At 36.1% G+C, this 134,839-nt stretch overlaps 4 protein-coding genes, 1 long non-coding RNA gene and 2 pseudogenes across 5 annotated transcripts; 6 read left to right on the forward strand and 1 right to left on the reverse strand.

The window, feature by feature from the left end:
- The first annotated feature begins 477 nt into the window (after nt 1-477).
- LOC113081033 (gamma-aminobutyric acid receptor subunit beta-2-like) lies at nt 478-6,824 on the forward strand (annotated as a pseudogene).
- Nucleotides 6,825-15,073: 8,249 nt separating this feature from the next.
- On the forward strand, nt 15,074-49,666 carry LOC113081036 (probable phospholipid-transporting ATPase VB). The gene is given in 22 exon segments (XM_026253094.1): nt 15,074-15,619; nt 23,996-24,200; nt 26,066-26,151; nt 27,954-28,060; nt 30,228-30,329; nt 30,332-30,358; nt 30,704-30,831; nt 31,747-31,999; nt 32,665-32,879; nt 34,385-34,534; nt 35,995-36,526; nt 37,482-37,588; nt 37,669-37,795; nt 39,275-39,459; nt 41,842-42,148; nt 42,263-42,339; nt 43,501-43,626; nt 44,717-44,917; nt 45,495-45,575; nt 45,663-45,767; nt 46,899-47,086; nt 48,077-49,666. Coding segments are annotated over 22 exon segments (3,873 nt in total). The 5' UTR covers nt 15,074-15,209; the 3' UTR covers nt 48,231-49,666.
- A 5,854-nt stretch (nt 49,667-55,520) lies between these two features.
- Nucleotides 55,521-75,076, forward strand: LOC113081041 (copper-transporting ATPase 1-like; annotated as a pseudogene).
- A 12-nt stretch (nt 75,077-75,088) lies between these two features.
- Nucleotides 75,089-79,093, reverse strand: LOC113081042 (uncharacterized). The gene is made up of 4 exons (XR_003282076.1): nt 78,718-79,093; nt 77,698-77,784; nt 77,314-77,474; nt 75,089-77,203 (listed from the first exon to the last, which is right to left on the reverse strand). It is a non-coding gene; the product is annotated as an uncharacterized LOC113081042 (long non-coding RNA).
- A 1,139-nt stretch (nt 79,094-80,232) lies between these two features.
- LOC113081034 (ankyrin repeat domain-containing protein SOWAHA) lies at nt 80,233-81,898 on the forward strand. Its single transcript, XM_074559893.1, is given in 2 exon segments — nt 80,233-81,408; nt 81,410-81,898. Coding segments are annotated over 2 exon segments (1,257 nt in total). The 5' UTR covers nt 80,233-80,469; the 3' UTR covers nt 81,728-81,898.
- Nucleotides 81,899-92,891: 10,993 nt separating this feature from the next.
- LOC113081038 (growth/differentiation factor 9-like) lies at nt 92,892-96,930 on the forward strand. Its single transcript, XM_026253096.1, has 2 exons — nt 92,892-93,378; nt 95,322-96,930. The coding sequence occupies exons 1-2, from the start codon at nt 93,024-93,026 to the stop codon at nt 96,248-96,250; spliced, it is 1,284 nt and encodes a 427-aa protein (XP_026108881.1). The 5' UTR covers nt 92,892-93,023; the 3' UTR covers nt 96,251-96,930.
- Nucleotides 96,931-102,040: 5,110 nt separating this feature from the next.
- On the forward strand, nt 102,041-109,129 carry LOC113081035 (SET and MYND domain-containing protein 5-like). The gene is made up of 13 exons (XM_026253093.1): nt 102,041-102,186; nt 102,427-102,535; nt 103,985-104,124; nt 104,246-104,367; nt 104,899-104,968; nt 105,129-105,233; nt 105,413-105,475; nt 106,696-106,766; nt 106,837-106,943; nt 107,074-107,130; nt 107,274-107,368; nt 108,221-108,291; nt 108,631-109,129. Exons 1-13 carry the CDS (start codon nt 102,094-102,096, stop codon nt 108,773-108,775), a joined length of 1,248 nt encoding a protein of 415 aa, XP_026108878.1. The 5' UTR covers nt 102,041-102,093; the 3' UTR covers nt 108,776-109,129.
- Nucleotides 109,130-134,839: the final 25,710 nt, after the last annotated feature.

Consider the following 134,839-nt stretch of genomic DNA (forward strand, 5'->3'; position numbering starts at 1 on the left):
CAAAAATCATTAGGATATTAAGTAAAGGTCAATGTTCCATGAAGATAATTTTGATATAGATATTTTACAATGTAAATATATCAGAACTTTATTTTTTATTAGTAATATCCACTGCGAAGACTTCATTTGGGCAACATTTAGATTTTGTTGCACCCTCAGATTTTCCAGATTTTCAAATAGTTGTATATTGGCCAAATATTGTCCTATCATAACAAACCATACATCAATGTAAAGCTAAATATAAAAAAATAACTTATGACTTGGTTTGTGGTCCAGGGTCACATTTATTACTTTACAAATGATTTCTATTCCAAAAAAAAATTTTTTTTTTCTACTTTTCAACCTGAAAGAAATTATGTAACACAAAAATATGAAGCAGCACGACTGTTTTCAATACTGCAGCAGCAAATCAGCATATTTTCATGATTTCTGAAGGATCACGTGACACTGAAGACTGGAGTAAAGATGCTGAAAATGCAGCTGCGCATCACAGGAATAAATTACAGATATTTATGCAGATATTCACACAGAAAACAGCTATTTTGAATTGCATAATATTTGAGCAGAAAATGCTTCTGTTTAACGACCCAAAACGTTCTATGGTACGACTACTGTTTCCAACATGGTGACCCCTAGATGTTACCAGAAAGCATTGATTAAACTGTCCTTCTTTTTCTTTTTTGGACCAGGTTCTTATCCACGTTTGTCTCTGAGCTTCAAACTCAAGAGGAACATCGGTTACTTCATCCTGCAGACCTACATGCCCTCGATCCTAATCACCATCCTGTCCTGGGTATCCTTCTGGATCAACTACGATGCTTCTGCTGCCCGTGTGGCTTTAGGTGGGACATCTGATGGTGTGATGTGTGTTATCGTTGGTTTGCTGAGCTTATGATGAACACTTTATACTGTAGCTCTGTTTTGTGTGCTCAGGGATCAGCTGAGTGATTTCTGGTACTCGTTTTATAGGCTCTTTTCTGTTTGCCTCATTGCAGTTAATACATACATCAGTGACTGTGATTTTACCAAGATGTGTTCCTGTATCAACATCCTTGTTGGTCCTGGAACAACACTCCTATATTATGATGGCATAATTTTGTTGGCTGACCTGGAAGTAAAATACCCAATGGGAATACTAATTCCTGCAGCACTCAATTTATAGTCCGATTTTGAGATATTCCTACTCAATATCTCAGATTTTCCACTGTACATGTGTTTCTTTGCTCCAAATTTGGAAGATGACGTATAGAGAAACAAGAAGTCAGCACTACGATTAGCTTTGGAGGTGTTCAGAGTCTCCTGCCAACCAAATTGCAGAGAATAAGTGGTGATACGCATTCATTTTGCAGGTGTAAGAGTTTCAACAGGTTTTTCCTCAACAAATGCTTGATAAATGGGTTATATTTTACAATGCTGGTGCTTCAACTCATTGATTCATTGCATTTGCTCAAAGGTGATTACATCCCCCAGGTGTCATCATGTTTATAAGACATCACATGTTTCCAAGTTGGAAGTCCAATAGTCTCGCCTAGCCAGACTTTTGATTCAGGTCATGGGGTTTGGGGTCTGAAGCCAGTTGGCCAAGGACAGCCTGTTTTAGTAGGAAGGTGTATTTGTAATGTGTTGAATTAAAGTTGCTGAATAAAAGATGCTTTCAGAGCATGACGTCATATCACCAGTGTTGACCTTTTCTAAATGTGCCAAATGCATCAGGTGCTTCCCTGTTGAAAAATCCAGCATATGCTGATTAGGTATGTTTTGAAGCATGGCAGCTGGTTTGAGCTGGTTTAAGCTGGCACTGAGCTGGTTATAAGCTGGCTTGATCTGGTCCTGAACTGGTTATAAGCTGGTTTGAGATGTTTTGAGCTGGGTTAAGCTGGTCCTGAGCTGGTTTAAGCTGGTCCTAAACTGGTTATATACTGGTTTGAGCTGGTTAATGAGCTAGTCCTGAGCTGGTTGTAAACTGGTTATGAGCTGGTTTAAGCTGGTCTTAACTGGTTATATACTGTTTTGAGCTGGTTATAAGCTAGTCCTGAGCTGGTTATAAACTGGTTTTGAGTTGGTTTAAGATGGTCTTAAACTGGTTATATACTGGTTTGAGCTGGTTATAAGATAGTCCTGAGCTGGTTTAAGCTGGTCTTAACTGGTTATATACTGTTTTGAGCTGGTTATAAGCTAGTCCTGAGCTGGTTATAAACTGGTTTTGAGTTGGTTTAAGATGGTCTTAAACTGGTTATATACTGGTTTGAGCTGGTTATAAGCTAGTCCTGAGCTGGTTTAAGCTGGTCCTAAACTGGTTATATACTGGTTTGAGCTGGTTATAAGCTAGTCCTGAGCTGGCTGTAAACTGGTTATGAGCTGGTTTAAGCTGGTCCTAAACTGGTTATATACTAGTTTGAGCTGGTTTAAGCTGGTCCTGAGCTGGTTTAAGCTGGTCCTAAACTGGTTATATACTGGTTTGAGCTGGTTATAAGCTAGTCCTGAGCTGGTTATAAACTGGAAATGAGCTGGTTTAAGCTGGCACTGAGCTGTTTATAAGATGGTCCTGAGCTGGTTATAAGCTGGTTTGAGCTGGTTTAAGCTTCGTCTTGAGCTGGTCCTGAACCGGTTATAATCTGGTTATGAGCTGGTTTAAGATGGGAATGTGCTGGTCCTAAGAAACTAACTCCGGCTCAGGACCAGCTCAGGACCAGTTTAAACCAGCTGCCATGCTTCAAAACATACCTAACCATCATATGCTGAATTTTTCAACAGGGTCTACCACACTTTTCTGTGTAAGATCAACAGAAGATGTTGATTCAGGAACATGTCTTGGCATCGTCTCAGAGGTTGCTCTTTCATTGCTCATGAGACGTGGTCCATTGCTCAGATGAAATGTCTGAATGCACCTGAGATCTCTCATAGACTTTGGTATTTTGGAAAGTCATAGCACAGTTTCTTTTGGAACTGTAGATGAGACAATCATGAGATGACTCTTTGTTTTTTCTGATTGGTGTGTAGGAGGAACTAGATATTGTTCTTGTGCTTTCCTTTGGGCAGTAAATGCCTGTGCTCAAAAAGAGGAGGCTCAAATTGCTAATGAAATTGTATGATGCTTTGACTCAAGTGAGTCTTAAATCTGCCTCACTCCAGTGAAGATGCGGCGCTGCAGTGCTCCGCTCCAAACTCTATTAGGAGTGCTCTGTCGCCTCTGCTGATCTGCATTGATGTATTACTGCTGATTAACCTGACAAACTTTCCTCTGGTCACTCTTTACTGACGTGTTTTATGTCCAGGGCCATGTTCCTGCCATTATGACAAAATTACTTCTTGTGACGCTAATACTTCGGGGGGAGACGGCGGAGAATAGATCACTGATGATAGGGAGCCGGGCCTTTTGTGTTTGGGTGAACTTGTCAGAATGAATCTGTCTGCAGTGAGGGGCATGTGACATGGAAACACATGTCTCAATCTTGCTGTATTGTTTAAATAGAAATGCAACAGCTCTTGTTACAGAACTGATGTTTCATTTTCTCTACATGGCTTTAAAATGATTGCTTGAGCTTTGTACACCCTGAACGTGTTTGAAATGCATGTAAGAATTTGACCGAACAGAGATGTTGAACAAATTAAACATTTGGGAATATGGGAGAAATCCTGATGAGTTGTTCTTTGACAAATTTTGCAGATGGTGAGAGGTGAGCTTACAGGCAAAATCCATCAAGAAAACTGGTTATATTACAATTTTCATGCACCGTTCAAACGATTTTTACGATACATTTGATAATAAATAAATACTTTTATTTAGTAAGGATGTATAAACGTCGCAGTAAACAGTGGTTGTCTTGTGAACATCTTCAGTCAGATTGCTTAATAATAGCCTCGACATGTTGCACCTTTTGAGCTACGACTGATGTGAAGACAACTTTTGCATGAGAGCGAACATACCCCTAAACTCAATTATTAATCAAAGTCAAGTTTTCATCCTGGTTTCATGTTAGCAGACGACACATGAGGAACATCTGTAATTGCTCAGTTAGCAGCTCCTACTCAGCGCTTGCTGGATAATTACTTCTCTTGTTAAATAAAGCTGCATTTGACTTGAGCTGTACTTAATCATGCCTGAACGCTTTCTCTGAACTCCAGGTATCACCACCGTGCTGACCATGACACCATTAATACTCACTTGCGAGAGACCCTTCCCAAGATCCCCTATGTGAAAGCCATAGACATGTACCTGATGGGCTGCTTTGTCTTTGTGTTCCTGGCTCTGTTGGAGTACGCCTTCGTCAACTACATCTTCTTCGGGAGAGGTCCTCAGCGGCAGAAGAGAGCGGCGGAAAAAGCCGCCACGGCCAACAATGAGAAACTCAGGCCTGACCCCAACAAGGTACTGCTCAGCTTTCCACACACACACACACCTCAGGCGTCTTTAGGGTTCGTTGACAAAGGCCTCTGTTCAGTAGGTGGTCGGTTCTCTTTCAGGGTCAGATTGTTAAAACACCGGATGTATTGCTGTATTTTTTCCACTGGCATAAGCTTGTTCACCAGCCACTACCTAATGGGCTTTTACCCTCAGAAACATGTGATGAAATATCCGGGAGATCGGCGCAGACTTTTGTTAGCTGTACACAACAGACTCACTCTCTGGCGGAGCCTCTAGGGCTTTCCTTCTAATCTCACTGAAAGAGTTGTGTCTCTCTCCGAGTGCGGCCGACCTCTGTAACAGTGCTGATTTTGTATGCTTGCAGTGGTTGGTGGGAAGTGTAGTTCAGAGAGACGATGCTCTCTATGCCAGAATGAAACAGAGGGAAATTGACGGGTATGACTCGATGTGGGATCCGATCTTTGCGGAGGATGCAGGATTAGGACTAGGCGATCAAAGACTTAAGGTACTGAATATTTGACCTGAAGTCAAAAAATTCAATGGCTCTGCATCGATAACCAACCAGAAGTTGATCCTTATGATTTCTGTTTTCCTCCCTTTAGAGTAATGATGCTAGCCATCATCATTTCCTCCATTAAGTTGTCCTGCCCTTTTTTCAGTTATTGTTTGCACCCAAGCTTTTTTCCCAGACGTTCATTCTCGTTTGATCACCGAACGTAGCGTTTTGTGCAGTGGACACTTATTAGTTTAAAGACCCGTTCACACCACGTTTTACCAATCATTCTTCTTCTATGAGAATAAATAGGGTAGTCCATGCTGCAACTATAATGATAAAAACACAAAGAAAAGTGTTGGGGGTATTGGATTACAAGTTACATAATCAGATTACTTTTTCAAGTAACTAGTAAGTAACACACTACTTTTAAATTTAAACCCTTACAGTCACCAAAAATATTACTGATGATAAATGATTTTTTTGTTATTAAAAAACGAATAATCAAGCCAAGCCCAGCTGACAAAAAGTATGATTTAATGCATTACTTTACGTAAAAGTAACTAAGTAACGCAATTCGTTACTTGTTTAATGGAGTAACTCAATATTGTAATGCATTGCTTTTAAAAGTAACTTATCAGCGTGATATGGTTGAAACCGATAAAAAGATTGGCACCAAGTCAGAGATGCAGGATTAATTATATAATTTGAAGCATATAATATAAAATTGGTAAATGAAGCAATTAAACGTCTTCTAAAATAAACCAAATATTTAGCCTACTGCATGTTCAAAACAGATCTATTAAAAAGATGAACACGACGGGGAACTGATTAGGTATTAGTCTTGATAAAATCTCAAATTATATGAAATATATACTGATAAATTGCATCACTAGTTAAAGTAGATTTGTTACAGTAACATTAGCAGTTAGCAAACCACATTAGCAATGATTACATCGCAAAGGCAGCTTTTGCAGGATATTTTGATGATTAGTGAGCACCTTAAGATATAACTATTCAACTTTAAAATTAACACTTGTAAAATGTAAAAGTAAAAAAGTAGGATTATCTTGGAAAGTGAAAGCGGCCTTTCCTTACCTCCATCTCTGCAACCCGACTCCTCACTGTTGATCTAGATTTTTGGCTTCTCATTTTTTATTTGCATTTATTTGCCTGATTTATATGGAGACAGAATTTTAACCATGCCATGGTTGAAATTCGGATGTAATCCTGGATATTATTGCCTGCTAAAAAGCTTTACTCCACAGCTTACCACGAGTGCAGTTATAACTATCGCTGACGATTCGTTTTCCAATGGTTGCTACTGCATTCAAACATGGTTTTAAAGGGACAGTCCACTTCCTTTCAACATCATGAAATCCATCAACATTCAACATATGCAAAAACAGCATTACCCTGCGATCTGTGATTCAAAGAGAAGATGTTCAGTAAGCAGTGACATCAAAAAAGTTTTGGAAATATCCTACCCACAGATTTCAGAAAAATGCTGGTTTTGCGAATGCACCATTTGATGACACTGATTATTAATCGCACCTGATCCCACAATGTTTCTCCTCTCTCCAGATGACCGCTGATGATATCCGGCTGACCACGGTTGAGATGAAGAACGAAATGGGTCCGTCCGATCTGTCCAGGGGTCTGGGAGACCCACGTAGCACCATGCTAGCCTACGACAGCTCCACCCTTCAATACCGTCGAGCGGCCATGGCTCGGCAAAACTACGGCCACAGTGCCCTGGAGCGCCACGCCACCCAGAAGAAAAGCCGGCTCAGGAGACGGGCTTCCCAGCTCAAGGTCAACATCCCGGACCTGTCCGATGTCAACTCCATCGACAAGTGGTCGAGGATGATCTTCCCCACCGTGTTTTCCTTCTTCAACATAGTTTACTGGCTTTACTACGTGCATTAAAAGCATCCGGAGAGCGGAACGGACCAAAAGAGAAAACAAAGAAGAGTAAAAAAGAGAATAAAACAATACACCTTTTGCTGATTTGTTTCAAATATATAGTGAAAAAAAACTGAGGAAAGACAGTCAAAGTAAAAAAATAAATAAAATCAGGATGGACTCTTTTGTTTTTCGTTCTAAAGACATTGAGGAAACACGTCGGCGGCGGAACCGGAGAAAAAACACGCAGTACAGGGCTTGCTCCAGGGTTTCAGTATACCACTTATATTTGTCATATGTAGATTACTCTGTGGATCAAATATTTATGCTTGTCTTTGCATATATTTTAAGGATTTGTTTTTCGGGTTACGTCGTAGCCAACTGCATCCAAGAAAGCTTTACAAAAGGAGTCGCTCTTGAAAGTCTATTTTTTTTCCTAGAGTTAAGCTGTATATCAGATATCTTTTAAAAGCATGCTTTGGTTTGTTTTCTTTATCTCTTGCAGAGAGCCGGAGCACAATGCATTTTCTTTTGACACTTTAAAGGTTCTTCTGTTCTTTCAAATGAGTTTGCGGGTTGCAATGCAAAGACGCTGTCAGGAAGCCATACAGGGTATTTTCACAACAGGTCCTTTTACTATTGCTTTTGTTTTTTGGTTTTTTGATGTTGGGCCAACAAAGAAACTCAGCCCTATTAAAACAACAGTTTTATCTGATGCAGGGGATATATGAACAGGCTGGGCCACGATGAAGGACACATGTGATCCCATTGAAAAGGACGGACTGACATGGACCATTACCCTGGTGGTCGGACTGTGTCAACAGAACCGAGGCTGTGTAAATGCTAGACAGTCCTCTTGAACTTTGTGTGAGGGAGAAATGGCTGTTTAACTTCTCTCAAGTGTCTCTCAACACCCAGGGTTATTGGATGAGGCCAGTTAGCCTCAAAAGAGAAAGACGCAATATATCTGTAAACCATTAACACTATCAATAGATATAAGTTGAAAACTAGTAGCTGATATTACATCATGAAAAAAAAAAAAAGAAACATTCTGATTCAATAGTTATGATATCAGATCTTAATGTTATTGTTTCATTATTTAAATGTATTTTTGGTGTATTAGATTTCTTAATGTCGAAGACTTTGGTTGATGAAAAAAATCTTGCTTCTTGAAAACTGGGCGAGGGATCTGAATCTTTTTCGAAGGCCTCGAAGCGCACCAGTTGAACTTAAGCAAGAAACCAAATCATTGCTTCTCTAAAAATGTATGGTAACTATCACTTCAGTTTACTAACAATGTGTGAAGGATCTGGATCATGCATTCAAGGCATCTGTCAGGCAATTTTGTATAAAATTCTGTAAATTATAATGATATTTCATAATGACCTGTAAATATATATATTGTGTAATGATTGTCACCAATAATGAAAATGTATCTAAATTAAATTATTAAAGCTTAATTAAGCTTATATCTCTTTAACCATCACCTTACAGATTCTTCAGTCGGAAAGGTTTGAGTTTAAATAGTTTACTCAGGACCATAGACCTTGAGGGGGGCAATCGATACCAATAATTAGAAATGGCCAAATTGATCCCCAATGTTGTAACGCTTGCATTGATCTGCTGCCACACCATTACGCTGCACTTTGTTATTATTATGACTAACAGGTCAAATGCCCAATGGGATTTCGACTGATGAGGATTATGGTGCCATTTAAATTGGCAATTTCCTCTGCGCGATTGGGAGCATTTTGGCCAAGATTGGGAAAGTTTTGTTTTCTAATCGGGCTGGTTTTATTGCGCAGACCTGGCAACCCTGCGTCAGTGTTTACATTGAAAGAGAGCGAGTTAAGGTGGAAGTAACGAAACATGCAATATTCAACAACTGTTTTACAGTAAGAATAGTTGAACGACGCAAACTACGTTTTTTCTCAAATACGGTCGTATTGAATTGAAAGTACGGTATCATGTACGCGAACCATTTAATTCTTGAATGTGATGATACGTTCTGCATTTTCGTCATTTTATTTGGAAATAGTTCCAAATTATTACTTCCCAACTAGGATTAGAATTTCCTTCAATGTTCTATTTTTATTTTATTTGTTCATATTGTAAGAAAAAAAAAACGTTTTTTCAAAACAAGTAAAAAAATGCAACGAAAAAACTTCAAAGCAGTGCTGCTATGCTTAATTTTTATCACATGACCTCTTCACACTGAGTGGTGTCATCTTTTAACATTTTTTATGTAAATATAATAAAATAAAAATTATAAAAATTATTTTTATTTTTTTGTTAATTTCGTATTTTTTTTATTTATATAGATTTTTTAATATACCATTTTTTTGGCTGTATTCCAAGTCTTCTGAGTCACACAGAATAGCCTTGCTTTCCTTGGCGAGATGCTTAAATCACAATTGTAATTATTTTTGCTTCATTTATCGCACTAGTAATGGAAAGTCAAGTTGATTATGGGATACATTATTCTGTGCATCATTCTCTGTTGTACACATTTTGGCTGATAAAGGAGATCATGTAATATTATGGTAGCGTCCTCTTCTGAACATACCGACTCATTCGATTAACCAGAAGAACAATATTGAATTTGTTCTCTGTCATGTTGTGCGTTTAATCCCATTGTAGGCCAGTTGGGACGTGTACATGATTATGATGCTCACAGTTCATTATCTTTTGTTTATTTGAAATATGGATTCCACTAACACAACACAGGACTAATATCTTTACGGTTCCCTGGAATATTATGAGCACTTTAATAAGTTTGGGAGATTTTCAATAGCCCTTCAACGTGCGTTGACGCATTACGCTTAAATTACCATAAGACCCACGTGAGCTCCATGCAGAAGAGAGAAGATTAAGACGTGTTATTGTCGCCAGGTGATTGAGAGACGGGGGTGAGATGCTCGAGGAGCGATTGGAGCGGGGTGTTGTGCCCGCTTTATGACTGACTGGGTGCCAGAATGCATAATGGAGGAAAAGGCAACACTTGCGCTCCTCTGATAGACAGAGAGGGGAAAAGGCAGTTCTCATGGGCAATGGAGGCAGCCACAGGGGACATTAAGGCAGAAAGGCATGAACGTCGTTCCAGTACACTATGGACTCTGTGTGAAAGAATGGCCCTGTAGGCCAAAGCAGCTGCATAATGAAAGCTAGACCCGAATAGAGATCAGAAATAAAGATTTTTCACCATAACAGAAGCCTTATTGACTCACAAACACATTCATTTTTTAAAAGGAAAAGTCATGGGAATGCCTGCAGCGAATACAAATTTTTAAGCTATAAAACTTTCAATGGCAGAAAAAAATATATTCGAAAAATATCTAGATTTTTTTTTTACAGTGTGCACATTTCTTAAAATGTGTAGATACCTTTGTACAATGTTAATAACCCTTGTAAATTAATAATAATAATAATAATTTGTGCGCTTTAATAAAATGTGAATAACTCTCGCAAATTATTATTATTAATAATAATAATAACAACTGTATTTTGCAAGCTTTAATTAAATGTGAATAACTCTTGAAAATGAATAATAATAATAATAATAATAATTTGTGTGCTTTAATAAAATGTGAATAACTCTTTCAAATTATTATTATTATTATTAACAATAATAATAACTGCATTTTGAAAGCTTTAATAAAATTTTAAAAACTCTTGAAAATAAATAATAATAATAATAATAATAATAATAATAATTTGTGCTTTAATAAAATGTGAATAATTATTAACAATAATAATAACTATTTTGCGAGCTTTAATAAAATGTAAAATGTGAATAACTCTTGAAAATGAATAATAATAATAATCATAATAATAATTTGCGTGCTTTAATAAAATGTGAATAACTCTTGCAAATTATTATTATTATTATTAACAATAATAATAACTGCATTTTGAAAGCTTTAATAAAATTTTAAAAACTCTTGAAAATGAATAATAATAATAATAATATAATTTGTGCTTTAATAAAATGTGAATAATTATTAACAATAATAATAACTGTATTTTGCAAGCTTTAATAAAATGTGAATAATCCTTGAAAATTAATAATAATAATAATAATAATAATAATAATAATAATAATAATAATAATAATAATAATAATAATACATTTTTTGTTAGTGTCAACTTTTAAAGATAAAACTAAAGGTGAGAATGTACACTAAAAACAATCTGAAACTATTTCTTTTTTTTTTTTCAGAAATTGTATTGTAAATTAAAAATTATTCAAGTACAATAATAAATTAAGTTAATTTCATAAATAATTACAAGCAGCACATTAGATTTGAATGCAAATGATTTCCTCTCAAACGTAACCCGGTAATCCTTGTTTACCTTTATTTCTACATTGTGTTTCTGTATTCAGCAGCAATGGTTTTACCCCCGAGGACTAAATTCCTTTCTTTCTTAATGGCCCTGACGCTAACGATGTTAAAGCCACACAGCTATACTCAATGTCAAGTGTAGTTGCCATGGAGATCTCTCTGCCAGGAAGTGAGAGAACAAGTCGGCTGTCTTAAACACCGCTGGAGTTGGCAGTCAGTGTGACGGGAGCTGTGCTAATTAAATAGTAAAAGTCTGCACAGCGGCCAGCGAGAGGCAAGACTGTCACGTCTGGGGCTGCTCTGAAGCACTGCCATAGAGGGAACATTACAGTCTGCCCAAAACTGCGTCGCTCCACTGACTCCTGTGACTTCCTCTTTAATGCCTCAATCGTGTCACTCACAAAGTATAACGAGTCTCCTGCTTCTCAGGTTTTTCGCCTGAGAAAAGATCCCATTAATCTCTCACTAGTCTAGTTATGTATATTTCATCAAGTGTGCAAAGAGACCCAGGTTCAAACTTTGAACTAATACATATTATTTTTAATAACTTGCTTCCAGCATTACTATCAAAGATTTTGTCCTGTTTGTTTTTATCACCGGATGCACTACTATGAAAAAAATCTGTTTTTGTAAATGTATTATTTACTTTGGAGAAATGAATACTGGGATGCGGTTATTTGTAACATTTGGACATTTGTGATGTTACAAAGGATTTCTGTTTTTTAAGTTACATATTTTAGATGTTTCTTAAGCAGTAAATCAGGATATTTTCAGGATTTCTGAAGATCATGTGACACTGAAGACTGGAGGAATGATGCTGAAAATACAGCTGTGCATCACAGAAATATATTACACTTTAATAGAGATTCACAGAGGAAGTGTATTTTAACCCTTTCTCAACCCACTTTCGGTGTTTGTAAACTGGTGGCAGAAAATTACAGCTTTAAAGTAGCAGTAAACCATTTAATAAAATAATAAAAATATCATTTTTGAGTTTATATTTATTAAAAATCGTTCTTTTTCTTGCTATTCTGAGATTATATCTCACAATTGTGATGAGAAAACTCAACAGGTCAATTCTCTCTTTTCCCCTCGGCTCCCAAACTTATGGCTTTTTCCCTAAACTCGCAATTGTTGTAGAAGATAAAATAGGAGATATGAAATTGCATTTGCTAGAAAAAATTCAGAGTTGTGAGATCAAATAGGTTTAAATATCATAATGTAACTGTAGGGCTAATACAAAAGAAATGCATATATGATTATATAATAGGAAGACCTATTGTTTCAATCAAATTAATGCTGTAAATGTAAGGTAATCGTAGCAGGTTTCATCCATCGTCTGCGTTTAGCGTCAAATGCCGTATTTGATGACAGTATTCTGTAAAAATGATTTGAGGTCTGATTCTGACATCCAAAAGTACGACAATTAATTTGTTTTAGTCTGTTCACAACTGGTTCCCCTTCTAAAGATGTTCTTGTAGATACAGAAGTAGTAAAGTATGCTGTAAAGAGGCATCACAGCTCAAAATAATGATGTATTCCCCATGTCAAATAGATAGCCACGCCCCCAAGCTCACGCTATTGGCTGTGCATTACTGCGTCAGGATGCTCAAACAAACAGCAATGTATTCACAGAGTCACAGTATTCACACTCACTGCTTCTCCTCATATCAAACTGGAAAGTATAAAAAAAGATTGCACACCTTTAAATAGCACATAACCAAGCTGTCAAGCCGAGCAACAACATTTTCCTCAGGGAAGATGGAAATGCACGTGAGAACTAAAAAAAATACAAATAAAAGTAACGCAAGAGAACCATGGGCATATATGTAGCATTTAAAGCAAGATCTCTTTCCCGAGTGTTGTTGAGATGTGAGAGTAGCAGAAGAACCAGATGCTTTCCGCTCCTCAAAGCTTCTGTGCCACTGGAGGAATTAAGGATTCACAGATCTTTGTCCTATTTGTCAGGAAGTGGAGGGATGGAAGGGAGGGAGGGGGAAGGAAACAGAGAAAGAGATGGAGGAGAGGAGCGATGCTGTACTCTAACAGCTGTGCCACCGCCGTGCCGCATGAAACAAGAGGGCCAGCCGTCCTGGGACGAGGCAGCCGTGTGCTCCACTACTGAACCTCTGCTTTCATCAGACTTACACAACACATGGTGCGCTGCAGGGCCGTGTCAGCTAGTGACAGCTGCAGATCGGCCTCTGTGTGTGTGTGTGTGTGTGTGTGAGAGAGACAGATACATGAGCGCACTGCTTTTAATCACAGTATGGTATTTATATATTAGTTATTTCACATAAATAGCTGGATTATTTAGCAGAAGCTCCTACATTGTAAACACTTGGCTTCATACAGGCATGCATTTTTTTGCATGTGTTTTAAAATAACTGCAAAGACTGTAAAATAGTCATGCATTAGGTGACATATTTTGAGTTTTGATATTTGGGATATGGTTATTGCGCTACGTTATGACTGGCTTTAGAATTGGATTAGAATTGTAGACTGCTTAGTGTTGATGTAACTCCATCTTTTTTGTATCGTGTCAAATCCACACTATATTTCTTTTGACTGCTCCCTCTAAAAGCGCCTGTGAGCTCAGCACACAGAATTACCCAAAATATGGACTTCACTTCATCACTCTGTGATGGTTAAATGTAGCAGTTAATCTTGCTCGGTGCACATAATGTTGTAAATAATATTCAGTTTCATGCACAGACCAATCGTTTCGCTTTGTAATATATCATCAGGAGCCATGGTTGTTGATCAATTTTGTGTTTCTTGATATGCTTTTTATTCTCAAAAATCAAAGAAAACAAGTCACCTAAGTGTTGGATGGCCTGACGTTGAGTGAATTAACAGCGCATTTTTATTTTTAGGTGAACTATCCCTTTAAGTGGTTTTCACTATAAGGCAACTCTAAACATACATCACCATTTCCCATTCATTTGTGCAATAGATTGCTTTAAATTAGTGTGCTATTACTTTTACAATAAAGACCCATTATTTTATAGTTGCATGCATTATATAGTTATAGTTATAGTATGCATTAACTAACAATTATGAATACATTTGTTACTTTTTGTTTTATTTTTTATTAGATTGTTTTAGTATTATTTACTAGCTATCAATCTCTGGTAATTTTAGTTAATAAAACTACAGTTATTCATTGTTAGTTCATGTTAGCTCAAGTGCTTTAAATAATATCCACATACAAGTTTTGATCGATTTTAATAATGTGCTAGCAAACCATTTAAAATGCTAATTTGAATTGATACTTCATGTTAACTAATGCAGTTAAATGGAAACCCATTGTAAAGTGTGACTACTTTTCCTTTCCACGTGATTTGACTTTCAGTTTTAATTACAAAAATCCAAAAAATCAAGTAGACTAACATTGAATTGACCTGAATAATATCTGGAGACCAGAATATCTTGTTTGATTTGGGTCACCAACCAATACTTATCCAGTCAGATATATTTAGTATGGGCTGAATGGAGGTGTTAGACAGGATTTTAATTGTTGTGCTTGTGTTAGATATAATAGTATCTCCAGGAAATGGTAACGTCAGCCTACAAACAAGTTTGTCTGCATTACATGGACACATGCACATTCCTGCCACCTCATGAAAGCATCTCCTGATTATTATGTTGGGAACTCTTTAGAATAAGGCTCATTAGTCTAAACTTACCGTAAAGTGTTACCAATATTTCTTGTATTTCTGTGGACGGCTGCATTGAGCTTGATTATATATCCTGCTCCGAGCTTAGGGTTAGGGTTAGAGTGTGATTGGGTGGCTGTGGTGTGGTTGTGTCTTTGATTCTTGTATTCAGACGCTGTATCTGTGGCATGCAGTGCTCTGACAGCATACCTTCAGATCAGACAGGTGTAAGTTCCCACAGAGAGCGGTCAGGGGAGTCTGACAGGTGTAGACTCAACCCACTTCTTCTATCTCTCTCTCTCTCGACTTCTGTTTCAGTCTCACTCGTACAGGTGATGTGAGAGGCACAGCTTCTTATACATTTAGGTTTAGAGGGTTACCTTCTGGATTTCTGTTAAATCTCTAAGTGTCATGCAGAGGAGGTTTGTTTTAGCTTAGACGTCATGACTTGGACAAACCCCCTGACCCTGCTTCGGCAGGGCTGGACGAGGCACTGGAACCCGGAGAGACCGGTCAGGACGGTGGTCTCCAACCTGCCCTTTGAAGATCTGAAGAAACGTGAGCAGCCCAACCGTCGGTATGAGGGCAACGCCATCAAAACCAACAAATACAGACTGTGGTCCTTCATCCCCATGAACTTATTCGAGCAGTTCCACCGTATGGCCAACATTTACTTCGTGGGTCTGGCCATCTTGAATTTTGTCCCAGTGGTGAACGCGTTCCAGCCGGAGGTGGCTCTCATTCCCATCTGTATAATCCTGGCACTGACCGCTGTCAAGGATGGTTGGGAGGACTTCCGGAGATATCAGACTGACCAACAGCTCAACAATACACCCTGCTTCATATTCAGCAGGTAAACTGAAATCTAAAACAATTGATTCATGCTATTAAAATAAATGTTTTACATTATAATATAGAATATAATGTCAGTTTAAAATGTTAGGGATTATCATCCTTTTTGATCTGAAAGGTCCCCAGATGTCCCCCAGACACATTATTTAAAGCCCCTATAATTATGATAAATCTGCTTGCTATTAAACTTTTTTTTCTATTAGTGTGGTAAACTGATTTAATATATTCACTGAGTCAATTCAGAAATCATGTTCTTACGTTAAAAATAATGTGGATAAAAATTTACATTATTAGTAATAATAATTCCATAAGGCTCTTTGTCACCATTAAATCAATTCTGAAAAACTGAAAGCAAACAATGACAGCAGTTTTATGTTTTTTAATAACATAACATTAGCACTCATGGCATGCTAAAAAGTAATGCTAAGTGCTAATAAACAGGGTTCGTTTGCACAACACATAGAAATCACATCCAGAGATAACAGAATAAAACACTGGAATCGCAAGACACATTTAAAAAGGTTTATAATTATTGTAAAAAATGCTTGTGATTTTAACAGTAAAAGACTGTAAAAATGCTGAAGTGAAAACTTGTTAATTGGTTAACAGGAAATGGCCATACTATACACAGTGAATAAATGTAAAAATGTAATTGCATTTAATTTTACAGTAAAAACTGTTTTTGAAAGTGAAAAAGAAAAAGTATTTGTGTAATTTATGGTGAAAAAACGTATCCCAGAATTCCTTGCATGACACTTCATATTTGATGAATTTTTTATATTACATCTAAAGTTGTTAAATTAATGTTTATTGCATTAATTCAGTATCATGTGTGTCACCATGATGGGGATTAGTGTTTGAATTAGTGAATGAATGAAAATGAAAGTGAAAGTCAAGACATTTGCCAAGTATGGTGACCCATACTCAGAATTCATGCTCTGCATTTAACCCATCCAATGAGCACACACACAGCAGTGAACACACACACACACACACACACACACACTGGGAGCAGTGGGCAGCCATTTATGCTGTGGTGCCCAGGGAGCAGTTTGGGGGTTCAGTGCCTTGTTCAAGGGCATCTCAATCGTGGGATTGAGGGAGGAGAGAGTGCTGTACATTTACCCCCCCATCCCCCCCCCCCCAAACCTGCCAGCCCAAGACTCAGACTCGCCTGTGAATGTAAGTTAAGTCTGTAAAACCTAAAATGTTTCTACAATGTATTTTACAGTGAAGTTCTGGCAAGCTGCCGTTATTTTACCGTAAATGTCACAGATTTCTTTTTTCTAGTGCAGATTAATAAAGTAGCCTGGTAAAGCATTTAGCTGTCTGTACTGAGCGCTATGTGCATCCTCTTTTAAGTGTATTACACTGGAACATTTGCGTAGATTTTAATAAAATATGTAAATTAAATGGAGTTACTGGTGACTTTACAGTCAATCGTTTCTTGCTCTCTGTGCTCTTGCCTCTCTACATCCCTCCCTCTCTCTCTCTCTCTCTCTCTCTCTCTCTCTCTCTCTCTCTCTCTCTCTCTCTCTCTCTCTCTCTCTCCTCCATCTTTCAGTGAGCTCTGTCGTGGCGCAGGCTCACTTGAATTTGTGTTTCACTTCATCTGTGTTTCGAAACCCCATGGGAATTTTTGACCTAGAAATAAAATTTGTGGGGGAGATTTTTTCCTTTTGAAGAGCTGCACAATATCTTGCATCCAACGCATTGAGTGCATTTTGACGAGATCCTCATCATGGTGTTGCATCAGAGATGGCATCGTTTAGATCTATTTTAACATGACTGGGTAGCTGGTGGGGGGAAAAAATGAGTAATTCACTACACTTGAGAGGTGGAAGGACTGAGAGAGTAAGGGTTAGATAGAGAGAGATTTTGCAGCAGTCACAGGTACACCCTGAGATATATTTTTACTTCCAAAAGAGATTCCAAATCCATCACTTATTGCCATGGTTACTTAGTCTCTTTCATTTTATTTTGAGCTAAGCCGCTGTTCCATTTTGTGATTCCCGGAGTGTTTCCAGACGGGGAGCCCAGGTGGCACAGGGGCAGTCCGAAACTCAAACCTACTGCTGTCCTGACATGCCTGTCGTGCCCAGAGGGGGTGTTGGAAAAGCTACCTCTTTTGCACATTTCTATTATTCACAGTGTGCTGTTGTTTTAAGCATATCTCAGTTTTGGACAGCTGGGTTATATTTATCCAGACGTAACAGGCATAATGTCAACATTAAATGTGAATGTATTTGTTTATTGACCTTATTTACTTTCGTAATACTTGTTTCTGGTCTTATTTAGTGCATGCTATTCCAAAGAAGAAAATATAAGTCTTCTTCATAATATTTTATTAAAATTATATAGTAGATATACGGGAGCACTTTGTGGCTTAAATATATTTTGTGATCATACAGATTCAGGTGCACTCTTAAAAATAAAGGGTCCACGGAGAACCTTAAACATCCATGAGATCTTTCCATTGCAGAACCAGTTTTTTATAAAAGCTTCTTCAGATTATTAAAATGTCCTTCACACTTAATAAAAATGGTTATTTTAAGAACTGACCGATGAAAGTTGTTTGTTTGTTGATTTGGTAAAATTTTGCATTACATATGAATCCGTTGTAGTGAATGGGTGCCATCAGAATGAGACTCCAGACAGCTGATTTATGATTTAAATTAAGTATGAGTAGCTCTTAAAAGTAACAACTGCAGTATACCACTTTTTACGAGTAGAAGAATTATGATTTTTGATATTCTTACAGTAAGTGCCTTTTTACTGTATGTTGAATCTTAAAATTTCAGGGCTTCACTGCTTGCTTTGAGATTGTAGTCAATGCTTTTTGAGGCAGGGAGCACAATACTGTCCTCTAACTTTCTCTGCTGATCTGTGGATTTGCCATTGCACAGAATGATTGAAAAAGTTAATACGCCTTCTATCACTGCTCTATAGAACTGAAGCCTTTCGTTCTTTGATACCGCAAAACTTTTTGAGCTGTCATAGAAAGAAGAGCCTTTGGTGAGCTTTTTTGATGATGTAAGATCTTTTGCTTCAGCACAAGGTTGTTAGCGCTGCACTATTGAGTTAGAGAGGAGACCTCATTCCTGAAGCCTTATCTGTGATCAGATCAACCATTGTTGTGTTTAATTGGCATGATTGTGTTAAATACCATACGAGGTACAGATAACTTCTGCATGGGTAGTAATTTCTTCCAGCTACTGAATATTCGGTTTAATTTGGAATTATTTCCCTTATTTTCCAATGTTGAAGTAAGCCATACATTTAATAGATGAAACTTTTGAGAAAACATTTGTAGATGGTTTGTAAAGGATGTGCGCTACATTTACATTTTCATTGCATTTACACCAGTTTGACCAGCAGTTTTTTGTTTGTTTGACCACTTCAAATAATTTTGCGTAGCAATTAATTAATATATCTATGTTTCTCCCATTATTAGCTATAGGCAGATTAGACTAGAAACTAAACTAGAAGAAAAACAAAGTACAGTAAACTGTAAAACTTTTTGTAATACAAACCATTTATGTTTATGATTATGATAATGCATCTAAATAATATTATATATTAAATACTAGTTTGCAATATCAATTTTCATTAATGCTTTCTGCATGTTGGTGGCAACAAGTATTTATGGCAAAGGCACTCAATCTTTCATTTAACTGATTTGTTCAAAAACTCTGATTCATACGAGTGAGTCATTGAATAATCAACTTAATCAGTTTGCTGATGTCATTTTACCGATTTGTTCAAAAACTCTGATTCATATGAGTGAGTCATTGAATAATCGACTTAATCAGTTTGCTGATGTCATTTTACCGATTTGTTCAAAAACTCTGATTCATATGAGTGAGTCATTGAATAATCGACTTAATCAGTTTGCTGATGTCATTTTACCGATTTGTTCAAAAACTCTGATTCATACGAGTGAGTCATTGAATAATCAACTTAAATAGTTTGCTGATCTCATTTAACCGATTTGTTCAAAAACTTTGATTCATAGGAGTGAGTCATTGAATAATCGACTTAATCAGTTTGCTGATGTCATTTTACCGATTTGTTCAAAAACTCTGATTCATACGAGTGAGTCATTGAATAATCAACTTAAATAGTTTGCTGATCTCATTTAACCGATTTGTTCAAAAACTCTGATTCATATGAGTGAGTCATTGAAAAATCGACTTAATCAGTTTGCTGATGTCATTTTACCGATTTGTTCAAAAACTCTGATTCATACGAGTGAGTCATTGAATAATCAACTTAAATAGTTTGCTGATCTCATTTAACCGATTTGTTCAAAAACTTTGATTCATAGGAGTGAGTCATTGAATAATCGACTTAATCAGTTTGCTGATTCATTCAGGACCAAAACACCACTACTGTGTGTTGACTGGCTTTGCTTCAAACTATTTTAATTTCCAGGCAAAAACAGATAAATTGGTAATGTTAAAACATAATCAATTCAATATTAAGCTGTTTATTGAACTGCTGTGCTATAAGCAATGTCATGTGTGCAGTCATGTAATAACCATTAAATACACAGCATTATTTGAGTAAAATGTGCTTTTAGTCTAGCAAGAGACTATTCAAGAGAATAAATGTACAGGAACAACTGTTGTGCTTATGCACCATGATGCATGACAACTAGTAGCGATGCTTTCATTCAGTTGTTTTGCAAGGGCTGTTTTATCTTCATGATATTAGTTTATCATGCTGGATTTTCATCCCCGTAAATAAACAATTCAATTTCAAACGGTTCCCAGCCGTCAGACAATCCCTCGTTCCACTGGCTCCACAAGGGGACCTTCTGTCTGAAAGCAACAAAATCATTACGCTAATCTAATACTTCACACAGTTTTACGCTGTATAGTGTTGCTAATGCTTGTATCCCTCCCATTTTGGACATGAATGAACTGCGGTACTTTCCTCCAGCGGTCATGATTGATTAGCTCTTATTCTACCCCGAAGGGAGAGAGTTTTATAATGTTGTGCACACACATAGTCAAACCCCCTTTCATTTAAAACAGCCCAGGGCAGACAAAGTGATGCTTATTCCGTCTTGGCTGTTTAATTCACTCTTGCTGAGAATTTTTAATGCCGTGAAATATTCAAGAAAATAAATAGCTAGTCCTCATGATAATTAAGTAAACAGGACTTCTACACTTTCTGAAGAGTTGTGCTCACCAATGCAAAACTCATAATCAAGTGTAATGCTAAGAGTTTGTATAAATATATAATCTAATATTACTGCCCCCAATCTTTCATTACGAAGTACATCTGCCACAAACAATGGCAAACTTTAACATATAGTTGTCAGGTTGGCTGGCTCAGATTTGCATGCATGAGCTTTAATGTTTGACATGGCATGCATCTGAATCACAAAAATGTGAGTAGGATGCAGTGTAACTAATGCCTCCTTTCCTGTTGAGTCACACCGATCTTTTGCAAATGGTTAAGCTTCAGAACATGCATGCACCTTTCCCCCATACTGTATGATTTGTCATGCATACGTGTCCTAATGTGTTGTATGCAGTGACGCCTGTCACGTGAACTTGAAGGAATATAGTTTTATCCCCTGCCATTTAACTAAAATGAATGCAGATGTATTGGTGGATTAGATTGAAAAGGCATGCTTTGAAATGCTCACAAAAGCATTTGGATGCACCTACTCGTTCATAGTATAATACACTGTGAAAATAAACCTAGAAACACTTTAAAACATATATCCCAGACAGTGCAAGTAAAAGGATGAGGATTTCCAGTTAGACAGCAGAACCGGTGACTATGATTGATTATGATTAATTGTTATTGTAAACTGCATGCTGTGAATGATCATATTTTAACTCTCGCCACTGTATTTTCTCACTTTAAAGATGCCATGTGCATGCAATCAATTAAAATAGCAGTGAAATGCTGTGAAACGGTATGAGGCATCATCTCTCGTTCAAAGAGCAGGTGTTTGTCTCACGAATCATTTTTTGGCACGCACACATTTTGACTGACAGTTAAACACCAGAAATAGACGTCTCGCTAATCACAGACGGCAAACAGTGAGTCCTTCTGGAGGAGCGTGAGGTTTATCTCACACCTCTATCAGAAACAGTCATCAGCCACTTCATTCAGAGAAATGCTTGCTAGGCACAAAACGGCTTGCTCTCCTGAGCTCTCCTAATCTTCTTTTGTCAGCCATTTTATTAGTAAAAACATCACAATTAATTAACTCTCTTTATAAATTCAATGGATTTAAGTTTGCGTAAAGGAAAAGGGGGTATTTAGTGTAATTTGACCATAATTTGACTACAGCAGATTGTGTCATATTGTATCTCAACATCAAAAGAAAAAAAACTGACATCTTCATTAAGGAAATGCATTGTAACATTTGCAAGACAAATAAGTACATTTTCCATGCTACTGCTTATTATTGGGGATCTAATGTTGCTAATTGTGCATAATTGTTATAAAAAAAAATTCCCAATAAATACAAATAAATAAATAAAATCTAATTAATGTAATATGGAAAATTTCATAACATTTTACAGTAAGGTTCCATTAGTTAACATTGGTTGATAATGCATTAACTAATTTGTCCTTAATATTGTGCAATACATTTGTTACAGTATTTATTGATCTTTGTTGAGTTAATAAAAATACTATTCATTTATAGATCATGTCAGTTCAGATCCATTAAAAAAAAAAACACAAACAGATACTTTTCATTTTAAAAAATGTATTAGTAAATATTGGAATTACCGTTAATTAAGATTAATATATACATAAAAATGTCATAATTAATTTTCTTTATGCAAAGTATTTTGGGGTGAAATACAGTATGACCTGTGCATATTTTTTTGCGATATCCACCCTTGACTTCCTTGCTTTCCAGAACACTGAATGCAACTTCATGTAACTATTTTAAGAGAGCATGGGAGCTCCACCCTGAAGTTCTGTTTATAATCGCTCCTGTGTTGTGCGCCAGGCTTTGTGTGTGAGGTGTGACCGTGCATCTGAAGAGCTGTCAGTCAGGAAAGATCCCACCCGACCCAGTTGTGCGTGTAGAGCAGCATACCTGACGCTCACATTATGTTGCAGGATCCTTCAGGTGTTTGCTCTTCATTGACAGCTGACATCCAGACATGCCACAAGATGCAAACTCACCTAGTTTTATTATATAAGCATTACACAAAACATGACATTTTCAGCAGGGCGTGCATGGTTAAAACCTGGAGGTCAAGATGCCTGACAGAGTTTGTATATACTGCATATTGTGTGTGTGTGTGTGTGTGTGTGTGTGTGTCTCTCTCTCTCTCTATCTCTCTCTCTCTATCTCTCTCTCTCTCTCTCTCTCTCTCTCTCTCTCTCTCTATATATATATATATATATATCACTATGGGAAAAATTTAGAGACCACTTGAAAAAATTTAAGTTTTTTGGATTTACGATTTATAGTTATGTGTTTGAGTTAAATGTAATTTTTGTCTTATTCTGTAAACTACTGAGGACATTTCTTCTGAATTTAAAATAAAAATGTTGTCCATTTAGAGCATTAAATCACAATCGGTCAATATGCCATGTTTTCAGACACGTGTACATTCATTTATAGACAACACAATGGCAATGTTTTAACTTTAGAAGAGTTAAGAAGTCAATATTTGGTGGAGTAACCCTGATTTTCAATCACAACCAACGAAAACATTTGTTATTTTGACCAACTGACCTTTTCTGGCAAAAAAATAAATACAAAATTAATCTAAAGGACAATATCTTTGTTTGAAATTTTGTAGAAATCAGGAAGTTATAAGGCAAAAAATATTTAACATTTTACTCAAACCCATACCCAGTAAATCTAGTACTTAAAAAAGCACTTCGACAATATTACATTATAAAATAGTCAAAATCAGACTGCATTTATTTTTTTATTGATTACATACTATTTACACAATAAAAATAAACTATTCATAATTTACTAATTCTTCCTAATTATTAAAAATTTAAATTTCTGATTCACGCAATAAGTTTTCTTATTTTAATTATTGTTATTTTTAAATGATTAGCATTTCATTAAATTCATGCAGTTCCTTTACAAACCACAGTTCGTGAAACCTTGATGTAATGTACTGTTTAAAGCACTTCATGTTGTTACTTTGTATTTTTATATCAAACTATCTTATTTAAATCAATGTGATAAATGAGTTAGGTCAAAAGTAATCTGAAAGTTTAAATGTAATGGATTATGTTACAATGCTTGCACAAAGTCATGCAAGTAATTATTCAAAAGTGTGTCGATGCATACACAGACACAGACACTGAATCCCCACGGTGCATCAAAAGAGGACCGAATGAGGCATTGATTGTGGTCTCCTCGCAGGAAGCAGATGTTTTTCGTGGAGAGGCGATGGAAGGATGTCCGCGTGGGGGATTTTGTGAGAGTGCTCTCTAACGAGATCATCCCAGCTGACATCCTGCTCCTGCACACATCTGACCCCAACGGAGTGTGTCACATGGAGACATCTAATCTGGACGGAGAGACCAGCCTCAAACAGAGGAAGGTGGTGCCAGGCTTTTCTACTCTGGTGAGTCTATCTTACACTGGACACACACCGAAACATTCATGAACGTCACTGATAAAGGTCCAAGTGAAATGTGCTCACCATTAAAATGTGCACTGGGAAGAGAATTATTACAGAAGCTTCAAGGATCAGGAAATATATTAAAAAAACAGTAGCAACTGAGAAAAAAAAATTTCTTAGGATTTTGAATGGGTTAAACTATTTAGAAATAATAGAAAAATTAGTTGTTTACAGTATATTTAAAATGAAGAGCAAAAGTATTGTGGAGAATAAATCCTGGAGCACAAAACCAGTCATAAGGGTAAATTTAAAATATATATATATTTAGATATATTTAGATATATAAATAAATATTTGGATTGTACAATATTTGGCCGAGATACAACTATTTGAAAATGTGGAATCTGAGGGTACCAAAAAAAAAAAAAAAAAAAGTCAATAATTTTGACCCATACAATGTATATATACATATATATATATATATATATATATATATATATATATATATATATGTATATATACATTGTATGGGTCAAAATTATTGACTTTTTTTTTTTTTTTTTTGTTACCCTCAGATTCCACATTTTCAAATAGTTGTATCTCGGCCAAATATTGTACAAAATATTTTTTTTTATTTTTTTTTATTTATTTTTTTTTCCAGGGTCACAAATAGGTCTCTTGTGCTTCTAATTTTTTTCTTTTCAAAATGATCCCAATATTTAAAAAAATATATTTTGTTGAGCTCAGGATATCAAAACATCTACAAAGACCATTTTCTCAGCTGTATATAACCATGTTTAATAAAAAAATTTAGTCTCCTGAGCTATGAATGAGTATCTTCTGAGCATTAAAACAATATCTTTCTCTCTCTATGCTGGACTATTAAATTATGAAAAATAATGGATGTATAGTTTAAGTTTAATGTATGTGACATATCAGCCTCTGTCAAAAAATATTATATTGAATGATTTTTTTAAATAATTTTATATGCACTACCAAATGTTTGGGGTCAGTGCCATTATTATATTATTTTTAATATTTTTGAAAGCCTCTCATGTTGATGCATTTATTTGATCACAAATACAGAAAAACACTACTATTGTGCAATACTTTTACCATTTGAAATAAATGTTCTGTTTTAATATATTTTAACTGTATTCTAATATATTTTAAATGCACTTTACTGCTGTGTATTTCTTTTTTTCTTTTTTCTTTTTTTTTGCATAATTTCTCCAGTCTTCAGCGTCACATGATCTTCAGAAATGCTCAAGAAACATTTCTGATTATAATCAGTGTTGAAAACTTTTTTTTTTTTTTTTTTTTTTTGTGGAAACTTTTTTTTTTTTAAGTTTCTTTGATGAACAGAAAGTTCAAAAGAACAACATTTACTTGAAATACATTTTACATTATACATGTTTTTACTGACACTTTGGATCAGTTTAATGAACCCCGAATAAAATTATGCTAAATAAAAGTATGAATTTTCCACAAAAAAAAATATATATATTTTTTATTATTTATTTTTAAATCTCCACCTTTTAATGTTTTCATACCTTTTTTTTTGACAGATGTTTCATTATATTGAATCAGAGTCCGTATGCATAACTCTTTGATTGTGTAATAGATAACTAACAGCTCCCACACTCTTGCATACCTGTCATACAATTCGGCGTGACACACAGACCTCGTACAGGAAAAACGTGTTGATGTTTACGCACTGCTCGGTTTGCCACGTGTAGTTTCACTGTAAGCTGCAGGACTTATCCAATGCTCGATAGTCAGCTCAAATTACCATAGAATTAGAAAAATGAGGAAACGGGAAGAAGAAAAAACATCCTCTCATTTTTTTATTCTCTCGTGTGTTTCAGGGTGAACCATTTCAACCTCAAACATTTGACAGCACTGTAGTGTGTGAAAACCCCAACAACAACCTCAACCTGTTCAAAGGTTATGTGTGAGTATCTAAAATCAATTTCACTCAAATCATTCAATTTCATGCACAATTAACTGCATCACGACTCCGTCACGACTGCCTCTTTTGTCAGATCCACACCAATGAACAGCATTTGTTTGGCCTTCACATTTTGTCATTTGCTAACCAGGGAAACTGCTTAAATCCTCTGATGTAAAATGTGTTCATGTTTCTCCTTTACTTAAACACTAGTACTGTATATTACTATGAGCAGTTTTCTCGTGAGAGGAACAGTCTGTCCGCTGTGATGGAAAGTAATGGTAAATATTTCAGAGGCTGATCGTGATGCACTTTCATCAGCCGTGTTGAGTTTAAATTCTTATAAATAATAAAAGACACATATAAAGAGGACATTCATCTGAATGGGTAAGGGTCAAAGGTCATGGATGTAACGTCTGCCTTAATGGAACAAATAGGTTTTAGTAGAAGACACCAGCATCAGGGTTAAAGGAACTAGTTCAACAAAAAAATAAAAATCTGCTGATAATGTATCAGATCATCTGGAGTGAATGGGTGCCGTCAGAATGAGAGTTTAAACAGCTGATAAAAACATCAGAAGTATTCCACACCACTCCAGTGCATCAGTTAATGTCTTGAGAAGTGAAAAGTTGTGTTTGTAATAAATTATGTTTTTAAAGTGACGGTTTGCCACACAAAAAAAATCTAAATTATGTCATTGTTTACTCATCCTCATGTCATTCCAAAGCTGTATTTTTCCTCTGTTGAACATGCACACACAAAAATATATCTATAAGAATTTTGGTAACTTAACAGTTGACGGTAGCGGTTAAAAAAAAAAAAATGTATATATATATATATATATATATATATATATATATATATATATATATATATATATATATATATATATATATGGGTACCGTCAACTCTTTGGTTACAAACATTCTTCAGATTATCTTCTTTTTTGTTCAACAGGAGAAAAGAAACCCAGAAAGGTTTGGAAGAACTTTATGGTGATTAAATGATAACAGCATTGTCATTTTTGGATGTACCGTCCCTTTAACTTCAAACTGTTTCTAAAATATGAGTCCATGTGAGATGTGAGAGACAGAAGGAGTTGAACTTTTTCACTGGAGGAAGCATTATTAAGTATTATGAACTCATATTTGGGCCATAAGCAACATTTTTAAGTAAAAACACCTTAATAATCTATATGTTTCTTACAAACACCCAGCTTTCCACTTCTCAAGACATTAACTGATGCACTGGAGTGTTGTGGATTACTTGTGATGTTTTTATCAGCTGTTTAAACTCTCATTCTGACGGCACCCATTCACTGCAGATGATCTGATACATTATCAGCAGATTTTATTTTTTTGTTGAACTAGTTCCTTTAACCCTGTTTTTATCAGCTCTCATTCTGACGGCACCCATTCACGTCCATTGCTGAAACACTGATGCAATGCTACATTTCTCCAAATATGATAAAAAAGCAAACTCAACCTACATCTCAGATGCGCTGAGGGTGAGTTAATATTCAGCACATTTTCATTTGTGGGTGAACTATCCCTTTAAATCTAGGTTGCATAGTTTCCTCACACATCCAGGGAATGACAAGGCTGGAAAACAGATTTGGCCCCCTTTTTTTGTCCCGTCGCAGCCATATTAAATGTGTTATCACGCTGAGAGATGATTCTGATGTTCCCAAGCATTATAAAGCTCTTATCCTGCTCCTCCATTCAAAGACTGGCCCGTTCCTCACGTGGCACACAGAGGTAATTAGTCTGGGTGACTAAAGGAAGACGCTGTGTTTGATGTCACAGGGAGAGGCCTGATAAGAGGAGAACGGGTTTCGGCATCGATAGTCTTCTTCTGCGCGGCTGCATGGTGAGAAATACTGATGATGCAGCTGGAATAGTGGTGTACACAGGTACATTTCATCTCCACATTTAACATTACACTTCACAAGACTGTGTGCTCACATGGGATACACTGAAATATACTACATTCACGTGTAGCTTTAATCATTTAGCAGATGCTTTTATCTAAAGCAACTTACAAATGAGGACAATCAAAACCAACAAAGGAGCAATAATGTGTAAGTGTTATGACAAGTCTTGGTTAGCCCAATGCAGTACTTGTAGCAAGTACACTTTTAAAAAAAACAAATATTAGAATAAAAAGGGGATAAAATAGAAATAGTGTTAAGGGGTGAAGTTATTATTATTATTTATACTAATTTAAAAGAAAACAAGTAGATAGAATAGAAATAGAAATAAAATAGAGTGTTAGCGTAAGAGGGTTACGTTTTTTTATCAAATAACGAGAAAACAAAAGTAGATAGAAATAGAAATAGAATAGAATAGAGTGCTAGTGTAAGAGGGTCACGTTTTTTAACAAATAACAAGAAAACAAAAGTATATAGAATAGAAATAGAATAGAGTGCTAGTGTAAGAGGGTCACGTTTTTAACAAATAACAAGAAAACGAAAGTAGATAGAATAGAAATAGAATAGAATAGAGTGCTAGTGTAAGAGGGTCACGTTTTTTAACAAATAACAAGAAAACAAAAGTAGATAGAATAGATATAGAATAGAATAGAGAGCTAGTGTAAGAGGGTCAAGTTTTTTAACAAATAACAAGAAAACAAAAGTAGATAGAATAGATATAGAATAGAATAGAGAGCTAGTGTAAGAGGGTCAAGTTTTTTAACAAATAACAAGAAAACAAAAGTATATAGAATAGATATAGAATAGAGAGTGTTAGTGTTAGAGGGTCAATTTTTTTTAAATAACAAGAAAACAAAAGTAGATAGAATAGAAATAGAAATAGAATAGAGTGGATAGAAAGTGGGTCACATTTTTTTACAAATAACAAGAAATCAAAAGTATATAGAATAGAAATAGAAATAGAGAGAGCTGGTGTTAGAGGGTCGAGATTTTTAAACAAAAACAAACAAACAAAACTAAAAAGTAGACAGAATAGAATTTGAATAGAGAGTGTTAGTGTTAGAGGGTCAATTTTTTTTAAATAACAAGAAAACAAAAGTAGATAGAATAGAAATAGAAATAGAATAGAGAGTGTTAGTGTTAGAGGGTCAATTTTTTTTAAATAACAAGAAAACAAAAGTAGATAGAATAGAAATAGAAATAGAATAGAGAGTGTTAGTGTTAGAGGGTCAATTTTTTTATAATAAATAAAAGAACACTATATCTACTTACTACTATACTACTTTACATCTCATTATTTTGTGAAGATGCACATCATTTAAACAGTTTTCTTTTTCAAAGTAATTTATCATTTGTAACATTTTACTCTCTCTTAAAAAAGTACTTTTCAAAACATACACCTCTGTATCTTTTATTTTTACGCGAAGGGTGCATATTAATGCCTTAAATGGGAAAGTTCCCTCAAAATGAAAATACTGTTATCAACAAAATCTAAGAAGACAGCAAAGTGTTACAATGTTACAAGATATTTATATTTCAAATAATTCTGTTTTGTTGGACTGGAGTAATGATGCAGGAAATTCAGCTTTACATCACAGGAATCAATTAGATTTTTAAATTGTATTAATATTTCACAATATTACTGCTTTTACTAAATTTTAGATGAGAAAGTTAACATGTTTAATCATTGAATCCATCAATGCAGCCTTGGTTTTCTATTTCTTTTTCTAATTTACTTTCTCATTTTTTCTTATAGTTTCCCCATAGCTTATCTACAAACTCTTTTTTTTTTTTATAAATCATAATGTGCATTTCCATTCATCATCCCTGATCCTCATTTGTAAAGATAAGGCCTAATAGACTGTTACATCTAACAGTGCAATAAAACCATGCTATACTGCTAAACTCTGTTTCTTAAGTCTTTAACATCCCATTTACACCAGCAGTGGCGCAACAAACTAGAACGCTTTCCCATTATAATCAATGAAGCTGTCTATAACGTAAACACACAATAGGTGCATCACATCACAGACCTTTTCTGCAGTCATCTGTTCCTCTTCTGATAAATTATACACATGGCATGGCTAATAAACGGCCGTTGCTATTTTACAAATGTTCTTGTTTTTACGCCATGATTTATGCATTGCAGGACACGAGACCAAATCCATGTTAAACAACAGCGGGCCCAGATACAAACGCAGCAAGATCGAGAGGAAGATGAATACAGATGTTCTCTTCTGCGTGGTTCTTCTATTTTCATGTGTCTCATCGGAGCCCTGGGTACAGTACGGGGAACAAGCCCCTCGATAATTCAAGACAAAGTACATTACTTTAACATACAAGCTGCAAAATGATGCTCTGATTCTGAACTCTGAAAATGAGGCTCGGGTCTGAGTGTGTTCTTCAGCATGAGATAAAGAATAAAGCATTGTTACCACTTCTCTTTTCCTTCAGTACGGCGTGAGACAAACACTACAGACACGCAGAATAGTTCACACTTATGAAAGCAATGATTAATCTCACTCTCTCGTTCTCTCTGGTGACGCTTTATTGGAATATCTGCATTGAATTACAGTGCTGTCAAAAGCAATATCATTAATGACTGTAAACGTCTGTTTCTCACAGGCCATGCGATCTGGTTGGAAAGTTTTCCCAGCATACCCTCATACATCGTCCCTGACAGTAATGGCAATTACACTTCTTCAGTCCTCTCGGGATTTTACATGTTCTTCACCATGATCATCTTACTACAGGTACACACTCAGTCTCTCGCACATATGTGAAGTACCTTTAAGTGAAAGTAATGACCTTGTTTCACCAAAACTAACTTTAGCATAAAGGGATAGTTCAGGCAAAAATGAAAATGATGTCATCATTTCTCACCTTCAGAAATTTGAAGAATGTAGGTAACCAAACATTTACTCGTCGCCTGTATTTATAATACATTATAAGACTATTCATAAGGCATTATGATGAATGCATATTAGATTATATAAAAAAAAACTATAATATGTTGTATTATCTCATGAGCAACCGTTTTAATGCATTTAAAGGCATTTGACTGCATCAAATGACAAAAATCATATAACAATATCAGATTTTAAATATTCATGTTATTTTAGTAAACCTTCAGTTTTTATCAAATGTCAAGCATCTATTTATTTATATAAAACGTCCCATATTTTTGCACGAGACTATATAAGCACATGGTTTTTGCTCATTACAAAACGTAACAAAATAAGATAAAAAAATGAAACTTATTTAATTTCTTTAATTTATGGAAATGTTGGATGATCGGTAACTACAAGCCAATATTTTGATTCTAAAAAAGTTTGCAAATCTGACATTTATTTATGCATTTATATTTATGATTTTAAACTGTATTTAGATGTCCAAAAAAAAAAAAAAAAAATCTTGATTTTGACATCTAAGTTTGCAACACTGACAAATTTATTTATGCAAAAATTGCTAAAAAAAAAAAAAAAGCTTGTTGTTAAAAATGCCTTCCGAGGTGAAATAAAATTCTAATATTTAATTTCACCTTTCCTGAAGGTTAAGCACCCTTTTTCACGGCCTGTTCATTTCTGATCAAGGGAAAAATGTTCATATTGTACCGTGTTCATGAGGCTGAGATCCGAACACTAATTGTTCCACGGCGTTCTCTCCAGGTGATGATCCCTGTCTCACTGTACGTGTCCATTGAGCTGGTGAAGATGGGGCAGATCTTCTTCATCACTCAGGATGTGGAACTGTACGATGAAGAGCTGGACCGTCGGGTCCAGTGTCGGGCTTTGAACATCACTGAGGACTTGGGACAGATCCAGTACGTCTTCTCAGATAAGACCGGGACGCTCACAGAAAACAAGATGGTGTTCAGACGCTGCTCCATCATGGGGACGGAGTACTGTCACGAGGAGAACGGTGTGTCTCTCTGATGATTACTGTAGGATGAGCTTTTAAATATTTTTAAATGTAGCAATAGACAAAAATAAATTGTATTGGTTAAAATTCAAATATATATATTTTATGCCAAAAATCATTAGGATGTTAAGTAAAGATCATGTTCCATAAATATATTTTGTAAATTTCCTACTATTAATATATCAAAACTTAATTTTTGATTAGTAATATGCATTGATAAGAACTTAATTTGGACAACTTTAGAGATGATTTTCTCAATATTTAGATTTTTTGCACCCTCAGATTACAGATTTTTTTTTTTTATTGTATCTCAGCCAAATATTGTCCTCCTAACAAACAATTGGTAAAATAATAATAATAATAAAAAATAAATAAATAATAATAATAGTAGATATTGACCTTAATGAATTTTGTGGTCCATGATCACACATTATTTTTATTCAAAAGAAATTTATTTTTACAAAGTTTATTATTATTATTATTATTATTAACATTTTTAACATTTATTATATTTTATTTATTTATTTTTATTAATATTTGTATTTTATTTTATTATTTTTTATTTTTATTTATTCATTTATTTATTTTGTACTTTTTTAGTTGGTGAATTGGTATAATTAGCTTAAGCATTAATAAGGGTTGTTGTTATTTTTGGCGCTCATCAGCTGCTCGTTTGGCGGTCATCAATGGAGCTAATGAAGAGGAGGAGGTCACCATCTACCAACAGACAAAGCTTCCTTCACTCTTCCCTCTGGAAGAATTACAGGACATCCACACAGGAGACGAAAATCAAGCCAACGCTCAAGTCACAGCTGCCAATCAGCGCAGATCAAGAGAGGCAGCGGGAGCCCAAAGTGACATGGCCTTCAGCAGTCCTCTGGTGAGATCATAGATCAGACGACGCTGATATCTGTGTGTTCAGGGGGAAGGCTGGGAATCCAGCATGATTTGTTTTGAAATAAACATCTCTTTCAGGCTTATTGTGAGCATGTGACTCTACCTACACTTTTGGAAACTCAAAAAAGCATACCATACAATTCAGTATCCATCTAAAATGAACATTATGATTACAGGGCCGATTATTGATTAATAAAGACTTATTTCTACACAGTTCCTTGATTTGTAGGGATGATTTGTAAACAAATTGATTTTGATGTTTGCAGTACATACTGTAACCAGTGCGTAAATGGGTTTTCTAATTTAGTAAACTTGCTCAGTAGCACACCTGATACAGTGGAGATTTAATCTCTGAACTGCTTGAATACTTAAATTAAATTAAATTAAATGTATGCATTTAGCAGACACTTTTATCCAAAGCGACTTACAGGCTATCAATCTTTACCTAATCGAACCCCCAACCCCTTGATAGTGCAATGCTCTACCAATTGAGCTACAGGAACACTTGGATTAATCAATATAATAAAATATTGCCACTGTCATGTTTAAAGGGATAGTTCACCCAAAAATGAAAGTTTTTAAAGGTTTTCCTTTTTCTGTTGAACACAAAAGAAGATATTTTTAAAAATGTGGGTAAACAAACAGTTGACGGTAGCCATTGACTTAATAATATTTTTTTCTTCAATACTATGGAAGTCAATGGCTACCGTCAACCTTTTGGTGACCAGCATTCTTCCGAATATCTTCTCTTGTGTTAGGGTTTTGGGTTAACTTGCCCTAGTTGCCCTAGTTTTTTTATTTTTATTATTAAAACAAGAAAATATATCTCCCAAAGGGGTAAGAAAAATAATCTTGTTTTCTCTTTGAATTAACTTTATCTTTCTTAACCCATTGGCAGATTTTTGGTCATGATTTAGGCAAAAACTAACACAATTTATATTTATATATATATATATATATATATATATATATAAAAAAATTTATAATTTTTTTTTTTTTTGAAAACAAGACTTAATATATTGTTTAAAGAAGGTTTAGATATATGCAAAGACAAAAAACTGCAGTTTAACAGCAATTCAGTAGATAAGAGAGAAGCTCTCAGATGCCCAACCATTAAAATAGTCAACTATTGGAAATGACAGTATATTAAATAATTTGAATAATGCTGAAATGTGTGATTTCTGCCGTGTCGTCTCGTCTCTGACCGGTCTTCCTGCACGCTCACGGTCCGTCCGCAGATGGCCGAGCAGTTTGGTGTCAGTTATGAGCGCAGCGATGCTGGCTCTGATCCGCTGTGTTTGGATCTGATGACATATGGAGCCGCCGGGGTGCATTAAACATGGGCTACTGATACTGTACAGATACTGCCTCTTCCTATAACATCACGCCTTTTGTTGTCATACGATGTTGTGTCATTTTCCATCTATGGAAACAGACCGCATGGTCTTGTTGTGCATGATGTAATCGCAGCCGTATTCCCTCAAACAGGAAACAGTGGTGGTTCCAGACAGGAAGCTGATGCTGGAGGTGGACCGTGAGATGGCGAGCATCCAGACCGGACCCTACCTGGACTTTTTTCTGGCTTTGGCCGTCTGCAACACCGTGCTGTTGTCCTCAGTGACGGCCCAAAGACAGCGGGTGAGAGTGAACGCCGCTGACCTCGCTGCTTGTTCACAGCACAAAAACTGTCGAAACATTCACAATAACAGCCGTGTAAACTACGCTTAGAGTACCTCTCATTGCCCCGAGATATTTCAGTGCTGTCCCAGCATGACTAATTCTTCTTGGTTTTATAATTACTACATTTTAATTCTCAAGCAAGCACTTGCATGGTGCAGGCAATTAGATTTTTCATCAGTCGGTGCCCCACACATCCGTAATGACTCGAGTCTGAGAGAGAAGTTTAGTGAAGCTGAGTATCCTTCAGATGCTGGTCAGCGCTAATTTCCCAAATTGCACTCAAGGACCCCGAGCGAAGCACTTTGTCCAGGGTAGAAATTATATTTGGCCTCAGACCTGTAGCACTGAGACGTTCAAAGACATCGGGTCAACATTAATTAAGATGATTACCAGAGGAGCATGATTGTATCACCCTGGGTCCGTCACGACTGAATGTATGTGGATCCACAGCACCTGAAGAACTCCTTTATTAGTGTGTCTCAGAGCAGTATGAAGGAACATGGGCTCCGTTTCAATATTTGCATCATAATTAACCGAACACACAGTTATAAAAGAAAATTTGATTCATTTCAGAATTGAGTTTCTACCAATAATTATACGTGTATTTATATATACAGTAAATATACACCATCTACCTACCAGACAGCAGACTATTTGTAATATTCCAAGTTTATTTACAGTAATAATGTGAAATATTATAATTTAAAGTATGCATATGCATTTAATAAATTTAATGCAATTTTCAGCATCATTACTCCAGTCTTCAGTGTCACATGATTCTTCAGAAATGCTGATATGCTGCTCAAGAAATGTTCATTCTTCTTCATATTTAGCAGTTATTATCATGATACATTTCTAAGGATAACTGATGAATATAAAGTTCAAAAGAACAGCTTTTAATTTTGTAAAATTAAAATGACAGTCTTTACTGCCAGTTTCATCGATTTGATGCATCCTTGTTAAATAAAAGTAATCATTTATTATTATTATTATTATTATTATTTGAAATTGCATGTGAATTTCACGTGCAACTTGCACATGCATGCTCAGAAATTCTCAGGCTGTGTTCTAAAAGCATGCATACTATGCTTACAATTTCTGTAGCATGCATACTGAGCATAAAATGGAAAATTTCAGTTTGCACAGAATACCTACTTTACTGTATTTGTGAAAAGAAAAGAAAAAGTGTAGTACACAACAGATCCCATTGCGCTGTATACTGTATTAATGCAATGCACTCATAAAGTATAATGTTAGTTTTTTTTACTTTGTTCTTGATTCATCATTTGAAGACTTTATTAAACAGACTTGAAAATAAATTTTGGACCTAAGGGAACTCTACAAGCTAAATTGGCATGCAATGCAATAATGCAGTTAAAGTGGTGTAATAATGCAAATAATTACTCGTACTTTTCCAGGTCAAAGGGCGCCGTAGCTCCTCATACTCAGGAGGTTCATTTCATAACATGCGGCAGTGGTTCAGAAAGTGTAGTCTGGGGAAGGTGTTCACCTCCATGAGGTTCTTCAAGAGAAGAGGAGAGACACTCAGAGATCCTTTCTCCATCGATGAAGACGAGTCCGACGGGTTTCACAGCTCCGACGTCTCAGACGCCACGGAGCAGAAGGACATTTCAAGTGAACGCAAGGTTAACAGCGGTCTGTCTGGGTCGGAGGAGATGTGTTACGAGGCCCACAGCCCAGATGAGGCCGCTCTGATACACGCAGCAAAGGCTTATGGGTTCACCATGGTGGAGCGCACTCCTCATTATGTGACCGTCAAGCTGCCCGATGGAGCGCTGCTGAAGTTTGAGGTGCTGGACATCCTGACCTTCGACTCCACGAGGAGGAGGATGTCCATCATAGTGCGACATCCACACACTAAAGAAATCATCATGTACACGAAAGGAGCTGATTCTGCCATCATGGAGAGACTGGGCAATGTTTTTACAGGTGAGCAATGAAAGATCAAAAACATGAAGCAGCGTACACCATTGAAAAATAAAGTACTATTGGGAAATATTTTTAAAATGTAAAATAGCAGTTTTCTAAGTGAATATCTGTTAAAGTGTAATTTATTTCTGTGATGCACATCTGTATTTTCAGCATCATTCCTCCAGTCTTCAGTGTCACATGATCTTCAGAAATCATGAAAATATGATGATTTACTGCTCGAGAAACATTTCTGATTATTATCAATGTTGAAAACAGTTGTGCTGCACAATATTTTTGAGGAAATCTTGATACATTTAATTTTTCAGGATTTTTTTAGTGAATAGAAAGTTCAAAAGAACAACATTTATTTGATTAGAAGTATTTGTAACATTATAAATGTCTTTATAACTTTTTTTTATCAATTGAATGTGTTCTTGTTGAATAAAAGTATACATTTCTCTTTAAAAAAAATCATAATTACATAGATATTTTGTCATGTTCTCATTTTGGAAGTAAAAAAAATCTATTTTAATATAGACACAATTAATTCGACATAAATGAGTTTACAATTTTAGTAGTTTATATGTATCACATTTTCTCTTAAATACAGCTTAATTAAATTTAATTGTTAATAATTAAATGTTTTTTTACAGTTTTCACAAATGTTTCATCATTTATTTATTTTATTTAAACTTTTTTTTTTTTTTATGGAACCAAAATAAAGATGGTTCCAATAAATTGCTTGTTTAAATTAAACAATACTTTGTTTATTTTTTTAATGGAACAAAAACGGAGCTAAAAAGATATAATATCAAATATAGTGATCCAAATGATTCGTGCACTGTAAGTTTTCTGAAATCATACGACAGCTCTCAATAGCAAAGAAACAGACTAAAACTGAAGTTTCCAGCATTCAGATAAAATATAATTTCGTGGCAGATTCGAATGTGAGTGTGTCGCTTGTTTTTCACAGATATGTCACAAGTGTACAGTGAGGCGAAGCAAACGGCTGTAAAAACTCAAAGAGACCTTGACATGTACGCCAGGAATGGATTACGGACGCTGTGCTTTGCCAAAAAGGTAGAAGTTTTGCAGAGATAGCTGTAGTGAGACTACTTGATGAGCGGTGCTGATGTGAAGCTGTGTGTTGTTCTCTGAAGGTCATCAGTGAGCAGGAGTTCAGGGCCTGGTCTGCGCTCAGACAGGAGGCTCTGTCGGCCATAGATGAGAAAGAGGAGCGTCTGATGGAAACCGCAAACTTCATCGAGAGCAGCTTCACTCTGCTGGGTACAGTCTGCGCTCCCTTCATGTGCCACTCTTAAAAATAAAGCCTTCAGAAGAACTATTTGTGGTTTCCCAGAAACCCTTTCAGTGAACACTTCATACAAGAACCATTTTCTTCTAAGTGTGAAGAGGATGTTAGTTAAAAAATAATAATAATTAAAGAGGCAGGGTTCTTTCCTTTTTCCTCTGTTAAGAAACCCTATAACATGCAATTGTGAGTTAATGCCATGCAATTCTGACTTTTTTCTCTGAAATCGGAGTTTACATTAAATCTGGGGAATAAAAGATTGCAACTTTTTATCTATTTTTTAGATTAACAATGGAAGTTCATTGTGACTCTACATCTCACAAGTTTCTAAATGATGAGTTTACATGTCGAAGTTCAGTTTTATTGTTTCTGCCATGGTTTAAAAAAATCTAAGTAATTGCAGCATTTTATCTCATAATTCAGATTTTTCCTTTTTCTTTTTTTTCGGACAATATTTTCCAACTGAAAAATTCTGAGTTTACATCTCGCATTTTTGTTTTTGGTTGTTTGATAATACCATGGAAAAAAAATTGAGACATTTTATTGGACAAATCTGTTTTTTTTTTTTTTTTTTTTTTTTTTTTACAATTGCGAGTTTATATCTGTAATTTCAGTCCTTTTCCCCCTAAATTCAGTTTCCATCTTGCAGTTCTGACTTTTTTACCCAAATCTTTCCCCGAGTTTGTATTTCACAATCCCCCCACCCCCAAGTAAATTTTTCAAAATTGATTAACTTTACTCTCAGATTAGTATTAAAAGTCAGAACTGTGGATAAAAACACAGAATTATCATCTTTTTTTCTATCCCATGACAGAATCAAGATTACCTTTTGTACAATGTTCATTAAATGTTAAATGTTCTTCACAGAATCATAAGCGCTAGTAAAGAATCGTAATTTTTAAAGGGGACATCGAATGCCCGCTTTACACAAATTGTTATGATTCTTTAAGGTCTTCAAGAAATGTCTGAAAAAAACTTTGGTTAGAAAATAACACTCTTTTTACCTTGTGAAAAACAGCTCTGTACACAGCAACCCGATTCGGTGCATGTCTCTTTAAATGCTAATGAGCTCTGCTGACCCCGCCCCCCATTCCATAGAATGAGGCATTGTTGTCAATACAGCTGCTTGAGCGCCAAGAAAACTGCAGACATCATACAACTGGCTGAAGGCGGAGATATGCAAATAAGGGACAGTCCATCAGCGGGTGTGGGCGTGGCCTGTGCAGTATGATGTCATAGTGCTCAGAAAATCTAAACGGCTTGATTACTGATACTGTTTAGGTTTTCTCTAGATTAAAAACAAGTAGTGAATGGATTTTTATCATTGTTGTTTTTATTATTCAAAAGTGAATTTCGCATCTGATGTCCCCTTTAATTGTGTAATCATAAGAAAACATTAAAAGTCACAGTTTCGGGACATGAAATGTAAACTGACCTTCTGGAGTCTCCCACAGGAGCCACTGGCATTGAGGACCGTCTCCAAGAAAGTGTCCCAGAAACCATCCAGGCTCTGAGACGGGCTGGCATGCAGGTATGGGTGCTGACAGGGGACAAACCCGAGACGGCCATCAACATCGCTTACTCCTGCAAGCTGCTGGAGCATGAGGACCTGGTGTTCACCTTCAGCACCAACAGGAAGGTACTTCAGTGTGCTAGTCTGTGCCGAGCTAATGCTAACTAGTGGTGTTTTAGTGTCACGTATTTTAAAATAAAGTCTAATTTACGAGAAAAAAGTTGTATAGCATTATGAGATTAAAGTTATAATGTTTTTAAAATAAATTCATAACATTAAATGCATGTGAAGATTGAAAAGCTGGACACTTGTAGAACAGGTAGAATTTTCACATAAATTAACTTTATTCAAGCAATATACTACTTTACTCTCAAAACATTAAGATAATTAATCTTGTGTTGCTATGACTTTATTCTCAAAATTTTGGCTTTATTCTCAAAATATTACGAATTTAATCTCATATTGCTCATTATTTTCTCATATAATTTTGACTTTATTTTCAAAATATTACGTTTTATTATATTTTAATCTCATACTGATCATAGTTGTATCAGAATTTAGATTTTATTATCAAAATATTAGAAATTTAATCTCATATTGCTATGACATTATTCTCAAAATCTAATATTGCTCGTAATTTTCTTGTAATTTTGACTTTATAATCAAAATATTACAAATTTAATCTGTTATTGCTATGACTTTATTCATAAATCTTGGCTTTGTTATCAAAATATTATGACAATTAATCTTGTATTGCTTTGACTATATTGTCATGATTTTGACTTTATTCTCAAAATATTACAAATTTAATCTTATATTGATTGTAATTTTCTCGTCATTTTGACTTTATTTTCTCGTCATTTTGACATCATTTTGAATTTAATTTCATATTTCTACGACTTTATTCTTGTAATTGTGATTTTGACCTTTTTTTTTATTTTACATGGCACCAAAGCATGGGAGTACATTAGCATTCTTAAACTGATATCTCAATAAGAGCACGTGGAGTATTTCTCATGTGTTGTGCATCTTGTTTGAGGGTTAATTTGTTTATCTGGGACGACAGAGGCTTCAATGTTAGACCGTTTCATGCCCTCAAGAGTGAAGTTTTCCATAGCTTGTTCAAACACATAAACGATCTTGCAATAATTCGTCAGATATGCTGTTTTTCATTTCGTGTCTGCTTGAGTCTGTGTTGAAGAGCGCTGAGAAAAAGTGCATTCACCGGTCTGAATGGCTCATGTTGCTGGTCTGTAATCCCATTTTCACACTTCTGAGGAGGGCAGGAAACCGTTCTAGTTTCATTTCAACATTAAATCTCTTCCCGAAGTCTTCCACATATTATTTTACGCACATTTTATGAAATGCCTCATTTTGTGCATCTAAAACCTTCACTTTCCGTTGTCCTAGTTTTTCATGAGGTACAAGATCATTTATCACCATCTTATATCTTAGTGTATTTCCTAAATAAAAATCTGTGTGGAAATGAGAATCATAAGCCATTTATGTAACAGTGAAATGGGCAACAACTGAAATTTCAATAATCCATAACCCAGATATACTGTGTCTTTTTTTTTTTTGATAGTGTAGTCATGTTAAAACATATAGCAGTGCCAGACTGAAGTATGTGGATGTGACTTCACGACACGATGATGTCACAGCTCATGAATATTAATTAGATCATGACGTCATTGCAAGATGGCATATCCATTCAAGTAATCTCACTTAGGATCAGATATGAAATGCTTAATGTGCTGTCATGCTCTTGTGATAAAAATGCAGCAGATGATCTTTAAAGCATGATGGGAGATGCTGACATCACAGCTTAGATGGAAGCTCATTGGCTTAGAACAACTGTGATGTTGTTGTCTTGACTGCTATGTTAGTCTGTTATCTATCTCTAATATAATTTTGACTAAAAATGTATAGAGAAAGAATACATTTAATTATAGGTATCCTACCATTCAAAAGTTTGGAGTCAATAAGATTTTTAATGAAAGAAATGATTTCGATTTCAAGTAAATGCTGTTCTTTTGAACCTTCTATTCATCGGTGATTCCTGACAAATAAAATGTATCACCGTTTCCTTAAAGATACGAAGTAGCACAACTGTTTTCAACATTGATAACACTCATAAATCATCATATTAGAATGATTTCTGAAGATCATGTGACTAAAGACTGGAGTAATGATGCTGAAAATACAGCTGCACATCACAGAAATAAAATGCACATTAACATATATTCACATAGAAAACATACAGAACATTTCACCATTTTTACAATATTTTTGAACATATATAAATGCAGCCTTGGTGAACATAAAACATATATAAAAAAATCTCACCATGGAAAAACTTTTAAATGGTGCTGTAAACTTAATTACCAGTTTATTGCATTCATTATCATGTAAAAGCAGATGCATTTTAAAAACATGCAACAAAAATGCAAACGTGATACTTGACAGACTGTTTTTCAAAATACTGACAGAGTCTCTTTTATATTGCAGTCTGTGTTTAAAATGAGGCTTGAAGACACACTGGGAGAGCTGCGACGGAGTACACTGTCTCCTGGAGCAGACCCTCAGTTCAGGGGTTATAGTTCAGCGTTCACTGGCCCTCTGATGGAGCCCAGTATCGGGCTGGTGATAGACGGGTCGACTCTGAGCATGGCCATGTCAGACGAGCTGGTGGAGCAGTTCGTGGAGCTCTGCAAACACTGTCGAGCGGTGCTCTGCTGTCGAGTGACGCCGCTGCAGAAGAGCGCCGTGGTTAAACTCATTCGGCAGAAACTGAGGGTCATGACCCTCGCCGTAGGTAATGAAACCTTCCATTTGAGCTTTGTGAAATCATTTATAAGATGACTGTTCCGCAGGTTCGTGAAGTACATTGGTTTTCTGTTGCGGTACATTATGATTTGTGTTCATGCAGGTGATGGCGCCAATGATGTGAACATGATTCAAGCTGCAGACGTCGGTATTGGTGTTTCTGGACAGGAGGGGATGCAGGTTTGTGTTTTTGTGCTTTATAACTCACTCCCAGGTGAAGATAGTGTATCAATCAATAAAACCGTAATTTATTTTTCTGATTGACTAGTTCAGGAATGTTTTAAGTGAGCATGAAAAGGATATTGTGATGTGTTTTTCTTACCTATTGAGACATATCTGAAAGAAGTGACTTGTCGCATAAGAACAAATGTGGGGCAGGGCGGGGCTTGATTTTTTCTAATCAAGAATTGGGGAGGGGCATGTTATCCTCTTTAAATGAAATATTCCAAGTCACTTATATAATGATGTGCACAAATAAATAATTTATAAGAAATATTTTGTTTTGTGAATCCACTTTAGACATTCTGCTGACTATAAGTACGTTAAGTGCAAGTACATGTCAACTTATTCTATTAACTTACAGTGCTGAGTAGATTACTTACAAATTGTAGTCCATTACTGATTGCAGATTACATGAGGAAAATTGTTGTTAGTAACGTAATGTATTCTGACTACTTTTTAGATTATTTTTTATCTAATTTATTACTGTATAACCGTCACGATCTAAGGATGTTCCATCCCAGACTCTTTCTATCTCACGAACTTCATGTCCCATAATCCTTTGCTCATTCACATCAGCACTAATTGTTTGCACCTGTGTCTCGTTGGCCTTGTTAGCTCACCCTATAAAAGCCTGGTTCTCTGTTATTCTTTGCTGAGTCTTGCACATGTCTCAGCTGTGGTTTTAAGCCTTTTCTCCTGGTTCCTGTTGTTCTGCTTGTTTATACGGATTACTCTGTTTTCCTCAACTCTGAACTCATTGTTTGGACTGCTTATTGTGTTTGACCTCATGCCTGTTTTGATTACGATTATGGATTATTCTTCTAATAAACTATTGTGCTTGGATCCTCAGCCTACATGTCTGTGTGCAGTTTTGTGACAAAAACATACATTATTGATAAAAAAAAAAAGCTAAAAGTATCTTTTATTTTATTTTTATTTTATTTTTTATTAATTTTTTTTATTTTTTTTTATAAAAGTTACTACCCAGTGTCTGCTACCCATAACCTAATGAGGGTCAGTCAACATGTACTGTATTTGCACAGTTACTTGTAGTTAGTAGATCATCTGAAGTGGACTATTGTAATAAAGATGATTTCATGCAGTGTTTGTGTTCTGCAGGCTGTCATGGCCAGTGATTTTGCCATCACACGCTTCAAACACCTGCAAAGACTGCTGCTGGTTCACGGACACTGGTGCTACTCCAGACTGGCAAACATGGTCATCTACTTCTTCTACAAGAATGTGGTAATTATCACCATAGCAGCCGATTTTGTTACATTTGATTTAAGTAATTAGTGGCGTCAAAGTAGTTTTACAGTGTTAAACAGGAAAATAACGTTTCAATGATGCAAATTCTTGATACATTTGTGACTTTGATACATTTGAATTTTTCATTTCAAATGTATCAAAGTGTTGCCAATGTGTCAAAAATTGTTTATAATAATAAGTGTGACCTACACAGCTGTTCAAAACTTTCGAGTTTTATTTTTAATTTAAGGTATTAATACTTTCATAGAGATAGGACACATAAAATTTTTATGGAAGTTGTTTCCGCAGTTGACTTAAAAATAAAAAGGTAACTTCAACTTTTCTGACTTGTTTTCTCAGAATTGAGAGATATAAACACAATTATGACAAAAAAGTCAGAATTGTGAACTATATATGTGTGTGTGTGTGTGTGTGTGTGAACTATATACTGTATAGTTTATATCTTACAATTATGAATATAAAGCATGCAATTGTTAGTAATAAAGTCAGTCCTCTTTTTCCTCTAAATTGGTCGTTATAACTTGCAGTTGTGATTTATGTCTCACAATTCTGAGAGAGAAGTCTGAGTTGCGAAATAAAAAGTTGCAATTACTTTTTACATTTCTTATTCAATGACGGAAACAGCCTTCGGCTTCCATGAATTGTCATTAAAGCCTTCTATTTCAAATAAATATATTTTTTAATATTTTCATTTCTATTAATTATTAAATCCTGGGAGAAAAAAAAGTATCACGGTTTCTACAAAAACAGCACAGATGTTTTCAGACTACTTTGCCATCACAGGAATTCATTACTTATGAAATATATGAAACTAGAGCGTTATTTTAAATTGTAATAATATTTCATAATATTACTTTGTGATCAAATAAATGCAGCTTTGATGCACATTAGAGACTTCTGAATGGTACAGTGACTGTAAAAAGTAATTTGTTTATTTCATGACGGAAACCTGAATTGTGATGAATCGTTTTCTGTTCCATCAGTGATAACTCCCTTAAAAACCCTTCTGATGAATCTGATTAGTTAGCACTAGCACTCACTAATGAACCTGTGTCGTCTCACTCAGGCCTACGTGAATCTGCTGTTCTGGTATCAGTTCTTCTGCGGCTTCTCCGCCACAGCCATGATCGACTACTGGCTCATGATATTCTTCAACCTGTTCTTCACCTCTGCTCCTCCCATTATGTTTGGGATCATGGAGAAAGAGGTGTCAGACTCCACATTACTGAGCCTGCCTGAGCTCTATAAGAGAGGACAGCACTCGGAGGTGAGAGATCCCGTCTGAGAGAGGTCAATCTATTACTACGTTACTATATTAACTCAATCTGGGATAACTACGACTTTTTGTTGTCTGAATCATTAAGAATCATTCAACTATGGCAGTAGCAATAAATTTCTAAATGCATCAATGTATTATTTTCAAAACAAACCCCATAGTTTGTTTTATAGAAACAATGGTTTCAAGCATAGGACCTGTTCATATAAATGATCTAAAGATCTAAACATTGAGTCGATCTCTTTGTCAACACCCCCAAAACATCCTAAACAAATTCCAGGTTCGAGATTTTATTTGATAACGTTAAACAGTTTTTATTTGTATGCTGTTTAACATTTGTTGATCATTTTACATATGCTGTTTCTGCTTCTTCTTCGCGTGTTTTTACCCAGAGATTCTGTCCTCATTTGGAATATGTGTAATAGCGCCCCCTGCAGTATAACAGTGAAAATTCAGAAATTAAAAATGAGTTAAAAATGGGTGAACAAGCCACTCACTGTTCACAAATGGCTATGAATATGACATTATTGAAATGTTCTGCTTTTAACTGAATATTGTTTGAATACAGGGCTACAGACGTTCGACATTTTGGATTGCGATTCTCGATGCTTTCTATCAGAGTCTCGTGTGCTTCTTTATTCCATACTGGGTGAGAACATCTGTGCAGTCTCTCGTCTGTTTCTGTCATGTATTTTGGGGTAACTTGTCATCTGATCATTGCTTTTACTTTCTCAAGACATACAATGGTTCAGACATCGGCATATTCGCATTCGGCACTCCCATGAACACAGTGTCTCTGTTCACCATCATCCTGCATCTGGCCATTGAGATCAAGAGTTGGGTGAGTTTATACACTCCACTTCATCACTGCACAAGACGATCACAACCCAAATCCTATTCTTAACAATGCTGATATGAATGAGTATATATATATATATATATATATATATATATATATATATATATATATATATATATATATATATATATATATACAAGGATGCAATAAATTGATCAAAAGTGACAGTGAAGACAAATAAATGCTGTTTTTAAACTTTATTTTCATTATAGTGTCCTGAAAAAATCTGAATTGTATCTTGAGCATCGAATCAGCCTATTAGAATGATTTCTGAAGATCATGTGGCACTGAAGACTGGAGTCATGATTCTGAAAATTCAGCTTTGATCACAGAAATAAATTCCTTTTAAACAGATATTCAGACAGAAAAGACTTATTTTAAATTGTCATAATATTCTCACAATTTTTTACTGTACATTTGATCAAATAAATGCATGATTAAAATTTTACTGCCCCAAACCTTTTGAATGGTAGCAGGGTTATTATATATAGTTAAACTATTACTAAACTTAAACTGTTAAAAACATTCTGGCTACTCTCAAATAAATTAATAATAAAAACTTAAATATTGGATGGAAAAACTAAACCATAGTTACTAACTGAAATAAGTTAACATTGAAGCATTAAAATTACTATTTTGAAATTTATTTGGGAAAATATTATAATTGTTTTATTGTTATTTATTTCCAAACCAAAACTTAAAAAAAATGACAAAAGCACATAACAAAATTGCTAAAAATTAAACAAACATTCAAATAATATACAAATTGCAAATTGTATAATTCAAAATATACAAAATATGATAGTACATAAATACAACTAAAACTACACTGAAGTATTGTACAATGGCAGTAAATTTATCTTCTTCTAGTGTTTAACAACAACCAAATCTAACTTGTTTCTTTCTCTCGACATTACTTTGGCCAGGTGGCAAATCGTTAGGCATTTTATGACATAAAAGTGGGTGTGTTAATATTCAAGATTTGAATAAGTAATTTATTTATTTTTTTGTCTCTTTAGAGGTTTTTAAGGTTACAGCATATCTAAATGATTCCCCTTTATGTCAAAGTAGCATTATTTTTCCTGAAATGTCCTCTTTTTGTTTGCCGTGCAGACTGTGGTGCACTGGGTGATTATGATCGGCAGCGTGCTGGTGTACTTCATCGTGACTCTGGCTTACAGCGCCATCTGCATCAGCTGCAACCCTCCGTCTGACCCCTACTGGATCATGCACAAACAAATGGCCGACCCCATGTTCTACCTCGTCTGCATTTTAACAACGGTTGTTGCATTACTACCAAGGTAACCGAAGCTAAGCGCTACCATTATGTGTAGCATTAGGGTTGGGACAAAAATATCGGTTTACTCAGTGCATGAACCGATATTAGTTCATAAAGGGACAGTTCACTTGAAAATTAAAATTAAGCAATCATTTACTCTGCTGTTTAGAGTTGATGCATGAACAAAATATGATGAAAAATTATTTGTAGCATGCATCCCATCCGATAATCACACCACGCTGATCTTAGCTGTTTTTTACTGAATCAACTGGTTTTAGCTCGTTTTAGCTAGATTAGTTAATGAACTTGCTAATCATGCTAGCAACATGTTAGTAACTTGCTAATCATGCTAGCAACATGGTAGTTACTTGCTAATCATGCTAATCACATGCTAGTCACTTGGTAGTCATGCTAGCAAGCTGCTAGTAACTTGCTAATCATGCTAGGAACATGCTAGTCACTTGCTAATCATGCTAGGAACATGCTAGTCACTTGCTAATCATACTAAAGATATGCTAGTCACTTGCTAGTTATGCTTGCAACATGTTAGTCACTTGCTAATCATGCTAAAAACATGCTAGAGACATGTAAGTCATTTGTAATCATGTTAATGACATGCAAGTTACTAGATGTACGGGTTAAAATTAAAGATTTTAATTTCATGCCAAAAATCATGAAAAAAATGTCCTACCGTAAATATATCAAAACTTAATTTTTGATTCGTAATATGCATTGCTAAGAATTAATTTGGACAACTTTAAAGATGATTTTCTCAATATTTTGATTTTTCTGCACCCCCAGATTCCAGATCTTCAAATATTTTTATCTCGGCCAAATATATCCTAATAAACCATCAATGGAAAGCTTATTTATTCATTTTTCAGATGATATATCAGATGTATCCATTTGGTCTCAATACCCATCCCTAAATAGCATCATATCAGTGAAGATGTTTAGATGTCATACGTTAACACAGAATTTCAAAAGCACTACTTTTTATTTTTTTTCTCAGGTACACCTTGCATGTCCTAAGGGGAACACTGGCGCCCTCCCCTCACCTCCGTGCACGACAGCTCGAGCGTCTCTCCCCGTCCCATCGGGAGCAGCGGATCAGAGAGTGGCGTGGTCTCAGAGACACGTGTATCTCTCCTTCTCCCAGCGCATAAAGTACACACACTGCACAGTCCGGCGCGCCACATTTCCTCGTGCACCGAGAACAACCATGCCACAAAACTTGAATATTGCAACAAACTGAAGCCCATATTTTTGTTTTGCACACATGGACGCTGCTTTGTGCAGTGCTCATGCACCGGTGTTTTGACTTGAAGCCTGTGCGTTTCAATTTCTAAACCCTTTTTGCTCTCATAAACCGAGTTCATAGGTTTACTGCTGCATCTGTGTCTGGGCAGCTGTTGTGAACTCGGGTTTACGGTCCACACTTGATCAGTGCATGCGTGTTATTTCTCATGCATGAATGTAATGTGTTCGATGGATGCAGCTGAGCCTTTTCCCTTCTGTGCAACCTAATTCCTGTTGTCATGCAGACCACATTTGTATGCACTTGTGCTTTGAGCTGCTCAAGTAATAATTGAGGTTTGCAGATGTTACATAATATCTAGACTCATTTATTCAGAGCTTGTTGTGCATGCTGAGAGAAATACAAGCACCACAGTGAGATTAAGGAGGCTGGATCTTCCTTTTCTTATTATGAATTCCTTATAAATTTATTGGCTCATAATGCTTGTTGATAGCTGTGTGTTTAATGCTCTAAGGCAGATCATACAGTCATGCGCTGGTTTTTGAATATTTAATTGCCCTGCTGACGTCTGGCTGACGTTCTTCACTCATGATGCGGTCAGTGATGACCTCACACTCAGACGGATCACGGCTCGTTTCCGCATCCTTCCAGCATGTTGCAACACACACCACAGTCAAGGCTCAGTATGAAAATGAGTGTCTTGTGTTGATTCTGTTTGCAGAACCCAAGGCGGTTTTATGTAACCATGTCAGGCGGGTTTCTGACGGGACGCTTCTGCGATCTAGTGGTGCTCTGATAAACTGCAAACACAACCATCCATTTAGAGAGAGAGAGAGAGAGAAGACACAAGATGGTTGAAGTCTGAATGTCAGAACAACTGATGCTTTATTAAACCCACATGACACTGTTTTTAGGCAGACACTCGCTGTAAGATTTCTTCAAGGGCAGATACTTCAGGTTGTAAACCGAATTAAACTGTTAAATGAAATGATACATTAAAAATATTTCTAATATATGCATATGAATGCATTTTTTTAATTGCACAGATTCATATATTAAGTGATATAGATCCCAAATAAATGCCACTTTGTGTCAGAAGCTTATTTAATAAAATAATACTTGATAACACATCTGTATGTAATATTTAAATGTAAAATTGTATGCATGTAAATTATTGGTATTTTATTTTTTTGAAAAAGAAAAAAAAAAGATGGCTAATAACAGGTCAAAGAAAAACAAATAAGCCTACCATTAGATGCAATATTTAAAAACTTGTTTTTTTTTTTTTTTTATTATGAGAATTTTATTTTTAAATGTGCAATATGATTGATGTTTTCATGATGAGCAAACTTGATTTGGAAATTCAGTAATAGGTGAATCTGATTAAAAAAAATATTAAAATATTTTTAAATAAAATTTTATTTCCAGTTTTTGTTGGCTGTAACTGTTTTATTCAACACAGACTAGCGCAAATAAATTCAAGAGAAATACAAATTACGACTTAAAAATAACAGACTTGTATAAAAAAGGAAAACAACAACAATACCACAGTTTGTTACAGTTTTAGTAATGAATGACTCCTAATATTGACCTCCCTTTGAAATGTAAATGTTTTATAGAGTATTAAACATTGTAACAAACATACTGTACAGTAAACACTTTCCAGTGAGCTCATTTGATGGTTGTTTTGTGAAATACAGTGAAAGACACATTAATTGTATTTAGGGTTGGATGATATGTCTAAAAATATTATTACAAAATGTTTCCACACCAAACGATATTGACATTATTAATGCCACAAAGCAACATTTTAATCTAGGGTCCCATGAAATCTGTTTTATTTTCCCATAAATTCTGTTTTTTTCATAATTTTGTTTCTGGATTCTTTGTTTATGATTCATTACAAATTTCTCATTAAAAATGGTGTCCAGTGAAATTAATTAATAACAGATCATGCTTTTAAAACTTAATCAAATGAAATTCATTTACAACAAAACATTGAATTTTTTATATTTCAAGTGAGATGCGTCACAACACAACTGTATAAATTAATAATAATAATAATAATAATAATAATAAAAATATTCAAAAAATCATACTTTTTTATATAAAATATATATTTTCTATATTAAATTTAGTATAGTTTTTTATTATTATAAATTTAAGAATTACATTTAAGTATACAATAGTTATATATTTATGTTACAATTTCTTCAAGTTAAACCAGACTTTTATTTTGATGGTTTGTAGTGAAGGTCTTTTAGTTTCAGTGTGTATTTGCGTATTTGAGTAAAGCTGCTGGAGTGATTCTCGCAGGAACTCTGGAGATAAAGTTCATGCATTCATGTCCTGATTTAGTGAGACACAGATTCTGAAAACAAAGCAAGCATCACACGAGTTTTAGTTTGTATCAGACTTAATACATATACACAGACTTACAGCGGCATGCACTGGCTGCTGTCGCCTTTATTTCTGCTGTGTGTTAGTCTGCTAGATTAATCCATAATGAATAAAAATGTCCATTGATATTGTTTATTGCCCATCCCCTGATCTACAAAAGAAAGGTTAGGCCCTAAAATACAAGTCCCAGAGGGTCATTCTGTGCATTTTACATAAAGAACCGATTTCACGTGTGCGCACTTGTGTGCAAATATAAACACTTTGCATTCAAATCCAATCACAAATCCTGTTTCTACAGCAGCTCCTCCACACTAACGATCCAGATGTGTCATCAGATGTTCCCAGGCTAAATTTTAATTACCCCATTCTGTCTAACATCTGCCGTGCCTGCCGACTGCTTGTCTAGACTGGATATCTAAATCTTTTCATGTATCAGCTGTTTCTTACACATGGGCATCATATTAGGAAGCCAAATCCGGCCCAGGAGAACAAAGGGAGGTGATTACAATACATTTTCATTGTGGACACACTTGACAATAAGGGTGTGTGATATTGACAAAAAATGTATAACCGATATTATTTATTTCCGAATTTTGTCCAATACCGATAATTAGCCGATATTGTACAAGTGTGTTACTGTGCTGACAGCTGTCTCCCAAAACTTTTGATATTCTTCATATTCTGTGAGGTGGCCATTTTTTACCTTTATAAGCCATTTTTTTCGTAACCTAATTAAACATGCATCATCTTCTTTTGTCAAATTCTTAATTTAATCAGACTTGAATAGAAAGAAATTATAGTGCTTTTAATTATAAAATTAAATCAGTATTAACAATCAATGGTGTAGAGGTTTGATTTTGGCTTTGGTGGGGAATAACAGCAGAAAACAGACATTTAATTGTTTGATCAAAATTACTGCTACGGGACAATTTAGTAGTCACTGGATATCGGTAGGAACTCTACTAAACTCTACACCCTTGTCAACAACATTTTTCTTTTTTTGAAGTCCAATCCTGGGGGGAAAATCTTGCAGTTCTGACTTTACAACACAATTGCAACTTTATACAATTCTGACATTATAACATGTAACTGCAAATTTATATCTTGAATCTTATTATTTCATTATTCATATACATTATTTCAAAGATGTTTTCAAAGAGAGTTGTTTTAAAAAAAAAAAAAATTGCACATTGTCATAACTTGCAAAGTTACTTATTTTCATTTAAACAATAATCTTCAGTCCAACAATGATGTTATATACAGTGTGTCTGAAGACTTGTTAAGGTTAAAACAAATATGATTATTTTGCAGGCTGTGTGTAGTAATTTATAAAACGTCTGGATTATAAAAAAAAGTACAAGTTTAAAATGATGTACATTTTCAGTGGCATGCCTTTTATCTTATATTAAATGAATAAAATCATGCACAAAAAGACCAGGAGTATATATGAAAACATAAAGGGGTCAATTTTTTGACTTGAAACCAAGTTGATATGTTCATATTAGATCTGGCGTGACTCAGACGGTGATGCACTGACCTGCAGGAGACACATGAGGACAGCTGCTCATCTTCAGCAGCTTGAGCGTGTCACTGTTGTTGGCCACCAGTACCTTCAGGGAAGGGTCATCAACCGGTGTGTCATCAGTTTTTATAGAGGATAGAGAAATTTACAAACACCACGGTCAAAGCTGAGATAAAATGTGAGTGAGAACAGAGCTGACGAGACCGAATCAGAGCCGCGAGCTCCTCATACCCTTTACATCGAGAGTTACTTCATAATTTCACAGAGACTATGCTACTGTTTGTATTGTGGACCTGCTACTTCATTTTCAAACATGTCCAGATCAACATAAAACCACAACTGTCTCTATAAATATAATACTCATACTTTTTATTAAAATTAAATCACAATTGAGTTCAAGCATTTTTACACTGCTTAAAAAAAAAAAAAAAAAAACTACAATTATAACAATATTCACCCTCAGACCGTACAAGATCTAGGTGACTTTTTTCCTTAGCAGAAGATTTTTAGCTGAAACTATGGTTCTTGGTAATTCACTATGGTTCTTGGTGATTCAAAAATGAATTAATTTTCACTGAAGTGCAGCCTAATGTGTTTGCAGCAGCAACACATTGTAGGATTGGTGGATGCCAACCACTTCTTTTACTGTCTATGATGCCAACCACCGTTCGGGAGTACGGAGCGGGTTCGCGAGTTATTTGAGTCAGTTTGGGGATAGCGAATAATTTGAGTCAGTTTGGGAGTTTGGAGCATGAATCATTTGAGTCAGTTCAGGAGTTCGGAGAGGGATCGCAATTCATTTGAGTCAGTCTGGGGATGGCAAATCATTTGAATCAGTTCGGGAGTTCGTAGCGGGATCGCGAATCATTTGAGTCAGTTCGGGAGTTCGGAGAGGGATCGCAATTCATTTGAGTCAGTCTGGGGATCGCGAATCATTTGAATCAGTTCGGGAGTTCGTAGCGGGATCGCGAATCATTTGAATCAGTTCGGGAGTTCGGAGAGGGATCGCAATTCATTTGAGTCAGTCTGGGGATCGCGAATCCTTTGAATCAGTTCGGGAGTTCGGAGAGGGATCGCAATTCATTTGAGTCAGTCTGGGGATCGCAAATCATTTGAATCAGTTCGGGAGTTCGTAGCGGGATCGCGAATCATTTGAGTCAGTTCGGGAGTTGGGAGAGGGATCGCAATTCATTTGAGTCAGTCTGGGGATTGCGAATCATTTGAATCAGTTCGGGAGTTCGTAGCGGGATCGCGAATCATTTGAATCAGTTCGGGAGTTCGGAGAGGGATCGCAATTCATTTGAGTCAGTCTGGGGATCGCGAATCATTTGAATCAGTTCGGGAGTTAGTAGCGGGATCGCGAATCATTTGAGTCAGTTCGGGAGTTCGGAGAGGGATCGCAATTCATTTGAGTCAGTCTGGGGATCGCGAATCATTTGAATCAGTTCGGGAGTTCGTAGCGGGATCGCGAATCATTTGAGTCAGTTCGGGAGTTCGGAGAGGGATCGCAATTCATTTGAGTCAGTCTGGGGATTGCGAATCATTTGAATCAGTTCGGGAGTTCGTAGCGGGATCGCGAATCATTTGAATCAGTTCGGGAGTTCGGAGAGGGATCGCAATTCATTTGAGTCAGTCTGGGGATCGCGAATCATTTGAATCAGTTCGGGAGTTAGTAGCGGGATCGCGAATCATTTGAGTCAGTTCGGGAGTTCGGAGAGGGATCGCAATTCATTTGAGTCAGTCTGGGGATCGCGAATCATTTGAATCAGTTCGGGAGTTCGTAGCGGGATCGCGAATCATTTGAGTCAGTTCGGGAGTTCGGAGAGGGATCGCAATTCATTTGAGTCAGTCTGGGGATCGCGAATCATTTGAATCAGTTCGGGAGTTCGGAGCGGCTTCGCGGATCATTTGAATCACTTCGAGAGTTCGTAGCGGGTTCGGGAATCATGTGAGTCAGTTTTTCTAGTGTTGGGCAGTAAAAGGTTATTAGTAACGTTATTAGGTTATTAGCCTAACATGTTTGCAGCAACGCATTGTAGGATTGGTGGATGCCAACCACTGTAAACACGAAGACTCACTGTGGGCGTGTTTCCGTTTATTCAAGTATGAGCTGCAGTCATCGCGAGGCAAGGCGAGAGCAACATGAGTTTCTCAAAGTGGAAATACACTCATTATTTCACTTTAGTTGAGCATAAAGACAAAAACATTTGAGTCAAATGTAAGCTGTCTTTCTGGTTCGAATGTCCTATACTAGCCCACGAATTTCCAATCCCTGCGCTCAGATTTTGTAAACCGTACCCTCGGTTTTTGAATCTGTACCCACGAATTCATAATCTGCGCGCACACTTTCGCAATCCGTTCCCATGGATTTGTAAACTGTAGCCTACTCACGGATTCATGCAGCAAGCTCCTACATGTTAACATACAGTTTTAATGAATATTATTATGTGGAATGGGTCTACAGCAAAGTGTCTTATTCGCTGTATGTTTTTCTCATACAGGTGAAACATTGTTGAAAACATGCAGCCTGTCTCTACTGTGGAGTCACCGGCTTTCAGTCAGCTCCTTACATGATAACATAGAATTCATTTTTAAACAGCATATATATATATATCCGAAAAACAGGATTAAAAAATCTGGCATTTTGGGGAAACACAATAATAAATTATTAAAATATTGCCAAGTTATTACTCCCGTTATATTACACTTCTTTTTCATTGTGATAAGAACACATTAAATGCAAATTAGATAGATACATTTGCACTATCAGTTTATGGACATTTTACGCACATATTCCATAAAGTGTAATAGTATATCAAATCATTCTATCTTGCATAACTTAGTTGAGAATCATCTTTTTACAAAGTTTGATTAAAAAATAGACTGAAACCGGATAGGTGAATGCAAAAATACTATACAAGGAATTTTATTTATTTATTTATTTTATTTTTTTGGCGTCCTCTATTTTATAGCATAAAATATGAATAAAATATAGTTTTTCAAAAATACCTTTTCTCAACTTGTTTTTTATGCTCCAACCAAAAATAAAAAAACTTGCTTCTCAGGAGCAAGTTTAAGTAAAATAAATAAATAAATAAACCTATAGAATAGTGGTGTGGATGTTGAGCTCAAATAAAAACAAAGTACAGTAGTTTGTCCCATCATACGTGGCTACCTAATAAAATCTGCCCCAGGGCGACGCATTACTGAAGCGCTTGAATCTACCACGACGTCCTCCACGCCTGCGCAGATACAGCGGATGTTGATGTTCTCGAACGCGCTCGGAATGACGTGTTTTGTTGTAGATGGTTGTGTGAAAAGGAGAAATCCCTACATTCCGCATGGATTTATCAATCTCCATCCTGTCTTCTGTAGTGACAGCGCTCTCCTGCTGTCTGCGGACTCCACACGCATCGGTAACAAGTGACTGAAGAGTCTAGTGAGGCTCAAACTCGATGTTCCCGTGACTTTGGATCCTCATTTCGCATGAAAGGTAAAGAAATCGTGCTGTTTTGTGCGCTTCGCGTCCGTTGTTTATGTTCGCTTGAGGTCAGAGAGCCACAAATCTCCCGAAATCTACCTCAAAGAATCCCATTCCCTCATTTAATTATTTTTCATTTTTGTAAATAACGTTTGATAACACGTTTGATTATCTCGGATGAAACTTGTAGCCCTTTATTTAATTATTTAGGAAACACTTATAACAAGGATAATCCATTGACTAGCATTAAAAATGAGAAAAACAATAGTTACAGTTATTTAAAATATTTTTAAATGTTAATAAAGTTAATATATTATATATTGTAAAACATAACATATATATATTATATAGGTATTAAATCTATTATATATTATGCAATTAAATTTATTATATATCATAAAATGTAATCAATTTATTACATATTGGTATTAAAAATTCTTATATATTATTAAATGTATATTGATATTAAACTATATATATTATAAAATATAATACATTTAAATATTATTATATATTAAAGTATCTATTATAAAATTTGTTTTATTATAAATTATTTTATTTGTATTTTTATTTGGTAGTTTCACTGTTTGTTGTCTAAAGAACATGTAGCTAAACTGAAGGAAGCGTCTGATGATGTTTGTGGGTCTGTATCAGTTTTACATGTGTCTTGTTTTCTCTCTCCTTCCAGCGGAGGAATGGCGTGGAGGGCTGATCTGTGTCATGTGACCCTCGGGGTCGAGGGCATGACCTGCGGCTCCTGCGTTCAGTCCATCGAGGGCCGGATTGGGGCTCTGCCGGGGGTCATTCATATACAGGTGAGAGTGACATCAATGCTGAACTCAACAAATGAACACAAGGTCGATGTGAGGTTTACCTATTTGCATTCAGCTTTTTATGAATATAATAATTGTAACTATCACCGTGCATGCTTGACCAATTAACAAGAGTGTGACTTCTTCCTTGTGTGGGTTTCAAAATATTAATTCAGTCTATATGCATTTTATTTTAGTGTTTTTCCAGTAAACATTGTGCAAATATGTGTTGGATTTAACATACAGTGCTGTTAAAGAAGGGTCTTCTGCTTATTAAGGCTGCATTTATTTGATCAGAAAAATTGGAGAGAAAAAAAATCTGTAATATTATAACAATTTAAAATAACGTTTTCTATTTTAATATACTTTAAAATAAATATTTATTGATTTATATAAAAATTAATATTTATACTTTTGATATTTATACTAATAATATTTAACGTATTATACTAATAATAATTCATACTAATGGTATTCATATTTATACTTTATCACTTTGTAAACAAATCCTTGCTGAATAAAAGCATTAATTTCTTTCAAGAAAAAAAAATGGTGGTGTATATTGTTACTAAAGATTTCTATTCTAAATAAATGCTTTTCTTTGTAACTTTCTAGAATCCTAAAAATAAAAAATAAAAAAGAAACATATCACACGTTCTGAAAAAATATTGTGACGCAAAATTGTTTCAAACATTGATGATAAATCATCTTATTAAAATGATTTCTGAAGATCATGTGTCACTGAAGACTGGAGGAATGATGCTGAAAATACAGCGGAGCATCACAGGAATAAATTACATTTTAAATTATATTAAAATAGAAATCAATTATTCTAAATGGTAATAATATTTCAGATTATAAAAAAAAAATATCTGTATTTCTGATCAAATAAATGCAACCTTAATTAATTAAAACATTCTAAACATTTTTAGAAAAACTTACTGATCCCAAACTAACGGCAGTATAAAAATAAACAAATAATAATATATATAAAATTTGTAATTTATTTAATTTTTAATTTATATAAAATTCCAATTTCTATCTTTTATCCCTAAACCAACTCAAAAACCTAGCTGAGCCACAGATTAAATTTCCTGGTGTCCTTTTTTCCCTGAATCATTGTGTGATCAGACTCTGTGCTTTCTGGGCGGCTGACAAAACAATCAGAAAGATACGCTGCTGATAATATTTACCAAATAGCCTTCCCTCCAGCAACAGTTACGTGATTGACGAAAGCCACTCGTATGTTGAACTTAGATCCACAATCTGAACTGTGCTAAATCATCCTGGCCTTTCCCTTAAAACACAGTCACCCTGCAGACATGGGTCAAACGGGCAGATAATGAAAGAGTTATTTATCTAAGATGTTGTTTTAACCTTTAAAAAGTCGTCTGGTGGTAAAACTATTGACCAGTACGGTCAAATACAAAAGCTTTGTTACACACAGAAACAAACAGAATTTCAGATTCCTAAAAATATTAAGGAGTAAAAACTGTTTCCAGCACTGATAATAAATCAGCATATTATAATGATTTCTGGAGGACCACGTGACACAAGACTGGCGTTATGAAGCTAAAAATTCAGCAGCGCATCACTGAAATAAATGTTATTTTAAAGTATATTAAAATAGAAAATAGTTATTTTAAATTGTAAAAATATTTCACATTATTACAGTTTTTCCTGTATTTCTGATCAAATAAATGCAGCCCTGATGAGCAGAAGAGACTTCTTTAAAAAAAAAAAAAATAATAATAATCTTTTCAATGGTTGGAAATTGTGACTAAATGTGGGTTAAAACTAGAAATGTAACATAAAAACGTGTTTGACAGAAGTCCTGTGGATTTTCAGCATCATTACAAGCAAAACTAAAAGCCTATAACCAGGCATCTCTGGTTACTGGAACAATGCTGCTCTACGAATCACTGTAAGGCTTTTATTGTGGCTTAATCTGCACATTATGAGCTTTTTCTTCTCTGTTCCACAGGTGTCTCTGGAGCAGAGGAACGTAACGGTGACGTATGAACACACTCGGCACAGTCCAGAATCCTTAGCAGAAGCCATTGAAGACATGGGCTTTGAGTGCAGTCTTATTAATGCTTCAGTCCGAACAGAAAGCCCAGTCTTCAGCACAGACTCGGTCCAGCGGCTCGGGGACGTGATGAGCTGCTTGGCTCCTGAAGCACAGGAAGGGCCGAGTCCTCGCTCCTCCGGAGGAGTCCAAGCGGTGAAAATACGTGTCGAAGGAATGGTTTGTCTGTCCTGCACTACAACCATTGAGGGCAAGATCGGGAAGTTAAAAGGCATTGAGAAGATCAAAGGTATCATGTGACTTTTGCCTTTGCTTCATTAAAACAATCTCCAGTGAACTTTAACATTTAATCCCGTCATGCGTTGGGAAGTTTATGAGGTAAAATCAACTTTAAGACCCGAGAGAACAGGTTTAGGAAAAAGTTAGGTTTTGTGCTTGTCCTAACATTGTTTAGAGCATTAAAAATTATGTAAAATAAATAAATATAATTAATTCATAAGTTATACTGTGTCCTCGGTAGAGGACATTGATACTCAATTTCTTTAAAAGTAATAATAATAATAATAAAAAGACATGAATGAACATGCATAGGCAAAACAATAGATTTGATTAATAAAAAAAAAACAGAAACACACATACATATATTTTATTATCCAAAAGATTTGTTAAAATTTTTTTGCTTTAAAAAAAAAGTTCTATATATATATATTTTTTTTTTTACTCAAAGATTTATTTATTTTTTGCTTTTTTTGAGCTAAAAAATATAATTTTTAAAATAATTTTTTGCTTAAAATTATAATTAAAAAATATTTTTTTTGTTTGCTTTTTAAGCAAAAAAAAAAGTGTGTGTGTGTGTGTATGTATCTATCTTTTTCCCCCTTAAAATTATAATTAAAAAAATTTTTTTTTTTTGGAGAAATTTACTTTTGCATTTCATGTATTGCTCTTTCACCAATTTGCACACTGTGAACTCATACAGATGGTTTAATTTACCTCATCTAGTGTACTGATTTATTACAGGCTATTAAATATTTTAATTAATATCAAAGACTTAGAAATGCACGTTCTCTGTCTACATTATGACAAATGGCAAAGACAAACAAAAAATATTTCAACAGTTAAATTTCTTATAGTAATACCAAATTATTACGATATTGCATGTTGATGTAGTCACAGTTATTATTTATTGACCTTAATGCGGCCTCGTCTTAGTCAAGGGAAAAATTAACTCTAGAACTTATTTTTAGTTTTGTCTGTGCTTCTTCAGTCTCTCTCGAGTCCCAGGAGGCCGCTGTCCTCTACCAGCCTCGCATCATCACGCTGGATGAGATCGTGAACCAAATCGAGGTGTCTGGTTTCAAAGCCATTGTTAAATCCAAGCCTCGTCAGTTAAAGCTTTCAGCAAGTGAAGTCGAGCGCCTGCTCAGCGCTCACAAACAGACACAGGAGAAGCTGTCAGAGCCGTCCACAGACTCCAGCATCACTACAGTGATTCAGGTCACACAAGAACACACACAGAACACACAAGCTACGATTGAACACAACCCAAAACAAACCTCAGCGCTGGAGCTACAGAAGGCCATCGAAGCCCTTCCTCCAGGGGACTTTAAAGCTGTCCTCCCAGCTTCCCCGGAGCCAGGCTTCCTCCAGCCGCTGGGATCAGTCGCAGAGATCCACATCGAGGGCATGACCTGTGGCTCCTGTGTCCAGTCCATCGAGGGCCTGATCTCCCAGAAGAGAGGAGTGAGATCCGCCCGAGTGTCACTGGCCAATCATCAGGGAACCTTTGAGTTTGACCCTTTAGTGACCACTTCTGAGGAGCTGAGGGCCGCTATAGAGGACATGGGCTTCGACGCTTTCCTCCCTGGTAAGTGCTTCTTCTGTTAGTCTTCAAATCGCGCAAATTGGAATAGCAAACATTTTACAAACCAGTCGAAAGTCGTTGAGCTATATTTGTAGCAATAGGCAAAAAAAAAAAAAAAAAAAACACTGTATAGGTCAAAAAAAAAAATGATCATAAGGGTATTAAATAAAGATCATGTTCCATGAATATATTTAGTACATTTCCTACCTTAAATATATCAAAACTTAGTTTTTAATTAGTAATATGCATGGCTAAGAACTTAATTTGGACAACTTTGTTAAGTTGGGAACGCGAACCATTTGAATCAGTTCAGGAGTTCGGAGCGGGATCGTGAATCATTTGAGTCAGTTCGGGAGTTCAAAGCGGGTTCGGGAATCATTTGAATCAGTTCGGGAGTTCGGAGCGGGATCGCGAATCATTTGAGTCAGTTCGGGAGTTCAAAGCGGGATCGCGAATCATTTGAGTCAGTTTGGGGATCGCGAATCATTTGAGTCAGTTTGGGGATCGCGAATCATTTGAGTCAGTACAGGAGTTCAAAAAATGTATGTATTTATGTTTCTCGAAATTGATTCTGAATAATTCAGTTTGCTTTCATTTATTTATTTCAAAATGTTTTGTTATGTTGTCCATTGTTGATAGTTTTCATACTTAAGCTGTGAAAGGAACATTTTTAAGGGCTCAACACAACAGCTTTAATTTTTGATTCTGAATATATTATTCAGGTTTTTTGTTCAGAAATCCTTGTGATATACAATATTCAGTTTGTGCTGGTCTGACTTAATCTAAATAGTGTTAAAAATTACTTTCTGTTTTACTTTGTGTTTGTATAGACCATAACGCATAAAAGCGCATTAATGGGTAAAAGAAGTAACTAAAAAGTTACTTTTAACAGTAATGCATTACTTTTTGGTGTAAGTAATCAACAAAGTAATTGATTTACTTTTTGAATTAAGTAACCGGTAACTGTAACTAGTTACTATTTCTTAGTATTTCCTAGTTTCTTAGTCGCCCCAAAATAACAATTTTAACAAATGTTTAACAAATGTTTAACACCATATCTGACTGGTTCCAAAAACAAGGTTCTTGTGTCCTGGTCATATTTCACCACTCCATAAAAAGAACGAAAACAATAAATGATGTTTTGCATTAAGACAATGAAGTCTAGTTTTGGGCGATTGGGATTTTCTGGCTCTGTGACAGTATTGTCATGACAAAAGCACATTTCCGTCGTATTTCTCAACTGCATTGTCATGTGTCCGGATGATTTATTTATTTATAGAATACAGAAATGCAAGTCATCATGACTCAATGTAATATAAAAAGCAACCATGATGTTTAAATGAAGAGTTTGGTTCCAAAACGCAATAAACCCATTCTGAATAATCTGAGTAAAAATGTGTTTTCTGTACAAAGAACAAGGCTAGATGAAAACCACTATTTTCTGTTTCAAACTTTCACATTGTATCTTTATGTTCTAATAACATAAATTCATATTCAGATTTAGTTTTTCAAAGAGTTATTTGAAAAAAATATTTTTCCCACAAAATGCAATAAATCCAATATATTTTTTTTTTCAAAATATAAGAAATCCATTGAATCAATATGAAAGTTATTTTTCATATTAGAAACTGTTGTTAAAATACACATATAGAACATAGTAAGTTGATCCACAACTTCAAAACATGACCTAATAATAATAAAAAAAATAAAAAAAAAAATTGTCTTTTCAATACTGACAAAATACAATTCTGATTTTGGCGTAACTCAAAAAAAAAAAGAAAAAAAAAAGGCCTTTATCCTGTTTTGGAACCAAACTCTTCTTTCTCAGTATTCTATTATAATTTTTTTTGCTTCGCAGTAATGAGAATTTGTAACAATGTCACAGTCTTAATAATAGGCCTTTTGTAGATTAGTGTGTGTGTTTGTGTGTGTGTAATTTTTTCTTTCTTTTTTGTGTGTGTGTGTGTGTGGGTAAAATATGAACCAGATATGTTCTTGCTAGATTTTGTGAGATTCACCTAACAACCACATCTGTCTCGTTCTGAAAACATTTGATATAATCTTACTTTAGAGTAGCACAGTTTATTTGAATTAAACTAAAAGGATTGAACAAATTAAAAAGTTCAAAAACTTGTTGTTTTTTTTCAGGTCGTTGCTTTGGAGTGCATATTGGTCAAATCCAAAAAGCTCAGCAGCAGTGCCCTACATTGTCTTTTCCACTGAAACCATTCTGTTTTAACCTTGTCCCGTCATGTTTTCAGAGACAAATTCATTGGTGCCTTCAGTGGTGAGAAGCCCATCGCCGCCAGCGCCGTCTGTCTGGAGCTCGTCGTTATCTCCGGTCCGGTCAGCCGTGAAAGAGACTGAAGCAGAGAGTGACGCTGAAACAAACGCCGTCTCCAAATGTTTTATCCAGATTGGTGGAATGACCTGTGCCTCCTGCGTGGCCAACATCGAGAGGAACCTGAAGAACCAGCACGGTATCCCCAATCAACCTCGTTTTAAACTGACTCTTAAATGTACCGTATCGATATAAAAAAGCAAAAAGGAAGAATATATGATATCAAGATCATAAAATGCATGAAATATGACATTGCACCAGGGTTTCCTAAACTGGGCTTAATGTAAGAACTGCAGAGGGTTTGTGAGTTAATAAAAAGCAAGTACTTAATTAAATCATACAGTGTCAAATAAAATTAATCGAAACACTTGGACACTAAAAATAAATATTTTATTTCTTTAGCTGAATGTCATTGACCCTCATTGTGAATATTAGAAAGGAATATTAAAAGAAAAAAAAGAATTAGAGAGAGAGTTAATGAATTATTAATAATTTATTACTGTTGTGTGAATAATATCATGTAATCCATTAAAATGTATATCTAATTTGATTATGAGCATTATAAGATGTAATTACTCTATTTACAAGTACTTCATTTTTGTAATCTGATTATTTAATCCAGATTATATGTTCAAGACTCATATTTATTGAAAGGAGAAAAGAAACCAGTCTGAGACTTGTGTAAGAATTTTTTGAGTGTAAATGTATTTTAATAGAATGTTTTTCGATATAATTCAGAATAAAAAGTCTCTCCTGGAAGTATTTTTTTATTTTTATCACTGATTAAACTGAAAGATTGTATATGATTTTTATCAGTACTATTGTTGTTTCTCTTATATAATGATTTTCTTAAGAAAAATATATTATTCTTAATGATGTATTGAAATATTTTTTTTCTTAATTTTATGAAACAAATTAATAAATAAAATACAATAATAAATAAACAAGCATAAAATAAACAAATAAATAAAATAAGAAGCAAACAAATAAATAAAATAATGAATGAATGAACAAATTGTATTTTACTAATATTTTAATTTTATAATATTTTATTATAATATTATATTTGATAAATAATCATATAAAATAATACATTAATTAATATAACACCATTATATACATATTATAATATTTAAAATAATTAAAAAATATATATATATTTAGTCAGCACTAGTAATCCCAGATCTTTATAAAAAAAAAAAATCATGCTAGAATATAATTGCATTGCATTAAATCATAGTGATGGTGTCTAAAATTGATTAATCAGTATATCTGTTACGAATCTCATATTAATAGGTTTGTATACTTAAAACAAAAGCCAGAAACGTGTGTATTTAGTGTGGCATGGTGTATTCTTCCCCCAGGTGTTCACTCAGTCTTGGTTGCGCTGATGGCTGGTAAAGCCGAGGTTCGCTACAGCCCCTCGATCATCGATCCTCAGAGAATAGCAGAGTTTATCCGAGAGCTCGGCTTCACGGCGTCAGTGATGGAGGACTACGACGGCTCTGACGGGACCCTGGAGCTTGTGGTTAGCTGTTGTTGATTTGTGACCCATTTTCTTATCAGCACAAGATTGAGGATGACGTGTCTGTGTTTAACAGGTCAGAGGGATGACATGTGCCTCCTGCGTTCACAAAATCGAGTCTAACCTGACGAAGCAGAAGGGCATCCTCTATGCTTCAGTTGCATTGGCAACTAATAAAGCCCACATCAGATACGACCCAGAAGTGACCGGCCCGAGAGACGTGATCCGATGGATAGAGGTGAAATCACTTTCACAGATAAATGTGACCCTGGAGCACAAAACCAGTCTGAAGTCTCTGGGGTGTATTTGTAGCAATAGCCAAAAAAACATGGTATGGGTCAGAATTATACATTTGTCTTTTATGCCAAAAATCATTAGGATATTAAGTTAAGATCATGTTCCATGAACATTTTTTGTAAGTTTCCTACTCTTATCTATCAAAACTTAATTTTTTTATTAGTAATATGCATTGCTAAGAACTTCATTTGGACAACTTTAAAGATGATTTTCTCATTATATCGATGTTTTGGCACCCTCAAGATTTGCTTGCATAGAATTTGAAATATTTCAGCAATCCGTTATCAGTCCGAATTCTAAATCATTCTGAATCAGCCACTTATTAAGTTGTTTCAGTTCATTATGTTCCCTTTTCTGACGGACAGAGCTTGGGATTTACAGCCTCTCTGGTGAAGAAAGATGGTCCTGGGAGTCACTTGGATCACAGCCGTGAGATCCGACAGTAAGTACATCAGCGAACAAGAGCAATGGGTTTCTGGAAGGAGTTTTTAAAACAAAATGCAAATGATGTTTCCAGAGGAATTCACTCAAAAATAGAAAAATGCATCCTCATGTCATTCCTTTTTTTAATCTTCGGATAAGATGTTTCTGATGAAATCCGAGAGCTTTCTGACCCTTCATAGACAGCAAAGGAACTGCCACAGTCAAGGCACAGAAAGATAGTAAAGACATCATATAAATAGTCCATGAAACATCAGTGGTTCAGTGCTACAAGAATACTTTTTCTGCACAAAGAAAAATGAAAAAACATCCAATTGAGGTTGAACCACTCATGGACTATTTTAACAATGTCCTTACTATCTTTCTGTGTACGTACATTAAGTAGTAATGTAATAAAACGGTGATATTTATAGGTTAAATTCTGTACACCTTATCGATGATGCATATTGCACAGGCAAGCAGATGAACCCAGAACATAAACGCAGTGTGCAAAGTTTAATATTAAATGTTTTCCCATAGAAAACCATTATAAAGAAGACGTTAAGCAGGTTTCATTCATTTCAGGCTCATTTTCTTGCCTGTATAAAGCATGCATAATCAATAAGGTGTGTACTGAATTTGATCTTTTAATATCACTGTTTTAAACGCACTTTTAATGCAGTAGAATGAGGAAATAGGCGAGATCTCAAGATGCGATTTTTAAAAGCTTTGCTTCTTTTTGCTTGAGCGATGCATGTGTTTTGCGAGGTGCTGCAGAAGACACAACTCCTCATAGAAAAACAATGGAAAAGTAGTCTCGCAGCAGTCTAGTTGATCACAGGGTTGTAGGTCAGAGCTAATGCTGGCCTCCTGTTTCCTCCCAGGTGGAAAAGATCGTTCCTCATCAGCATGTTCTTCTGCGTGCCTGTCATGGGCATGATGATCTACATGATAATCGTGGATCACCAGATCGAGATGTCCCACCACCACAACGCCTCGGCCGAAGACAGAGAGAAGTACCACTCCGCCATGTTCCTGGAGAAACAGCTGCTGCCGGGCCTCTCCATCATGAACCTGATCTCGTTTCTCTTCTGTGTCCCCGTTCAGGTTGCCAGCTTGTGGCTCATTAATGCACTTTCTAAGTTTAAATTCCTTTTATAAAGCCCAGAGTTCCGCTCCTTGATTCTGATTGGCTGAGCCGAGTTCAAAGCTGTTCTAAATAAGGCTACAAAGTAACAAACTCCTTTGTTTACGTTTGTGTGTTGCTCGGCAACCACTTTGTTGCAACCACAACTGATTCCAAGGAGCTTCGTTGTTTACACTGTTTTTATTAATATCATTACACTTTATTTGCTCTCTTTTATGTTGTGAAGCCTTACTATGTGTATAGAATAAGTGTTTTATAACTGTAAAATAGTTGTGTTTTAAATATAAATATAAAATAGCTGTTATAAATGCACTGTAAACCAAGGCATCTTGAGGCTTTAGTTGACTGAAAACATGGCAAAACTTTGGTAAATGCTTTGTATTTAGTAACCACACCGGTTTTGTCTGTCTTATTTAGTTTATCGGTGGCCGGTATTTCTACTGTCAAGCCTATAAAGCCGTCAAGCACAGGACGGCAAATATGGATGTGCTGATTGTTCTGGCCACAACGATTGCATTCACATACTCCGTGGTGATAATCCTGGTTGCCATGATCGAAGCAGCGAAAGTGAACCCCATCACGTTTTTTCGATACTCCACCCATGCTGTTTGTCTTCATCTCGCTGGGCAGGTGGCTGGAGCAGATAGCAAAGGTGAGAAAGCTATTCGCTTGCTAGCTTGTTGTTATATCTCTTCATGTGTTGCATTGTGTTTAATCGCAGAGTAAGACGTCGGAGGCTCTGTCCAAGCTGATGTCTTTACAGGCCACAGAGGCCACTGTTGTTACACTGAAGGAAGACATGTCTGTGTTAAGGTCTGTGCATCTCTGTGCTGTTTAATTTGGATTTCCTATCAAACAGAAAGCCCAGCTGACTGCGTTGCACATGTATGATCTCGTGTGTCTCTCAGCGAGGAGCAGGTGGATGTGGAGCTGGTTCAGAGAGGAGACGTTGTGAAGGTTGTGCCCGGAGGGAAGTTTCCAGTCGATGGCCGAGTGATCGAAGGACACTCGATGGCAGACGAGTCTCTCATTACAGGTTCGAGAGGGCACTTTCTCTTCACTGACATGAGTTTAATCAAACAGGATAGTTGTGGTGTACACTAGGGATTCACAATGAATGATATGTTAACCATGATCGCGATTTCTGCTTCTCTCATGCATAATCATCTGCTTATTGTTCCTGAAAAACAATTGGTAACAAACCTCTACAAGCATTCTGTCACGGTTGCCAGATGTCAAGAGTTTAAATCCCCCAATACGTTTTTTTTTTCTTGAATCAATATATTTTTTGCCCATTGGCAAACTTAATATTCCCAACCTGGTAACCATGATCACACACTGAACAGTAAAAGGGGGCCTTGGGAGTCAAAAAGGTTCAGGGAACCAGGTTAGGGCTATGATAATGATAATATCATAATTGTTGTTTTAATCATATGCGAGCTGATAATATGGAGTGTGTCACTCACTTTGCCAAAAACACGTCTTGAGAATCCAAAAACATTAATTGTGTGATGAAGCCTGTTAGAAAACAGTTAAAATAACTTTATAATTCAAGTTATGAAAGCAAAAAAATATCGCTGTAGGAGTTTTTTTTATTATTATTGGTTATAGAGTTAAATAATATCACAAGCAACCGCTTCATCATCAACAGCTTAACATTAGTACAAGAAGTTAATATTGAGTGAGTCACATTTTAGACACAATATTGTCCTTTTTTTCTGTTTGGCCAATGGAAATGGTTTCAATCTACGCTGGAGCGGGACATTAGTGCGTCTCAGTGAATCCGGTGTCCTGTGCTGTAGGTGAAGCCATGCCCGTGACGAAGAGGTCGGGGAGCACCGTGATCGCGGGCTCCATCAATCAGAACGGCTCTCTGCTGATCGAAGCCACTCACGTGGGCACAGACACCACGCTCTCGCAGATCGTCAGACTGGTGGAGGAGGCGCAGACCTCGAAGGTGCGTCTGTCATCATAACATCGCTTTCAAAAATCACCACACCTTTGTTTATTCATTTGGAAGCCTGAGATAGTAGTTCTGCCAATTTATGCTTTTGCTTTGACATTTAGTCATTTAGCAGATGCTTTTATCCAAAGTGACTTACAAATGAGGAAGCAACAAGAGAGCAATGATATACAAGTCTCCGTTAGCTTAGCCTTTTTAAATAACATAATAAATAAAGAGACAAAGAATAGAGCAACCTAGTGTTAGAGGTCTTTTTGCTTTGTTGATTGTATAATAAATGAAAGAAAACTTATACAATACAAAAAGATTAGAAAGCTAGTGTTATTATATATATATATATATATATATATATATATATATATATATATATATATATATATATATATATATATATATATATATATATATATATATATTATATATATATATATATATATATATATATATATATATATATATATATATATATATATATATATATATAATAACACTAGCTTTCTAATATATATATATATAATTTTTTTTTTTTTTTTTTTTTTTTTAAGAAAACAATCCACAAATTAATAGAGTGCAGATCTAAAAGGAACACATTTTTTTAATATAATATATATATATATTATTGTATAATATATCAATTATTGTTATTAATTATATCATTATTTTTATTTTCAAATTAATGTCCAATTTATGAGAAAATCTGAATATGTTACAACATAAACTAGTTAATAATTCATAAAAAATGGATGGAATATCTAATAATAAAAGAGTTAAGAGTTCGGACACAGATACTCATTCTTTAGCATTAAACTGAAGATAAAATAATAATAAAAATAAAAAATAAACATCAAAACAATGAAATAAAGCAGATGGATCTATGAATATTTTGTAGTAAAAAAAAGTCTAATAATATAAAATTTGTTTTAAAAATAATAAGTAAATAAATAAAACTCTTTACTATCTGGTATAAAAAAACTGTAGAGAAATTCATACATTTTAGTCATATGTGAATTTTTATTTGTTTATTTTTTGGTTTTAGGATAATGACTTTTAAAATATATATTTTACTCAGTCTCTACCTGGTAAAATATTTTAAATGTGACATATAAGCTGAAAAATGCATTTTCATTACAAAAATGCTCATCTAGTTAGAATCAAATTAGATGATTACTTTTCAAGTCTAGAACTCACTTAAAATTGGTATTTTCTTATATATATTAAGGTTTTTCTAGTTTTCTCTGTTGAATGACGAATTACAATAAAAATATTTGGATTTTGTTTATTTGTTTTATCAATATATTTTATTTTAGCATAGCTTTGATTTATTTTTACAAAATTTCACGAGGAAGCTTGTCGAGACGCATTGCTTTAAATCCAAACAAACTCTAATATTTTACCGTCAGTGCATCCTGTAGCTCTCTCTTTATGTCTAACCTCACCATTGATCTTCACAAAACCTTTCTGATCTCAGGCTCCCATCCAGCAGTTAGCGGATAAGATCAGCGGATACTTCGTCCCGTTCATCGTTGGCGTGTCCTTCCTGACTCTCGTAGCCTGGATTCTGATCGGCTTTGTGAACTTTCCTCTTGTGGAGAAGCATCTCCCCGTGAGTGAAGATTTGTCCAACTATTTTTTCTCTTGAATTCACTCGTGCAAGGTTAGGTCAAGTTTCAGTAACCTTTGCATGTGAACATTAGTTTCATTTCAGAAGAGCAAGAAAAATCCTGTTACCCGTTATATGAAAATATTCATAGGGTTTTAAAGGGATAGTTTCTCCCCGAAATGAAAATGTGCTGTTATTTCACTCACTCTCAGGTCATCCAAATGACTTCAGTAGAACGGTAAAGAAGATCTTTGGCTAAAACTTTGTGCTGATATCCACATGCATGAACCGAACACTTAGTGAAAGTTTTAATGGTTTCTCTTTGTTTATGGTGAGCTGATGAAGACTTTAGACACGTAAAACATCCAAATTTCACATCTTTATTGGGTGCTTTAATAATTTAACTGCATATGCATTACATCATTGTATGATTACACTAATAAACTAGTGATTTTGACCTCTTAATTGTTCAGCTTCTTGCACATACTGATCAATTCTCTTCATAAGACCGTGATAAATCGTCAGGAGCCGCGAGTGTTAAAGTTGTGTTCCCTTGATATATCCCTGTTTTATTCTCAAAAACGTGCATTTTATGAATCACCAAGGAGCCAATTCAACTAAAAATATGTCCTAATCAAAAAAAAAAAAAAAAATGTATGGACCTGAAAGTGAAATAAATTACATTTTTAGGTGAACTGTCCCTTTAATGCTAGACTAGGTGTCTGCTCTTTAAAACACAATGAAATAAGGAGCGTCTTTCTCTGAAGGGTTATGATAAGAGCATCTCTGAGGCTGAAGCCGTCATCCGCTTCGCCTTCCAGGCCTCCATCACGGTCCTCTGCATCGCCTGCCCGTGCTCTCTGGGTCTGGCCACCCCGACCGCGGTGATGGTGGGAACCGGTGTGGGAGCCCAGAACGGGATCCTCATCAAGGGAGGAGAGCCGTTAGAGATGGCACACAAGGTCAGAGACGACCGCTGAGTTTGTGCAAAGGAAGACCGTTTTATAAATCTGTCTGTGCTTTCAGATTCAGACTGTGGTGTTTGATAAAACGGGCACCATCACGTACGGCGCTCCTGAAGTGGTCCAGGTGAAGATGCTGACGGAGGGGAACCGGATGCCACGCTCCAAGCTGCTGGCGATCGTCGGCACTGCTGAAAATAACAGTGAACATCCGCTGGGGGCTGCCATCACCAAATACTGCAAACAGGTGCGTTTGACTTCATGGTGTGTTCTGTCTTCACTTACAAACTGTGGCGTGGTTTAAGCTAATTGAAAGGGACAGTTCACCCCAAAAATGAATATTTTGTTATACATTTACTCTCCATTAAACCTGGATTGGTGTCTTTCAGCTGAAGAAGATATTTTGAAGAATGTTGGTGACTAAATAGTTGACGGTAGCCATTGACTTCCAATGTATTTTATTTCATACCATGGAAGTCAATGGCTACCGTCAACTGTTTGATTACTAACATTCTTAAATTTCTTTTTTTTTTTTTGTTAAAGAGAAAAAGAAAAAAAAACAGGTTCGGAACAATTTTAGGGCGAGTATATAATGACCATTTTTTATTTTTAGTTGAACTATCACTTTAAGCAAAGTTACACATTAAATTTAAAATATAATATCGTAAATAAATGACGACGACTGTACTGCTTCATTTAAGAAAGTCATTTTTATTATGTAATTAATGCAATTTTAAAGCTATGTCTTTACTATGACAAAAATCATTTTAATTAAACTTTTTCATGTCAAAAACTGCTGTCAAATGACAGATGAACATACTGACAACATTTAAATATTTTCTGGTAACACTTTACAGTAAGGTTCAGTTAATGTTAGTTAACACAAATACAGTCGTTCATTGTTAATTCATGTTAATGTACAGTGCATTTACTAATGTTAACAAGTTAACTGTGCTCTCCTGAGTCATTCAGATCCACGGTGTCTCTTCTGTGTTCAGGAGCTGGGGACGGAGGCTCTCGGCACCTGCACTGATTTCCAGGCCGTGCCGGGTTGTGGGATGAAGTGTGTGGTCAGTAACACAGAAAACCTGCTGAAGAGAGACCACATCGACAGCGAGGAGAACCAGTGCAGTGCTCTCTTGATCCAGATCAGCCACACCAGCAGTGACCAGCCGCTCAGTGAGTCACATGACCACTTCTGCAACGCCTCATTGGCTGCCAGCTCAGACTGCAGTAGAGTTGTGAAAGCTGTGAGAGTGTAATGCTCGGCTATGCTGTGTTTCAGCTGTCGTCCAGATGTCCTCGTTCACGGTGCTGATAGGGAACAGAGAGTGGATGAGGAGGAACGCGCTGCAGGTGCGAGCAGACGTGGATGAAGCCATGACGGAGCACGAGAAGAGAGGACGCACTGCGGTGCTGGTGGCTGTGGACCGTGAGTGAGACACTCTTTCATCACTGGGAGTTTGCATGTGAGGAACTGTAGAAGTCATGCAAAGATTTGTTTATGAGTGTGTGTGTGTGTGTGTGTGTGTGTGTGTGTGTGTGTGTGTGTGTGTGTGTGTGTGTGTGTGTGTGTGTGTGTGTGTGTGTGTGTGTGTGTGTGTGTGTGTGTGTGTGTGTGTGTGTGTGTGTGTGTGTGTGTGTGTGTGTGTGTGTGTGTGTGTCCCTGGAGCACAAAAGCATTCTGAAGTCTCTTGGGTTTATTTGTAATATCAAAATTATCTATTTTTCTTTAAGGCTGAAAATCATTAGGATATTAAATAAAGATCATTTTCCATTTTGTAAATTTCCTACCATAGATATATCAAAACTTTTGAATAACTTCTAAGGTGATTTTCTCAATATTTCTATTTATTTATTTTTTTGACACCATCAGATTCCTGATTTTCAAATAGTTGTATCTCAACCAAATACTGTCATATCCTAACAAATTATTATTTATTCAGCGTTCAGATGATGCATGAATCTCAATGTAGTGGTCCAGGGTCACATGCATGAATGGTGCATTTAATTCGAGGGCCACCCCTGACTAAAGGTTTTTCTAGACAACTAGGAGTCGCTGATTTAAAGGGATGATGAACTGTCTTTTTTATTATCTTTTACTGTTCTCTGAGGTCCACTTATAACATTCACGTGACTTTTACACTTAAAAACATCAAAATCAATAAGTAATAGGCTATTTTCTATCCTAGTTTTAAGGCCGGCTCAAGAAACGCTGGTTTTTATGGGCGTGCCGCATTGAAGACTTGGAAGTAAACACCCACTTTTTAAGAAAAATAAAAAGCCCTTAAACTTTTTATGTATCTGGGAACCGCAATCAATAAAAGATTCTTTCCATAATGTAGAGAGAGCATGTATGCACGGTTGCCAGATTGGAAATATTAAGTATACTTATGGGCAGAAAAATTATTGATAAAAAAAAAAAAAAAACCTGGTTTAAACTTTTGATACCTGGCAACCACAACCATGAAAGCTTGTGGAGGCTTGTGACTAATGCAAGATAAAGCATATGAAACATGAAAATAAAATGTTTCTGGATAAATAGCCAGGAACTCTCTCAGAAATCGTGATCATAATTTAAAAAACAGTTTATCGTGGTGGCATTTATGTGCATTAAACTGTGCATGAATATGATCTTTAATACAACTTTTAAGAGCGATAATCTGTCCACACAGGGAAAATAAGTTAATTGCAGATTTAAAAATAGCTTCACGCTTCGCCACGCAGTGCACAGTGTTTATTGTGTGGATGTGTGTGGTTTTGTTTTCAGATGAGCTTTGTGCATTGGTGGCTATAGCGGACACGGTGAAGCCTGAGGCGGAGCTAGCCGTGCACACTCTCACAGCGATGGGGCTGGAGGTCGTGCTCATGACGGGAGACAACCGCAGAACCGCCCGAGCCATCGCTGCACAGGTACAGCACTCTTTAAGAATAAGGATCGTCCTCATGCAGCGGTGGAGCTAAGCAGCTGAAGTCCTGCGGTTTCCATCCAGGTGGGCATCAGGAAGGTGTTTGCAGAAGTCTTGCCATCGCACAAGGTGGCGAAAGTGGAGCAGCTCCAGCTAGCGGGCAAACGTGTGGCGATGGTGGGCGACGGAGTGAACGACTCGCCGGCGCTGGCGAGGGCTGATGTGGGGATCGCTATAGGCACAGGAACAGATGTAGCCATCGAGGCAGCCGACGTGGTGCTCATCAGGGTATGAAGACTGCAATGACTGTGTTGCGTTTAAAGCTAGACAAAAAACGAGTTCTCTCTTTTATAATCTAGAGATTGTAAAAAGGATGTAGCACATGTGGTACAGAGCAAATGATTTTAGCATTTCTTATCCTGTCCCTTATTTTCCTATAAAAAAGAATGACAGTTGTCCCTTGTTTTCATTTTCTGGAGTTGGCAACCCTAATGCACAAGTTAATATCAGATCAATTGTGAAAACCGTAAAGGATGAACTGAATATTGCTCAGTTTTATGCAAAACAATAGAAAATATGATCTCTGTCATATGGCAAAAAAATATCTTACAAGGTAACACTTGTGTCTCCACATGAAGTCTTTGAAGTCACTGGATCTGGAAAGTCCTTGAAAGGTTCTTGAATTCGGGAACCCTGATGAAACATACGTTTCTTGAGATTGCACCTACTTTTTAATTCAATGCATTTATTTATTTATTTTTTCCAGAATGATCTTCTTGATGTTGTTGGGAGTATCGACCTTTCAAACAAGACCGTGAAAAGAATCCGAATCAACTTTGTATTTGCACTGATCTACAATCTGGTGGGGATTCCCATCGCTGCAGGTAAACCAAATTAACTTTTCAGTGTAGATCTCATGTTGGACAGTAGTGCATCTCACAACTGAAAGCATGGGTTTGTGCCTAGTATTGGGACACGGTTCGATAGGGTTTGTGTTTATGGGTGCAGGTGTGTTTATGCCGTTGGGTTTAGTGCTTCAGCCGTGGATGGGCTCTGCTGCGATGGCTGCGTCCTCCGTGTCTGTAGTGCTCTCCTCTCTTCTACTCAAATGGTACACCTCTCAGTTTGAGTTTTTGCATGCTTTAGTATAACGGGGTTTGTTGTTGAAAGATGCTCGGATCATTAGTCCGTCTCTCCTGTTTCTGCAGCTACACTAAACCCAGCGCTGAGACACTGCAGAGACGTCTGGGAGAGGTCAGGAGACACCGAAGCCTGTCTGAAGTCAGCGTTCACATCGGGATGGGACAGCTGCGCCGGTCATCGCCCAAACTCGGTCTGCTCGACCGCTTCGTCAACTACAGCCGGGTCTCCATCAGCTCGCTGCGCTCCGACAAGCACTCGATGAACGGCATGGCTCTCAGTGAACCTGACAAACACTCTCTGCTGATGGGAGACGCTCCCTGCGACGAGGAGTTCGTCTGAGCGGCTCTTACTTTACCTCACTGCCTTTAGACGAGGGATATCCGTGTCAAAACCCCAAATTCCGTCGCCTTATTACAGGTTTGTCACGGTGATGCTGCACGGATCAGCTCACACCGCTTTCAGATCCTCTCCATTTACATTACCAGTATTCCCACTGGCCAATTTAAAGGGATAGTACACCCAAAAATTACAAAAAAATTAAAATAAAAAACGATAGTTTGCAGAATGTCGATAGGGACCGGAAACTGTTTGGCTTCCAGCATTATTCAATATTTATTTTACTGAGTTCAGCAGAAACTATTACAGATGTAACACAATTTGATATGGAATATATGGCAGAATAAAAAAAAAAAAAAATCGGTGCACTGTCACTTTAAGAAAATGACAATCCACCTACCAAACAACTTCAAATCAGTTTTATTTGTGCGAAAGCAGCAGTTTAAAAGTGATTGTGCTTTATGATAATGATTTAAGTGAATATTTATTCCGTCTTTTATTTATAAGACACTGAAGGAATGTGAGGATTTCTTTTAAAAGTGAAGGAATGAACTCTGTTTTTATATTCTTCGAGTGCATTCCAAAGAAAACAGCGTTCATTAACGCTAAACCATTATAAGCCTCTTTAAGATGTTATATTCATATTCATTGCATATCAATTCTATCGTTGAGCTGCCTTTGCTACACTTAAATGTGCATTACCTTGTGAACTTTCCTTTTAAATGTTTCATTTTTTAAATCTTGACTTTATTTGGAAGCCCAGTGGATTGTGTGAACTGAGAGTTTGACTGGGCGCAGCCGTTTGTGCATTAATGCACTGAACAGATGCATGCATTTTCAACTTGTCACAGCATGACCTCAATCAGGTTACTGATTAATACATTCAAAGCATTTATTTTCCAATATATATATATATATTTTTAAATCATCCAGAAGTTGTTTTGTAACTGTATTATTTAAGGTCAGTTCAATGATGCAGTCTTCAATTGAAACAAGTGCACTCGTTAGTAAGTAATGATTAGTTGTTGCTTGTTTTTGCCAAACGTGTTCAGATTAGAAAGACAATGTAAACATCCTAAAATTGTGATTGTTTTAATAAGTATTCTTATTGTAGTTTAGCATTATATTCTTTTAATAAACGGCTAGTTTTCAATAAGCCAACATGCATTCATGAAGTACTTTTTTCAGTGATTTATGCGCAAAAATATGCTCTTGCCTACAGTGTTTAAAAAGTTATCATATTAGCATTCTGTTCATTTTGTATTTCTGAAAGTGCGGTCACAACAGCAGCATTTCAGTAAAATTTTGCATGCAAAAAAAAAAGGGTGTACTGTCTTTATAGGCTAGAGATGCATCTTTTCTTTACTCATAAAGTTGGAAACTAATCCTAAAGCTGTAAAACTGCATCTCTATATTCATCCTATGTGTACTCTTACGGTGTCAATATGAACTTTTGTATGATTCATGATGAGTAAGCCTAGCTGTTTCTAGTGCACTAGATAGAACAAGTAAACAGAGTCTACAGAAGTAAACAGCTCTTTTTTATTATATATCTATCTGTGAAACAGAGACAATGACAGGAACGGAGAGTTGTGCTACAGATATGGACTGTACATTTATCAAACATTCAGATTAATACGTTTTTATTCATATTAAAAGGTATTTTTATAACACTATTCTTAGAATAAATTCCTATTGGGTGAATTGGCAGTGGGCGGAGTCACACAGACCAAATCAAAAACAGACATTCTGTCACTGAACACGCATTTCGAAGCAGAATCACTGGCTGTAGTGTTGTTTCTTGAGAAGACAAAAACAACAATCATGTGAGCTTAGCATGTGTCCTAAATATCCGCACACATACCATGGTACTTTTAAGCTTTATGACAGTCAATAAATGACAGCACCTTTAAGTGTCTAGAGCTTGAGTCATTTATCTAACGTATATGCAATTTTCTTGTAAACATCTTGAAATCAGACTGAAGAAGGTGCATAGTTTGCAGTGTTGGGGGAAGCTTTAGTTTCCCTTTAGTGTCTCCTCTCTGCGTCTGCGTCAGACTCTTGATGGCTCCAGATGAAGCGCTGTATCTGTGACTGTAATGCTGGTCTATCGTTACACATCCTCTTCATCTGAAGGCAGATGTTCGGAGACAAGGAGATGAATTCTCATGACACTCCACAAATGACTGAATTTGTTGAATAAAAGTATAAAAACGATTTCCTCTCTCAGTTCATCTTACCCCTTTTTCAAGCAGAATATCAAACTCATCTGTGACTATCCTCCTCTGTCTGCCGTATTTCACACGCACAGAGAAAACACGCGGCCTCCAAGGCTGATCAACTTTCCTAAAATATAGACTTGTATCCATCGATTTGACCCTCTGCCTCACCCATTGATCTGCTGTAAAATAAAACCAGCTATATTAGCTTACAATGCACTAAAGCTCATCTGATCAGTACATGTGAAGCACAACTGAAATATGAAAAATGTTGCACTTTTACAAGCTATGAAACATAAACACAAGTTAATGTGTTGAAATGATCATTTGGGCCATCATCACAAATCTATAAATGGTGCATTCATTTTTGAATCTCTTTAGAAACTAAACTCAGACAGTAGATACCTTCTAAAACTCCCCAAGTGTGAACGTCGCCGGCCATTTATGTCTCCAGGAGGTGTTTGGAAAGATTTTGATTTCACACTGATATACCTATAAAACAAAAATTACGATTAAATATCATTGCAACATTAATAGGTCATGATACAACATATTAGTAGATAACTTTACCAGTTAAAAACAAAATCAAGATAATCCCTTTCTACATGTTTAGGTTTACTATTACTATTATTACTACAAATTCCATAGTTTATTTCATTATGCCAAATGATACGTTGCATCGTCTTTCTCTTTAAATGTTTAGTAAAATGTAAAGTAAAATGTTAATTCAATAAGAGCCTGGATAAACGATAAATGTCAGTGTTTTATATAATTTACAAATGTTAAAGTTCTTAAAGGGATAGTTCAACCAAAAAATGAAAATCGTCATTATTTACTGCGCGTGACGTCATTCCAAACCTGTTTGAATTTCTTTCTTCTGTGGAACATGAAAAAAGAAGACAATTTGAGAACTGTTTGTCCACACGAATCAAGGGTAACCAAAGTGGTTTGGCAACATGCAACAAAATATCTTCTTTTGTGTTCCACAGCAAAAAGAAATTCCAGATTTAGAAGGATATGAGGAAATTATGACAGAATTTAATAGCAGTGCATTTTCGGCATTCTAGCTCAAAATCAATGCGTTACTGTCAAGTGCATTTCTATGTGACAGAAATGCATTATTAAGTGTGTTGCATTTGCCGTGAATTCAGAAAGCTTTTTTGTGTTCTGCAAAACATTCACGAGGAACTCGTGTCCCGGATGGACTAGATTTTTCCTGGGCCTAGTTTTTATTCCAGAATTTTAACCCCAATATAACACTACCAAAATACATTAACTCATTCAACAGTCAAAGCAAGCATGCTGAAAATGCGACTGACAGTTCTCTGATGTGATGTTTGAACAGACATAACCTGATGCAATCGCACATAATAATCTGATAAGAGAAGTTAACGAGTTAACATCGCCTGATCTGAGAGATCTTACCTTTAAATAGACTGGTGTTCAACGCATCCGATCCGAACGAGAATTGCGATTTCTGCTATTGTTGCACGCGAAGTCTGATTTCTAGACTAAGTTTAGTTAGCACCACAAAACATTAAATCAAGACTTCTCAGTTCAGCGACCAATGGAAAAACTAGTTTCAGTTTCCGGTTTCGCGGTTGTCACCATAGGAGTTGTCACTTGCTGTGTTCGAAATGCCATACTATTATACTACTCGCACTATTTCTGCAGTATACATTATGTGCTTAGCATGCATGGAATACCCGGATGACATACTATTTTGCCAGAATCTGCTAAATATAACTGAAGTGAATAGTAGGCTTTATGATAATTTTCTGTATGCATGGAAAACCCAGATTACCTGCTACATTTGCTGAAATCTGATGTATGCTGGGAATGGGATACTGTTTCCCACAATGCAACACGCTCCATATGACGTTTCATCTTAGTGATTGAACTGGAGGCGGGAGATTGTAATTATAAATGTAACAATTGTATATATTCTTATATAAATGTTACTATAAACTACATAGTATTGCTCTGTATCTAAAAACAATATCGTTAGTATGAAATATTTTTATAACATGTAACAGATTGACAGTGTATCATATGCAGGGAGCAAGATAATAATGTAGCCTACATTTTGAATGAATTTAGTTTTTAAAGCTTTCTTATTAAAAGAGTCGGTAATGATACACATAAAGAGATTTAAATCTTCACGATAAATACTAAAGAAAGGCTTTCGCTTACAAAATGTAAATTTATGTATAAAATATTTAGCAAGGACCAAAATAATGTTGAATAAATAAATTCTGACTGTTCACTCTCAGGTGTATATCCTAGAATAATATTTTCATGTTACAAAGAGATATCAGGAATTATACCACAGAAAAAAAAAGAGAAAAACACTCAATATGTTTTATGTTGCTTTTGTAGAAAACACTTTGTAGGAAAGCATCGATGTAACATTTTATAAGACACTTCTTTGGTTTTATTGTACGTAAAGAATAGTAGGCTACAGAGTGATTCAATAATAATATTGCAGTAATATAATAAATAAATATTCATATATTGATAAATATGATATGATATATTATGATATAATATATTATATATATTATACACAGTATATATATATATATATAGGCCTACACACACACACTCAATGTTTTATCCACTTTTTCCACTTATAGTGTAATGCCAAAAAAAAAAAGATTATGTTTGCTCGTCTTTAGAAATAAACATAATTCATTTTAATATGTAAGTTTCGAATTTTATTTTACACCAAATGAGCACTAAACATGGAGACAAAATTAAGACGCCACTGAACGTTTGGAGATTGGAGAATATACTATTTTGAAATTAGTACCAAAGCTATAAAGAACCAAACAATGAATTAGATAGCATGCAAACGAGCACGAAGTGATTTTTATTTATTTATTGAGTTAATGTGTTATTAGACACGTTTGTTTAGTGGTCAATAAATCACGAAGAGTTGCGGACGAGATGCACGCTTACAAAACTTTTCTATCTTTGAGAAAAATGCGCCGCGCGTGCACTCCGCTACCCTCCGCCGTGCACGCGCAGCCGCATCCTTTATTCGCCGCGCGTTCACGTGCTCGTCTTGGATAAAGAGGGAGGCACGCGGATCTCAGAGGATAACCGGAAACAGCAGGTTGTTGTCGAAACATCTCACGCAACAATTAAAGAAAAAACACCTAAAGCGGCAGAGTAATGGCTTTGACTCAGGATCTGGTCCTGGCGTTTTTACTGGAGCGTGGCGGGAAAGTGAAGAACTCGGAGCTCGTGAGCAACTTCAAAGGACTTCTAAACTCCGCCGACCCCGCGGAGAAGAAACTGAACCGAGACCTGTTCAAACGCCTGGTCAACAGCGTCGCAGTGGTCAAACAGGTCGATGATGTGAAGTACGTGGCTGTGAAGAAAAAGTACCAGGGAGAAAACACCAGCTCCACCGAATCGCCCTGCAGTCGGAAACCCATCCAAACACAGAATGTGGATGTTATTAATAACAACCACTGTCATTGCTCCCAGCAAACTGTGTGTAATAGCATTAAAAGTGCTGAATCTGTTCCTCCTGGAAGACCATCCGACTGCAATGCAACCGAGTCTTTGACAGCAAGAGTGCTGAGCATGACAAGCGATGCCAGAAGAGGCAAATCAGGGGCTGTTTTTGCTCTCGTAGCCATAAAATCTCCAGCATATGAGGAAAATGGAATAAGATGCCTAAAAACAGTAGCAGGCGATGGTGAACCTCTTCCAGCGGCTACAGAGAGAACTATGAAAGTCAAAACGAGTTTTGCACAGGTGAAATGGTGTCACAAACTCGGCAAACCTGCTAAAGTCTCAGATGGAGTGCCTTTGGGATCGATGGAGCATGAGTGGCTCGTGAAAGCAGCGACGGGAAGCTGGCATCAGATCTACAGCCTCCTGCTGCAAGAGCCTCGGCTGGCGGACAAGCCAAGCTTCATGTCTGGATTCACAATCCTGCACTGGGCTGCTAAAAGCGGAAACTGTGAAATGGTGTGTAAAGTCATCGATGTTTCCAGACAGAGAGGCGCAGGGGTCGATGTGAATGCCAAGTCTTATGACGGATACACAGCGCTGCACATAGCTGCCATTCACAGCCGTGAGCGTGTGTTATCACTGCTGGTGTGTGAAATATGGTGCCAACACTAACATACGGGATAACAGTGGGAAAAAAGCCTACCGTTATCTAAGTCCAGACGTGTCCACTGACATCAGAAAGATGCTCGGAGACCCTCACAGTCTGCTGAAGGATGCTCCGAACCCCTCAGACCTCCCTAAAGGATCCAACACCTTGAGTAAACTATTCCATCCCCACATCGCTGGATATAAAAAGAAATACAGACGTCGACCGAGCTTCCACTTCATCAGAGACGATCACGAAGACCCCAGAAAGAACGTCGCACTTCATCGCAACTGTTACAGTAGAATATCCCAGCTGACTTGATTTACTGGTTTAATATTATGTGTTATTAATTTAATCTGTGATTGTACAGTAACAGCCTTGCATGTACTGATTATTATATATGTTAATTAAGTTAATAAGTAACAAGAAAATGCATTTAACACAGCCGAAAGGCTGAAAAACATGTCCAGAAATAAATCTGATTTAAGTGTTAGGAAAGTATAATATTTGAGATTTTTTCCTTGAAAATTCTCATGCTGTAAATGCAAAACGAACAAACAAATTACTTTTAATTAAATAATCTCCCAAAAATTTTGTCAAATTGAAAACCATTTTAATAATGGTTTTAATAAATGTGCTCAGACTCATCAGATTTGGAGAAATGAAGCATTGCATCAGTGTCTCATCAATGGATGCTCTGCAGTGAATGGGTGCCGTCAGATTGAGAGTTCAAACAGCTGATAAAAACATCACAATAATCCACAGCACTCCAGTCCGTCATATCACGTGAAGCCAAAAGCTGCGTGTTTGTAAGAAAAAAATCCGTTAATATATTTTAATTGTAACTTCCATGAAGTTCATAATTTATAACAATGCTTCCTCCAGTGAAAAAGTACATTTCCTGTTGTTCTCCTCGCATCAAAAACCAACAACATATTTGTTTGAACTGTTTTGGCTTATAAAAGTGCTTGGCTTCTGCTTATTTCTCCCCTGATTCAGACAAAACATCCACTGGCAAAAGTAATATTATGGATAGAGGACTTGTATTTTATTTGTCTTTTCCAGATGTTAATTTATGGACTGGAGTGGTGTGGATTACTTGTGATGTTTTTTATGAGCTTTTTAGACTCTCATTCTGACGGCACCCATTCACTGCAGAGCATCCATTGATGAGACACTGATGCTATGCTTAATTTCTCCAAATCTGATTCTCAAAACAAACTCATCTACATTTTGTATTAGTTGAGTAATTGTGAAGGACTTGTACTGCCCTTAATTTATGTTGAAAACAATCTACTCTGAATCTTCATTGAGAGTAATAGGAATTAGAAGAAGAAGAAAAAACACGGTTTCTTTGTAATGCAAATTTGGTGGACAGTACGCATCATTGTGTTACAAAATAATGCCACCATGTGACTTGTGTGAGCATTTTCTGATTGGCCTCAGACAGTAACTCTGTTCATCGTTCTTATCTGATTGCTGTGCTGTGAATAATGGCTATAGAGAAACTCATGGCACTGAATGAATGGAGAGAGAGGCCTCTGTGTCGTCCTTGAGCTCATTTCATGCTTGATTTGATGTCTGTGTAATACTGAAGAGATAAACTCTAGCTCGGTTCTTTTATTTTTGAATAAGCCAAGGTCGAACTTTATGCATACAACCACTTTACTGATCTAATGCGTAAGAAGAAGAAACCTAGGAATTTATCAATGTTAGAAACAGCCTGGAACTATAATGAGGCTTCTGTCACAGTCAGGCAGTGATTCATGCGTGATTTCATGGGCATTCGAGCATAGCAGAACTGCATTCAGAGCCTTTTGAGTGATGTGCAGTGATCTGGAATGATACCAGTGCCCTTGCCTCTCCGTTAGAGCTCCAGCGAGGTGAAGGTCGTTCAGAAAGTATATCCTTTGGGTTCAGAGCACTTCACTGTTGAATGTGAAGCTATCCTGAGCCAGATTTGAGCACTTAAGCTGCACATTTTGACAGAAATATTTGATTACTTGTAATATTTAATTAAAGTTCATGTAAATGGTGTCTATTGAATTGTGAGTTCTTGATTTTGTGTGCTCTGCATTATCTGTCTGTAGGCAGTTCGTATCAGTGTTAGAGAAAGCATAATAATAGTTCTTTGTGTTTTCTCGTCTAGGGTCATTGTTTGGATGTTTCTCATCCATTATGCAGGATCCCACGGTCAACCTCAACATTAAACCGCCTCAATTCCCTGCGAGTCTCATGGACTAAATGCTTATAGTCTAGATACGTTCCCCCCAAAAAAAATACAAATGTTGAAAAGCTTATTTGGCAAGGGAATTATAATCAGTGGTGGACAGTAACGGAGTAGCTTTACTTCGTTACTGTACTTAAGTACATTTTTCAAGTATCTGTACTTTACTGAAGTAGTTTTATTTTGAGTAACTTTTACTTTTACTTCATTACATTCCAAAGCATAAGATCGTACTTTTAACTTCACTACATTTCATAAAACATATCGTTACTCCCTATAATATATTACGTGCTCCGACACGCAGAAGCGGTGTCTGATTCATGAACGAACTGAGTCTTTTCAAAATAAACTTTTAAATCGGATCGCGAATCGCAATGATCCGATTGCAGCTGTTCTGGAGTCGACCACTCACTGATTCAAATGAACCGTTTAGTGTGAGTCTACAGAAGTAAGAACCGTGAGATCTTATGAGTGCGTGCGTCTGATGTTGCTAAAAGTAAGTTATTAATGTCGGAATTTAGGATTAATTATTGTACTAACTGAAAATCATATTTTTTATTATTTATTTTATATATTTTATTTTGATAATTTAGAATTATTACTGAAATACAACCTTTTTTTGGTAAACGCGCGTGTGAGGGGCGGAGACGCGCTGCCGAGCGTCAGACGCGCGTGAGGACCAAACACAGCAGAGCGGTAGGAAACTTCACTCCTCTTATTATTTCTCTTTTACTATAGCGATTTATTTTTAGATACGTGATCTGATTCTTTCATAGAGTTGTACAGTTAGAGTTATTAGAGAAATATAATTATTTTTTACATTCTTTGGTCGAAGTTTTCGATTCGGCAATTCGGAGCCTGTTCGCGACTCCGTTGATTCAGATCGGCACTTCGGAGCATGTTCGCAACTCGGTTGATTCAGATCGGGACTTCGGAGCCTTTTGGCGACTCGGTTGATTCAGATCGGCACTTCGGAGCATGTTCGCGACTCGGTTGATTCAGATCGGCACTTCGGAGCCTGTTGGCGACTCGGTTGATTCAGATCGGGACTTCTGGACTTCGGAGCATGTTCGCGACTCGGTTGATTCAGATCAGGACTTCGGAGCCTGTTCGCGACTCGGTTGATTCAGATCGGCACTTCGGAGCATGTTCGCGACTCGGTTGATTCAGATCGGCACTTCGGAGCCTGTTGGCGACTCGGTTGATTCAGATTGGGACTTCGGAGCATGTTTGAGATTTTTTTTTTAATTCTGATCTCGAAGCAGGAAGTGTTTGTCAAACAGTTAATTGGTGATAAATGAATATTTGGACTTGAGGCTTTTTTTTTTTTTAGACGAGTAACAGTTAGACAGACATGAATGTTTATTCAGAATGGTACTGAAAATAAGTAAATATTGTAGCTGATGCTAAATGTCTAGCTAACAAGCTTGCTGGTGCTAACTTGAGGTAATTTTTATAAATAATGTCCAAATATTTTTATTCAACCACCTATATAGATAGATAGATACAGGCCCGTCGTCAAGGGGGGCATCGGGGGGCAGTGCCCCCCCAAATGACTTTTTGTGCCCCCCTAAACGTAACGCACAGAACAATTAACCAAACTTGCATTACTGTGCATTCACACCGCCGGCGTCGATAGCGTCAAAGTGGCCGGAAGTCATTCATTTTCAATGTAAACCAGCTGCGAGGAGCGGCGCGGCGCGACTTGGCCTTTGAGAGCGTCGAGCAGAGTTGAAATCAAGGCAACTTTATGGTAATGAGCTATGACGCGGTTGGGCAGCAACCAATCGGAACGTAGAAGTCAACCGCTTGAGAGGATTCCAGAGGACGCAGCTCCGATCACATTAGTTCCCAAGCAAAATAGAGGACAGGTTGATTATTGGTGTTTCGCGTTTGCAGTAATCTATGATGTGTCCCTGTTTGCGTACAGGGACATAATCAAACAATTAAAAGTGATACGTGGACCAAGGTGTTTGAGATCGTTCATTTTAAGTAAAGGATCTTAATATTTCGTCCACAATAATATTTAATGAGATTAACTTATAACGTTAACCTCCTTGTGGTTAGTCTGCATAAGATCAACAAGTCTGTTTGCGCCACTTTTAATACAAAATAAGCGTTCGATCAACGTTAGAGCGTCTGAGCGCACACGAATCTTTCTGCATCGTCGTAAACCGAGAGGCAATAGTGATTTTTAACGCTCCCGACACCGCCGGTTTGAGTGCGCAGTTACACGTTAGATATTGAAAGTTATATATTTAGATCATTGATTGCACTAATAACGTTGTTTCAGCAGAACTTGGCTCACAGGAACAGTAATCACTACAACGGTAACACTAGAAATGCATAACACATTACCTTCAGAAATGATTCAGATGATTCATTATTCAACGCATTATTACACAGAACATAATTTTAAATATAATTATATTCATAAATGACTGTTAAAACATCCCAAAACAGCACCCAAACCTTGCAAAGACCTACCTCATTAATTATTCAAATACAACAACCAATGGCAAGTCTCCAGCAGCAGACCTTTCAATATGTTATTTTTGTGTTAGTAGTTTTATTAATTCAAATTACAATATGCAGTTTGTGTGTATAAGTATATTTATATGTATATATAAATCATGCAATTCATTTAGTTAAGCATACAGTATTGTATTGTTTATACGCAATTCCTTTGCGCATGCGATCTCAGAATAAATTTTTGGCGGTTTTGGAAATGTTAAGAGACAATAAACAGAGACGTTGAGATCAAACGGTGAAGTATTTTATTTGAATAATTGAACAAAACAAGACTATTGTGGTCTATTTTAGTTATAGCCTAATATGGGTTTATGTTATGGTCTGTCTCAGATCAATAAAAAAAGTGTGCCCCCCTATGAAAATTAAATGCCCCCCCCCCATTTGGTTTGTTCTGGCGACGGCCCTGGATAGATAGATAGATAGATAGATAGATAGATAGATAGATAGATAGATAGATAGATAGATAGATAGATAGATAGATAGATAGATAGATAGATAGATAGATAGATAGATATAGATATATAGATTACATCTGGGGAGAAAAGAAAGGATGTGATGTTCGGAACATGGTAACTACAGTAATTATCAAAGAATTATCGTTTGGCCAGGGGTGTTTTTACACCACAGACAAGGTTTGAGAAGGAAAAAAATCATTAAGAAAATATAATTATATTTTCCTTAAGATGTTCTTCCTAACTTCAGGCCTTATTATCTTGTCATATATAACTGTGGTGTTCTGTAAAACCACAAACTTTAAAACACTTTGTTCTTACTGGTGAAGATCAGATGGTCATCTCTGTTTTGTCTCAGGTACATCACAGTGTAAGCTTCACAGTGAATTACTCTCATCAGCGTAGTCCATATCAACAACAAAAATATATCTTGACTCCATATAGTGGTTATTTTGGAAAAAATCCCAGGTATTTTGAGCAGTAGGATTATAAAAAAAATGTGCTAAAAATAAAATTAAATTAGCCTATATAAAATTGCAAACATCTATCTTTCAGTACTTTTTACTTAAGTACATACAAAATTGAGTACTTTTGTACTTTCACTTGAGTAAAATTGAAAAAGGAGTACTTTTACTTTTACTGGAGTAATATTTTATTATTCGTATCTGTACTTTTACTCAAGTACTTGATTTGTGTACTTTGTCCACCACTGATTATAATATATTAAAAGCTCCACATGAGGAACCCTTTCAGATAAAATGGTAAAATGAGGCACGGATCGCATTGTTTTTGGCTAAACAAACAACAAATGTAACCTTGAGAATGATGTCACGTTTGTAATTCCCAGTGGTGGACAAAGTACACAAATCAAGTACTTGAGTAAAAGTACAGATACGTATAATAAAATATTACTCCAGTAAAAGTAAAAGTACTCCTTTTTCAATTTTACTCAAGTGAAAGTACAAAAGTACTAAATTTTGTATGTACTTAAGTAAAAAAGTACTGAAAGATAGATGTTTGCAATTTTATATAGGCTAATTTAATTTTATATTAGCACATTTGTTTTATTTTTTTTTATAGTCCTACTGCTCAAAATACCTGGATTTTTTCCAAAATAACCACTATATGGAGTCAAGATATATTTTTGTTGTTGATATGGACTACGCTGATGATAGTAATTCACTGTGAAGCTTACACTGTGATGTACCTGAGAGAAAACAGAGATGACCATCTGATCTTCACCAGTAATAACAAAGTGTTTTAAAGTTTGTTGTTTTACAGAACATCACAGTTATACAGTATATGACATGATAATAAGGCCTGAAGATTTTAAGGAAAATATAATTATATTTTCATAATGATTTTTTCCTTCTCAAACCTTGTCTGGGGTGTAAAAACACCACTTGCCAAACGGGGTGCATCTCTTCCCCTCTTTGATAATTACTGTAGTTACCATGTTCTGAACATCACATCCTTTTTTTCTCCCCAGATGTAATCTATATATCTATATCTATATCTATATATATATATATATATATATATATATATATATATATATATATATATATATATATATATATATATATAGGTGGTTGAATAACGTTCTTTATTAACGTCCTTAATAACAATGGATGAAAATTTTAGAGCTCTACTGTCTAGAGTGTGTCCACCTTTGTGTGTGGGTCCATGTACCTACATGCTGAATCGACAAGTAAAAAAAAAGCCTCAAGTCCAAATATTCATTTATCACCAATTAACTGTTTGACAAACACTTCCTGCTTCGATGTCTGAATTTAAAAAAATCTCAAACATGCTCCGATGTCCCGATCTGAATCAACCGAGTCGCGAACAGGCTCCGAAGTGCCGATCTGAATCAACCGAGTCGCGTACAGGCTCCGAAGTGCCGATCTGAATCAACCGAGTCGCGAACAGGCTCCGAAGTGCCGATCTGAATCAACCGAGTCGCGAACAGGCTCCGAAGTGCCGATCTGAATCAACCGAGTCGCGAACAGGCTCCGAAGTGCCGATCTGAATCAACCGAGTCGCGAACAGGCTCCGAAGTGCCGATCTGAATCAACCGAGTCGCGAACAGGCTCCGAAGTGCCGATCTGAATCAACCGAGTCGCGAAACAAGGCTCCGAAGTGCCGATCTGAATCAACCGAGTCCGCGAACAAGCTCCGAAGTGCCGATCTGAATCAACCGGAGTCGCGAACAGGCTCCGAAGTGCCGATCTGAATCAACCGAGTCGCGAACAGGCTCCGAAGTGCCGATCTGAATCAACCGAGTCGCGAAACAGGCTCCGAAGTGCCGATCTGAATCAACCGAGTCGCGAACAGGCTCCGAAGTGCCGATCTGAATCAACCGAGTCGCGAACAGGCTCCGAAGTGCCGATCTGAATCAACAGAGTCGCGAACAGGCTCCGAATTACCGATCTGAAAACTTCGACCAAAGAATGTAAAAAAATAAATAAAAAATAACTCAGTTTCTCTAATAACTCTAATAACTCTACAAATCTATGAAAGACTCAGATCACGTATCTAAAAATAAATCGCTATAGTAAAAGAGAAATAATAAGAGGAAGTGAAGTTTCCTACCGTTCTGCTGTGTTTGGTCCTCAGGCGCGTCTGACGCTCCGCGGCGCGTCTCCGCCCCTCACACGCGCTAAATTAATAATCTTTGCTAATTATTATACATTTACTTCATTGTCAGCTCCAGGTACTTCATTTATTATTGTTCATTGAACTGTTTGAAACAAAAAATGTTGTATTTCAGTAATAATTCTAAATTATCAAAATAAAATATATAAAATAATGGTTTCTATTTTAATATCCTTTAAAATATAATCTATTTCTGTGATGTGCGCTGTATTTTCAGCATCATTCCTCCAGTCTTCAGTGTCACATGATCTTTAGAAATCATGAAAATATGATGATTTATTATTAGAACTATTAATAGTTGTGCTACCAAATATTATTTTGGAATCTGTGATCTGTGAAAGTGTTTTAAAGTTTGTGGTTTTACAGAACATCACAGTTATATATGACATGATAATAATGCCTGAAGTTAGGAAGAACATTTTAAGGAAAATATAATTATATTTTCATAATGATTTTTTTCCTTCTCAAACCTTGTCTGTGGTGTAAAAACACCCCTGGCCAAACGGGGTGCATCTCTTCCCCTCTTTGATAATTACTAGTTACCATGTTCTGAACATCACATCCTTTCTTTTGTCGCTAGATGTAATCTATAAACATATATATATATATATAGGTGGTTGAATAAAAATATTTGGACATTATTTATAAAAATTACCTCAAGTTAGCACCAGCAAGCTTGTTAGCTAGACATTTAGCATCAGCTACAATATTTACTTATTTTCAGTACCGTTATGAATAAACATGTCTGTCTAACGTTGTCTAGTTAATCCAAACAATATACATATGTATAACGTTACTGTTAATACACAATATAAAAACAGATGTCATGGTAGCATTTTAATAAAACTGTTAATATTACGGTAGCGGGGAATTTGGACATGCACGAGTTATTTTATTTAATCTGTGTTAGTTTAAGGTTATTTTATTTTATTTTTTAACCTAAAACACAGAGACGCTGATTGATGTGTCTGCATGTCAGTATTTCAGTGGGCTTAAACAGATCACCCTTTACAGCGGATTTAGTTCCCAAACAACTGACAATTTTGACCTAAATATGATTTTCAGTTACAATAATGAATCCTAAATTTCGACATTAATAACTTAGCAACATCAGACGCACGCGCGCTCACAAGATCTCCCGGTTCTTACTTCTGGTGACTCGCACTAAACGGTTCATTTGAATCAGTGAGTGGTCGACTCCAGAACAGCTGCAATCGGATCATTCTAATTCGTAAACGAATCGTTTGGTGCGATTCGCGATCCGATTAAAGCTTATTTTGAAAAGACTCAGTTCGTTCATGAATCAGACACCGCTTCTGCGTGTCGGAGCACGTGATATATTATAGGGAGTAACGATATGTTTTATGAAATGTAGTGAAGTTAAAAGTACGATCTTATGCTTTGGAATGTAGTGAAGTAAAAGTAAAAGTTACTCAAAATAAAACTACTCCAGTAAAGTACAGATACTTGAAAAATGTACTTAAGTACAGTAACGAAGCTACTCCGTTACTGTCCACCACTGGTAATTCCACGACCCTTAACATTCTAAAGTTTGAATCTGAATGCAGTTGGATTTAGAATGTTCATAAACGGAACTTTTAGAAGCCGTTCAAAGCAGTAAGGTTTTGTTAATCATTCTAATTGAGGATAGCTACACCAGAGTTATAATGATTACCACACGGAGGAACGGTGGTTTTATAATCTTCCAAGCATATGGAATCACTTTTTTTACTTTATCAATGGTTAATGTATGATAAAAAAAACACTGACAGCCAATCGGAATCCACTCAACTTTAGAGAGATCAAGCATTTAAAGTGGCAGTGGACTTAAATGTGTGCTTATAATAAACAGAATGTTGTGTGTTGGTGTGGACCTTAATATGATCACAAGTTATCGTTTTTGGTAGTGTTTAAATGACGTTTATCGTGTCAAATATTGCACTGAACACGTTCATGTGTAAAAATGAATGGATCTTCCATGTACACACTGTAACACTGCCCAGTGTAAACACACTGACCCAACAGAACCCAACATAAAACATTTTGTCATTTGACAACAATTTGAAATAGTGACTGGAAGTCCATTGTTTTTAATAAAAGTTGTCAATTTGAGGTGATGTTGCTAAATTCATTCAATTGCACATATATTTACACTGTAGTTTTCCCACAGTGATGCCACTTTCTGTTAGGCAATGTCATCAGGAAACACAATTTTGCTACTTAAACAATAATTAATATTTTCAACCAGTATTCTACTAATAAAAAAAAATATTTTAGAAGAATATTTGTTTGAAATTGCTAGTTAAAAGTTGCATCACACAATGGAAACATCTAAACCAAAGTTCACTTCTATGTCCACTAAATAGTGACATTGATCAAAGAACACCAATAAATATTTTATTAACTTTACTAAGACATTCACATCTACGTATATTTAATACAGTAAGTTTACGCGTATTTGGCGTGCTGTCCGGGTGGAGGGCTCCGAGCTCGGGATGAGGCCCGAACCCAGAGTACTCCCCCCCGGTTGTGGTAAGAGTAGATGGATCTATAAGTGAGGAGGGATTCTGAAAACTGTCAATGAACAGAGGTAGGCTCTGCTGTTATTTATACCTTGTCATGAGTTGATTACTGATTGGTCTCCACTTGTGTTAATCAGGTTAATGAACTGCGACTGTTCCTCCCGAACTTTGTTATAAAACAGCATTTATACTTTATTATGAGCTTTTTTTTTTTTGGACATGGATTTTTAAAATGCCCTAAATATCAAAGTTTTGGCTTTGCTTTCCCTATTATTATCTGCAGTCCTCTTACATTGTTCTGTCACTGTGTGTTTGTATCGCTTGGCCGTTGTCTCTAGATCCCGCCTGCTCACGCGCCACGATTGGTCGATTATGTGCAATTCCTTCACGCTATTGGTCAAAAATACTTCTCGGTCATTATCATCAGCAAGTATGAAAATAGGGAAAACAAAGACAAAACGTGTACATTTTAAGCAATTTAGAAACCCAGGTCATCACCGATACCTATATTTGATGTCTACAAGACCTTTTTTTTTTTTTTTTTTTTTTTAGAGTGTTTGCTCATCTGCAATACATTTATAGTACCTTGTCGAATAGACGTTTAGAAGAAGATGTCTTTAAGATGCTTCACAATGCATGTTAAATTCAGATGTTTGCACACAGCAGATGCTTTGCGAATATTTAATTGATATCATGCTGTCTGAGACTTGGTCACCCTAAACCAGGGACTTCAAATTCAATTCCTGGAGGGCCGAAGCCCTGAAAAGTTCACTTTCAACCCCTGATCCAACAATCAAGTCCTTCAGGCTTATTTGAAAAGTACATTGTGTTGGATTCTCTGCATCCCTCCATAAACTGAGTTTGACACCCCTGCCCCAAATAAATGTTCTGTGAAAGCCTTTAAATGTGTTTTATTATCACTTTATATAGATCAGATGTCCTCGTGACGCTCTCAATTATTACTGACACGCAGAAAATAACTATTTCTTTTGTTAACCATATTAACTACGTAACTTGAGTTTAAACTAGAGTCGTCCAAACTCATCGACGGCGAATCTAAAAGAAACCAAAATGCATTAAAATTCTGTGGATGTCTATACCGGCTTTTCCTGTCCCCACCCCAAAAAAGCACCTCGTCCTGATTGCGCACACCTGTCTGTAAGGTAAGGGCGACGGAAGCGAGGTTCGGCCGGAGACTCTGAACTCTTCTCCAGATTATATTTATTATGGCGACGCCTGTTTTTAAATTTGGCGCGCGCTGCTCCCTGCTCACATCCTTCATGGTGCTCGCGCTTATCCGCCTGTCGTTTACATCACGCTACAGCTTTGAAAACGAGTCTGTCGAGCCCGACGTGTCCGTGCACCATGGGAATATCCTGAGCCCTTTGCTGAAGGCTCTATCGGAGCAGAACCCATGGGGAGACTTCACACCACGAGCCAAACCGGACTCCAGATATGTGCGCTACATGAAGAGACTGTATAAACTATCATCCAAACCGGACAGGAGTCCCGAGGCCTCTCACCTGTACAACACTGCCCGCCTGATCACGCCTCGAGAGGAGTGTCTCGAGCAGAACCGAGGTACTCTACTCCATCAAGTGAATCTGAGACATGTTTTCATTGATGTATCATTGATTTGTGTTGCAAATGTACCCCTCTGTACACTTTACGCAAGTTATCCATAGCCTATTCGTGGAATAACATCTTAATACATTTTCCTAGATATTTCACATACTGCACATAAGATATACTGAATATCAGCAACTTTAACAGCTAATGTCTGCAGCATGTTATAATTGACATTAATATTATATTCATGCATGATATCAAAGCGACAGCATGACTGAAGTGAGAGAGGACTATTGCTGTCCAAAAAACATTAATGACTATTATATTTCGAAAATACAAAAAGAAAAAAAAAAGTATATGAGATGATAATTTGCATTCTATGTGGATTAAAAAAAAAAACCTTTAAAGAGTTGTAAGATATGAACGCCAACTCAACTCCAAGATTTTATTACAAAAACATTTGATAAGCTGAGAAGTACACTTTTTTTTATGAGGCATTGAACTACATTATTAACTTAAGTGCACAATATTATACATTTATTGCTAAATATTCACAGCTTGCAGGGAGCCTGATTCAATAATAGACCTCTTTCTATAGTCACAAGGCTTTCTCTGATTGGTGGATCTCAAGTTCTGTCTTCTTAAAGGGATAGTTCACCCAAAATGAAAACTGTCATATTCTCATGTCATTCCAAACCCACACGTTTTTATTCCCTTCTCTTCTAATGAATGTCCTTTATAATCGTTTTGAAACATCACGTTTTGGTGGACTAAAGTCAAAGAGGCTTCAAAATAAAGGAAGAGATTTGTTTTTCAGGGATGAGCGAAGGTCTCACGGGTTTGGAACAACATGAGTAATGTTGACCAAATGTTCATTTTTGAATGAACTAAACTAGTGTTGTTCTTCAGTGGTTATGCACACATTTTTAGATTGAAGTCATACTGATTTGTATACTTCCGTGACATCATCACAAACTTGCATGCCGTTTATGATTTTAGAAGTTTTATACATTATTGTGATGAATCAGTTTCTTTGTGGAGAAAGTGCATGGGATTTTAACTTCTGGACAGGGTTGCTAGTTCTTTTGTTGCAGCATATGCCAATGGTGAACACAAAAAAATCAGAATAATGTGTAGAATCTTATGAATAGGTTTAATTAGAGCAATTTAATGTGCCTCGATTTGACCATTTCTGTGCATTTTTAGCTCTCAGAAAGATTTGTTCCTTGCAACCTATAACTGTAGTTTCAACATTATTTACTACTCCGACATTCCCCTTTAAATATAACAAATATCAGTTGTATACAAACTGACCAACATTTGGTTTTCGACCACTGAAAATGGATATTATCCAACATATATCATTCAATCTGTACATGCTTTGAGATCCCCATATTTCAGGGACCGAACCATACAGGGCGTTAAAAATTAACACACCAAAAGGAAAGTTTGCTAAGATTCAAAAACTAAAAGGGCATTAAGATACTTTTAATACTTCTTGAGCTACATCCATGCAAACTTTGGAGAATGAACTTGAAAAGTGCTTTTCCCCCATTTTTGAAATGTCACCATTGTCATATAATGCACTGGATATTGATTACGTCAACAGATGTTATCAATAGACCTACAAATTTCGGTGTATAAATAATATAAAAATGATGCTGCCATTTTTTTAAGTCATTTTAACCCATCTGATGTGTCTCCAAATCTCAGGTGTAATTTATAAGTTTGACCCTCATCTACAGACTCCGTAAATACACATCCAAGACATTTTAATATTTTGGTTTTCCTCTTCATTTACACATTAACTATAGAAAAAAACAGAACCAAACGTAATCACCATATTCCATTCCAAACATAGAAACTGCAGTCAACTCATCCACAACAAACTCAAGCAACCGAACTCAAGCGAAGGATGTGTTCCTTTAATATAACTTTTTTTGTTATCTCCTCAGAGCTCTTCATGCAGGACATCTCCTACAGTCTGACTCGAGTGAGGTCTCAGGAGCAGCTGCTGAAGTCGGTCCTGCTTTACTCTTTCGACCACAACCACATCGCCTCCTTCACATCGCTCTGCTATCTCGACGTGAAAGAGCAGAAGCCCTCGAAGGATCAGATGTGTTCTCCTCACTTCGGCAGGCAGCAGTCGGTCCCTCTTCTCAGCTTCCGCGTCCACACTGACAGAAGAGTCCGCCGCCGTTGGGTGGAGCTCGACGTGACCTCCTTCCTCCATCCTCTCATCCAAGCCCATAAGAAAGACATCCATCTGCTCATAAACCTGACATGCGTTGAAGACATGATCCCTAGACCCGGAGGCCGGGTTCATAAGAGCCCGGTGGAGTTAACTCACAGATCTCCGTCTCTTCTTCTGTACCTCAATGACACCAGCGAGGTTGCATACCAGAGAAGAGCCTCAGGAGGACGGATGGTAGACCTGACGTCAAACCAATGGGATGGAAAGTCTACATGGTGGGATTCAGTTTCACGAAAGAAACGAGGCACGTTAAAAACCACCAGCTCGCCGGAAACCAGCATGCCTAAACTCGTCCCAATGTACGACTTCCCCACGGATGACTGTGACTTGCACGATTTCAAAGTGAGCTTCAATCAGCTCAAACTGGATCACTGGATCATAGCGCCTCACAAATACAACCCGAGGTACTGTAAGGGGTCTTGTCCGAGAGCTGTGGGATATATTTACGGGTCTCCGGTGCACACGATGGTTCAGAACCTCATTTACGAGAAGCTGGACTCCTCTGTGCCTAGACCTTCATGTGTGCCTTCAGAATATAATCCGTTAAGTGTTTTGACCATTGAGAACGACGGCTCCATCGCTTACAAGGAGTACGAGGAAATGATTGCTACCAAATGCACCTGTCGATAAGAGGTTTTTTTGTGATGCATTGCTTTGTAAATCACTGACCTGTTTTGTTTTTTTTGCACTGGCCATTCTTATAATGAAGATGATTAATGACTCGAAAACGTTTCAGATAATGCACGGCGATGTTTTGTTTAACATTACCTTTTTTTTTTATCTGATTCAGTAATGCTTAGAATATATTTTGTTGTTTACTTAAACACTTTTTTTCTTCTTCTGTATAATAGTTATATATTGGGGTGTTTAATTGACTTAAAGGATTTTTTTTTTTTTTTTTCCAGTTATGTTATTTTAAGTTTAGTCCTTTAGGTTGGTGGTCTTGTCTCGCACTCTCTATTCCTTAAACAAGAATGGCAAGATTTTAACACTTCTAGTTCTGGACAGAATATAAAAAGTGTAGTTCTATTGTCTTATCAGAACCCTTTTACATTGTTTTTTTAAAACCTGGGAATTGTAGACGGTTGTCTCGTGGGCAACCTCTCTCTTCTTCGTGTCCAGAAAATAAGTTGCCTTAACTGTGGGCAACTTGATGTGTGTTTATAAAGAAAGTAATAGATTAGGATGTGTGTCACATGACTATTTATGTCATTTATGTCTGTGTAATTTGGTCAGGCTGGCTTTGGTTTCACAAAAAAATGCTAAGATAAAAAAATCCCATATGAAAAAAGTAAAATAAAAAACTAAAATTCAGCAAACAGGTTTATTTTTTTTCAAACATTGGCTTGTCATTGTAAAATCAGTATTTTGCATATATTAAGCACAGAATGTATTTTTCTCTGCTTTCAAAGTGTTTGAAAATCTGAAGATTTTTTAAATATGTGTGTGTGTGTGTGTGTATAGATATATATATATATATATATATATATTAATGAAATATTAAAGTGTGTTAATTTAAGATCAGCTAAATAGAAATGTTACTCCCTGACTTGGGATAAAAAGTGTTGTGTAGATGTGTAGAAAAATATGCAAATACCATTGATGTAGCAATATAATTCATATTTTAAGTAAATTGCAGTTTCTATTCATATAATTATTTTCAAATAACCTCTTCTTGACCTTTAGGAGACAAAATAATTATATGTATAAAACAAGGTAATTGAGCCAATTTCACTTGATGTGGAAAAATTATGGAAAACGAAATAATAAATTATTATTAACAGTAATAATTCTGTACTCTCAGGTAATCTCTGAAAATAGGCTACATATTATGTTTTTAAGAGATGAAAAATATAGCGTGTACCATGTTTTTTTTTTTTTTTTTTTAACGTAGTACAGTACGATTAGTTGTTATTTCTATTTTCTCTTCTTCGTCGCGCAGGCTACAGACTTTTATTTTGAAGTGCGACGTTTACGGAAGTTGTTCAGTTAAAAGTCCGCGCTTTGTAGAATAGACAAATACCTAGAAGCCTCATTGGCCGCTTTGACCCGTTGCCGCGATACGTCAACGCGTCCGCCATGTTAGTGAGGTCGACTGCCTTAAAACAAATGAAAGTAAACGGGGCAGCTGCGGTTTTTACTGAATAAAAACACGATAACGTTCACATTTATCAACCGATTTCAGAGGTTTGTGATCTACGTGCAGTTAAAAAAACCTTTGCCTCCAGTAATTTAGTTACTATATTACTATATTATAGTAATTATTAATTGAAAGCTCACATTTGTCTCACTTGTTGATTTTTTTTTCGGTTTACAAATCTGTTAATTTAGTATAACTGTAACATATTCATGTAATGTAATTTGAATGCACTTGGATATTGAAAATGTTTCTTTTTTGAGACCCCAGGAGCCCAAATTCAGACCCAGAACAATAAAACCCACAGAAGAGGTGGGAGTTCAAAAGAGGAATCTTTACATTACCAAACTGCAGGGAGAGGAAGAGTATAAATCATGATCTGCAAGATTAACCACAATCTGAGGCATCGGAGCGAGTTCGCAAAACATTTGATTCAGATCGGGACTCCGAAGCGCGTTTCACGAATCATTTGATCGGGGCTTCGGAGCGAGTTTGCAAAACATTTGATTCAGATCGGGACTCCGAAGCGCGTTTCACGAATCATTTGATCGGAGCTTCGGAGTTTGCAAAACATTTGATTCAGATCGGGACTCCGAAGCGCGTTTCACGAATCATTTGATCGGGGCATCGGAGCGAGTTCGCAAAACATTTGATTCAGATTGGGACTCCGAAGCGCGTTTCACGAATCATTTGATCGGAGCTTCGGAGTTTGCAAAACATTTGATTCAGATCGGGACTCCGAAGCGCGTTTCACGAATCATTTGATCGGAGCTTCGGAGCGAGTTTGCAAAACATTTGATTCAGATCGGGACTCCGAAGCGCGTTTCACGAATCATTTGATCGGGGCTTCGGAGTTTGCAAAACATTTGATTCAGATCGGGACTCCGAAGCGCGTTTCACGAATCATTTGATCGGAGCTTCGGAGTTTGCAAAACATTTGATTCAGATCGGGACTCCGAAGCGCGTTTCACGAATCATTTGATCGGGGCTTCGGAGCGAGTTTGCAAAACATTTGATTCAGATCGGGACTCCGAAGCGCGTTTCACGAATCATTTGATCGGGGCTTCGGAGTTTGCAAAACATTTGATTCAGATCGGGACTCCGAAGCGCGTTTCACGAATCATTTGATCGGGGCTTCGGAGTTTGCAAAACATTTGATTCAGATCGGGACTCCGAAGCGCGTTTCACGAATCATTTGATCGGGGCATCGGAGCGAGTTCGCAAAACATTTGATTCAGATCGGGACTCCGAAGCGCGTTTCACGAATCATTTGATCGGGGCTTCGGAGTTTGCAAAACATTTGATTCAGATCGGGACTCCGAAGCGCGTTTCACGAATCATTTGATCGGAGCTTCGGAGTTTGCAAAACATTTGATTCAGATCGGGACTCCGAAGCGCGTTTCACGAATCATTTGATCGGGGCTTCGGAGCGAGTTTGCAAAACATTTGATTCAGATCGGGACTCCGAAGCGCGTTTCACGAATCATTTGATCGGGGCTTCGGAGTTTGCAAAACATTTGATTCAGATCGGGACTCCGAAGCGCGTTTCACGAATCATTTGATCGGAGCTTCGGAGTTTGCAAAACATTTGATTCAGATCGGGACTCCGAAGCGCGTTTCATGAATCAATTGATCGGGGCTTCGGAGCGAGTTCGCCAAACATTTGATTCAGATCGGGACTCCGAAGCGCGTTTCGCAAATCATTTGAGATCAGGTCTTTCGAGCGGATTTGCAAAACATTTGATTCTATCATGTAGGCTATTTGTCTAGATCAACTTTTAATAAAGAGAAAAGAGGTTTAGAGACAGATTTTTGTTAAAAGCCTGTTAGTAATCCCACAGTCCATCAGTAAAATAGGATGAGTTTCAATTTTTATTTTATTTTTGTAGCAATGGTCATCTTAACCTCTGTGCAGTGTTCAGGGTATTTCAGGACCCCAAATTAAATTCTAATACTGCATCATACAAGTGTTTATTTGAGTTGAATATTTCGATATTCATGTAAGGAACAAAAAACAAAGCCATAATTTGATAAGTTTTCATTTACATTTATTAATTTAGCAGACGCTATGATAAAAAAACAACACAACAAAAACAACAAAAAGTTTATAAGCGAGAATAAACAAGATGCATGCAAAATGAAGGCAGATATTGTGTGATATGTTAAGAAATAATATAAAAAATAAATAAAAAAAAATACAAAATATTTGACTCAAAAAGTCCAGATGATTCAAGCTGTTCGTGACTGTGAATGTAACAGCAGCAGCAGAGATTATTAACCGTAAATGAAAACATTTAAAACTCTGATTCCTCGATTAAAAATAAATAAATAAAAATGTAGCAAAGCATTACATTCAGATGATATGTAGAACTCTCTGTGATTATCAGTGTCAGACTGTGTGTGTTGTTTTGTCCGGGGCTCGTGGGACACGCGTACTACTCTGACTGTGACATCATCATCCTGGGGAGGGACTTTGAGAGGATTCAGATCATCCCAGGAACCAAACACGGGAACATCCAGGTGGACACACACACACACACACACACGGTTCTGGCGTCCAAACAACATTTAAGGTCTTTATAAACTGTTACAGCACTTACTCAGAGAGACACATAGCATAGCTTTTAGCCTCATGGTTGCAGTTTGAGGTTTAGGAATTAGTTTTATTATTATAATTTTTTAGCCTTTATGTTCATGTCAGTTTTAATAATTTTAGCATTTCAACTTTTGTGTAAAAACTTTAATTTTAGTACTGTTTTTACTTTACAAATCATTGCAAAGCAACTTTACAGAAAATTAAGTTTCTACAATATTTAGTAGTAGCTTTTACACTATTAGCTTCATTTCAATTACAGCAAACTGTTTTTAGTAGTTTCAGTCTTAGTTAACAACAATGACACATAGTTGGTTGCTTTGGGAATTACTAGTTAGGAATAAAAGTTTAACTGTGTGTGCTTATTTTACATATATATTTTTTTATATATAAAATGTAAAAATTATATATTTTTTGTATGAGTTTCTTTCTTCTGCTGAATGCTAAAAAGATGATGCTTTAAACACCAAATGTCTGAATGAATCAGAATCAAAGGATTAAGTGATTAATGCAGAGATTTTCTTCCTTAGTATTTCTGTCTTGTTTTCTGGTATAAATTAATGCTTTCAAACGATTGATCGCTGGGTCATTCTGTCGATTCATTCAGGGCTGCTCTGGGTTTAGTACAAACACAACACTAGTCTAGGGAGGTATAGTCTTGTCTCTTGGAAATGCAGAGAACAGCTTCCCTTAAGGCTGTCCTTGTCCTGTTTGCAAATGGCTAAAAGGGAAGAAAAAAGAATACATAGAATAAGTTCACAGTTTGTTCATGTTCATTAATGAATTAACTAACATTAACTAAAGGACTAGTATTCTAAAGTTTTACCACTTAATCTTTGTAAATAAGTAACGGTAGTGAAATCAAAGTGAGAAGCTTTAGCTCCATCATTAATCTAGACAGTCAAAGTGCTCACTCTGTATATTGTGCTCATAACATCATTTAGTTTATTATATAAATGGCAATATAAGGTAAAACGTAAGAATTCATTTAAACTTTGAATTCTTATAAAGTCTCAGCTAGCTATTTATTAATAGTCTGACACTGGTGGTTTATTAATGATTTTCTTTTCATTAAATTAATTATTGTATTTAAATAAACAAGTTTGGTCAAAAGTAATCAAACAGTAGTCTGGTTATATTACCAATTTTCCATGTAATTTGGAGTCAGTAATATTTTTTTTTCTTAAGTACATAATTTAATTGTCTTAACATGCTGTAATTTCGCTGTCCGTGTTCTAAAACATTCCAATGAAATTTAAATTGAGTTAAACTTATTGTTAATTTATTGTTAATCTGTGTTTTCTGGTTCAACTTGTTGCAGCCCTGATTCAGCTCCAAAAATACACACAAAAGTGATTAAGAACCTAAATATAGTTTTAATAAAGCGTAACTCATTAAAATCAGTCCGTGTGTATACAACTTGTATATTACCGTGATGTTTCATTTGTTCTTTAACTGTCCATAAGGCAAAAGATCCGATTCAGAAAGATTCATTCATTCACTAGAACGATTCATTCACGTCACTAGTTACGGTTGAGTTGCCTCGCCACAGTTTTACGTTTTAATTAGGCAGTACCAGATAAACCTTCTCTTTCAAGCGTAGCATTTATTTATTTATTTTAAAAAAATACAGGCAGCACCAAAATTGTCTTCCAGAATATATCTTTTTAAATCGTCAGAGACTCGTACTCGCACACCATTGGTCAAGCCGAGAGGTTGGAGGTCAATATGTAAATATCCAACATGGCGGCGCCCGTGGATGACATGTTTTCTCGCTGCGTGGATCCTGCCAAAGCCAGTAATAGCGTGGAGGCTCGATTTATCGATAAAGTCAAGGTATGAAACGGTAACACCATGATAGAGACCCATCCTCCTCAGATAATAGAGTTGTGTTGTGTTTATTAAGCGGGTTTTCTTTGATTGTACTGCCGGCGGAGCCTCATCTCATGCCTAAATATGTAAACTGTGCCAAATAATCAAAAACACGCGCTCTAAAATTAAGTCGTGCATAAGGACATGCTCTAGACTGCAAACGCTAATATGTAATTTTGTAACTATTAAATTATTTCTCTTCAGGGCAAAGGATTATTCGCCAAAAGACCTTTCAAGAAGGGTGACACTATTTTCATCGAGCAGCCTCTGGTCTCATCTCAGTTCTTGTGGAATGCTTTGTACAAATACAGAGGTGAGTGCACCGATACATCACTTCTCTTTAGTTTTACAGGTGTTCTTGATCATGTTTTATGGGATAAAAGACGTTTTGCAGTATGTTGTTTATTTATCCCTTTCCTTGAGACCCTGGGGTACCAGAATTATTTATAATTCTATTTTATATATTATAAATTCCATGCATCTTATCATTTCTACATTTACATTACATTTAGTCATTTAACAGATGTTTTTATCCATTTAAAACCAATAATATGTGAGTGCTGTTAGCCTGATGCAGGACATCTAACAAGGCATTTTTTTCTTTCTATTTTTTAATAAAGAGAAAAACAAGAGGATAGAATAGAGGGAACGCTAGTGTCAAAAGAATGTCTCTTCTTTAGAAATGATAATAAAACAAGTCAAAATAATAGAAAAATAACAGAGAATGCTTTTTTTAGATTGTCATTTCTTTTATAATAAATTTAAAACAAGAAGATAGAATAGAAAAATAATAGAAAATGCTAGTTTTAGATGGTGATTTTTTACATAAAAATATAACAAGTGTAAATAATTGAAAATAATAGAAAGTGCTTGTTTTAGAGTCTTTTTTTAGTTAAAATAAGTGAAATGAATAGAAAAAGAATAGAAATGCTGGTGTTTGATGGTCATTTTAAAATTAAAATAAAACTAGTCAAAAGAATAGAAAATGCTAGTTTTAGAGAGTCTTTTTTTAAATAATAATTACAAAAGAAAAAATGAAGATAGAATAGAAAAATAATAGAAATTGTAGATTTAGGTGGTCATTTTAAAATAAAAATAAGTGAAAATAATAGAAAAATAATAGAAATGCTAGATTTAGATGGTCATTTTAAAAATAAAAATAAGTGAAAATAATAGAAAAAGAATTGAAATGCTAGTTTTAGATGGTCATTTTAAAAATAAAAATAAGTAAAAATAATAGAAAAAGAATAGAAATGATAGTTATTTTTAAAATAAAAATAAAGCTAGTCAAAAGAATAGAAAATTATAGTTTTAGAGTCTTTTTATAATGAATACAAAAGAAAACATGAAGATAGAATAGACAAATAATAGAAATGCTAGATTTAGATGGTCATTTTAAAAATACAAATAAGTGACAATAATAGAAAAAGAATAGAAATACTAGTGTTAGTCATTTTTTTAATAAAAACAAACCTAGTCAAAAGAATAGAAATGTTAGTGTTAGAGGCTTCTTTTTTAAACAAATAGAATAAGCAGTAAGAACAGAGCGTGTTAGAGTTCGAGGCTCAGATAAAGATGACAGCGATGTGTTTTCACAGGAAACAGTTCATGGAAAAGTCTGTGAAAGTGATTTCCCAGTGATCTCTTTGGGACGCTCTATAACACACCGTTCACTGAGCTTCTACAGACACACAACTCTCAATTAGTGAGTTTAGGTAAAGGGGTGTAGGTGATATCTGTGTGTTTCCTGTCCCGTGTTCAGCGTGTGAGCACTGTCTGCGTGCTCTGGAGACGGCGGAGGAGAACGCCAGACGCTTGAGCGGTCTTCCAGCTCTCAGTCTGCCTCATCCGGAGCTGTGTAAAGTGCGTCCGGACCGACACCAGGCCTGTCCTCACTGTCAGGTACACACCATGCCGTCCTGATGTCATCTAGGGTTTGATTCATGTACTGTAGTGTGTGTGTGTGTGTGTGTGTTCAGGTGATGTACTGTAGTGCTGAGTGTGTGTGTGTGTGTGTGTTCAGGTGATGTACTGTAGTGCTGAGTGCCGGCAGGCTGCATGGGAGCAGTATCACCGGCTCCTGTGTCTCGGCTCGTCTCATCAGGATCCTGATCATCCGCTCAACAAGCTACAGGACGCCTGGCGGTAAATATTCGCTCATACACTGAAAATCTCACCATAAACCACGCTGAAGTCCAGACAGTGCCACCTGCTGTCAGACAGAGGAGTTACATTTACATTCAAAAACTCTTCGGAGAGTAATGTAGCCTATGTAGAATTCTTTTAAAATGCATATGATGGCTCTTCTTTTCCTAAACTTGATTTCAAAGCTGGAATATACGGTTTATCATTTTATGAAACTTTTTTTTTTTACTTGAGCATGTGGAACGTTATCTTGTAAGTCGCCCGACCAATATTTTCTGTTTGTTTAAAACCCGACCGTCATTTTTAATGTTATTATTTTAATGTTCATGCAAACTAAAAGGAATACCGTGATAATATTGCTGATCTTTTTGCTCACTGTAAACATGATGTGAAATGTGAAAGCGTTTCATCTGTATGCAGAACATTAGAGAGGGTTTGAAGGCTGCTGGTGCAAAGGTCTTGAAATGCATGACTCTAATCTCTTGAGTTAAACTCTCTTTATTTTATTTGTATTTTTCGCATTTTATCCAGGAGCATGCACTACCCTCCGGAAACATCTAGTATCATGATAATGGCAAAGATGGTGGCCAGTATAAAGCAGGTATTTTTTTTTTTTTCTTATTGATCTGATTTTTTTTTTTTTATCTTAAAATTCTGACACATTTTTCACATTTTTCCCACAAACAAAAACAAATCAGTATTGTGAAATAAAAATCTTTCATAAGTAGATGTGAAATAATTGCTAAGAGGTTTTTTTTCAGGCTCAAGATAAGGAGCGCTGGCAGAGGTTGTTCTCTCATTTCTGCAGTCGCTCCGCAAACGAAGAGGAGGAAATAGTTCATAAATTGCTAGGAGAGAAGTTTCAGGTACATGTATAGACTTTTGACTCCAGTGATTTGATTAGATCTCAATGTCAGGCTTCACTTTTGCCTGTTTGGAGAGACAGAGTGGTTTTGTAATTGGATGGTTCTGACAAATGAATGATTTCTGCAATGCAAGATATTGATTCCCATCTTAAGTCACTAACTGTGTTGTTGTGTTTCAGGGACAGCTGTCTTTGCTGCGTAATCTCTTCTCCACCGCGCTGTACGAGGATCGACTCAGTCAGGTGTCTGTATCGCTCTTCATCTGGCTTTACTGATTTAGTTAAGAAGCAAAAGTGTCACATGATCATACATCACCGTTCAAACTTTTGGGGTTGGTAAGATAAAAAAAAAAAATAATAATAATAATATTTTGTGTACTCTACCGGTCAAAAGTTTGGATCAGAATGATTTTTAAAGAAGTTTTAAAGCTCATCAAAACTGCATTTATTTGATCAAAAATACAAGAAAAATGTGTAATATTATTATGATGTCAAATAACAATTTTCTATTTTAATATACATTAAAATTTAATTTATTTCTCTGATACAAAGCTGAATTTTCAGCATCATTACTCCAGTCTTCTGATCTTCAGAAATCATTCTTATATGATTTTATTATCAGTGCTGGAAATTATTATTATTTTTTTTTGGAACCCTTCAAGATTCTTTGATTAATAAAAATATTAAAAAGAAGAGCATTTATTAAAATATAAATATTTTCAAAAGCTTGGGGTCAGTGCATTTAAAAAAAAAAAATGAAATTAAAACTTTCATTCAGCAAGGATGTGTTAAATTGTTAAAAAGTGATAGCAAAGATTTATCTTGTTAGAAAATATTTACATTTTGAACAAATTGTATTTATTCATCAAAAAAATCCTGAAAAAAGTATCACCGGCCCCAAAAAAGCATTGCATTGATAATTCCAATGAATAAATCCATTAGTTAACTCCTTTATTTAACACAAACTAAGAATAAACAATACTTCTACAGCATTTATTAATCGTAATATTAATTCCAACATTCACTATGCATTATTAAAATCAAAAGTTGTGCTTGTTAACATTTAGTTAATGCACTGTACATTAACAACGAACGACTGTATTTTTATTAATAAACACTGTAATAAATGTATAGTTCATTGATGTTCGTTAATGCATTCCTGGGTCTGGGTTAACATGAACTTACAGTGAACAGTCATATTTTTATTTCCTAATGTTAACTAAGATTAATTAATCTTGCGCATTATTAGTTAATGCAACTAATGCGACCTTATTATAAAGTGTTGACGAAATCTTACCAAACACAAATTTTGAAGCCTAATGTATATTTTCTTAAATACAATATCTGAAAATCTACTGATAACTGACAGTTATTTGGTCAAACAGACAGTGTTTCTGTGGTTTATCACTGCTTTATGTCATGTAATGGAGTGTAAATGAGAGCGACTGTGTTCTTTGTTACAGTGGTTCACTCCTGAAGGCTTTCGCTCTCTGTTTGCCCTCGTCGGGACCAACGGTCAGGGTATTGGCACCAGGTAATATCCCCTCAATGCAAACGTATTTTTAGCGTACACGTGTGTGCGGTAGAGTAATATTCCTCTGTAGTTCTCTGAGTCAGTGGGTTCATGCGTGTGACGCGCTGGAGCTTCCCGGCCAGCAGAGGGAGCAACTGGACGCTTTCATCGACCAGCTGTACAAGGACATCGACAAAGGTTATTTTTCTCCTTTTTATAAAGCTCGTTGATCTGTACACCATATTTATCTCTGCGTTAGACATCTGGTGCCTTGAGACCACTCCGTAAAGTATGCAAAAGTGTGAAATAATTTTTTGTTTTGTTGCAGAAACCGGCGATTTCCTCAACTGCGAGGGCTCTGGTCTTTTCCTGCTGCAGAGCTCTTGTGAGAACCGTCTTTATTCGTGTCTTTCAGTGTTAAATCTTGCATGCACGTTAGCTTTGAGACGCCAGCTTTGTTAATGAAGCCTGTTTTTGTGCTCCTCAAAAAGAGAGGGGAAGATTTATGAGTGTTTCCTGTGTTCGCAGGTAACCACAGCTGCGTTCCCAACGCCGAGGCGTCTTTCCCCGACAATAACTTCCTCCTCCACCTCAACGCTCTCAGTGACATCGGCCCTGGAGAGGTCAGACCAGCATCTTAGATAATAGATGCTAAGCTGAGGCTCGTAATGTGTTCGAAAGCCGGTTTCGACAGTTTAGACTCAAGAGCAGTTTTCTGGTAGATTGAAAAAAGCCTGCATTCATGGTGCAATACTGTTCATGTTGCACAGAGTTATTTTTAATAGGTTTGTTGATCTGAATCATATTAGAAATGCAGTGCATGACAGCTTATTGTGGATCTCTTATGGCTAATAAAATGCATTTTAAATAAATGCATTTTATTCATCAAAGAATCCTGAAAATGTATCACGGGTTCCAAAAAGTTTAATAATAAATCATCATATTTTCATGATTTCTGAAGATCATGTGACACTGAAGACTGGAGGAATGATGCTGAAAATACGGCTGTGCATCACAGAAATAAATTACACTTTAAAGCATATTAAAATAGAAATCATTATATTATATTGTAATAACATTTAGCAATTTTACAGATTTTTTTGCTGTATTTTTGCTCAAATAGATGCAGCCTTAATGAGCAGAAGAAACTTAAAAAAACATATTAAAATGGTTCTGATCCCAAATTTTTGAATGCATATTTTGAATGCATATTAAAATAGAAAAATAATTAAATGCACCCTTGATGAGCAGAAGAAGCTCCCGTAAAAAGAAAGGATTTTACAGGAATTTGAAGTGTGCTCTGTTAGTGAGCGTCTGGAAAAATGAAATGTTGGAAAGAAGTAAGACCACTGACAAACAATAAAACCGAAAACCTATCATTTCTGCCCAACTCTGTTCCCTCGGTGCATCAAGTAACTGTGATGAAACAGAGGACAGCATTGCTTCGTTGCTGATTGTCTGGTGTGTTTCTGCAGGAGATCTGTATCAGCTACCTGGACGTCTGCCAGCGAGAGCGCAGTCGTCACAGCCGGCACAAGATCTTGAGGTAAACCGGTGCAATCCCTTGTTTAAGGATTCAGTGTGAACCGGCTCGGCTCCAGAGACCATCGCTGGCCTTGTTCTCACGCAGCAGCTCCAGCGAGGCTTTATTATACTCGCATTATTCCTGTGAAACCTTGAGAAAAATCGCCGGTCTCTGAGCTCCAGATCTGATGCATATTATTATCTAAACTTGGACCGAACACTTGAGTGTGAAAGATTTAATAATAATTGCATAATTGCATGCTAATTCCAACCGTGTTGTTAGTGCATGTAGTTAATTAATAAAAGTATAAGCTAATGCTGTTTCAAACCAAACCACATCATCTTTTCCTCTGGTTTTCAGGGAGAATTACTTATTCGTCTGTTCCTGTCAGAAGTGCATGTCCCAGGTGCAGGAAGCGGATATGACATCAGAGGAGGAGGAAGAGGAGGAGGAGGAAGGTGAAGCGGAGGGAGACGACATGGAGGATGAAATGACAGATGTGTAATCATCTACAGCAGATATCACACTTACAGTAGCAGTACGGTTCACTGTCTGGCTGTTCAAACCCTAATATCGAAGCCTATGCAAAATAGAAGTGCGCTGTTTTTATCATGTGCTCTTTCGGTCATGACTTCTACCATGCAATGGGTTAAAGTAGCTCTAAACACACATGCATTCAAAAAAAAAACTGATCGTGCATGAAACATGATCTGTCTGTGCACTGATGGGTTGGTTGTGTTATATAATTCATCACATGTTTGATCACATCTCAGAAACTACTGTCATCAGATCGAGAGGAAGAAGTGACCCATGTTGCTGTAATGTGACGGAAAAGAAATGAATGAGAAATCAAATCTGACCCCGTTTACTTTTTGAGTACGTACATCGTGTTTTTGTCTTATGTAAGGATTTGAATCATCTTTCCAGCTGACGACGTCTAGGTCTTAAGGGAAGAGAGATATAATCAATGCATAGCCAAATAACTGGTTAGGGATTGTTTCAGGCTTTTGTTGAAATCTTGGCAATTGGTAATGTGAATATAATAAAGGTTATGGCAATAACTGTAGGTATATGCAATAGAGATAGCATTTAACTATATATTTAAGTAATACGTTTTCAAAAAGTCCAAGAGTCGCCTGCAATTAAGTCATTTTATTATTATTATTATTTATTTTATTTTTTTTTGCATACACTAACTGATATTTTTTGGAGTCACTTAATGGCTGCATTTATTTGATTAAAAATATGCACAATATTTTTGTGGAAACTGTGATACTCTACTGTTTAAGAAATGTGGGACAAGTAATATTAAGTAATTATAATCTTATTTTATTAAGTTTGCAATAAATTGAACAAAAGTGAAAAATTATATTCTTTTGAACTTTATATTCATCAAATATCTTGAAAAAATGTATCACAGTTTCCACAAAAAAAAAAATTATGCAACAAATCATATTAGAATGATTTTTGAAGATCATGTGACACTGAAGACTGGAAATACAGCTGCACATCACAGAAATAAATTACAGTTTAACAGATATTCACACAGAAAACGGCTGTTTTAAACTATAATAATATTTCACAATATTCCTGTTTTTACTGTAATAAATGCAACCTTGGTGAGACATTTATTTCAAAAACATTTTTAACAAAATTTTCACTGACGGTAAATGCAAAATCCCACATAGCACATGTGTTAATTCCACCTGTTAAATGAATAAATGATTGCGTGTTTACACTGTAAGGTTTGAGTGATGGAGGTAGTGTTCATCACTGGGAGACTCCTGTAGGCTGGAGACAGCAGATGAGGAGACGGAGCTGGACCAAACCAAACTCACAAACTCACATTCTGACCCCTGATTTCTGACGCCCACTGCTCACGATCCAATCAGTTCTTGATGGATAAAATCAACTTACTCGTTGAATATTCTGATTCACTTTAAAATACAGCATGTTATGAAAGTCAGATGTGAATGTTGACTCACTCTTTTTAATGACAATGAATGTTTGATCATTTTCACAAACATTGCATGGCCCCCAGAAGAGTATTTTGTTGCATGAATACCTGAACATGCAATTTGTCAAAAATAACAGAACCTCTGCTTATGTAAACAGACAAACAAAACTTTCATTCTAGATTCATGCATTCTTTTTAATAAACACTTGAAAGTGAGTGAGTTTAATAGAAGGGGCAACATTTTGAGCAAAATAATTAGAAAATCAAGTTTTTATAAAAGGTTATGCCTGGAGCAGATTTAGGACAGTGACCAAACACATACATATATACATATATATATATACACAGGTGCTGGTCATATAATTAGAATATCATCAAAAAGTTTATTTCACTAATTCCATTCAAAAAGTGAAACTTGTATATTATATTCATTCATTACACACAGACTGATATATTTCAAATGTTTATTTCTTTTAATTTTGATGACTATAACTGACAACTAAGGAAAATCCCAAATTCAGTCTCTCAGAATATTTGAATATTATGAAAATGTAAATGTAAACTTATCAAATTATGGTTTCGTTTCCTTACATGATTATCGAAATATTTAACTCAAATAAACACTTGTATGATGCAGTATAAGAATTAGAATTTAATTTAAAAGAGTCCCGATCTGAATCAAATGTTTTGCGAACTCCGAAGCCCCGATCAAATGATTCGAGAAACGCGATTCGGATCCCGATCTCAATCAAATGTTTTGCGAACTCCGAAGCCCCGATCAAATAATTTGAGAAACGCGATTCGGATCCAGATCTCAATCAAATGTTTTGCGAACTCCGAAGCCCCGATCAAATAATTCGAGAAACGCGATTCGGATCCTGATCTGAATCAAATGTTTTGCCAACTCCGAAGCCCCGATCAAATCATTCGAGAAACGCGATTCGGATCCCGATCTCAATCAAATGTTTTGCGAACTCCGAAGCCCCGATCAAATGATTCGAGAAACGCGATTCGGAGTCCCGATCTGAATCAAATGTTTTGCCAACTCCGAAGCCCCGATCAAATGATTCACGAATCACGATTCGGAGTCCCGATCTGAATCAAATGTTTTGCCAACTCCGAAGCCCCGATCAAATGATTCGAGAAACGCGATTCGGAGTCCCGATCTGAATCAAATGTTTTGCCAACTCCGAAGCCCCGATCAAATGATTCACGAATCGCGATTCGGAGTCCCGATCTGAATCAAATGTTTTGCCAACTCCGAAGCCCCGATCAAATGATTCACGAATCGCGATTCGGAGTCCCGATCTGAATCAAATGTTTTGCCAACTCCGAAGCCCCGATCAAATGATTCGCGAAACGCGATTCGGAGTCCCGATCTGAATTAAATGTTCTCTGAACTTGCTCCGAATCCCAGATCTCAAGTTTTCCAGTGACAGCTGTATATCGTTCATTCGCTTGCCGAAAAATGGCGGAGACCAAAAGTATTCAGATGTGTATAGTGTGCCTTTGTGTTAAAAAAAAAAAAAAAAAAAAAACGTATTTATCATTTCATAGTTTTCCCACCGACGAAAATAAAAAAAACTGTTGAAATTGGGCTATAAGGCGAGAGGAGGAGGCGACAAAGGTACTTTAGTGTGTGCCAAGCACTTCACGGAGGATGAGGTCCGTGTCCAACCGGAGTACGGTCGATCTCGCACCGTGGGCTGTGCCTTCCAGGTTTGCGTGGAAAAGTTGCGGAGACGTTAAATCACGCGTCAAAACGGGATGTTTGTTTGTCGAGATGTTGCAGGAGCACGATTACAACAGCCGTCCAGTCCCAGGTGAGTGTAATGTGTTAACTAAAACAATAACTTATATTTAAAGCTTATCGGCAACTATGTAGCACATGGTAGCAGTTATGCTAACAGTCGAGCAGGTTAGTGAAGCGGTGTTTTTGTAATTTTGCCATCACCCTTTTATACTGCTCTCTTTCTGGCTGAAGTCACACAGAATTAACAAAGACATTTAAAGTTATTAATAAAATCCCCAACAATCTAGGAAATACGAGCAGTTGAACAAACATCTGTTGTACAAGCAGAATTAAAATTATTTTATAATAGTTTGTAGGTTATTTAACTTTGAATTGATGTTCTAAGTAACTTTCCAAATTAATGAGTTGTTTTTATTAAAGTGTTATGTTTAACACAAAATAATACATGTATTGTTGTTTGCTTTATGTTAATTAAGTGCTCTTACTGAGGAATGGGAAAAATAAAGGAGCTGGAAAAAACACCTGCTACTGACATCAGCATCATCTACACACCTGCTAGTGACGTCAGCATCATCTACACACCTGCTACTGACATCAGCATCATCTACACACCTGCTAGTGACGTCAACATCATCTACACACCTGCTAGTGACGTCAGCATCATCTACACACCTGCTAGTGACGTCAGCATCATCTACACACCTGCTAGTGACGTCAGCATCATCTACACACCTGCTAGTGACGTCAGCATCATCTACACACCTGCCAGTGACGTCAGCATCATCTACACACCTGCCAGTGACGTCAGCATCATCTACACACCTGCTAGTGACGTCAGCATCATCTACACACCTGCTAGTGACGTCAGCATCATCTACACACCTGCTAGTGACATCAGCATCATCTACACACCTGCTAGTGACGTCAGCATCATCTACACACCTGCTAGTGACGTCAGCATCATCTACACACCTGCTAGTGACGTCAGCATCATCTACACACATGCTAGTGACGTCAACATCATCTACACACATGCTAGTGACGTCAGCATCATCTACACACATGCTAGTGACGTCAGCATCATCTACACACATGCTAGTGACGTCAGCATCATCTACACACATGCTAGTGGCGTCAGCATCATCTACACACATGCTAGTGACATCAGCATCATCTACACACCTGCTAGTGACATCAGCATCATCTACACACCTGCTAGTGACATCAGCATCATCTACACACCTGCTAGTGACATCAGCATCATCTACACACATGCTAGTGACGTCAGCATCATCTACACACCTGCTAGTGACATCAGCATCATCTACACACCTGCTAGTGACATCAGCATCATCTACACACATGCTAGTGACATCAGCATCATCAATCAGCCATGGTATTTTGAGTTTAAGTTGACTTAAGGGAGCTGTTTTGGTCCCTTAAATTTATTAAGGTGAAATGGTCACTAAGGACTAGCAGCACTTAAGGGAACGCTTAGAAAATTAAGGGGAAAAGCTTAATAACGGCCTTAAGTTCCTTAAGGAAACCCTTAGGGTTTTTTCTTGCAACCCAAGTTTCACTAAGGGTACCCTTAATCTCATATCTAAGGGATTTCTTAGCTTAAGAAGTTTCATGCAACCGGGTACTGATCTCAAATGATTCGAGAAACGCGATTCGGAGTCCCGATCTGAATCAAATAATTTGCGAACTCGCTCCGAAGCCCAGATCAAATGATTCGTGAAACACGATTCGGAGTCCCGATCTGAATCAAATGTTTTGCAAACTCGCTCCGATGCCTCAGATTGTGGTTAATCTTGCAGATCATGACTTATATCTACTCTTCCTCTCCCTGCAGTTTGGTAATATAAAGATTCCTCTTTTGAACTTCCACCTCTTCTGTGGGTTTTATTGTTCTGGGTCTGAATTTGGACTCCTGGGGTCTCAAAAAAGAAACATTTTCAATCTCCAAGGTACATTCAAATTACATTACATGAATATGTTACAGTTATACTAAATTAACAGATTTGTAAAGCGAAAAAAAATCAACGAAATCAACAAGTGAGACAAATGTGAGCTTTCAATTAATAATTTTCCAAACCTAACAAAATAACTGGATGCAAAGTTTTTTTTTTAACTGCACGTAGATCACAAACCTCTGAAATCGGTTGATAAATGTGAATGTTATCGTGTTTTTATTCAGTAAAAACCGCAGCTGCCCCATTTACTTTCATTTGTTTCAAGGCAGTCTTGCCCTCACTAACATGGCGGACATGTTGACGTATCACGGCAACGGCTCAAAGCGGCCAATGAGGCGTCTAGGTATTTATATGTCTATGTCTTCGCAGCCTTTTTCTCCGCTCATACTAAGTCCTCGAAAATCCTCGTTTATACGACTTCCCGCCCTTTGTAGATACTTGTTTGATGTATACATTTGGTCATGATTGTCCTAATTATTTAATTGCCAACTAACCCATATTGCTATGATGAATGAATGGTATTTCTTTCAATGACACGATAGACGATCTATGCTGAGGTAATGTTCACCGGTTTTTTGTTTCACATTTGATACAGATATAAAAGTAGATTTTCATTTTTTTCTTGTTTTTAAAATTCAAAATAGTTTTTAAATATTATTGGATGTCACTGTTCCCACCAGTCGTTGCACAAACTAAGGTTACGCACGATGACGAAAGCACGTTAGGACTAGCCCTCCTGGAACTCATTGAGATCGCATTGCAGTGGCTACAGTTCGAAAAAAAATATCTTTGAATGGAAGTCTATGAGAGCACTCAGCGATTCTCAGTAGATGAGTAGCATCATCTGCTGGTAAAGACTTGTGTGTGATTAGGTGAAATCAGGTAGCCTTGGCTTTGCCATCATCCAATCATGTCTGATTCCCCGCGGCCAATTCACCTGCTGTTTGTCATTGCACATATATCAGTTGTGCAGCAGAATCAATGCTTTGCTAATCTCACTGATGGCAGATGCCTTCCTAGTTGCCAAACTGATGAATTTTGCCCATCAATTCTCTGTTTGATGTAGAGTGAGGACGATCCGCCGTGTTGCAGAAAGTATGAAAATTCTGGCAATCCCATTTTATACCTCTTGTCATAATCCTCCAGTTTTTAATACTCTCATCCTCTGTTTATGAAATTCTTCTCGCAGCTCTCTCACTTCTCGCTCTCTTCTCTTCACGGATGATGTTATTGACAATCTCTGTGTCTTCGTCATCAGACACATCTGCCAAAATAATTAAACATTTAGTGGAGCAGACTCTAAATAAAGCACGTTCTCCGAGCAAAACTAAACATAATGACAGATAGGGAGTCTTCTGGCTTTGATGATCCCAAATAAAATATTGCTGTGTTTTATTGGTGCTTGTTATAAGGAAGGCATCTCTATTACTGCTGCCCATACTAGGATTTGAACAAGCCCCTAACTTTAGTGAACTTTGGCGTGTAACTTGATGCATTTGTGTTTCGCACTCTTCAATACAAAACATAATTTTCACAAACATGAAGTAATCTGATAAAAATGATTCGAACACAATGCCTTATTGTTTGACGGTTCCAATATGGTGCATGGTTTATGTATTGCAGCCCATGCTAATGAGTAATCTATGTAATATATATGTTTTGAACACCTTAGCAATTGCCAACACTCAGAACATCTTAGCAATCATATAATTAACATCCTTAGACACATTAAAAAACACTCAACAACATGATAAACAATCAGAACATAATAGCAGGCATTTCATAATGCACTAAAAACCCTCGGAGCATCTTAACAATCATATAATAGCATCTTAAAAACACTCGCAACAAATAGTGATGGTGGTTAGTTCATCATAACAGTCCAGTTAATCGTGCTGTGAAATCAAATTGAAGTTTCTATTAATGGACCAGTGGTTATTTTATGCAGCTCTCTTCCCTTGGCACAAGAATATGTTTGTTTTATTGAATCTTTATTTGGGAAGATTTTAGATGGTTTGTATGTGTTCCCTATCTCTGTGGAGCCAGATTGAGCTGCAAAAGTTTGTTTTTCAGAGACTGTGAAAGCCGGCTGCGTCTGCAAACAATCAGTTTGTTTTGAACCTGTTTCTGCTTCTGCTCCTCTGGATGTTGTTTAATGAATGAGGCTATAATACAAGTTAGACATCCTGCGAGTTTGAAAGAGACGAGAATTACACGGGCGGAAGGGAAGGACACCTGGGGTTGTGTCTTTGAGGAATAACCACTGAATGCAGCTGGAAGCACCGAGCCAGCTGGGGCCCGAAAGCTCAGGCCAGTGGCCCCGCAGGAGCATGTCCGAGTATGCTTTGAAATACTCTCACAGAATGGCCCACTGAGAAAAGCCTAAAAGAAGTTGAGCTCCAGAATGAGAACGGTCAGAGGACGGATCCCTGGTGGACACCAGCTGATGTAGATATAGAGAACGAGGGCTGCACTCAAATGAAAGACAATTACGACTACAGAGAGAGATGCATTTTTATTCGGACGCAGTCTGGAACAGAAGGACCGAATTCACATTGTGAAAAGTGATTAAAAGGATTTCCAACTCATGACTGAAATAACACTTCACGTCGCATGATTAAAATGATTCAACGAGTCAAATATTCTGCGTTTATAACAGACCCAGGCCAAGGACTTAGCTATATTTGCAAAGTCTGTAACTAATGAGTATACATTGTTTACACTTCCAGATAATGCTAATGAGAGCTCCCTCTTTAGCGTGTAATTAACTTGCGTGCAGCATGCTCTCATTTGCACACATTTGTTACACTTCAGAGCATTAACACAAATCCGTGTGCTCATATTTCCTTGAACAACAACAACCACAACAACAAATGCATATATATATATATATATATATATATATATATATATATGCAGAACTTTGTCCTTTATCAGCAGTGTCATAAATATAGCCTTGTCCTCAAGGGACTCTTGTAAAGGAGTGGGCACCCTTAGTTTTTGCATCTATTATAGTTGTACGTGCCGTTTTAAAAGCAGTTCTTTGATTTCGAAAATCTCGTTGTTCTAATACTGTTTTGGTTCTAAGAGCTGTCTTTGTTTGGGTGGAAGAATCAACACAGTAAAACAACAAAGTTGTAAATGGTTTTTCAAGTATATTTTGACATATCAATTAAAACTCATTTCAAGGAAGATGGCCAATCAATATCCAGTGCACCAAAATTATGATAATTGATTTTTATTCATTTTTAATCATATTTCTTTTCTTAAATACGAAGTAAAAAATATATCACTTTAAACTTTTTCAGTGCACAGATGCAAGGAGGTGTAAATTAAGTAAAATATGAAATTTAGTGTTTCTGTTTAGAGGATTTAGTGGAATATGTTGTTCCCAATATTTGTGCTTTGAATTTTCTTGTAATTTTCATAAATATACTGTAATATATAGTAGTTATGATGATATGGAGTCAATATATGATTTTTCATGTTTTAAAAAAAGACCTCTTATGCTCATCAGGGCTGCATTTATTTGATCAAAAATACAGAAAAAGCAGTAATATTGTGCAATATTATTATAATTTTATGTAACTGTTTTCTATTTAAAAATGCTTTAAAATATGATTCATTTCTGTGATGCAAAGCTTAAAAAAATTTGGCTTTTTAACTTTTGAATGGTAGTGTATATTGACAAAACAACTTAATTAAAAGGAAAAACAACCATTCTTACCCCCTTGATAGATATTTATTCTTGTTTTAAACAAACTCGCTTAATAAAAATAATTTAAAAAAATTATTCACTTTGCATCTAATATGTCTTGATTTAAATATGTTTACACATTTGTATCAGAAAACAATGGAGAATAAAAACAACAACATGAGGAAAAGTTTTTAACAATGCATGCAACATTTATTTTTATTTTTTAGATGAAACATCCGTGTCTTTAACCTCTGTGTCCTGCCGCTTTGTGAGATAAGCTAACTTAGCATTACTGTAGTTGGGTTTTTACATATGCACATGTTTATGCAGACGCTGCACAATGAAAAACTAATTAGCAAGCTGCTTTGCTCAGAACCGTTTCTCAAGATGAAGTATGAAGCACATGGAAACCATCAGCTGCGAGCTGTCCAAATCTGTTAGCTCTGTGAAAGCCATGAGCGCCCATGAGGGAGACTGTAAAGCAGAGTGACTGACTGCTCCTGTCCCGCGGAGCTGATGGAAAGCTCATTTGCACAACTACCCAGACTCCTCTGACATAAACACAGAGACTAGCGTCGCAGAATTGAGCCGTGAATGTCTCACGATTGAGACGCTGTTTCACGTTTGTTCTGAATGGCTTCATTTTCTCGAAGGTTCAACAAACCATTCCTGAAATGTTCTTACAATGGTAGACGTTCGTCAAAAAAGTCCCAGCTGGGAGATCGCAAGCTCTTTCACGGTTCACAGAAGGTACACAGCTTTTTTAGAGCAAAACGTTTTATTAATTCAGACTCTAATGGATATAGGCATCACACTGTTCTCTTTTTCTTTACGTCTGAATAGAGATCCGAGGTTAGGAGGCCATTGTGTTCCATTTGCAGCATTTTGGTGCACAGCAAGGTTTTTTTTAGCACAGTGAATGGATTGTTGGTTTCCCTCTCATTCATTATTCTGTTCTCTCAACAGTGGCTTGAAACCTTTGGAATATGTTGACATTTGCAGAAGTTGTCCAACCCTATCCAATTTTGAATCTCAGACAATCAAAACAAAGCCGTGGTTTTTTCCAGAAGAACTGGAGTGTGCATGCACCGATGATTTCATCCATGACTCGTGAAGTGTGAAAAGGCGCTGGTCATTCAGTGGTCCGTCGTCCTATCTGAGTTTCTAATTCATCACAACAGGTTCCTTGTTGAATGAAGCTAATCTTTTTTTCCCGCTTGGCATTTTGAAGTCGGCCGATGTAAAACGAGGAACACTGAACAATTATGTTTAACTGATTCTGGATGTCTGTATAGTAGGTCGGCGAGATATTCAGCAGAGATAAGATATAAGTCCCTTCTTGTCCTCGGGCGAGGCATTTACTGGGCTTTATGTTGCACAAAAGGTCATTCATGAAGCAATCATTTCAGAAATGTTTGGCCTGCCGCAGAATTAACATGGAGGTTCGACACGGCAATTATGTGATTCTGTGATTTGGACTTCCTGTTCAGAGGACATGAATGAACCAATGGAGTTCAGTAGATGTCACTCTTGACTGACGAACAATAAGATGATGTTAGCAACTCAAAGGAATAGTTCACCCAAAAATGAACATTTGCTGAAAAGTTTCTCACCCTCAGGTCAGACAAGATTAGGATGAGTTTGTTTCTTCATCAGATTTGGAGAAATGTAGGATTGCATCAGTGTCTCATGCTCTGCAGTGAATGGGTGCCGTCAGAATGAGAGTCTGATAAATACATCACAATAATCCACGCCCATCAGTTAGCATCTAGAGAAGCCAAAACCTACGTGTTTTAAATTTAATCCATGGTTTCAAACTAAAATATAAATTATCTATCCATAATATTGCTTCCTACAGTAAAAAAAAAAAAGCAGTCTTGTCTGAATCAAGTGAAAAATATGCACAAATCAAACACCGTTTACAATCCAAAACAGTTCAAAACAAATATGTTGATGTGAGTGACAACAGAGAATGGACTTTTTCACTGGAGGAAAAGTTATGGATTATGGATTTTGACTAGAAGTAACATTATGAAGTTAAAATATCTTAATGATGGATTTGTTAAGCAAAAACCCGATTTTGGTTATTAAAAGTAGTGTCAGGATTTAAGGTACACAGTAAAAAATGAGTAATGAAAACGCATGGACACAGTCATTTTTTTTTTGAGGTTGACCTTAATGCATATGCATTTGTAGGAGTTTCCCTCTAAGACGCAACATTTTTCCAAGAAGAGTTTTTAATTGTACTAAGGTGTGCACTATTCAATTTACTGGTGTTTGTGCAATTATTTAAAAGCTGATTTGTCCTGCTCTTGGTGGATTGCTTTGGTCATTATGGAAATAATCCGGCTGCGTTCATGTTCTTTAATGTGCACATTGTCCATACATCAGCGGAACTTTTCACTCCCATCTGTGTTTTCATAAGATTGTGCCCGGTTTTATTAAATCTGGTCTATATTCTATGGCAAGTCACGTTTCGAGTGCAGTATATGTATAATATATATCTGAACCTGTTTGATCTCATTAACGGAAATGAACTCTTTGTTAACAGGCAGGAGATTAAAGCCCAGACACACAATAACAGAAAAGCAGCGTTTTTCTTTTAAATAGATATCTTTGTATGCCGTGCTTGGTTTCCACTGATTAATTACTCTTATATGATCTGAGCTCACTTTAATGAAATGTGCTGACACTTTCCTATAAAGTCACCTTAATTAAGGACGCATTGTGCTCGGTGACATCCTGCGGATAGAGCTAAACGAGGAACACACCGATAAAGGACTGTACTTTTTGTTCCTGTTTTAATAAATGAAAAGGGTGTAGATATTCTTAGAAGCTTCATCATCCTTCAGGCACGTCATTAGCTGCCTTCCTCTGTAAAACACGTGTTGCTCTGGTTAATGTTGGGTATTGATTGATGTGGGAGCCGTTTATGGACAAACCCAGAGCTGTGTTTTTAAGAGTAGCTGCAGGAGTACTGTTTGGACCTGATATTGATTACTGAGTTAAGAAGGACTTAAACTGTGACCATGTCAGCCTCAGGTTGGGCAGAATTTAGAAAATAGCAACTGAGATTTCTGTTTACGATCATATACAAGATATTGAACTGTAGTTTCACTTAATTGCTTATCAAAGAAGTTCAGCACATGCAATGCATTCTGGGAAATGAAGTGTCTTCCATCCTGGTCCATAAATGGAAATTTAATTTATTAAACGTAACACAGTTGCATGAGAAAGTATGGTTTACGCTTTATTCTGTCATCAGTTAAGACAAGACAGTTTTTTGCCACTAGTCAATTTTAAGCTTTCACATCATATATCTGTGCCCGTAAATTTCCAATTGTACAACAAATATTTAAAAAGCCTTTTCTCTAAATGAACTGAAAGCCAGAAATCTCCTCTTCAGCAGCTCTTGCATGCTCCAAAAACAGAATGAAATAAGTGTTATGGGATATTTTAAGGTGTCATTGTTCCAGTGTAATTATGCATCGGAGTAATATTAATTAACTTCATGTACACGGTTAAGGTTAGGATTAGGGTTACTTGCATGCAATGTAATATTCAAACAAACATAACGTTCCAGAAGACTTGTAACACACATAATTAATTCTTAATTTACTGTGATTAATCAAGTGTGGGGGAAGTAAATGTGTCTAGAAATGAACGTTAACCCAAATGAATACATGTTGTAAAAGCATTGTTCACTTTTATTTCTCTTGAGGATAATGTATTTTAACCAGTCGTGTTGTTAATTTACTGTGGATTTAATTTGCATAAATTGATCATAACATTTGATCTTCAATACAACATTATAACAGCAGATGTTCAACAATGACATAACAATGTTGTGATGTAAAATACTATAAAAAAATACGCTTAAGATAGTCAACAGAAGTTAAGTGAATTTCAATCCATTTTTAATTCAAACTCATTTATTGCATTGATTTAAATAGGAAAATCTTGTACCATATTGATATAAAAATAAAAAGAGAGAGAAATAATTATTCCATGAGCTTGCATGAATAACATAAAGTGCATTAAACAATACATTGCATCAAAGTTTCCTAAACCGGGGTTTGTTCAGGGTGTTTGTGAATTTATTGAAAAAGCTAATAATGAAAACAAATAATAATAATAAAAAAAACACTTGCTTAAAATAAAATAAAGCATTTATTTGTTTTCCTGCATGTCATGTGACTATTAATATCTGTGCATATGCAAATGTGTTGTTTAATTATTAACTTATTACCTCAGGAGCTCTCAAAGTAAATATATTTGGTGAAATAGGTTCGGCTGACAGAAAAGTTTGGAAATCATTGTATTGCATATAAATAAGAAATAATGTGCATTTGTGCAGTTTAATGTGTTTCCAAAGAAAGAGAAACACATGGTTAAATAACACGTGGACGACCCGTAAGACTGCTCCTCTACAACCTTTTCATCATCCTTATGGGACGTTCTCCTTCCTGTCTCGCTAATGGACATACCTTAGGGAGTCTTGAGATCCCCTTGAGGCGTACTTAAGATCAATGGTGAGACTCCACTTGTATTTATTAGGAGGAGAAACAGAAACCTCATTAGCATTAGCGCTCGGTGTGTTCCTGCTGCGGATCAGAGATACTCACATCATTACATTCTCCACTTTGAACTGCTCTTCCCCTTCAGTTTCAATCGATTACATCAAAACATAAACAGCCAAATATTGTCCGATCCTGGAAAGATGATTTATTCAGCTTTCAGATGATTTCAAATCTCAATTTTTGACACTTATGACTGGTTTTGTGCTCAAGGGATACATATAGATTTATGCATTGAATTACTAATCACTTGAGGCTCTGATTCGGACCGCAATAAAGGCATGCTTTCTGTATTAAACACACACACACACACACGAGAGAGCTGTCAGCTCACACGTCAAAGCGTATCAGTCTCATACACACGTGCACATGTGGTGAGAGACATTTCTATTGTCGTCGTTTCTTTACTTAACAACAATCACATGCAATCAAGTCGACAATTATGCAGCGTGACCTTTGGGGGAAATGGAAACTCTGTTATTCATATATTCATGTTTTAATAATCAAGATCACATCCCTAGGGTCATGTTGAGCGAATAAAATGGGATGTTTATGGAAAATTGCATTCTGGTTGTGCATGTAGCGTCCGGCGTACTCTAGATTATAGAGAAGATTGCTGAGAGACGTCCAGTGTTTACGTTGTTTATCAGGAGTCAATCATTTCTACTCAGCAATTAAAATAGCTATCAACATTGGTGTTTATGTTCATAAATGTATGATAAATTTGAGCGAGACTGATGTTCAAATTACATTTATTTTGCATTATATAGAACAGGGGAGACTTGTACTTTAATATCAGTAACCATGCTATTTATCTCAAACTTTATGTAATTTTCGGACTTTCACAGCTACAAATTACAGTGTAAACAAATAATTTAACAAGTAGAAAGAGTGCTTTTGATGCAAAAAAAAAAAAAATTATATATATATATATATATATATATATATATATATATATATATATATATATATATATATATATATATATTTTTATAAATTATGAAAAATCTAAAAATAAATAAATCAATAATGTATTATTATTATTGAATATGAAATAAACATTTATTTTATTTAGCAACAGTTTTGCATTAACCCAATATAATTGGGTTTATGTTTTTAATTAAATGAATCTTTTGCAGAACAGTTTTTGAAGAACAATGTGTATTAACACAATAAATGCATTGCACCTAATAAATTGAGGGATCTACATGTTTTATTCAGAGGAATTTTTAAACTTTACCTGAGTCATTCTTATATATTTCATTTCAGAACATTGAAGAGCTTTAGAAAACTGAAAATAAGTGAAATTGTGAAGGCCGTAACTCTTTGATTCTCCCACTAAAACAGAAATAGTGAGGTTAGATCTGTCGAGTCTGACTCAGTCCGGCGCAGCAGGCGTCTGTGTTCAGACTTCACATCTCAGATTTGGTTTAGACGTACACTTCTCAATTCTCTCTGCGTGTTCATCCAAAACATCTCCAAAAGTCAACTGCATGATCTATAGTGCCGCTCAGATCTCGATTAAAGTCCCACACAGCGCTGCATGAGCACACAAATACCTCAGGAAACATCCAGCGTTTATTTCACATAAACCTGTTTAGTGTGACACTGGATAATGCGGCTTAAGTGACAGATGATTCTGTTTAATTCGGCAGAAGTTCTTGGACACTTTGTGGGTTTCGTCGCTCGGGGCTGTTGGAAATGCTGCTGTTTACTGCGACCCCGATGACACTGACGTTTCCTTCACTTTGTGAGCGGCTTCTTCTCTCCTCAGAGAGCAGATTTTAAATAAACCCTGTGCTTAGCAGGATGTGGTTCATAAACAGCTGCATGTTCTCCTGAATGAGGCTGTAGTGACTGGTTGCTTTCTGCTGCTGAACGACTCCTCCGGGACAGAAGGGTCCTGGGCAGGTCTTGAGGCCCATGTGGACGTTTTAGATTGGGAACCTTAAATTGGCCATGTGTGGCCCCCTGACATCAGGGGTTAATGCTGGTTCAGGTACATCTGTCACTTGTGATTTTCATTACACCTTCATGTTGTTCCAGACGTGCATGACTGACTTTTTTTCTGTGGAACCCAAAAAGAGATGTTTAGTAGAATGTTCATGCTGCTCTTTTACATAAAGATAAAAGTGGACTGAGGATTGTCAAGCTCCTATAAAAAAAAAAATAAATAAAATAACATAATTTAAAAAATAAATAAATAATAAAATACAATGTAAATAAATTAAATTAAATTAAATTAAAATTTAAATAAATAAAATTTAAATAAATAGAATTTAAATAAATAAATAAAAGCGGTCCCAATGTCCCATGCCCTATATTTCAAGCATTCCAAAGCATTTTGCACGAGGAACAACCTGAAATTTTGGAAATTTGAGTCATTTTTTGTAGAACAACGTTACTTTGTAGCTCTGGAATCTCATTTTTACTCATGCATTTTAAAAAGCCACATTTGGTTCAGTTTAAAAACTGTCAAAATCACATTTTGCATTTTGCATGCAATTGCAAATGAGATACTGGAAAATAGTATTGTAACCCTTTATTAGCCTGACGTATTAAATAATAATCTGAAAATTGAATTTTAAGACAAAAACAATAATTAAAAATAATATAATATAATAAATTTTGTATATGTGTTTTTGTATCAAATCTGATACATCAGAGGTCCAAACTGATAAAAAAAAAAAAAAATATATATATATATATATATATATATAAATTGGCGCAGATGCTGATATTTATATGTACAAAATGTAAAATGAAGTTAAAGCTTGTATGAGATTATATATCAGTATAGCAGAATACTTAAAAATAATTATGCACAAAATTCATTTAAATATCAATTGTCACTCTGTATCTCCCAATGATATGACATAGTAAGATGATACTGAAATGCTTTGTTTTATAATCAAAGCTCTGCTTTATTGGGAGATCATAACATACAGTATAATGCAATGCAACACAGTTTTTTTTCTACCATTTTTGCCGTTTGATAGTCATTTACATCCACTAAATGAAAAAAAAGCAGCACAAGCATTTAGTAAAACGTGTTTCATCAACATGAGGGAGGGTAAATGTTGACTTGGCTTTCATATTTGGGATTGCAGGTTCATGCATCATATGCATTGTGTCAGAAACAATCCACATTGGCGTCATTGGATAATATTTCCATCCTCGCCGGCCGAGTCTAAGAAAATGTTTCAGAGGTATTTGTTTTGTGTTCAAGCCGTCCCGGAGCAAACACAAATCCTGAACCCATGGGGCGTCTGTCTGCGTGTACGTCTGGGTCTCGGGGTACTGTGAGATGCAGACTTGATCCAGCAGACCTTCAAAGCCACGGCTCTGTGGTAAGTGTTGGCAGAGTTGTGTTCTGCACAGCTTGTGTCCCTTCTCAGCGATGCACACACTCAGGAAACCACTGAATTATAGATGCAGGAAACAGGAAATCCACTGTCCCTCAGACCTCTGACCTAATCAATTAATCGGGTTACAGGCAGGACTCTCTGCGGCTAGTAAAGTGAAAAACAAAATGCACGCTAATTTAAATTGGCTTCAGCCCCAAATGCACTGGTTAGATCTGAATCTCTGTAATTTCTTCAACGTAGATGTTAAACATTGCACGGTTGCATGTTTAACTGAGCATTTCACATGCACGGCTATATTAATCAATTAACAATTAATGTAATTCCTAGAGACCTACAGAGTGCATTAACAAATTTAGACGCGCAGATTCTCTTGGAAATGCATTTAATAATAAGCTCTGAATTTCCCATCTGGTTTGTTTTGTGCTACTACAAAGATACGCCTGTATTTCAGGCTTCAAAGAGGATGCAAAACACCATCAAAAGCATCATAAACATAGACATAAACAATACAACTTCTGCGCTATATTTTAGAGTATCACTGATGAATTATTATTCTGGGATAATCTTTCGCTCCAGTGAATTTGATAACTAGATCAGTCCAGTTCATCGTTGAATCATACCTGTTTTTATGTGAAACAGTGATGTATTTATCATCTATGATTGTTGTTTTAATGACATGCGAGCTGACATTATACAGTACTCAAAAAACTAACAAAAACACATCTTGAGAGTGCAAAAGCATTGACATTGAAGCATGCGGTTAAAATGTCTTCAAAGATAAAATATGCTTGTTTTTTAATCTCAATATTAGAGCATGATCACAGATTTGATACTGATTTTATATGACATTTAAAAAAAAATATTGTTAATATTGAGTGAGTTACATTTTAGACAAAATATTGTCTGTTTTGCTAACAAAATATTTCTAATTAAACGTGTGTGCATCTCAGAGCAACACTGCGTTTTTCTTGGTTTTCCTGAATGCATCTGTTTTTGAACAAATCATTTGAGTCAATGATTCAATAATGCATTCATAAAGTTTCTACATAAATCAGTCATTTTGAACAAATCATTGGAATAAATGCCACATACCGGCGGTTTAAGTGTTATATTTATTGTCCACGACAGGCCTAAACCAGCTAAGATACCAAAACACACTCAGCAAAACATCATTCAATTATTATTATCAAACAACTTTTTTGTTTGTCAATATCATCAGTATTTCTACACAAGAGTGATTCCTTTTAGAAATTTGGAAATAAATAATGTTAAACCGGTTTAGAAACACCTAAAATGAGTTAAACTGGACGAACTATCCCGAAAAATCATCCCCTCAGTATGGGTTTCTTTGTTTTTCTATCTGGAGAAGTCAATGTGGTCAAAGCCCCCAGGATTCAGGGTCCAGATCTGAATCTCTCCGATCCCTTCCCATCTGCTGGAGCTCTGGCGGTCCTGTTTTACACGGAAATAATGAGACATTTGTAATCCTGTGGTTTACAGGCATCCATCAAATCTCCAACACTAGAACAGAGGAACTGGTTTTCCATCTCTTTGCCAAGTTTAGTCCTCTATCTTTATGAATACTTTGACACAATAGATCAAAGCAACTCAGACACTTGACCACATGTCAATGACACTAAGAAGTTCATTTCATATAAAAAGAGTAGGAGTGGTGTTACAGTCATTAAGTTTCAGATTTATGTTAAATTAGTTCCTGGTAGTCAATTCAAGACAGTGTGTATACTTCCCTTTGTGTAGGTTTACAGAAATTAATACTTTTATACTGTAAGGGTTGATTAAAATGTACAGTAGAGGGGTAAAAAAAAAAAACAGCAAAAAAATTTCAACTGATAATAATCAGAAATGTTTCTTGAGCAGTAAATCATCATATTCAGACGCTGAAGACTGGAGGAATGATGCTGTAAATACAGCCTTGCATCACAGAAATAAATTACAGTTTACAGTATATTCACATAGAAAACAGCTGTTTTAAATTGTAATAATATTTCACAATTTTACTGCTTTTACAGTATTTTTGCTCAAATAAACGCAGCCTGGGTAAGCTATATATATGTTTTTTTTATTTTTATAATAGATATTATTTCATTAGTCTACAGGTGTGAGCTGGACACAGGCCGGTCAATTATGCTTCTTTTTCCAGGGTAATTTACTATCATTATTCAATTTAAAGTGAATAATTATATTATTAGAGATATTAAAGGTGAAAGGTGGTTTCTAACTCCGAGACAGAGATATGAGATTCGTGTGTGTTATCCTGTTTGTTTTTCACTCCAAACCCCACAAAAAAAATCCAAAAACCTGCAGCCACTGTTGATTAATTACGTTTTGATGGATGAACTCGCACCGAGATTGGGTTCATTTAACAACGTTATATTAACTTTGACATGTACTTTAGTCAGAGCTAACATGAGCTTCTCAGGACAACGCACGAATCACATTTGTGCTTTAATACACTTTTGCAGTTCTAGACCCCGATACTTTAACGGATTCTTATTGACGGGGTGTAGCCCAGACCCCACAAGCAAATGTTCCTCATTATTTATAATGTCTCATAGCCAGCCGTGTGAACAGCTTAACAATGAGCTTTCTGCAGGGCACCACAGCACAGACTCTTGCTTTTTTAACATCTATTTGCTCCGGAAAACCAAAACACCATTAACAAATTTTGAGGACGGTCCTCATTCCTCCTGCGCTTAAGAGGTTTCACTTAAACTCACATCCGTTCATGGCTGTCCATCTATCTCCGTAGCCACACAGACATTTTAATGGCCACCTTGATATTTAATGGCGCCGTTCGCGGAAGACTAAATAAACGCATTTTGAATGATAAAACACATATTGGAGAGTAAAAGCAGCCGGTGAAATGCTGAGAATAATGCATTATTCAGTTATGATGCACTCGCTGGCTTCAAGGTAAAGCAAAACCCCAGTGGTGCAAATCCACGAAGATGAATTTTTGATGATACAATGCATTGTAGTAAACCTTTATAAAGATATTTTGCACGCAGAAGGATCATGCAGCTGGAAAACTAAAGACTGACCAATAAAATGTCAATAACAAACCACCTAAACTTTTAAAACCAAAAAAATAATTCATACGTAAATGCTTTGCAGAATTCATGTTCCTGTGTTAAAACAGTGGACTTGGCAACCCATTCACAGACGTAGTACTGCAGTAGAAAACAATTTGACCAAGAGTGCTGTTTTCCCAAATTTCAGCACGATTGCAAATATGACATTGATTTTACACAACAGTAGTTGACATACATTTTAAACACAGTAGTGACTCTTATCTTTATTTTTTCCAAGTTGTGACCAGTTGTGCATTTCTGAGCAACACACAATAGTGTTTCCTCACGGAACGATTCAGTGAATCGAGTGAGTCAATGATTCAGTGACTCATTCGTAAAGACTCATTCATTCTTGAATGAATCAGCTGTTTGGGTGAATCGGTTAAATTTATATTTTAATAAAGTGACTTGGCGCAACCTATACAGTGTTTTATTATTGTGAATTTATTGATTTAAATGTAAGAATTTGATGTTAAAGATGACTGTACGTGAAAAAAAGGGGGAAACAGCCCTTTATCAAGACAAAACGTGATGACATTCCTCGAGAAGCACAAAACAATGCTTAAGGGGATAGTGCACCCAAAAATGAATTTAGGGCATCATTTACTCATCCTCATATCTTTCCAAACGTGTCTTGAGTTTCCTTCTTCTGTTGATATTTTGAAGAATGTGGGTAATCAAACGATTCGTTGACGGCAGCCGATTTACTTCCTTTGTATTTTATTTTTCATACTATGGAAGTCGATGGCTACTGTTAACTGCTTGATTTAATTTCCCTTTAATTTCAAGCCTTGTGCAATTAGGTTACAAAACCCAACCGAGCACACAGCAGTCATGCCAATATTTGGATACTAGTGGATTTTGCTATTTCAGTTAACTTGTTAAGAAAACAGACTGTTTCTGAATCATCGTTCCAGTGTTTATTTTTCACCCCAGGCTTTATTTTCAACCCCCAACCTTCCAGACCTCTGATAGCTTATGGACTTTAAAACCCGCAGCTGTTGACTCAGGTGCCGTCTGATTATTTTTGGCCACCAGGGGTGTTGGTGAGATCGGTGATAAATGGTCGAAAGCAACCTTTTCACCCCGCGTAAAGAGCCAAAGAGACAGCGAAGACCAAACCATTTTATGAATCTAGCACCCGACACTGGGAAGGGAATCCGATCCATCTGGTATTTCACCGGGACGTGACTAATCTTTCATTAAAGGAGTGATAATGTGTTGAAACTTTAGCGGTCATCAGAGGACAGAGGAACAACTTGACCTAATTGTCACACTTTTTACTCCAGTGAATATTTCTGAGGGTGCACTGAAAAAAAACAGAAAGTGCAGTTTTCAATCTTAAACTGCTAGTAGATTTCGTTAGCAATTACAAGGAAACAGTATATTTTGAAATATTAGCTATTGTATTGTACATTTTTAATGGTTTATTTTTGATTGTCAGTTTCTTTGTAGACGCATGCCTTGAAGTCTTAGCTATGAAAAAGCTTTGAGCATTTCAACTGTTACTGGACTTTAATAAAATAAAATTTTGCGTTATGAAAAAGAAAATTAATGCATGGTTGTATGTATGTGTGTATATGTAGCTATATTATTTATACTATATTTTACATTATTTTTATTTTCTCTCTGACCTAAGTTGAACCAATAATAATAATAATAATAATAATGATAATAATAAAATTAAAATATTATTTCATTTAATAAAATTTTTTCCAAAAAAATAAATTTATTGTAATTAATAAAATACAATGCTAAAATTGTCTAAAAAGCTAAAAAAAAAAAATAGTTACAATAAATACAAGCAACGCACTAAATTAAATGTGATATTTTTTTAAGTAAAAAAACTGTAATAGTATTTTCTTGTAATATTTCAAAAAGCTTTGTCCTATTAACATCTTTGAAAAAATACATTTTGAAAAAGTTTTGTTTCAAGCATGCTAATTACATAAAATAAAATAAAAAATGGATGAAACCTCTGGAATATGTCTACATAAATCGCCAGTTTTTAATGTTAGAAGGCATAGCAAGACAAAATCACAACATCAACTCAAACCAATGTGGTGATCAAAAATTCACCTCTGAAATGTCGTATGAAAATGTGCCGCTGACCTGTATATGTGTGTGTGAGAGAGACGATATTTAAAGGCGCACAGGAGCAATGCATCTTAACCTGTTCTGCTCACACTGTGCCATCTGTTGCGATGGAAAGTGAGAGCTCGATTACGTCTATCACGATCCCAGCTTGGAATCTCTTGGAATTGAAACAATCCTTGCTTGTGGCAGGTGTCTAATGCCTTCCTCTCGCACATCTCAGCCCTACCAAACTGTTAAAGTTCAGAAATAAATCTCAAGGCTCTATAGCTGAAGTGGAGGCTTAAGAGAAACACTTGTTCTTTTACAAGCTCCTTGATGGTGCTGCATGTAAAAAAACAAATGAATGATAAGAGTAACCAATATAATTGGGTGGAAACACATTTGTATAAGAAAAAATTTGCATACCGATTATGCCAAGTATATGTTCAGATTCAGATTAAAAAATACAGTTCAGATTTTATGGTTCACAATGAAATTCAATGTGATTCAAATAAATTAGATTCCGATTAAAGAGTCTTTTCTGTTTGCATCCATAGTGCATTCATATGATTATTTAAATGCTTAATGCATCTAAAACAAATACTTTTATTTAAATTAATTATTGCACAAAACAATATATTGTTGAAAGTAAATATATTAATGCATGTACAGTATATACATGCTACTTGATTTAATGCTACATGCATTTAATCCCACTAGCTGCAATAGTGACCGCAAATAAGGTTTTCATTTATATTTATATTAAGTGGTAAAAATCTTATTGACTGATATTTTAGTGCATTTCCTGCATATATATAAAATTATGACAAAATAAAAGTGTCTTAATTAAATATGTGCAGTGTCACATGGTTAGTGCAAATTGTCACATGACCAGAGCAGGTTACTTCCTGTTTGCATCATGAGAAGATGATGGCTGCATCAAAGCTTGGTAAAGCGTGTTAGCATTAAGATATGACACCGATCATTGGTACATGCTATCTTTAATATGTCTAGTATTAATATATGAATTCATTATTATTACATTTTTTGAGTGTGGTGATAAAATGAGATGACAACACTTAAGTGACCGGTGGGTTGTAAGTGAAATTAAGTAAATAGTTGCAATGACAAAGTATTGCACTAAATTAAAAGCTCCAGTGTTAATAAGCATACAGATGCACTAGAAGGCAACATCTTTTCCAAAGCATCACCCGTCTTGCATCCTACTGTCTACATAACCATCGTGAAACCTCATAAATGACTGATTCGGGACACTTTACATGGACAGCAACTCTCTGAACCTCACAAACAGGCTCTGTAGCGCTCTACAGCGAAGACTTGACCCGCAATTGATTTCAATAATCTGACTTCAGCACCTAGCTAAACTAACAGCTCTAATAAACTCAAATATACAAAGATGTTGAGTAAAATAGATTTTGAAAATGTCATTTGGAATGCACCATAGTAGCACCATGCATTGCACCAGCTGGCAGCTTGCACTGAAGAAACAGATGAGAGCATTTGATGTAATTGTCTTGTCTCACACCTGCCCTGTGTAGAGCAGCAGGTCTGATTAATGTTCAATCACACAGCAGAAGTCTCTTATCAGTCCGTGTGATGCTTCGCCCAATGCTCCTCTGTTTATTCTTTCTGCAGCACACTTCGGGTCAGAGCAAAGAAAGAGACAGAGACCACACAGAGGTACATAAAGCCTCACTTCAGAGTCACGTGATCTATATAAATCAGCCCCGTCTGCTTTAGCTGCAGCTTGTGCATTTAAACCAATAGAGGAGAGTGGGGTAAGATGTGCCACTTTCATTAAAACATATTTAATAATTCACTATCCCAACCTAAAGTCCTATTTTGGTGCATATTAGTCACATTTTTCTTATAGATTCTCATAAGCAAAGAAAATGTTTTATTTTCTGAATAAGTTGTGAAACTTTTTTTCAGAAGCAAGTTTTTATTATTATCATTGTAGAGATCCTTGATTAAAGATGGTGAACCGAGGCACATTATTTCATGTTCAAACCATCAAGGCTGCAGGGAAATGTTGCTTCTTTGAAATTTTCTGAGGCTGAGTTAGCTTCTTCAATACACAACTTAATGAAGAAGAAAAAAAACTCTTGATCTTTTTCTTTGAATTGTGGTTTCTCGTGGTTTTCTGCCTGGATTTACCCCCTCTTAAAAAAATGTGGTCCCCATTTTGAGTTTAATTATTTATTGTTTTCTGATTTGCATGCAAATCTTACTATCACTATTAGTTTAGTCACTGACACAGCTTACCCTAAAGCATATACGATGCATATGACAGGAAAATGTTTTTACCAATAATTCATAGCCAATCTTTAGCCAATTACTGGTTATTGTTAGGTTCAGGGTCATTATGATTTTTTTTTTATATTTTAAATAATAATACATTTATAATTAATGCATTTCAGCAATGGTGCATTACATTGCAAAACTTCATTTTCATCCAAGAAACTACAAAAATATTGTTTTCCACATTGATAACACTGATAAAGATGTAAAGTTTCTTGAGCAGCAAATCTGGAAATTAAAATGATTTCAGAAGGATGCAACATTAAAGAAAACGTAGAATTCCCATCACAGGAATAAACTAGACTCTGACAAAATATTAAAATATACAAGTTATTTTCATATTATTTAATAATGTTATTAATATTACTGTTTTTACTGTATTCTATTGTATGCATGCCATGTTAAGCATGTTTAATGCATACAAATGTAAAACTTTATAAGTACAAGATCAAATGACAAAAGCGATACACCGTTTGTGACTCAGCTTACCCCACCCAAATATCGTCTCATTTTGAGCACATAAAATATGCATTTTTAAATAGACGTTTTCTTTTAAACAAACTTAGTAAATCTAAAAAACAATGTTTGCATTATGTGATTTTGCATGTTTACACTTCCTTGTTTCATTGTATTTATTTTTTGCATAACATTTATATACAAAAATAAAGAAACTGCCGACATGTTAATATTGGGTTATCAGTCCAGCAATGCTTATGATATTACAAGCCACTACAGCCTATATTAAAACATCCTTCTACTGAGCCAGTTGCAGATATTTTATAGCCTTTCTTCCCTCCAGCAGCATCACTCGGGCATCTTTACTTTTTTATGTTTAATCCTCTTATAATTCATCCAGACTGTCAGTGCTTTCTTACCACATCTCTTTCCCTCATTTCAGTCTCCGATCACCCATGTCACGACACATACACACAGCCCAATCCTGAAAGAGCTTCAGTTTAAACAACAGAGCACACTCTCATTCCAGAGAGCGCACAGCTGGAGTCAGTCCTGTCATCAGCACACGTGAAGGAGATGGATTGATTACGCAACCCCCTTCTGAACACACTCATAAAAGTAAAGCTTCCAGTTCCTGTATTTTAAATATAGCTTGTCTAACTTGGCTAGTAAAAATGCAACACATGATTGTGATTATGAGTCATAACACATTCAGTTTGCATTCATGAAGGCCGTGGCTTATGATGCAGCACCACAGGGTTGGTGAGAAGGTTAGCAGTTCTCCAATGCACGGCTGTGAGCACAAGACATTCCCCTCACACAATACATCTATATTTGTGTTCAGTGAAACTAATGGGTGCCGTCAGAATGAGAGACTAAACGGCTTTCTTACAAACACACAGCTTTTGGCTCTACAAGACATTTAACTGATGAAATGAAGTGATGTTTTTATCAGCTGTTTAGACTCTCATTCTGACGGCACCCATTCACTGCAGAGCATCCATTGATGAGCAAGTGATGCAATGCTACATTTCTCCAAATCTGATGAAGAAACAAACTCATCTACATCTTGAAAAGCCCGAGGGTAAGTATATTTTCATCAAATGTTTATTTTTCATTGATCCAATCCCTTAAATCGGTCCCCTTAAAGTCCACAGTAAATGCTGAAAGGTTTTCTTCCACCACAATAGTGGCCGTCCTTTCAGCAAAAAGAGCAACTTTGAAGATTTTTTTTTTTTTAGCTAATATTTCAGCAACAGCTTCTGAAATCCACAGTTCAAAGCCAGAATCAAAGT

This window comes from Carassius auratus, unplaced genomic scaffold (genome assembly GCF_003368295.1).
Source record: "Carassius auratus strain Wakin unplaced genomic scaffold, ASM336829v1 scaf_tig00032915, whole genome shotgun sequence".
Taxonomy (NCBI): Eukaryota; Metazoa; Chordata; class Actinopteri; order Cypriniformes; family Cyprinidae; genus Carassius; species Carassius auratus.

What these genes read in the sequence shown, in the direction of transcription:
- LOC113081038 (XM_026253096.1), top strand. Translation starts at nt 93,024, where the DNA reads ATGGCGACGCCTGTTTTTAAATTTGGCGCGCGCTGCTCCCTGCTCACA. An exon ending in GTGTCTCGAGCAGAACCGAG is followed by an intron (nt 93,379 to 95,321) that starts GTACTCTACTCC and finishes TTATCTCCTCAG; the next exon opens with AGCTCTTCATGCAGGACATC.
- LOC113081035 (XM_026253093.1), top strand. Translation starts at nt 102,094, where the DNA reads ATGGCGGCGCCCGTGGATGACATGTTTTCTCGCTGCGTGGATCCTGCC. An exon ending in GATTTATCGATAAAGTCAAG is followed by an intron (nt 102,187 to 102,426) that starts GTATGAAACGGT and finishes ATTTCTCTTCAG; the next exon opens with GGCAAAGGATTATTCGCCAA. An exon ending in GTGACATCGGCCCTGGAGAG is followed by an intron (nt 107,369 to 108,220) that starts GTCAGACCAGCA and finishes GTGTTTCTGCAG; the next exon opens with GAGATCTGTATCAGCTACCT.